Source organism: Panthera uncia, assembly GCF_023721935.1.
Source record: "Panthera uncia isolate 11264 chromosome C1 unlocalized genomic scaffold, Puncia_PCG_1.0 HiC_scaffold_3, whole genome shotgun sequence".
In the NCBI taxonomy this organism is placed as follows: Eukaryota; Metazoa; Chordata; class Mammalia; order Carnivora; family Felidae; genus Panthera; species Panthera uncia.
Window position 1 is genome coordinate 43,583,272 of NW_026057584.1, and position 144,179 is coordinate 43,727,450.

Below are 144,179 nucleotides of genomic sequence, written 5' to 3' on the forward strand. Positions count from 1 at the left end.
GCATAAGAAGTGGCAGGACTGGATTTCTGCTAGTTACAGATGACCTTAAGGAAGCATGCTATGTCTAAGCAAAGTTCACCAGCCCTATCAAGTATTTGATATGTGTCTTTCCAACCCAGTCTTCTCATTAACATAGAGTTCTATTTCTCAACAAAAAATTAGATGAGAACAGTCTTTTCTCAAGACTGAAAATGCATTTTTGTTGCTTTACCTGTACTGTTCCCCCAACAGTGCCATATTCTCCATTACTCTAGGTCTGTGTATGTTATTTCATCTACCTTAACGCCATTGTTCACCTATTAAAACCCTACTCATATGAAGGACATTAAATGACACCACTTCCAAGAAATCTTTTCTGATCAAAATCAACCCTCCCCAGTTAAAATCAACATCCCTCCATCCTCATTTGCAACCTATTAGTTATGTAATGCCCCCAATTTCGAATCCGAGAGACCACCAAGGAGCTGATACCGATGCAAACGCACGAGGGTTTATTTACAAGTTCGATCTTGGGACCAAGTATACCCGACACAGCGGAGCAGGGACTTGGACCCCTAGGTTAAGAGGCGTAGCAGTTTTATGGGGGTCAGTGGCCAATGAGGTTGTAGCACACACAGAAAGTTGCATAGTCCTGTCAGTCCACACGCAGGTGGCCAATTGAATTACAATTTACCCTATAGTAACTGTTTGAACTAGCCTATCACTCTGGTCAGAATTGGCACGCGAGTTTGGCGAGCAAAAGGTGGGGTTTACATTCTTTGGTGGTTAGGGGTTCTGCATTCCTAAGTGAGCCAGTTTCCAGTAAGGGTGTGCTCAGTGTCTTGACTAGGGTGGGGGAGTATCTTAAGCAATAAGTAGGTCATGTGGGTGTTATACATGAGACGGTGGGTGTAGCACAAAATGGAGTTAGTCTTGCTCTGCTTGTCCAGGGGTAGGGGATTTTTGTAAAATTCCTTGGGTCCCACAGTTATTTCATTTTTTATGTCATGACTAGTTGCTGACATAACTTACATCATTTGTTAGCTTCTACACTCCTAGAATTCAGATTGTCCCATCTATCTATGTATATCCCACAAAGTCCACATGTATCTCCTACACATGAGCTGTAAAGGAGAAGTTATATAATTGCTATATGAGCACCATAATAGTGAGAGATGGGATAAACTAGAATATCCCCCTTATTGTCTCAATTCTATCAAGGGGAAACTTGGAGTCCGAAGAATTTGAGCTAAGCCTGAGCCACCTCTCTTAGACAGTTGATGTGGTGACTCAAGTCTTTAAGTTGGGTCCAGTAAAGAAACAAGTGTCTCTTGCCAACAAAAACAGTGGGTTCCATTTTTTCTGAAAAGAGTAAGAAAAAAAGCCATGCTAATAGGAGAAATATCTTGGGGCGCCTGGGTGGCTCAGTGGGTTAAGCATCTGACTTCAGCTCGGGTCATGATCTCGCAGTCTGTGAGTTCGAGCCCCACGTCAGGCTCTGTGCTGACAGCTCAGAGCCTGGAGCCTGCTTCATATTATGTGTCTCCCTCTCTCTCTCTGCTCCTCACCTGCTCATGCTCTATCTCTCTGTCTCTCAAAAATAAATAAACAATAATTTTTTTTTTTAAATAGGAGAAATATCCTTTCTTCAAGGTGAGTTTACATTGTGTTATCTTAACCAAAAGTAATGCTTGCTTTGGTGAGGTGTGATTACTAGCTAGGCTACCAGCAAGGGAAACTGATTGCAGTTCTCATAGTGGGGAAATGAGACTGGGGTTAGAACATCTACTTTCACCCTCATTCGGGGGCTTGGTGTCTGTCCCTCCCCTCCAGAGCTGACCGAACCAGCCTCAGTGCCCCAAAAAACACTTTATCAAAGCCTGAGGACCTCAACTTTTCAAGAACCAAAATGCTTTCTCTGGACAGTGCCTCCTCTTCCTTCTATGGAAGGAATTTCCTCAGAGAGAGGATAAACCCCTTAATGAAGAGTAGGGAAAGATGGAGGGAGGAAAGGACAGGAAGATGGATCTATGGAAGACATCTCTCCTTTAAAGACCAAATTGGAAGGGCCTTTTTTGTTTTAATTTTTTTTTAATGCTTATTTGTCTTTTGAGAGAGAGACAGACAGACAGACAGACAGAATGCAAGCAGGGGAGGGGCAGAGAGAGGGAGACACAGAATCTGAAGCAGGCTCCTGGCTCCAAGCTGTCAGCACAGAGCCTGATGCGGAACTCGAACTCACGAACCACAAAATCATGACCTGACCTAAAGTCAGACACTCAACCGACTGAGTTACCCAGGTACCCTGGAAAGGGCCTTTCTTAAGATGGGACAAAGGGATACCTTGGATAGAAACATAACCACTGTTTTTCTCACACTGCCCTGCTAACCTGGGATCTGACACCCTCATGGGGGAAAGCAACAATAACAGCAACAACAACAAAACATTTCACTGAGGCTCTCTATTTATTTCATCAGGTAGAGAATGGCAAACCAAGAGGTCAGAGACAGAGCTGGAGGGGACTCTGCCCTCAAGTGGATTACTAGACCTGGTCATACGTGGTTAATGGCAATGATGAGGAGACCTATTGTCTACAGAAACAACATGATGAAGCAGAGAGATGGTCATACTGGATTCCCAGATTGTATCCATATGTTAGTAGAAACCATCCTAAAAAACAAATAGGAGGGACCTCATCATTCTCTGGTGATGAATAATAGGGATTCTGATACAAAATTTTCCTTTGGGCTGTCATAGTTGGGGGCTTAAGATAGGTGAGTAGAGATTTAGGGTACCATAAGGGGACTCTTTGCTGAAATAAATCATTTAGATAGGGAGGAAAGGCAAAAAATATATGTAGAGGCCATATTGAAGAGAGCGTTAAAGGCTATCTGATCTCCCATTTCCAGCTGGTGAATGCTAGAGTGTTGCTCCCCAGCTGAGTCAAATTTGTCAGAGGCTATCATTGGCTGCACCATATAGAGCTGCATCTCAGAAGCCCCTATTGGGAAGAAGCTCAATCCAAAGCCAAGCAGGAATCCCAGCTCACTATCCGTCTGAAGGGACCGGGCAATGAGAAATCTGGTGATGAGACACAGGACAAAGGTTTGAAGTGCCAGGTAGGAGGGTCATCTGACCCAAAGCCCTTAACTTTGCTTTTTTCAGTGAGCCAGGGTCACTGGCATTTAACTACAGAGTAAACTTTTAATGGTACTGAATTAGCCTAACAAAATGCTTATCTAAGGAATTTTGATTTTGTTCTGTTAGCATTGGAGATTCATTGAATTGTTTGTTGTGATGTGTTTTCTAAATTTAGCAAGGCAATGAATGAGAAAAGTAGTGTTGACGGGGAATTATTCTGGGAACAATATAAAGAATGGGTTGGAGGATAGAAGAAATAGAGGTTGAAATTGCATGAGATGAAAAGGGACTGAACTAAAAGGTGACAATAAGACTAGGAAAAAAATGCATATTTGTGTGAGAAAATACAAATGAAGAATTAACAGGACTTGGTATTTGACTGAATATAAAGGATAAAGAAAGATAAGTTTCAAAAATGACTCAGGTTTCAAATTTAAGTGAAGAGAAAAATCTTGGCACCTACCAGGAGTAAGCGTAAGTCACCCTTTCTTTGGTTTCCCCTTCAAATTTTTCCTGAGCATATTTTGGGGAAAAAGCTCATTTTATGGAAGTTGATGAGCCAAAAATATTTGAATCAGGTGATTAGAGCAGAGAAAGAATCAGTTTTTTCCCTAATCACAAAGTTCTTCTAAGGTACCTAGGGAAGATAATATAGGCAGAACTTAACAAAGATATAAATTCAAGCCAGTGTAATTTAAGTATTGTTACGCATATATTTTTAATAGGGTTGGAGATAAATGGATATTTTACTAGCAAAAGCTTCTTTGTATTCAAAAGAATTGATTTATTACATGACCTGAATGTAGCATAACATTTTCAGTTTTCAGTTGCTACTGTCATAATATCAATCAAATTTATTTTGCCAGGCCCACTGTAATTTGCTTCATTTGGAAAAGAATACTATTCCGGTTTCAATTAGTAGTTATAGAATATTAAAGTAATTTTCTGACCCAGCAGACATCCAACATTGTTCTATTTAATTTTTTCATGTCACAATTGGAAAATGAAATGTATTCTGTACAAGAAACCTTTAGAGAAACAAAAGAAAGGCACCTTCATTTAGGGATTTTTTTTTTCCTGTAGCCCAAAGTCAAGAGTAAAACAATTTGGCCAGAAGATCCCACTTTTCTGTAGTTCTCTCTCTGTCCCACTGTCTGTTTGTCTTTCTTTCTGGTTTTATTTTGAAGTTTTTTTGAAATAGGAAACTGCCTGGGTATCTCTATATTAAGTGTTCAAAATGTAGGCAATAAAACAAATCGCTTGTTTCCAGTAAATAGCGTCATGCTTTGCCATATTTGGTGAGACTTCAGGAAACTGTCAGCTGATCTCATGTTTGGTATACAACTTGAAATTGCAGTATGCAATAGGCATTTGTATTTTGCAAGATACTCACCAGAGATTGTTTGATATTTCTGCTCGAGAGCACCAAAGGAGCAGAACAACTTACAATTAGCCTATTAATGCCATTAACCATCACCATATTCTCAGTTTGTTCTGGTGTGTCCATGTGAATTCCTATAGACTGGAGTCCCGGGATGGTCAACGAGCACCTTTCAAGGCTGCTCTGAGTTTAAAATAATCCTTTTGTGGGAAATCCTGTAGGACTCAATAATTAAACAGCTAGTTGGTTTCTTTCAGAGAACATTATGAAATCACTTGAAACTGGCCATTTTGCTATTTGTGATGCCATCAGTCACTAGCTAGGCTAAAGGTGTAGCTCTTTTTTCTGTTCTGTTGTGACATGTTTAGCTTTACGTGGATAATACTAATGTCTTCTCCCTGTTCTTAAAACACACACACACACACACACACACACACACACACACACACAGTTATAATTCAATAAATCTTTAGTCTGTTTTATTAGGAAGTTTATAAAGGGCAGAAATCAAGAAATTTCCTTCAGAAAACAATGACCTAGTATTAGTTTTCTAGGGCTGCTGTAACAAAGTACCACAAACCCAGTGGCTTAAACAACAGAAGTTTATTTTCTTACAATTCGAGAGGCTAAAAGTCCAAGATCAAGGTGTTGGCAGAGTTGGTTCCCTCTGAGGGTGATGAGGGAAGGATCTGTTCCAGCCTCTGTCCTCCTCTTGTAGATGACCATCCTCGCCCTGTCTCTTCACATCATCTTCCCTCTCTGTATGCGTCTGTGCCTAAATTTGCTCATTCTATAAGGAGACCAATCATATTAGAGGAGGGTCCACCAGAAGACTTCATTTTAATTTAATTACCTCTTTAAAGATCCTGGCTTCAAATATGGCCTCATTCTGAAGTACTGGGGAGTTAAAACTTCAACATGTGAGAGCATCTGGGTGACTCAGTGGTGAAGCATCCAACTTCAGCTCAGATTATGATCTCATGGTTCATGAGTTCAAGCCCCGCTTTGGGTAAGCCCCACTTCTCTCTCCCTCTCTGTCTCTGCCCCTTGTGGGATTCTCTCTCTCTCTGCCCCTTGCTCACATGCGCCCTCTCTCTGTCTCTCAAAATAAATAAGTAAATAAGCTTCAACTATGAATTTTTAGGGACATAATTTACCCCATAACATCTGGAAACAAAGTTTTGTGGCTCTTAAAGGTCTTTCGTGTCTATTTGAGTCAGTGCAGCACATTGGTTCTCAGGTAAAGTGTGTCCTAAGTAAGCAGATTCCCCAAACCATGCCAGCACCCTGCTTGACATGTACTTTGGGCTTGCTTTCTTCTTCTTTTACTTCAGCTCCAGCTTCATGACATCTACTCCTTATAAGGCTGCAGGGAGACGGTTCACCAGCCTCTGACATCTCCAGAGTCTTTGTCCAGGGCGTAGGGTCTGCTCCCACAGCTGCCAGTCTTTAGGGAAGTCTCAGCCACACTCCAACCACACATGTCACCTGGGATTCTGGAGCTGCTCTGCTTGTACTCAAAATCTCACGGAGTCTTCTTGACTAACTCACTCAGCTCCAGCCTCCAGGCCCTCACGGCACGGAGGATGCCAAATCAGACCAAGGGATTTGGAGGAGACACTTCACTCTGCCCTTTCCAGCCTTCTCTCTCCACCTCAGCCCATCTGTCCCACAAAAGTCCTCTCTCCTCTCACAGTTCCAAGACAAGGACTTTAATCCTGAAGAGTGGAAACAAGCAACCTCTGACATATGAATGTGTGTGTGGGTGGTGAGAGTGGGCAGTATGACCGGGTAGTGCTGTGCTGTGCAGCAGGTAGGTAATGTGTTTGCATGTATAGAAGGTATTGGTTATTTGAGCACAGAATTTAATTTTTCAGTACTGGCTCTCTGAATGATCAGCCTGTAGCCATCTACAGATAATGGTGAGATAAAGAGAATCATAGAATCTTAAGTAAAGACAAGAAATTTTGAGATACTTTTGCTAATGTCTTTGTGGTTTTAAGTGGAAAAATCTGGGGCACAGAAATATTGGATCCAAGATTACATAATAGTTCATTAAATTTTATAAGTCTGAGAGCTAACTAACATATATGTGATGATCTGATGCTATGAAGTATAACTGTGGAAAGAGTTTCATATGAAAGCACCCTGGAATATATGCCCAGTCTGTGACATCACCATAAAATATCCCCACCACCTAAAGTAGATGAATCTCTACTTCTCTTTCCACAGTTGGTTAAACAGGTGTGTACACTTGACCCAGACAAAGCCATTTAGAATCCCTTCCCTGACAATTTAGAACTGGACTTGGAGATAGAGAGCAGCAATCTATGTGACTCTGTGACAAGGTCAAGTTCCCCACTGTTCAGAAATAGCCAAGTACAGGGGCAGTGGCATCCTTTCCCCACTACCACTACCGCCCTTTGAGGTCACCCACCTTCTCCTTTGGAAAGCTTAGGAATATCCTGCTCTGTTGAAAAGGCTGATTATCAGTGTGGGGAGATCAGATGGAGGTCCTCGAATTCCTGAGTCCAGGAGGGCCCCTTCTGCTGGATGGGCCCAGGTGATGTGATGTGCTCACTTTTGTCAGTGGAAGGGCCTCTACAGGTAGCAAAGCAAAACGCCCAGCTAGTTGTGGCTCCTTGGCACAAAGGATCAGGGTAAGTGTGGGCTCACTCCAGTAGTGGCCCATGATCTGCAGGCCAGCTGGGCCCTCCCATGTGGCTCCCAGCCCTGGTGTAAGGTACTCATCATCTCTCTAGACCAACTCTGCCTCCATCCACATGGTTCCTCAGAGATCCTGGTCCCTTATCCCAGGCTCTGCTGACCTCACCTCCCTTCTCCCTGGGGAAGGGGTGGTTACAGTCAGGAGTTTCTTGCAGCCTCTTTCCAATGTATTATTATGAGCACATAAATTCTCTGCCCTGCTTCCTTTGAGGCTTTTCCTTCCAATTCTCACAATCCTTTTCTCCCTTCAACAAAAACCTACCTCATTCAGATCAAAAGCTTTGGCTTCTATGCATGTGTGGGAAATCTCTGTTAAGTTCCCCTTAATTTTGCTGTGAAACTTAAGCTGCTCTTTAAAAAAAGAAGAAAAGCTTTGGTTTCCAAAACTATTGTTTCTGAAAGACTCTTACAAAAAAAGCCCCTTTTTTAAATTAAAAAAAAAAAAGAAAGAAAGAAAGCATTAAGCATTGACTGTTTCATTATCTTTACATACTGTCTGGAACCTTCCTAATTCTCTTTTAGTCAATGTAGATGGCTCAGGGGGGTGGGAGGCAGAAGGAAGTACAAAACAAAATATACACACAAATTCATATTTCAAGAAATCACCTCAGTAAGTGGATAAACTCACTGTTGTTAGCGGTCATATTCCACCTTATGAATTAGAAGCAGGTAAAAGCCGGTTGTCAGGGAAAATAATGAATTAGACTCTCAAAAAGAACCAGAGAAAACTGTGGGGGAATCATGGGGGGAGGATGATGGGGTTCCTAATACTTTTTAGCTTCCTGGTTTCTGCCCAGCTAGAACCCTTTTAGCCTCATATCCTTAAATATCACTGTATTTTTAAAATCAATTTCTAATCTTTCTGTAGCTAGCTCAGGTGAACTTATATATTTAGCTAACCAAAATGGTGCTAAGGAATACAGTTTCATAGTTTCAAGGCTAATCTACACTTTCCCAACTGTCTTGAAAAGACACTATAGAGATTAATAAATAGGTGGTTAAATGGTCCAAAACTTATATTATGAAAATCTGTATTATTTATTGTAACTCTGTAGTTAAAATTTTCTTGATAAGGATTTCAGAATGTGGTTGCCAACATACAATCCTAACTGTTGGTACACATCTGGAAAGAGATATGGACCAGATAATATACTCGCTTCCCATGCTAACTGGGAGTTGCTGGGCTATAGATATCTTCTCTAGACAAAGGCTTCTTCTGAGTGTTGAGGAGTAGTAGCAAGAAGAGACTGGACCTTGGGAACAAGCATCAGTGTTCCGTCCTCAGCTACTACAGGATGCTCTGGATACTGTTGATTACCTTGCCTTGCTTTAAAATATTTATTTTATTTTATTTTATTTTATTTTATTTTATTTTATTATTTTTATTTATTTATTTTTGTGTGTGCATTGTCTCGTTTAATCCTTTTAGCTCTCATCAAATAAATGTTTTATTTATTATTTATTTATTTATTTATTTAAGTATGAAATTTATTGTCAAATTGGTTTCTACACAACACCCAGTGCTCATCCCACAGGTACCCTCCTCAATACCCATAACCCACACTCTCCTCCCTCCCACCCCCATCAACCCTCAGTTTGTTCTCAGTTTTTAAGGGTCTCTTAGGTTTTGGCTCCCTCCCTCTCTAACCTTTTTTTTTTCTTCCCTTCCCTCATGGTCTTCTGTTAAGTTTCTCAGGATCCACATAAGAGTGAAAACATATGGTATCTGTCTTTCGCTGTATGACTTATTTCACTTAGCATAATACTCTCCAGTTCCATCCACGTTGCTACAAAAGGCCATATTTCATTCTTTCTCATTGCCATGTAGTACTCCATTGTGTATATAAACCACAATTTCTTTATCCATTCATCAGTTGATGGACATTTAGGCTCTTTCCATAATTTGGCTATTGTTGAGAGTGCCGCTATAAACATTGGGGTACAAGTGCCCCTATGCATCAGTACTCCTGTATCCCTTGGGTCAATTCCTAGCAGTGCTACTGCTGGGTCATAGGGTAGGTCTATTTTTAATTTTTTGAGGAACCTCCACACTGTTTTCCAGAGCGGCTGTACCAGTTTTCATACCCACCAAAAGTGCAAGAGGGTTCCGGTTTCTCCACATCCTCTCCAGCATCTATAGTCTCCTGATCTGTTCATTTTAGCCACTCTGACTGGCGTGAGGTGGTATCTGAGTGTGGTTTTGATTTGTATTTCCCTGATGAGGAGTGATGTTGAGCATCTTTTCATGTGTCGGTTGGCCATCTGGACGTCTTCTTTAAAGAAGTGTCTATTCATGTTTTCTGCCCATTTCTTCACTGGGTTATTTGTTTTTCGGGTGTGGAGTTTGGTGAGCTCTTTATAGATTTTGGATACTAGCCCTTTGTCTGATACGTCATTTGCATATATCTTTTCCCATTCTGTTGGCTGCCTTTTAGTTTTATTGATTCTTTCCTTTGCAGCACAGAAGCTTTTTATCTTCATGAGGTCCCAATAGTTCATTTTTACTTTTAATTCCCTTGTCTTTGGGGATGTGTCAAGTAAGAAATTGCTGCGGCTGAGATCAGAGAGGTTTTTTCCTGCTTTCTCCTCTAGGGTTTTGATGGTTTCCTGTCTCACATTCAGGTCCTTCATCCATTTTGAGTTTATTTTTGTGAATGGTGTAAGAAAGTGGTCTAGTTTCATCCTTCTGCATGTTGCTGTCCAGTTCTCCCAGCACCATTTGTTAAGGAGACTGTCTTTTTTCCATTGGATATTCTTTCCTGCTTTGTCAAAGATTAGTTGGCCCTACTTTTGTGGGTCTCATTCTGGGGTTTCTATTCTATTCCTTTGGTCTATGTGTCTGTTTTTGTGCCAATACCATGCTGTCTTGATGACTACAGCTTTGTAGTAGAGGCTAAAGTCTGGGATTGTGATGCCTCCTGCTTTGGTCTTCTTCTTCAAAATTATTTTGGCTATTCAGGGTCTTTTGTGGTTCCATACAAATTTTAGGATTGCTTGTTCTAGCTTTGAGAAGAATGCTGGTGCAATTTTGATTGGGATTGCATTGAATGTGTGGATAGCTTTGGGTCGTATTGACATTTTAACAATATTTATTCTTCCAATCCATGAGCATGGAATTTTTTTCCATTTCTTTATATCTTCTTCAATTTCCTTCATAATCTTTCTATAGTTTTCAGCATACAGATCTTTTACATCTTTGGTTAGGTTTATTCCTAGGTATTTTATGCTTCTTGGTGCAATTGTGAATGGGATCAGTTTCTTTATTTGTCTTTCTGTTGCTTCATTATTAGTGTATAAGAATGCAACTGATTTCTGTACATTGATTTTGTATCCTGTGACTTTGCTGAATTTATGTATCAGTACTAGCAAACTTTTGGTGGAGTGTATCAGATTTTCCATGTATAATATCATGTCATCTGCAAAAAGTGAAAGCTTAACTTCATCTTTGCCAATTTTGATGCCTTTGATTTCCTTTTGTTGTCTGATTGCTGATGCTAGCACTTCCAACACTATGTTAAACAACAGCGGTGAGAGTGGACATCCCTGTCGTGTTCCTGATCTCAGGGGGGCAGTTCTCAGATTTTCCCCATTGAGAATAATATTAGCTGTGGGCTTTTCATAAATGGCTTTTATGATGTTTAAGTATGTTCCTTCTATCCCAACTTTCTCGAGGGTTTTTATTAAGAAAGATGCTGAATTTTTTCAAGTGCTTTTTCTGCATTGATTGACAGGATCATATGGTTCTTATCTTTTCTTTTATTAATATGATATATCACATTGATTTGCAAATGTTTTATTGAACCAGCCCTGCAGTCCAGGAATGAATCCCGCTTGATCATGGAAAAAAATTTTTTTTTAATGTTTATTGATTGATTGAGAGAGAGAGAGAGAGAGAGAGAGAGAGAGAATGAGGGGAGGAGGGGCAGAGAGAGGGGGGCGGAGAGAGAAATCCAAGCAGGCTCCATGCTGTCAGCACAAAGCCCAACACAGGGCTCAAACTCAAGAACTGTGAGATCGTGACCTGAACCAAAATCAAGAGTCGGTAGCTTAACTGACTGAGCCACCCAGGTGCCCTTACCTTACCTTGCTTTGAAGTCTGCCATATCCTAGGGATGAAAGTTGTTTGCTTTCCCTATTGTTTTCACTCTGTCTGACTCTTTTTAGGGAATCTGGGCAAGCCCCCTTCTTGGGAATTTTGGTCCCATGTCTCCTTCTAAGCAGGCAGTGATGTGACCTAACTTCTCACAGCTCACTGGAATGTGTTTGTGCCTTGAGTTGGAACAATCAAATTCTCTCAGCAGGGAATTTGGAACTGGGCTTTCAAGACTCTCATCAGTCCTGGTTGATATCTGGACAGAAAGTCACTGTCAGGCTGAGCCAGGCAGACATGAGCATCCTGAAGCAGACTGCTGGTCTGACAGACGTGCGGAGGGAAGGGGAAACTGGGAAGCATTCAGCTTCTGTGATACAGCAAGAGAGAACAACTTCCGCTTCTAAATTCCCAAATCTTGGGCTCCAGTTCTTCCTGAAGTTGCCCTGACTTCCTGTCCTGGGTTCCTTGAGATATCCTTGTATTCTTCCAAAAAACTTTCCTGTGCACTTAACCTGATTCCAATGGGCTCTGCTGCATTCAATAAAGAGCTCACTGTAGGGGCCAGTCATTATATAAGATAGAGTATGTAGCCTGACACCCGTTCTCCTGATTCTCAATACAGTGAATAGCAAATAAAAAGAACATAATCCAAGTTTATTTTTCCCCTTCCCGAGTATTTTTTCAAGCAGAGTGGGGGTATTTCAATTTCTTGAATTTGCTTTTCAATATGAACAGAGATTTAAGAATTTGTTTTACCAAATGCCGTTTTATTTTAGTTGAAGGCCTAGATGTGAGAGCCGGAAGTCACATATGCTTAAGATATGAGGTAATAGATTCAGGAGTTCTCATTCTAAATAATGTTGAGGCTGGGGCACCTGGGTGGCTCAGTCGGTTAAGCCTCTGACTTTGGCTCAGGTCATGATCTTGCAATTTGTGAGTTCGAGCCCCACATCAGGGTCAGTGCTGACAGCTCAGAGCTTGGAGCCCGCTTCGGATTCTGTCTCCCCCGCCTCTCTCTCTGCCCCTCTCCCCTTCTCTCTCTTTCTCTCTCAAGAAGAAATTTAAAAAAAACATGAAAAAATTAAAAGAAAATAATGAGGCCATCAGATATTTTTCCTCACAAATTTCAACTATTTGTGGAGTGATCTAGTGCCAGAAATCTCTTACTCTGTGTAGGATTCAGGTTGAACTCTAACGAATAAAATAGCTAACTGGAAATGGAATGCCATCTTTGTTCAAAATTGATAAAGTTATAGATTTCTTAGATGATTAAAGCTCGAAGAGATCAGTGAGGTTAGGACTTGTTTACCCGGAGTCCATTATGCATTAGATGAGGCAGTGAGTCCACTGAAGTTTATGCAAAAGTTGAGGCCTGTGTACATTAGGAGGAGGGGATCAGTAGACTTCACTGGATTATCAAAGGGCACCTGTTACCAGAAACCAGTGAAAGCCCAGCCTCTTTTTACAGATGAGGAAATTACAGCATGGCAAAGACCCCATAAATGACATATAAAGACAGTGGCAGAGCCAACGGCTGGAATCCTGGGGTCCTGAACCTTATTCAGTATTCTTTTGCTGCATGGCGATATCTCCTAAGTGCTCAAATAAAAAAGCCCCTTTATTATTATTTTTTAAAACCTCCTTGATTTTTTTTTAAGTAGGACTGTAACAAATAAGTAAAGCATGTTCTCAAATGGAAAAGATAAGTTGCAGACTACAAGATGTTTTTTCCTCAGTAACTCGTAGCAATAACTTAAACATTGTAAGAGTAGCTTCATGGGTTCTCAGGGCACTCATGGAACCAGCTGAGGTATATGCACCTTATAAAAGACGGACCATTTTAGAGCACCTTTATGGTTTTTTACATGCCATGATCACCACAGTCCTGCAATTTGGAGAGCATCCCTTATGATTTACCTTTACAAGAGGGAAACTGAAGGTCAAAAAGCTTTCATGACTTGCTTAAAAGTCTCATCACCTGAAGATGAGCCACTTATGAAAAGGAGGGTTTTTGACCCCGAGTCCTTTGATCTGTAGCACTTGGCTTTGAACCGCAAAGTGCACTTCTCTGGATGAGGGAAATGCAGCTTTGGATACAAGATAAAAGGTGGCTTGTTGGTGGCAGTAAATAAATGGTAGGTGCACAGCAGGACTCACATTCATGTTTCCTGAATTGTCTCTAACCACTAATAGTCAACAGGTGTTGGTTGGTTGGTTGCTTGGTTTGGGGAAGTAACACAAACCTTCCCTAGTGGAGAAGGAAAGCGGTGCAGGAGAGACAGCACTAAACCAGGGAGACAGTCTCGCCCTGGCTCTGTCACTTGGGGGAGGTGGGACCTTTAACAAGTCACCGAACAGGTGCACCTCAGTTCATTCTGAGAACTGGGCATGTGATCTCAACATTCTGGACTCTTTCAGCAGAAAAGATTCCTTAGATTCTTCCATCTATGTGTGTGTGTCGCACTCATGATAACATTCACCATGTCAGAATTCAGGTCCCCATCTGCACTCAAGCAAACATAGAATGGACATCTTGTGAGAGATTTTGAGAGAATCAAGTGATTTTAAAAACATTCTTTTATGTTTTATTTATTTTTGAGACAGAGAGAGAGAGAGAAGTGGGGTAGGGGGTAGTGGTAGAGAGAGAGGGAGACACAGAATCCAAAGCAGGCCCTAGGCTCTGAGTAGTCAGCAAAGAGCTCGATGTGGGGTTTGAACCCACGAACTGTGAGATCATGACCTGAGAAAAGTTGGCCGCTTAACTGAGCCAGGTGTCCTGAGAATCAAGTGAATTTTAAAAGATGCTTTTATTAAGTGAAAGAAAAAAAGAAAAAAGCAAATTTCAAAGAATGAGGCTGATTTCCTTAACTCAGAGGTTTTTATAGAAGTTAATTACCTTGTAGACTACTAACATTTTAATTTTTACAGCTCTGTGGTCTCGATTCTTATGTTCTTTGAGTTTGAGCAGGCCTATCTTTCCAAACTGCCAGGGCACATACCTCTTTTTAGGGTCTGTTGTGTCAACATACACCCCCTCCCTTTGGTGGCAGAAGCAAAGAGCAGATGAGTCAAGTTCACTTTCATGGAATTAAAGGCAGCGAAGTTCAGGGCATGTGAGATCCGGGAGAATATGTTTAGGCTGAACTACAGCTATCAGAGTGTTCTATTCATACCTCAAAGCTGCCTTTAGCATGAGGAAAACAAGCACATTCTAGAGGTTAAAACGTACTTCAAATCTTTAAAAAATATATCGCTTGATGGATTGTTTGGGTTTTTTTTAAGTTTGTTTATTTTGAGAGAGACACAGACAGTGTGAGTGGGGGAGGGGCAGAGAGAGGGAGAGAGAATCCCAAGCAGGTTCCAAGTTCAGTGCTGAGCACTGATATGGAGCTCGAACTCACATAATTGTGAGATCCTGACCTGAGCTGAAACCAAGAGTCGGATGCGTAACTGACTGAGCCACCCAGGTGCCCTATTTCTTCTTCTTCTTTTTTTTTTTTTTTTTTTAATTTTTTTTTTCAACGTTTTTTATTTATTTTTGGGACAGAGAGAGAGACAGAGCATGAACGGGGGAGGGGCAGAGAGAGAGGGAGACACAGAATCAGAAACAGGCTCCAGGCTCCGAGCCATCAGCTCAGAGCCCGACGCGGGGCTCGAACTCACGGACCGCGAGATCGTGACCTGGCTGAAGTCGGACGCTTAACCGACTGCGCCACCCAGGCGCCCCCCTATTACTTTCTTCTAAACATTCTCTTCATTCTTGATTTTCACTACTTGTTTCTACCTGTCTCGCTACTTCATCTTAGCCAAAAGGCTGAGAAGCGATGGCTACCTGTTTCTGAAACCATAAAAACCGCAAATAAGCAGGGATGAAATAAAAGTAGAGTTCAAAAAGAAACACAAGATTATAATAAACAGCCAGATGTTTGTGATGGTGGCCTGGCATCATGGGTTGAGAATCAGTATTTTACTGTTAAAAGGTCATTTTACTGAAACACATAGAAAAACCGAAAACAAAACAAATTTTTTCTTTTATACAAATCTGTTCTGCTGTAAGGTCTGGTGTTTCCAATTAGTTGTTACAGGATTCTACTGCAGCCTTTTGAGATGCAGACTGTGATGGCAGCTGGGATGAGTTGCTTAAGGATTCTAGTGCCCTGCCTTCTGGCTTGCATAGTAAGCTTAAATGTGTCCCATAGTTTTAAGTAAATCTATCTTAAGTTTCTGTGATGAAAGGGGTACCTGGGTGACTTCGGCACAGGTCATGATCTCATGGTTCGGTTCATGAGTTCGAGCCCTGTGTCGAGCTCTGTGCCGACAGCTCAGAGCCTGCTTCGGATTCTGCGTCTTCCTCTCTGTCTGCCCCTCCCCTGCCCACGCACTCTCTCTCAAAAATAAACATTAAAAAAAAATGTTTCTGTGATGAAGGAAGGATGTGGTGTTTTATCAAGGTTTAAACAACCTTAGATTTGAATAGAAGAGGCCTGTATGAAGCCAGTTGGTAATTTTCATACTCTTTGTTTACTTTTATCACTATATTGTTTTACTTTAATGGCATTAAACAATTGCATCAATTACTCTTCCCAATTACCCTCTTTGGTAGCACTACCTTAAAGGTTAACAGTGACCTACTTAGCAATAATCAAATCCAGCCTGTTCTCATCCTAATTGATTCTTGTCTAATTTGACCTTACTGCTGACCTCTACTCAGTGGCTGCTTGATGTTACTCTTAGTCCTCCTCTCTCTCTGACTGCTCTGAGTATCTTTGGTGGCTCCTGTCATCCCACCTGCTCCATATGAGCTAATATTTCTCAGGATTCTATCTTTAACTATCTTCTATTTTTGTCCTCTTCACTCTCAGGGCTTCAACTACCATCTGTGAGACACCAGTACCTCCCAAATCTATGATGCCAGTCTTGACCTGAGCTCCATATTTTTCAATGTCCAGATTTTTGTTTCCAAGTAAATCCTAAGTACCTCCGCTAAGACAGAGAACCTCAAACTCAACATGTCAAACAGGACTCACTGTGGAAGTCAGCTCTCACCATGGCCTTCAGTGATACCGTTTTGGGTACTCATGCCCTTGAGTGGAGGCAGAGCATGGGTCTGGGTGGTGGACACAGTTTGTAGTTCTTATTCTTTGCATTTGTTCAGATGATAATTTTTGTTGTATTTGGGAAACCTTTGAGTTCTTAAAAAAGTATTTTAACAAAACATTTCTCGATCTTAAAACAAAACAAAAAAATCCTCAATGGGGGTGTCTGGGTGGCTCAGCCAGTTAAGCGTCTGACTTCAGCTCAGGTCATGATCTTGAGGTTCATGAGCTCGAGCCCCAGCCCAGAGCCCACTTCGGATCCTCTGTCCTCCTCTCTCTCTCTGCCCCTCCCCTTCTTGTGCTCTCTCTCAAAAATAATAAACATTAAAAAAAGACCCTCAATTTAAAAAACACAGTATATATTTATATTTGACTTTGAGTATCTTAAGCCATCAGTGCCCATGCTTCTTCCTCAAATCTTCCATAATTGTCTCATTAGTGCCTCACATGGGCTCTCATAAAAGAGCTGGAGGCAACCTGTATTTTTTTTAAATGTACAGTCTAATTTTTCTTCATTAAGGACAGAAACCACAGCAGAAATAACCATCACCTGCAAACTAATTCCTTCTCTAGGTATCAATGGGTTCCTAAAGCTCTTGGTGCAGTTTTTTCTTTCAGAGAACAAGGAAAATAATGCCAAATTTGCAGGGTGTGAAAAGGATTTAATTAGGTCACAATTGTAATGATAAAGATAGCCTTGCAAGCTTTAAGTGAAGGCGCTATTTCTAGAATTTTTCCACTCAGTTCAGGATTTCACAATAGTAAAATTCGCTTTTTCTCTTTGTAATTAATTGTAGGTGAAATTTGGAGATGTAAATGAAGTTAAATGAAGCAGTTCCTAATCTAGCTAATTTGTTTCCTTCACCGAACCCTTCCTCTCTTCCATCTAAATTCACTGTAAACACACCTTAGCCTTTCATCATGGTGTTTTTCTTTGTGGGTTTATCAGTTTGTGTATACAAACTTTGCTCTTGGTGGAGTCTCTCCGGGAACAGGACTTCAAATTCTCAAAAATCCGGAACTCCATCCTGGACCTTTTACATGATCTTTGTTTTGATATTTCTTGCTGCCTGTAAGGCAGCCCTAGTCATACAGATCAACAACACCAAAATGGAATGTATGTGAAACAAAATATTGAACACTAAACTCTTTCCTAAGTTCTTTTTTAGAAAGTGGCACTACTATTCCTTTTCCCAGGGTCAAAGGCATGGTAGTTTTCATCCGATTGGTTAATATGTTCCTTTCTCATGAGCCAGACATTTATTTTAATCTGTTGTCAAGTACTGCCACTTTATCATCAATGATCTTGATTGCTGTCTTCCTCTAGTAAATAGTGAGTGTCCCTCAAGGGCAGGGACCATGCCTCGAGATCTTTGTGTGCCTAGTTCCTAACATTGTGCCTGGGTATTTTTAAGCAGGTGGCTTAATGAATGATTGCATGATTGGGTAGCTTTCATTCTTGTTCTCCCTGGTCCTGATTCTCACTGCTCACTTTGGCCACCTGAACGTTGGACACTACTGTAGTATCCTAGCCACTCCTTCCATACCTCAGAGCCAGAATCACGCTCTTTGGGGGCTCCTTGAAACACCTTAAGGATCCAATTTGTATTACTTTGCTCTTATGTTCCAGACATTTTTGGACTGTTTCACTACCCTCCCGAAAAGCTTCTAATTGCTTCCCAAATTAAACCAGAACTTTGTGGGAGTTTCAAAAGATTTCACTGAATGGACATGATCTCCTTTCTAGATGTTTCCTCTCTAATAAAATTTTTGTTTGAAGTCTTTGCTCTAGTCTGTTAAATTTTCTAACAGTACTTGATTGTGACTTTTCTGCTCCCCCATTGTGGGCCTATCCCAAAGCAGTGCAATGTCCTTTTACTCCTCTGCTTAAATACCTGCCTTCAGAATGGCTCGATATTTCCTTCCTTTAGGAAGTTTCTGCTGGAATCTAGACACCGCTAACAACTTAACCAGCTGATCACTTGGTTCAAAGGAAATTTAACAGAACAGGGTGCATGCGGTCTTGCCATCGAATAAGCAGAATGGCCCAAGTTACTACTTACTAGCTCCGTGATAACTAATTACCTAATCTTAAGACCTGTTTTCTCACCTGCAAAATGGGTTGTTACTTCCTGGAGTTGGATTAAATGTACAGCAATTGGCCCAGTGCTAGGAAATGGTAAATGTGATACATGGCAGTAACACAATTACCACAGGATTAAGAGTATAAGCCTGTTTTTAGGTCATTTGCTTTCCAAAGCAGAACTAGTTGTCTTTTTAATAAGGGAACATAGAAAGTGACTTATTTCTCCTGTTCAAAGTCTTGGGAAATTCGATATTTCTTCTTACTTTTAAATATTACAACAGAGGCACCTGGGTGGCCCAGTTGGTTAAGCGTCTGGCTTTGGTTCAGGTCATGATCGTACAGTTTGTGAGTTCAAGCCCCACATCGGATTCTGCACTAATGGTGCGGAGCTGGGATTTTCTCTTTCTGGCCCTCCCCAACTTGCACGCTGTCTCCAAATTAATAAATATATAAACTTTAAAAAATACATTTTTTATTCTCTTTGAATAAATTAGGTAACCTCAAATTTCTTACCTTGAACTGTTAATTTTTGAAAAGTTAATTTTTAAATAAGTGCAAATTGCTTTTTTAATACCCTAAGCGTTGGAGTTAAGTAGGTGGCTGTTTCTGTGGTATCCTTCTCATTGTACAAGCTGTCTTGTCTTCTCATCAGTAAAAATCAGAAAGATGTGGTCCAATCTGAGACTTAGCCAATGCACGCAAAAGAAATTCACTCAATCCGTATATGGATGTGTTCTGATGAAAGAGTTAACTGGCTGAATTCAGAAAGGAAAAGGATGACCCAGTTCATTTTAACTGCTGATGGAAAACATCCTTACCTTATGCTGTTGGGAACCTGAGGGTGGAAAGTGTGTGCTTTAAAAAAAAAAAAAAAACAACTAAGTAAAATGATGTGACTTCTGGAGGGCCTACAGTAGAAGAAGATGCTACCAAAGAAATCACTGTCTTGTGGGAAGGGTAACAAATAGGGTATGGGGCTAGACCACGAGTGTCTGGTTTAACAGTTCACAGTTGACGATGGTAGGTCGTCTCAGAAAATTAGAAAATGCTTCTGCTGAGCCAGTTACCGGTAAGATCCCACCTACGTATGCACTACTTCAATATCTTCCCACATACTTGAGCCTAAGTGACCTGTCAGCAGAGGGTATCTGTGACAGTCCTAAGAGAATGGCCTTGCTTGCTTAGGATTGTATGTGGGTGTTGAACATGGCACTTTAAACATAAATTTATGAGGTGCAAACTTCTAATGCAAAGATGACTCATAAAGTTTCAGAATGTGTAAATATGAAGCACAATCTAACTTACCCTGTCACTGGTGCTCACCCACAGCAAAACTGGGCTGTTTACCAAACTGTTTGCACTGCCAGGACATTCACAAAATTGGCCACCCTTCCTGAGTTGGTGAGAAAAATTCTTGGGCTGGTGTTAACATTTGTGTGGCACTACCCTCTTACCTCGAACAACTGTTCTGTTTATGTAACCTGCATCTGCAACATGTTTGGTGGCAATATTCAATTAACTCTATTTCTCTGAGTTTGTGAAGAAGTCAGTTGTTTTGGAGAAGTTCCACTGGAAAACTTAAGTAGACAGTTGTATAATAAAAAAGTTAAGAGGAAACTTCTCTCTAAAGTGTCTGGAATCGGTCAATAAGAATAAAATAGAAAGAGGATTGTAAATACACATTTCGTATGTATGTTGAAAAAAACCTAAGATTAGTATTTTATGTGATTCATTTTCGAGGTTCTTGTTGGAGAGTTTTATCCAATCGCTACGAAAATGTCATAAAAATCTCCTTTAGCTGAAGATGAACTAAACTTTGAAAATAGGTATTTAGCTGTCAGAAGAATAACCTTGGAAACTGTGACCAAACATACACAACCAGGAGACCCAGAATTCAGTAAGATGTTGTTTTAATACTTAGAAGTTTCATGGCCTTTAAAAGACAGGGAGGATATGAAAGAATAAAGAAAGAAAGAAGCTTAGTTAACCAATTCTGTAAGCAGAACCAGTCATTATTCATTGTTCCCTTAAAAGTGATTGTTAAAATTTTCTCCACTGATAAAGACTTGCCAAGTTGGAACTTAAAAAATAAATTTCCGATTAGCTTTTTCTGCACACATACAAAAAAATAAAAAGACCTTCAAGGTAATTAAAAATTTTTTTTCAAAGGTCGGTAGAAATGGAAGTCAGAGAAGAGGTTTTAAAGCTTTAACCAGTGCATACTCAAAAAGTAAGAAAAACTCTGGCCCTCGCATTTAGCTTTTGGTCACTTCTATGTAAAATAAGAATCATCTTACAGAGTCAGTAAGGAAATAGTTAACAGTAGGGTTTTTTTAAGATTAAACGGGTTTACAATAAAAATAAATTTCTGAACATTGGCTCATTCTTTTATTAATTTTGGAGGCCCACTTGAGAATCTCATTTATGAGGACACCCACGGATAATATAATAAATAAATAAGCCTGGATTCCCTGAAACAACACCCAGGCACACAGCTGGACCATAAGGTGGTTTTTAGTTAAATAGCAGCTACCATATTTGGTTATATGCTTTAAGCTGTTACAAACACAAAACATTTACTCAACTCTAACTTTAGCTGTTTACTTAACCGAATTCATTTCCTATAAGAGACAGACCTCCTCAATTTCAGTAGGTTAATACCTTGGTTGATCTTCTTTTGAAGTCTCAGTGCAATAAGTGAAGTTACACGCATACAAGTAAAAGAGGTATCGTGTCAATAATACTTTTTAACATTTGAGTAACCAAGTATGTGAGAAAATTCCTTGCATGCTTATTTAGGTTTTAAGTCTTAAATACCGCCAACTATAATTGTAAAGGTACACTAGGTGCTAGTAGCCTCATAATCACCACGTCCTAAAGCTTTTACCCAAGTGGTTTTGTTAATCAAGGAAAATCAAGAAAAAACACAATTTCCCCCTGCCTTTTGACAGGTTCAGTGGGCAGGTCAAAAGAACTACTATCCTGGCAAGCAGATGTAACTGGCATTCAACTTAAAAAAACAAAAACAAACAAACAAAAAAAACCAACAACCTAATAATTTTTTTTTTAAGTGGCCTCAAAGAGAAATGCGCAACTGCTATGGCTTTTTATCACATCTCATGGCCTTCTGTTAACTATTCTAGTCGTGGCTGATCTCTTCTGCATCTCAATCACTAAATATGCTTTCTTTCACCTGTGAAGTGCCTACTCCCATAATGCCTACTAAACACAGAATATACATAAATGTCAGCTCCTTATTCATCCCAAGTCTGTAACACATGAAAATCTGTATTTTTATCTGAGTGGTATTAGTTCCAATTCAACTAGGTATTGGATTCACAAAGGGCAAGGATCATGTCTTAGGTTTCCTCTGTGGCCTCCACCCTCATCCTACCATCTAGCACAGTGTTGGGACACAATGAAGCTCTTTATTAACCCACCAAACTCATCAATTAAAACTTCACTGCAAAGCTTTTGCTAATTCTCTACCACAGTTTGGCTCAATATCATGTAATTAGCTGTAACACTGAGGCCAAATCACATTAACACTTTATAAATATTAGTGTATCATAAATGTTAAATCCTAATGTTCCTCCTTTAATTTATTAGTTGGTTAGATACGGTGGATAGTTTTTACAATGTCTTTGTAAACTTCTCTTAAGTGAGAACAATATAAACCAAACGCCATCCCCGACAGAGTCAAATTAAGTAACTGTTTGCCAAGTAACTTTCTAGAAATGAAGGCAGACAATGATATTTAGTTTTGACTTAAAGAGAGAAGTCCTGGCCCTGGCTCCTAACACCCAAGTCCAGCCCAAAAAATCACAGAGGGGAGGCAGAGAAGACTACTAATACCTACTGTGAAAAGTGCTATGCAGAAAGTTCTATACACATAAATGTGTGAGGCACAGAAAATCTTTATTGCCACAGGAAGCAAGTGCACTCGTCCCACCTCACCAACAGATTTAAGAGTCACAGAAACGCAGACTTCACATAATAAAGTACAACACAGACTTGGGGAGAAATGGTCCCTTGGACTATATTGGCTGTAATACTGAGGTAACCAATTGACCTTGTTCAGTGAAAATACCTCCAACACAATGAAAAAAATCAACTAATTATAACATCCAATTCATATATACAATTCAAATAAAAATATATATTATTTGCTTCAATGTATAGCAAATTTAATACATTAGTGTTTACAAAATAAAAACTGTATTCTACTGAAATTTTTCTTGTGCTTCCCCCTTATCACTAAGCTTGAAAGACCAGGAAAGTATGATACTTACGGAAACTTATTTATGGATTTAAAGATGCAGTTTGTGGGGCCATGAAAGATGGATAAATATTAGTTGGAAGATTACCGCATCTTTAAAAATTGTTGCTTATTAAAATCTACAAACTTGAACTGTAAGACACAATTAAAAAAAACCCACAAAATTTCTCAAAATAGATTAGAATACAGGAAACGTTTCATGAAACTACTGAGATACTAACCAGTTCTATGGCTAATATTAAAAACTGAACAATCTATTTAAATCATACTCCTACTATTTCTACACAGTGAACAATACCACCACAATAATCAACCTCACGCTAGCAACGAAGTTGCAAGGTCCATAAAAAGCTTCTTCAGTGGGCTAAACACTATGGTACAATTAAAACATTTAGGTAGGGGAAAGAGCCTTTCAATAGTATAAAAGTTGTTTACTGGTGTTTCTACTGTAAAGCTATTCTACATATCAAAATGAAAAAGCAATTATATATGTGACAGTGATCAGAGACTACAGTCCTGACATTTCATCCAACATTTGGCTGATGAATTTTAGTATAACAGAGTACAACTGAGTATTTTGTACACAATTATGACCTAGAGCAGAATTAAAAACAAAAAAAACCCCACATATTCAACTCAGTATGCTGTTGTCAGCAATATCTGGGTTTAGATGAATCTGGAGGAAGTAGGTAAAGCGGTCAAATGTCTTCTTTTAAACCAAAAGAAAAAATGTAAATTGGTAGAAATAGTATTTGGTTCTTTTAAACTATGGATTCCAATGTGAAATTCTCCTAAGTATGCAAGTACATTATTAACATTTAAGCACACCCCCATAAATATGCACACAGCCCACTAATTAGGGGGAAGAAATTAAAACATACTTTCAAGCTAAAATGAATTTTAAGAAAAAAACTGCAGACACAAATATGAAAGGTCCACAAAATTGTAAAATAAATAACAAATACAGGTGTCAACTAAATGTCCACAGAATTATGCCTGCAAATGTGGATGTAGTGATTGTCCACACTTGTTACGGTCTGGGTGGTGAGACATTCCCCAGGGAGAGCCACCTACTTTCTCAGACTTTATCTAGGACATAAAAAAGAATTTCTGGATATAAAATGGTTCTTACTCTATAATATTATATATTATAGCCTTTTTACTAGTCACCATCCTTATCACATTTGGGGTTAACTTATTATGCCTTAATCTATTTAACACATTCTTAAATAACAATGTTTAAGTCAAGGCTTTTACACATCAGTTCACTTGTTTCAAATACTCTGTCCAAGTAATAGCTTCCTATTTTTGTTACGATACAATGATATAATGCAATCTGAGTCGACTAAGAGATTTGCTACTCTAGTGCCCATTTTTAAACTTACTTTAGTACTTATTAATTGCATAAATGTGCCTGATTAAGCCAGCAAAAGTGACATTTTACTACTAAAAAAGACACATTTCCTATTAAAATCAGTTTTATCAAATATTAAATACACAATATTTTTCTTGGTTTAAATTAAGCCATTTGCTTTCCATTTTTCCAAAGTCATTGCAACCTTGCCAATAACTACATCACTTAAACTTTCTTTATGACTGCAAAGATCTAAACTCTAACAAATAATAATATCTATGCTAAATACACTTAAAAGTAGACAGTGAAATTTCAAGTAAAATAAACTGTATCCACATCTATTGGACCAAACAGGTCTCCACATCTAGCTTTTACTTCTATAAATTACACAAATACATTGTACATTCTTAAATAATGAATGCTTACAATATTAATTTGTAAGCTTTTCCACGTAAAATGACTTACACAGGAATGTGAATGGATCAATATCTCTGTTACAGATTGCAACATTCTCTCAATTTTCTCTTTTGTGGCTGTTGTTTTGTCTTCCTGGTTTCCACAGACTACTGTATCAATCCTTATGCTTTGGCTATGAAATCTGTTTGAGCTGAATGAGGCAACGTTGGTTATTAAGGCTTATTTCTATGATGGAGCATTATTATCCTTAAACTGAATGCCATTTCCAGAGAACAGTGGGAGAATCACAGCTATCTTGAATCTTCAGGCTCTGTTTTGATGACTTTCTTTTCTAAAGTAAAAGCTGAGTGAGGGTAGTCTTTTAAAATCCCAAGACTCTCTGCATAAAAATGGAAACAGGGTGTGTTGATACTTTAAAATCAATGGATCACAAAAAACAAATTCAAACATATGAAACAAATCCCTCAAATCCACAGCAAACAGTATCAACTATTCATAATTCTGCAATTCCATAAAAACATTTTATGTTTATAGAGTTTGTGATTAAGAGCTTTGATTCTGGATTTAAATTCCATCTCTGCCAATTACTAGCTGTGCACATCTCCAGGCAACGTACACACCTCTCTAAGCCTTAGTATCTTTCTTCATCTGTAAAATGGGGATAGTATCTATATAGGGCGGCATGAGAGTTAAACGATGAAAGGCACAAAAAAGCATTTAACAAATAGACCATATTTTTATTTAACATTTGGTTCAACATGATAAAAAAATATATGTGAAATAAAATGGGTCACACGTATACAAAGTTACTGGCTAAAATATTTAATCACTATCAATGAAAAAAAGAGACAAAAAAAAAATCTTCCACATTTCAACACACAACTATCTTTAAAAGTATCTCCAGCCATGACACATGATAGAAGAACGAAGACTACTTTCATAAGGAACCATTTCCTGGAGTCAGGTGTGTGCAGTTATTTCAACCTCACAAAAACACCAGAGAATGACAGCATAGAGCACTGATAGGAAGCACTAGCACTAAAAGACAAATATATATGCACACACTTTGAAAAGGATTCTAGAAATGTAACCAATACGAATAGCTGATCCGAAATTAGGCAGTTCAATTTATGAATTTACTCTCTCTATGAAAAAGTAGATTTTAAATTTAGCAAGAGTATAAAAATAGTAGCTACCATTTACTGAATTCCTATCAGCCAGGCAATTCTATATATATATATATGCTATCAGCCAGACAATTCTATATATATGCTACCTGTAGAACACTCATTAACTCCATGCGATAGAAATGATACTTGTTTTACAGATGAAGCAACGGACTTCAAGTGAAGTTACTTTAACTCAAAGGCTGAGTGATACTACATATTTTCAAATGGTGTTGTTCTCTAATACTGTGTCTAACTCACTTTTTCTTGGGTGAAAATAGGTAAACATCTAACAGTAATAAGGAATAACTTTTCCTTTATGGAGTTCAGTTTACTTCTGAAATATAACTATCACCCCCAAAATGCATCTGTAAGAAAAGTTTAGACTTGGTGTACAGGGTTTTCTTAGTATGAAAAGAAACATGTAATCCCTCAATTTCACATTATGAAAGGCTGGAAAAAGGTAATTACATAAATCAGCCATGTATTATTTGGTTTTAAATCTTGTATAAAAGTAACCATTCGTGTAATAGCTAATCAAAATAGTATCAACCTTCATAAGCTTCTGTCAATCCTTTGGAATACCATTTTCTAAAAAAGATTGGCTAATGGGGCACCTGAGTGGCTCAGCCAGTTAAGACCCTAACTCGGGGTCAAGCATCCCGAGTCAAGCATCCCAGGGTCATGAATTCAAGCCTACTTTATACAAACAAACAAAAGACTTGCTATTATTCGAGCAATCTATTATTTCCCAAAGGAGAAAAACTGACTAGTAACATTGTTAGTAAATGACCTTTTTTTTTTTTTTTTTTTTGGCGGGTGGGGGGTGGACACGGGGTTGGAGGGGAGTAGGGAATGACAGTGGAGGGCAGGAAAACAGAATTTAAAGATATTTTATTCAAGTGTTACTCTAATAATATCCCATATTCTTACCTGACTGGGACTTTGCCTCACTGGGATAAAGTCTACTCAGCTCTCCATCCACCACAAAATGATGGGGTTGTCTGTTCTGTAAATTAGGCATTCGGAGATTCAAAGGTCTTTCTCCTAATGAAAAGGGGGAAAAAAGCAACATGAACAATACTAAAAACACTTTGTGGTTTTTCTTAAAAATAAGTTTTCACAAATTGCCTGAACACTCCTTAGGAAAGAAGTAAGGAAGGCCAACAGGCACTGAACAATTTGAATAAGAGTTAGAGAAATATCTTAAATGATAACTTAAGAGGGAAATGGCAATTCACGCTAGTTCCAAGGTTTATGAATCTGTCGGGACATTAAGACTGAAACATGAACTAAACAAAAGACTGGGATTTCCAGTAAGCACTCCAGCTTTAGCATGTAATACATCCCCCGAGTAAGGCATTTTCTTAGCAGTGCAACCATTTTATTTACCAAGACATGTCATTAACTATATAATAACACTAGAGACAGAGAAGGCTTCAAGCAACTTCCTGTTAACAACAAAGTCTATGGTAAATCCATGAAGACAGAATTAGCACAGATATGGTAATCACGCTTAATGCACCAAATCCTATTCTCTGTCATAATCCTAAATCCATCACACAGAGCTGACTGCTACCCCACAGTGCACTGTCCTGGTTTCACAAATTAAGAGTCACCAAATCTTTCATTAATTTTGCTTTTGCTTCTTAACCCTTTTGAGTCTTAACTGTCAAGGATGACTTAGAGAAGTTAAGACCTCAACTATAAAGTTTCCATAATATTTTAAAAAGGAGGAATGTTCTTCTCCTCCAGTACTCTGAAATCAGCTGACATATTTTACTCTACATTTGGCGAATGCTTATTAAGATGGTATTGTTACTGGGGCACCTGGGTGGCTCAGTTGTTAAGCATCTGACTTTGGCTCTGGTCATGATCTCACAGTTCTGAGTTCAAGCCCCTCTTCGGGTGAAGCCCACTTCTCTTTCTTTCTCTGCCCTTCCTGGGATTCTCTTTCTGCCCCCTCGCTCACTTGCGCCCTCTCTCTCTCTCTCTCCAAAAAAAAAAAAACAACAACAAAAAGATGGTATTGTTACTTAGAAAGAAATCTAATATTTTGACAGTAGTAACCACTCTCTAGAAAATTGTAATAATATGTAAACAAAACAAAAAAGACGGTCCTACAAAAATTATTGTTTTTCTTCAGACACATATCACTATTTGAAGCTAGTTATTATCTTCCTCCACTGCAGCATAAGCTCCAAGCCAGCAGGGACTTAACTTCACTGATGCATCTTCAGTGCCCAGAAGGATGCCTGGCAGCACCCAGGAAATACTATGAGTAAATGACAATGACTTGAGATTTTCTTCATGTGTGAATACAAAAAAATGAAAATAATTTTTAAAATGATAAAAATACTCATGAATCATAGCTTTCTAAACCTAAATGTCTAAGAGAACAATCTCCAACATACCACACAAAATATTTTCATAGGGACTGTAGGCCAATCTAAAGCCTGAGAGAATACAAAATTTCTTCAAGTCTCTCCATTTGTATACTATCTCTACAAATCTCTACTCTCGTCACAGTACTTTAGAAGCAGTTAACCATATTCCCTTAGAAACCAAATGTTATAAATTTCATAGATAAATCTGTTTTTGAAGTCTAAAAAAGTATGAAGTTGTGGTCTTTTAAAAAATGACAAACGTCTCCCATGGAATCAGTTTCTTGGGGGGAAATGATCTGTAATGTTTACGTTCCCCATTCCCACTCACCCTTTACAAAATACATGGCAAATGCATGTGTCGGCTACTGTTTAGGGATAATAAGGTAAAAACCAAACATACAAATAAAAAAAAAAAAACCCCAAATAATTACAAGTTACATTTGCAGGATGAATTCCTTCTTTTTATAAAAGAGACAATCTACCAATTAATTTTTACACAGAATGTATAAAATAATCTCTCTAAAATATTAAGATTTAAAAGTAGGCAAACTTTTGTTTCTCTCTGACGTGCACCTAGCAACTGCGCTAGAAGCGTAGGCCACTCTCGAGAGGTACCTTGTCCGTCAGAGCTGTCAGCAGCCAGGCCGTTAGGGCTGTGCTCTTCCGACGTCTGCCTGTACAGCCCCGCGGACAGTCTTCTCTCAGCATGCTGCAGTCTCTCACAGCCAGCTGGGGCGCAAAGGAACTCTATCTGCTTTGCCATCACCTTTTCAGGCTGCTAGTAAGTAAAGCAAAAATAAAATCAGTAACTAAAACATTCTACATGGTTTTAATGGTTTAAAGATGCCAATTTCAGACTCCAGCAAATGTATTTAGTATTCATTAAATTAGTTCACACTTCATGTGGTATACACATTCCATAAATATGCTTAGATGTCTATATCATGGTAAAACATAAAATGTTGGATTTTGTGCAAAAGAAAAAAACCTTCCTGCTCATCCTTGAAAGAGAATTCCACTTCAGCTCAAAGGCAAAATAACCTTAGCTTTGTTTCCCAAAGTACTGAGTCCTTTAAAATATTTTTTTAAAAAAGGAACCTCAGAGCAACAGCAACATCTGCTATAATCTGCTTCTAACACACAGGGTGACATCTTGGCATTTTTTATTTTAGGATCTGGCACTACACATGCTCTGATATGATGACAGTATGTTTGGGGGAGAAAAGGTGTAAAATGGCTGTCTAGAAGAACAAGACAAATACACCTCCCACCAAAATCAAACAATGCAAATTATGCAGGAAACACGAGTGCCAACAAGAATCTTCACCTTGCTCGTGGAATGAGACTGCGGTATTTCCCAACCAATCGTAAAAAGACATGCTTTAAAAATCACAATTAAGTTGGCTGACATACAAATTTATCTCTGTGTGTGTTTTGTAAGTTTCTTCTTTATGTATTGCTTTAAGTTACTTACATGTGACACTGAAAGCACTGTATTTATGTATTTTGCCAAGCAGGTAATAATCAAAATGCAGATAGGAATCACTACCATTCCATATAAAACAGTAGCACAAGGAAGCTCCTATATAAAATTAGTTACGAAAAATCCTGATTCACAGTAGTAAAAATCAACAGGTGAAAAATATTAATTCAGAGACTGGGATAAAAGCTTATGCTATTTTTCTGAATGCACATAAACCAGATCAAAAGAACAGTAATGTCGATTCACTTGAGCTTATTAATTGATAAAACTTCAGCAAGATTTCTGAGGAGGAAATGGAGTTTTCATCCTCTGAACAAGACAAAAACAAGACTTGGCACTACTGAATTTGACCCGAAGCAGTCACTAGGCAGAAGATCAACAGGAATAAAACTTAGTGTTTTCTAAAAGGTTAAACTAAATTAACACCTTTTAGAAATGTTAAATTAGATTTAAATTAAATGTTAATTTTCACATACAACAATAACTCAATAGCAAAAGCACCTGAAGCTACACATTAATTTAAGGATTTTTGTTACCATACACGAATTGAAATGATTTAACAATAGCTACCATGGCAATTGATGTTGTGTTGAGAACGAGTTCTAGTTTATCTCAGAGTTGTATTACACACAGCCATAGTCAACATGGCTGTTTTCCTGGTACCAAATTGAGTTTTCTTAGGTAGAGAATCTGTCTTTCTTCCTACAAACTACAAAGAATAAATATCACTCTATCAGATTCTGCTCATAACCAAATCAAACTACATTGTTGTTGCTATCTTGTTGATACAGCTGTGGATCAGATGACATTTAAAAAACCACCAGAAAGGAATCCAATCCCTGGATGCTTAAAACCGAAGCTAGCCGAAGCAGCCATTTATTGTTCATCGACAGACATTATTAGGAAATGTTAACTGGTGGTTTACGTTACCTGTGAACTAAGAGCAGCAAGTTCTTCACTCTTAGCTTTAGCCTGCTGGAAGAGTGTCTGCACAGAATCCTGGAAATCTGGAAATCCATCCTATGGGCCAAAGCATAAGTCCTTTTTAGTTGGAGTTTGTAAATAAAATATCAGAACTGGGAAGACAGGCCCAAGTAAACAGCTTTAATCCTACAGTTCAAGTAATCATGATTAAAATTTTAATGTATAATACTTCACTTCAGACTTTTATGGTACGAACTTTATTTCTACAGCTGTAACATCAGTAAAAATACAAATGAGAAAGAGAAAAAGATTTATACGTTTATACATTTCACATAGCATTTCATTCATCTAGTGGTTCAACTAGTAATATTCACTATCTTCATACTGGACATTCTTTTCTTTTTCTTATTTTTGGTTTGAAAACCACCACAAAAATATTTTCATGGAAATAGCATTTGCCATAGCTTAGATTTTCCGATACAATAGATTGCAGAAGTACAATTACAGCAAAGGGATGGACATTTTTATGAACATTTTTCTTTCACAGCCTCTACCCAAGGGCCTTCACTGGTTAATCTTACCGTAAGTTTTCTTTGCCAGCACTGGGTGGTGTTGGCTTCTTAATTTTTGCCAGTTTGCATTTTGGTATCAATATTCAAAAATTTTTGTTACATTTTATTTACTGTAGTTGTGTATACATTTATTTTGTAAATTCTTCTATCCCTATAAACTTCAGAAATGCACTCTGCTTTACAGATTTGATAAATACTCAACTCTACCCTCCAGTTTTTCTAAAGCTTTATCTTGTTTGCTTTGTTTTTTAAATTGAACTCTCTAGTCCATCAGGATTTTATTTTGTTATATGTAATATCGTAAAGAACCAATGTAAATTTCCTTCGAAGTGCTACCCAATAATCCCAACCCGAATTTCAGAATTCTTCCATGTTGACTTGTGATTTCTCCTTCAGCATTTCATGTAAGAGGCAATGGGGATTTGAATTCTCAACACCTGCACTCAAGTTCCAATTCTACCACTTAACACTGGATGAGTTATTTAACCTTTCAGAAGGTTAGTTTCCTCATATGAAAAATAAAGATAAGAGCAACTATCTGTTAGGGTTGTTGTGAGGAGCAAATGAGATACTGCCTTCAGCATGTAATCACTGCTAAATAAGTGTATCAATGCATACTTAATTCCTACATAAAACAGAGCCTACCTCGGGCACTCTACTCCTGGACAATATACCAACTTACATTATTACCACTGTACACTATATGTATATATAAAAGTGTCAATCTACTACTTTTCTCAGTTATTTTGTGGGTTTTTTGGTAATTTATTGCTCCACATGAAATTGTTATCTACAAATATCATGACAGCATGGTTTTAGTAACCTTACTAAAAACTACTAAAGGATTCTTCACAGAAATGGTCATTGACCTCCAAAACATTTCTCCCCTTGTTTCATGAACTATATATTTGTGTAACAAAGGGTAAATCATTAAAAACCAAAGTTCTTATAATAGCAGCAGAAAGAGATGTGATAATAACAAAATATTTTATCTTATTTGAAATAAGAGATACGGATTCAAAAGTTTTTCCCCAACAGGGTCTTGTTTTTCCACTGCAAAACTCATGTTTTCAAAGATTTCATCTACCAAACTTCCTTTCTTAAGTAGTAATTTACTATTTTAAAATTCAAAGACATGAAATGAAACGGAGTCAGAAGCAAATAAATTTGACATCTTGAGATGGTCTCATGTAGCTTTATGGTGGGTAAACATATAATCAACATTTTTATTTTTTAATAGTTATTTATTTATTTTGAGAGAAAGAGAGAGAATGTGAGCAGGGCAGGGGCCCAGGTAGAGAGAGAGAGAGAGAGAGAGAGAGACAGACAGACAGAGACAGAGAGGGAATGCCAAGCAGGCTCCACACTCTGCATGGAGCCCAATGTGGGGCTCGATCTCACAGCTGTGAGACCATGACTTGAGCCAAAATCAAGAGTAGGACGCTTAACCGACGAGCCACCCAGGCACCCTAGAATTTTTTTAGTATTGAAAAAAGCTTCCTGTCTAGGCCCCTACAAGACCAAAGACCCTTGGCTCAGAAGAATGTATGGAAAATCATTAACGGAGCCAGAATGAACTTTATGCAAGTGTATATAATCTAAGTCTAAATCAAAAGTACACTTTTTTAGTCATTCAGTGTTTCTCTCAGAACTTAATTTAGACCTAAAAATCTAACTTTCTGTTTAGCAATCTCTCCTTTAAGTTCTGAAGTTCAACAAGGTAAGGTAGTAGAAGACTTGGAAAAGAGAAGCTATCATTTTCCAGGTGACTACCATGTACCACCAATTCCCAACTATCATTTTACATATATTATCTCATTTAATCCCCACCACAAACAACCCTGGGTTTCTCTCATTTTACAGCTACGGACATTGGCTTCAAAGCCCGTGCTCAAACGATAAAGTCCTAGACTTACATACTTAATGAAACTCCTAACAATAAACAGAGGCACATCTCTTGGATTTTCATAAGCTGAACGGGTTTAACCCTCTGATTTATACTGAGTTCCAAATCCAATTGTACTACTTATTTGCTGTGATACTGGACAGACCATTTCATCTTTCTGTGTCTACTCTGCTAACTTTAGAACCATTTTTTTTTTTAACGTTTATTTATTTTTGACGCAGAGAGAGCATGAACAGGGGAGGGGCAGAGAGAGAGGGAGACACAGAATCTGAAACAGGCTCCAGGCTCTGAGCTGTCAGCACAGAGCCCGACGCGGGGCTCGAACTCACGGACCGTGAGATCATGACCTGAGCTGAAGTCGGACGCTTAACCGACTGAGCCACCCAGGTGCCCCTAGAACCATTTTAAAGAAGCAAAAATTGATAAAGAACACTTAGCACAATGTTTGGCACACAGATATTACCCAACAAATGTCTGCTACTGATATTTATTAAGTTCCCTTTAAAAGCTACTGGATTTAACCACAGTAAAATAGAGAACACGCTGTTAAATGACTTACTGCATTTCTATGATACAGCATAGGCAGCTCAGAGATTACTTACATACTAGACATCTTGGGTTTTTAACACTAAAACCAGCAGGACAATATTGACCATACTGGTAGGGAACTGTTCTAGTGGAAAGAACAGTGGAAATCTGGAAATACTTGTTTGTTCATTCATACAAAATCTCTTGTTTGCATAATAAGTTCTAGACTCAGTACTCGATGCCTGGACTCCATGCCTCCTGCCCTTCTAGCAAACAGTCTAGAGAAGGCAAGGACGAAGAGATCCCGAGCACAGACGCCGTCAGGGAAGGCTTCCCAGAAGGCATGACATCTAGGCTGAGACTTGAAAGAAGAGAAGGCTCTAGGGAAAGAGAGCAGCTTATATAAAAGCCTGGAGGCAAAAAGAACAGGAGGGCACACTTGAGAGGCTGGAGACTATTTAACATAGCTCAGGGAGAAACATAGCTCTCAGGGAGAAAATGAACCCAATCTGTGTTTCTGAAAGTCCAATCTTAATGTGATGGGGGCAATGTACTGAGGGGGCAAGGATGGTGGTAGGGAGACTGGTTAGAAGGCTGTGACCAAGACAGAGAATAGTGGCCTTACAACAGAGAAACACACGAATTCCTAAGATACGGCTTTGGCAACCAGGAGTTTGGTGGTAACATTCTCTAAAATAATGAATTCAGCACCAAGAAGGAGGCTTGGGAGGGAGCAGAAGGTTGATGAATTCAGTAGGGGACAGGCTACATCTTACCCTCTGGAGACCTCTGTGTAGGTAAGTTTGCAAGGCAGGTTCACGGAGTTGTGAACTTGGGGCAAGAGTCAGGTTGGATAACTACACTAGAGAATTCCAGCTTCTCAACAAGCCCTGGGTGGGGGGTGCCCAGGCCAGAATCTCCAATATTCCGGTATTTTTAAAGGAACTCACAGAAGAAAGAGTGATCTATCTAGTCTTCTTATGTTAAGAACTAGATGTGTGATCCCAGGTAGGAAAGTTAACTTCATTATTGTTCAATGGAGATTTAAACCATCTGCTTTATCTGGCCAGTGGAGATTTGTGGGGATTCCATGAAGTAATGCAAACAGTGACTCTTGGAAAAGCCCACACTGCTATACAAACATACAGTGGCATCACTGTCAGGATTATTCAACCATGAGAATTTGGAAAAGCTGGAAGGGGTAACTTCAAACTCTACATGCGTGCGCAAGTTTTTGGGAAATGGACACTGCTCCTTCATTAATAAAGAGAAGTAAAAACATGCAATAAGCAATAAACAATATCCAAGTAATGAGTGGTCTGTCTCTGTAATGAAGACATTAGTCATTCTGATTTTCTCCCACAGTCTTTGATAGTTCTTAACGGAAAAATACAGGACTGAGGAGCTATCACTACATGATCTAGGTTTCAGGTACCCAAAATATGTGGCTTAGAAATAAAAGTGAGAACATTCCCAAGAAACTGGTGTCTTTCATATTATGTTTGGTGCAGGACTTTTGTTATATGTCTCTCAAGCTTTTTTCCCAAGAACCAGCTGTACCACGCTATGAGCAATTTATCTTCATGTCATATTCTTGGCTGCTGCCATTAATCACAGTGTTCCCTTACTGGTGAGACTCTGATTCTGAGCACTGAGAAAATAAAAGACACAGGGTGGGATGCTGTTCGTGACCTAATTACTCTCATCCCATTGGTCTCCACCCCCATTCCTCCTCAACTTTCCCACCAAATACCGGCAAGCTTTAAAGCCACTGCTTAGCTGTCTTTAAAATGACTTGTTCCAACAGATGTTCTCAGCCTCACACGTGCATTTTCCTTTTTTTTTTCTACTCACACTTTCTATATGAATAGCAGATTGTAATGCTTCTGTTTTTCTGATCCAGAGGGGAAGAGTCTACATCAAATTAGACCAGCTTTCTCTCAATAGCTTAGTAACAGCGTAGGTGGATGTTCTGACCCTCTTCCCTCCCCCTGCCTCCCTCTCCCACCCCCACCCCCCTGGAACTGCTAGCAGATGTTTCCTCTAAGTCTTTCTTCTTCAAAACCCCAATTCTCTGACTTTCTGGACTCTATTAACAAACTGCATTTCTTTCATGCAGTTATCTCTGATTGCTTGGCACTCCCAGCCCACACAGGATCAAGAATGCTGTCACCTCCCATCTCTCTCCCTAGTTTCCAGCAATGTCAGTGAACGAAGAAAACTTACAGATGAGATTGGAACAGTAACCACCATATCCTTCCTCTCTTCCAAGACACTACTTACGACACTGAAGGTAATGACAGGGTTTGTTCTGAGAACATGTTATGTTCTTAATGAAAAAGAAAGGCTATCAACTCAAATCTATTTTAATTAATATTAAAAAAAAATTTTTTTTTTAATCTTTATTTTGAGAGAGAGACACAGTGTGAGCAGGGGAGGGGTAGAGAGACGGGGAGACACAGAATCCAAGGCAGGCTCCAGGCCCTGAGCTGTCAGCCCAGAGCCCGACGCGGGCTCGAACCCATGAACTGTGAGATCACGACCTGAGCCAAAGTCGGACACCTAACCGACTGAGCCACCCAGGCGCCCCTAATTAATATTTTTTAAAAATGAGGGAAAGATATGAGTGCCAGGGACTTTGGCTGTTGGTTTTTCACCCCCTTTAGTTGTCAAGCTGTCTTAAACACACTGTCCTAGGTACAGTATAAGTAAATCAAGCTAATTTTTCTTGATTTACTCGGTTTAACCTCCTTCCAAAGACAGTGCTTTTCCTCATGCTAAGCATTTAGTTTAACAAATGGTAACGTCTTATATTTAAATACATTTTGTAATTTATGTTGTTAAATTTTCTACTCAAAACTTAATTGTTCGGATAAGCTTCCTTGAAACAGAAAATGGTAACTGCCACCCTTTCCCCTTTCTTCAAAGACTTCAGTTGCTGTACACGCTTGGCTTTTCATACCAGACTAGCAGGAGAAAAGGTATAATTCTAACAGTGTTTTTATAGCCAAGGTTCATGAGCACCCAGGAAGGTAGTTCTGCTTTGCAGTTTAGGAGTCAGACCTAGATTAGGAGCCCTGGCTCTGCCACTAGATAGCAATGTGGCAACTTGAGCAAGCTCCTGAGACTTCACGGGTGTCTCCTTGGCTATACACAGAAATCATAAAGCCTCCATATAATGAGAGACAGGAAGGTTTGTGATCATGAATTTCAAATGCCTAGCAGGGACAGGCATACAATACATTCAGGAAAAAGCAGTTATTTTTCCAAGTGTCCCAGAGCTTAGGTTTGGGGTTTCTGATAAAAAAGGAAAGAATAAACAAAATTCATTTTTATTTTAGCTGAAAGTGGATTTACACAAAGGGTTGTATTCCAGGTGGACAAGTTATTCATCTAGCCTTGACAGGAGAAATATTCCCAAGCCTTGCTTACTAACCTACAGGGTTGAAGAGGTGCCTTCCCTAGAGGCTCCACTGAGTTACCCTAAGGCCTCCCCAAGCTAGCAAGCTTTTTCCTCTGTGTCCACTTCATTATTCTAGGAATTACAGAAAGAAAGTTCAAGATCTTTATGTTGTTTTGTTTTTTTAATTTTATTTGAGAGAACATGCAAGTGGGGTAGAGGGACAGAAGGAGAGAGAGAATGTTAAGCAGGCTCCAAACTCAGTGTGGGGTGGCCTGACCCGGGGCTCCATGCCATGACCCTGGGATCATGACCTGAGCTGAAATCAAGAGTCAGAGGCTCAACTAACTGAGCCACTCAGGCGCCCCTAAAATCTCTAGGTTTTTTAATGTCAAACTTTCCCTGTAGAAAGGAGTGCTACTTAAGGACAACAGATTATGCTGAGTACTTTACTATAATATGTATCCTGTATTAAACAAAAACAATCAAATAAATAGCTAACTATCCTTCAAGGGGAACAACTGGGGTGCTTGGGTGGCTCAGTCTGTTGCAAGTCTGACTCGATTTCAGCTCGGGTCAGGATCTCCCAGTTCCTGAGATAGAACCCAGAGCCGGGCTCCATCCTGCCAGCAAGAAGCCTGCTTGGGATTCCCTTTCTCTCTCTCTCTCTCTCTCTGACCCTTCCCCACTCGCACTGGCTCACACTCTCAAAACTACCATTACAAAATATCTTTAGGGTGGGAGGGAGGTGAGGGTGGGTGATGGGCACTGAGGAGGGCACCGGTTGGGATGAGCACTGGGTGTTGTATGGAAACCAATTTGACAATAAATTTTATATTAAAAAAAATCTTTAAAAGGGAACAACTCACTACATAATAAGAGGAAAAATATCAGACAAGGATTTTAAAACTTCTAGCCAATCCTTCACAAACAGTTCAGGAAATTACATAATTCAGCAACAAGAAAACACTTTCATTTAGTTTCGTTAGTTTATCCTAATGCACTGATAATGGCACGCAAGAAATTTTTTCTTTCCCTTACGTGTCTATTTGTGATGTCATTTCTATTTTATCTACTGACATTACATTTCTTTTTGTTCATTATAAAAATTATCTTTTTTAAGGGGTGTCTGGGTAGCTCAGTTGGGTAAACGTCCAACTCTTGGTTTTGGCTCAGGTCATGGTCTCAAGGATCCTTACTTTAAGCCCTGTGTTGGGCAGGCAGGCTCTGTGCTGACAGTGCAGAACCTGCTTGGGATTCTCTCTTCCTCTCTCTGCCCCTCCCCTGCTCATGCACTCTTCTCCCTCTCTCTCAAGAAAAATAAATAAACTTAAAATTTTTTTTAATTATCTTTTTAAAATGAAAAGAAGTCAGCAACTTGGCATGTATGCCAATTAGTTACTGTCAAGGATTTCAGAAACATGAAAACTAAAGACAAAATTCTCATTCATATGGACCTAGTAATTAGTAATCTGCTGTCATTTACAATGTGCTAAGGTTATCTTTATAGTATATTCTTTTAATAGAGAATTAGTAATTCAAATGAAATAAGAAACACTATGTTAAAAGAATTCTAAAATCTTTCTAGTTGTACTTATGAAGTCCTTCGTGTCAGTCATATATTCTGAACAAACTGTTCTCACTGTTCTCTAAAAATGCACAGGATTTTCTCCTCTGTGTCTTTGCCCATGCTAGATAGACTACCTTTGTGATGCCCTTCTACCCTCCACCCCACATCTTTACCTTCTGAAATCCTGCCCTTATTTTAAAACCCAGCCCTGGGTGGCTCAGTTGGTTGGTTGAGTGTCCAACTTCAGGTCATGAACTCGCGGTTCATGGGTTCAAACCCCGCATCGGGCCCTGTGCTGATAGCTCGGAGCCTGCTTTGGATTCTGTGTCTCCCTCTCTCTCTGTTCCTCCCCCGCTCACACTCTCTCTCTTTCTCAGAAATAAATAAAGATTAAAAATTTTTTTTAAAAATAAAATAAACCAGCTCAAACAGTTATCTACTCAACAGAGCCTCCCTTAATTTCTCCTCATGCCAGAAACTCTCCCCTTCGCAGTAGCCACATAGAAAGTAGATCTAGACAAAGCACTAATACTTGATGAAAAGTCTTAAGGGAGTAACAAACCTATACAATACTAACTAGCTCAGTACCAGCTTCCAGAACCAATGAATAGCTCCACTATCTCAAATCTGAATTACAGTACACAAAAGAATTTGGACAAGGACTTATGCCAATACTGTATATCTTGCAAAGGATTACAGTGGATACAGGTGTAGGTACACACATGCATAACACACACACTCACACACTCTGAAGAGATACTGTCACCCTGCAACACAGGAGTGCTTTTAAAAAACTAAGCAAAAACAAAACAAAATTAAAAACAAACCAACAAAAAAAAGTAAACTGCCCTAAATTCAAAGTTAAAGTCCCTATTTCTTTCTGGGAAACATCAAGAGTGGTCTGTAAGAGCATTTAACATTCAACCTCAGCTGAGGTCATGATCTCACGGTTCATGGGTTCGAGCCTCGTGTCGGGCTCTGTGCTGACAGCTCAGAGCCTGGAGCCTGCTTCAGATTCTGTGTCCCTCTCTCGCTCTGCCCCTCCCCCGCTTATGCTCTGTCTGTCTGTCTGTCTCTCTCTCTCTCTCTCTCAAGAATAAACATTAAAAAATAAAGTAGCCTGCAGTTGACTAGTCATGTATCTTATTTGGGAGAGGTTAGAACTGTTATTCACAGAAAAATAAAATGCTGATTATCTTAATTCTAAATCCAGAACCCTTCAAATGGCTTTATGAACACTAGTAAAACAATAAACTAACCATACAGAACTATCATTCAATTATCTATAGTGCAACATATTTAAAGGAATAGAAGGGTCACATCTAATGCTATAACCTAATGCTCTGAACTACTAAAATGAAACTCAAAACATTGTGACTGGATACAAAAAATATTTTGCTTAAATTTCAGATAAGGGCCACTGAGAAGGTCAGAAAGATTTATCAATACAGCCTAACCAGAAAAAAATTACAGATCAAACAGTCCATGAGATTCGTGATCTCAAACTTTCAATGTTCAACAGTGATCTCTGCAGACAGACAATGAGGGAAACTGGGGCTTAAATGTGAGAACAGCCTGAGTCAGGATCACAACAGGTCCTGAGTCAGGGCCAACAGTGGGAGAGGAAGGTGGTCAGAACTTCTAGCCTAGCAGCTGACTACCTTTCCCGGTCACTGGGTAGGTTTTATACCTTTTCCTCTAAATCCTCTCTCTGATGGCACGTGCCTTCTTAGCAGTCTCTGTGTTTACCTGCCTTCCCTCTCAGTGGCAGAGTCACCAAATCTACAGGGATTCTCTCTCATTATCTTGGGATGCAACAGGATAAAACTATTTCACTAGTTAGATTATCTTCTAATGGCCTTTTGGATCATTTCAACAATTTTTTTTTGCATAGTATCTGAAGCTAACCCATCTTAAACATTACTCAAGACCTAATAAGAGGTTGATTACAAATATAAGCACAACGTTTTAAATTCTTCCCTTCTTTAAGAACCACTGCTTTAGGCTAAAGTTTTTAAGAAATCAAAGATGCTTAACCATGGCCATTCATTATTTCATCTAACAGATTTTATTAAGTGCCTATTAAGTGCAAGGCACTATTATAAAATCTGAGTATAAAGTAGTGGACAGATAAGAGCTGTACTCTCATCTAATGGGGAAGACTGACAATAAAAATAAATACATAATAGTTTCATGTACCAGTAAGTGCTATGAAAACAAACAAACCAGGAAAATGAGCCTAAATGTGATTTTGAGGTAAAGGTGCCCTTTTAGAAAGGGAAGCAGCTATGTCAGAGCAAATTCTCAGCTATGAGCTAAAGCCAGGTGAAGAGCTAAAGATCTAGGTAGGGGAACAGTGAGTGATGAGGCACAAATGAGTTTGGCATGTTCCAGCAACAGAAAGTGGGTCAGTGTAGCTGGGACACAGTAAGAATGGGGAAGTGTGGTAGCAGATGAGGCCAGAGATACAAAGTTAGAGTCAGATCATAGAGGATCTTAGATGCCTCAGGAAAAAGTGTAGATTTTATTCTAGGTATGGTAGAAAGCCCTGGAAAGATTTAAGCAAGGAAGGGATTTATGTTTGTTTGTTTCTTTCTTTCTTCCTTTTTTTCTTTTGTAATTGTTTTTTTTTTTTATTATTATTTTTTTATTTTTGACAGAGCACAAGCAGGGGAGAGGGGGACAGAGGATCGGAAGCAGTCTCTACACTGTCAGCAGTGAACCTGATGTGGGGGTCGAACTCACTAACCATGAGATCATGATCCTAGCCAAAGTTGGATGCTCAACCGAGCCACCCAGGTGCCCCAGGATTTATGTTTTTAAAAGATAACTGTGGCTTTGGTATGGCTGAAAGAATAGTCCAAACAGATGCTTAGTTAAAATAATGAGAGAACTTAGGATAGTCAAACATAGTTTATTTGTTTGAACTTGAAATTAAATAATGGATGGCTAAGAGAATTAATGACCCCCCCTCCCCCCCCTTGTCAATCCCCTGCCCAAGAAAAAAAGGAAGGAGCTCTCTGACTTCAAATTTCTACTCTGCTTCAGACTGGCCTTTAAAAAGTATTTATTCCAAATTAAGGGACAGTGGTTTTGAAACCATTCTATAGTTCTGACAGCCCTAACAAAAGCACGTTTTTCTTGCTCAACTCCCACCTTACCTCTTGCAAGCCTAAAATCTGAAGGGACAGCCTCAACCACAATCCTCTAAGAGGCTTAATTATAGGCAAGTCTCCATTACTTGCAGCTACTAAATTGTCATTTCTCTCAGATTGTTAATATAAATAAACCTTGGCTCCTCTAAACGTATTTGATAAGATGACTAAATGATGTAAATAAGATTATAAAAGAAATCATTTGGAGCCCCTGGGTGGTTCAGTGGGTTAAGTGTCTGACTCTTGATTGTGGCTCAGGTCATGATCTCACAGTTTGTGACTTCGAGCCCCACAATGAGCTCTGTGCTGATGGTGCAGAGACTGGTTTGGATTCTGTCTCTCCTTCTCTCTGCCCCTCCCCTGCTTGTGATCTCTCTTTCTCTCAAAAAAATAGATAGATAGATAGATAGATAGATAGATAAAGTTAAAAAAAAAAAAAAAAGAAAGAAATCATGTAACCAGGAGAGTTTTAAATCTATAAGCAACACCCACCGACATATCAAGCTGTAATAAAATGACTGGACATCAATCTCATCATTGTTTTCTAAGAATTTCTTCAGTTTCCTAGTTCAAATTAGATACTTCAAAGCAACAAAATTCTGTATTGTTTTAAAGATCCCAAAATTCACATTTTTCACTTGTTCATGGAATATCCTTTTTTTTTGGTTTGAATTAGTAAATAAACATTATTAGCATGAAAATATATAATGCATAATCTTACCTCCACTTTAATTCTCTTCGGAGATAATTCATCTCTTTCTCCACATTTTGACCTGAAGAGAAAAACTTGAGAAGGTAAAAAATTTTATCCTGAAGACATCTCAATCTATAAACTTCCACCAAAACATATACCACTGGAACCTTTACACTGGAAATAAGAGATTCATAGTGAACATGGACATAATAAAGAAGAGACTTTTTATCACTCCTAAATAAAATTAGAAAAATATGCAGACACACTTATACACTTTAAAAGGCCACTACCTAAGAACTACCCACAAAGAAATTACTTAATAAATACGTAATGATCACAAAATGAAAAAGGAAAAAAAAAAAATCAAGGAGGTTTACACTGCATGATATCCTTTTATGAATCAGTAGAAACACTTCAGGATAAAATGACCAGTGGCTCTTTAAGATGAATGCTTAAGGCTACATAAGATTAAAATACATTTTGTCTATCTATTGAAACTACAGAGGCATTTTCCCTTGACCTACAGATCCCTCTTCTGGGAAATCTCCCAAAGGTACCTACAAATATATGAAATACTATGGCCACTTAAACTACAATAAGCCATCAATTCTAAGTTATCCCTCAAAATAAAGACGTTAAAAAGTAAAAAAAAAAAAAGTATATCTCAGAACCAACAAAATACGTATGATGTTATCTATTATGGTGCTATTTATAATGATAAAAGACTAGAAATAACTCCAGTATCCATCAATAGGGGACTGGTTAAATAAATCATGGTATATCCACGCAATGCAATACCATGCAGATGCAAAAAATAATGCTAGATCTGTACGTACTAACACGACAAGATCTCCAAGATACGTTAAAAGCAAGATATAGAATAATGTAAATATATGCTGCCTATTGTTTTTTGGAAAAAAGGTAAAAATGAGAAAATATATTTATATTTGTTTGCAAGTGCATAAACATACACTAGAAAGCTGAAAAAAAAACCTAATAAAACCATTTACACACTGAGGAGAGGAAGAGGGTAAAAAGACAGGAACCAGAGTGCAACTTTTTTATATTACATATTCACATAGTTTTGACTTTTACATGATGTAAGAGTCTTATATACTTAAAAATATATTTAACTTAAAAAATATATAAATGTACATACTACAAGAAATAGCTAAAAACTGTTGAAAGCAGCTGCCTCTAGGATGTGATGTGGTACTCAGAAGGGGGAAGGCGTGGAGCAGAGAAACTGCTGAGTTTCATCATAAGCCCTGTGTACTGCATGACTCCCTAAATCCTGTATATGTATTACTCTGATTAAAGCAAATCATTTAAATAAAGCAGTCAGAGAGGCGCCTGGGTGGCTCAGTCAGTTAAGCATCCGACTTCGGCTCAGGCCATGATCTTGAGGTTCATGGGTTCAGTCGGGCTCTGTGCTGACAGCTCAGAGCCTGGAGCCTCCTTTGGATTCTGTGTCTCCCTCTCTCTCTCTGCTCCTCCCCCCACTCGTGCTCAGTCTCTCTCTCAAAAATAAATAAACATTAAAAAAATTAAATTAAGCAGTCAGAAATTTTGTAGAATACAGTGAAAAAAATAAATATATCACTGAATCAGCTCTTGATTAGCTTGTTCATTTAGTCTGCAGAATTTTACTTTGTGTCAGTTTGTAAACATGTGGGATCTTTCTTTAGGCAGGGTAGCAAATGAGGCTGTTAGGAGTTAGGGGGAAATCATGACAATGACAGCAAATGCCTACAACAGTGGTTTTTCAATCTGGAGCAGGCACCAGAATAATCTGAGATACTTGTGAAAATGTGGATTCCGAGGTTCCATCCAGAAACTGTGATTTATTAGGGCCGGGGAGGGTGCTCAGGATGTGGTTTCTGAATACACATTCAATTACTCCAATGCCAGTGGTCATCAGCATCTCCTCAGAGAAGCAGTCGCACACACAACTGATGGTGAACGAGAAGTTAGGGTCCATGTGGAACCGAAGAATACAATCAAAATGGTACTACACCATTTTGCTTAGGGTTTAAGTGAGGATGAGATAAGAGGAATAAGATATTTATATCAAATTTTAAAACCACACTGCTTTTCAACAATTAAGTTTATTTCAAATATTCCATATTGCACTTCCATATTTTACATGTCCATATTCCACATCATCTGGTATCTTTCAATTTTCCCTTAAATACTCATCAATGGAGTCTTTTTTATCTATTCTGCTAATCTCTTTAGCTTGCAAACACCCTGCAGCAAAAGGAACCCCTGTGCTTCCTCAGAGAGTTCAACAAGTTCATATGGTAAGTGAGTATACAAAAAAGCCTACACATGCTGACTGACTAAATCCCATCCTCACACTCAAAACCAAAGCATCTGTGTGCGAAGAACATCTAAAACCACTACCAGAACAATGTTGTGATACTAGGGAACTGTCTTTCAAAAGAAAGACAAAAGAGGATTTCAACAAAACAAGAAAAACCACTTTAGCAACGTCTGGAAAAATGTCCTACTCCCATAAAGCAATGTAAAAATATTGCCAATTAGTTAGACACTTACTTGGTGGTTCTGTAGGTATATTTGTAGGTGACTTCTCGAGAAATCTGCCTAGCCAGGGCAAACAGTTCATCTCTTCTCGTCAGCAGGGCGTTATCCTTCACACAGAGCTGAGCAGCCGCTTCATTAACAGTGAGCTGTGGATCCAAAACCAAGTTTAAAAGTTATAAACACCCTCATTTCACCAGTGTGAAAAATGCTTCACTTAAGGATATAAAAATGTGAGGTCATTATATAATGAGATCGTAATTTATAAAAATCAGGATGGGCCTTTCTTTATTCCTTATTAGTCCTAATGTCTAATTTCACAAGAAAATCACATCATCTACCATCTCTCAGGACTCAAATTAATCAAAATAGCCATCTTGGTTTTAGGTATTTATATGCTTAAAATACTTTTGTTGAGGTATGAGAATTTATAGAAAGTAAGCAAAATAAAATAAAAATAAAAAGTAAAAAATGTTCTGTATCTCATTTTTATGAAAAGCCAGGGGATAGGATATGATTTGGTGATAACATTCCCCTAATTAAAAATGAGTATACGTGGTCTGACACATTTTTCAAAGTGAACGGATATGAAAATTCTTAGAAAGGAATAAAAATTAGATGACTGGAGTTAAATATTTATCAAATCACTTAGTACCAGAGTTATCGCAAATTAGGGCCAAAAAGGAAAATCACTGTCGTAGAGTCAGTAATTCTCTAAAATTCATCGAATTCTACTTTTTCATCAAAGTGTTAAATAATGCCAATACAGAGTTGCCACCTGACAAAACATTCTGTAATGAAATTTAAAGTAGCAAATGTTACCTTTTGAATTCAAAACCTATTAATTTTTTCATAAATCAGAAAAAGTTTTTTTCACATATTTTTACCAACTTAAATTGATGGAGGGAACTGCGAAGAGGTATATCACACTTTTTTAAAAAGCAAGAAGCATGCTGGTTCCACACATGACTGATGGCAAGATGAGAATGGGATTTGATGGCAGACAGATCTGAGAGGAGTCCTGCTCCATCACTTAGCATCTGTAGGACTTTGGGCATGTAAAATCTTCTCAGAGCCTCAGTTTTCTCAGAGGCAAAAACAGGATAATCAAAACGGGAACTACCTCAAGGGATTTTAACAAGAGATAAATGAGGAGACACACGTGGCACAAAGTTGTTCTTAGTTCTTGGTTTCCTTTCATAAAAAGGCAGGCATTTACTTTCTCCCTACCCAGGCATCCCACTTTATTCATAAAAATCTTCTGCATTTAAATTTTCAAAAATAGAAGCAAAAGAAGAAAATAAATGCAGAATGCACACCTTCCATCTACTAACATTTTCATGTATATAGTCTACTATCTGTGAACATATAAACATACACGTGAATATAGATTTGCAATTGCCTTTTCTCTAGTACGCTACATTTTTGTACATCACGTATTAAGGCAGAAAGGTGGTTTGTTTACATCAGCACCTGGCATGTAAACTGATAAATGAATTTAAGTATTCTTTATGATCTCATTTTTACTAACTAGAAATATTCCATTATAGTTAAGAGTAATATATTATTTAAATCAACCTCACTCTGAACATTAAACTCCCCAGTTTTTCATGTACTACAAAGAAAGCTGCAAAGAACATTCTTAATTGTATATCTCTGCACACATATTCAATTATTTTCTTGGAATAAATTCCTATGAATAAACTCGTAAGGCCACAAAACATATTACATTTTAAAACTTATATATTTCACCAAATTACTCTCCAGAAAAATTGCTCCAAATCATAACGCTAGCAACAATTGTATGAAGATCCATTACTCAGAATTAACTAACACTGGTTATTTTATTTTAAAAGCTTTACCAATTTAATGTATTTTCAGTGACATTTGATTATAATTCACATTTCTTTAACTATAAAACTGATCCTTTTTTAATGTTTTTAAGTTGTTTTAAAATCTGCTTGCTCATGGCAGTTGCTGGTTTCTTCTATTGAACTATTTTGTTTCTTATGGACTTCAGGAATTCTTTACGCATTAAGAACATTAACTCTTCATGTGCAGAGGTATTTTCCTTTTTCAGTTTATCATCAGCCTTATAATTTTTGTCTTGGGTGCCAAGCATAGAAATTCCATTCACACCCTAATAATACATAAATGTTTTCCTGTAATTTAGTCTAACAGCTTTATTTTTTCCACTTAAGTACTGAAACCATTTAGAATATGTTACGATAGGGAAGCCTGGGTGGCTCAGTCGGTTAGGTGTCCGACTTCAGCTAAGGTCATGATCTCACAGTCCGTGAGTTCGAGCGCCACGTCAGGCTCTGTGCTGACAGCTCAGAGCCTACAGCCTGCTTCAGATTCTGTGTCTCGCTCTCTCTCTGCCCCTCCCCTGCTCATGCTTTGTCTCTCTCTGTCTCAAAAAAAATAAATAAAAAACATTAAAATAAAAAAAAATTTTAGAAAGAATATATGATATAAATTACATACCTTACATCCTCCTCCCCAGATTTCCACCTGTAATTTACACTGGCTTATTCTCAAATAATTTTGCTACTGACAATGTTATAATAAACCCAAGTATCCTATTTTATTTTTAATGTTTGTTTATTTATTTTGAGAGAGCCAGTAAGCGAGCAGGGGAGAGGCAGAGAGGGAATCCCAAGCAGGCTCTGCACTGTTAGTGCAGAGCCCAAAGCGAGGCTTGAGCTCATAAACCGCTGTGAGATCAGGACCTGTGCCTAAGTCAAGAATTGGTTGCTTAACCAACTGAGCTCCGCTGGGGCACACCCTCCCCCCCCAACCCCAGGCTTCCTATTTTAAATCCACAACTGAATAGGAGAGCATAATAGAAGCAATGTATTTTCAGTCTTTTCCCTCTTCCTAAAGAATCATCAATAGACCAATTTCTTCCCTAAGTGCTTTTGAAAGGCACAGTGTTAATGGAGCTAAAAGTGAAATATATTTAAAGAATGATTTCCTAAATAAATTAACTTCAATTTTGGCTTAGTAGTAGCTACAATGACCTTGAAGTCCTTCTCAAGCTCCTTCTTATGTAGCCTGGTCTTTCCTGTATTCATAACCCTAAATTAGTATGGAGAACTTCTGACTGTCATTAAGATATTTTAGTTGACAACACTTTAGAGGTACCACCTTATGCACAACCAGAGAAAATAACCTTTCAACATAAACTGAAAACAGTATTTGGTATTCTTTCCACCATCCTATCAGGAACCAAAAAAGCAAACAAACATAACACATCCTTCGTTACTTGAATTCAGGCTTAAAAGATAAAAAAAAGTAGACTGAGCACTCCAGGCTGTTAGGGAGACCTCTGGTATTAAAACTGAGGTTGCAGAAATAACTATGGCCCACTCCAAGTTATAATAAGAAGCTGACTCATCAAGGTTACCCGTCAAAAATGTATTTTCTGTCAGTGTTTTCTAGATTTCATACTAATTAATAATTAAATCAATAAATATTATGATATATTTCAAAAACTTATACAAATACTCTAATACAGTAGTCACTGCAGTACCACACTAGCTTTTTAAAAATTCCAAGTGTCTAATTTTGTTAAAAGTATAAAATATTCTAATTGTTTACTTTCTCCAATTCCTCTTTTTGTGGCTAAAAACACCAAAATTCCATTCAATCTTGATGTAAAATATTTCTTGAAGTTAGCTTTCTATCATTTATAACTAGACTTAAAATTTCCTTTACTGGTAGTTAAAATTATAATCTTTAACAATCACATGATTTGACTTTCCACTGAGTATTGTTAGCATAAAAATACCATGAGAACGCTGTGTGATAGGGAGGCTCAAAAGGCATTCAAGGCTTTCATTTTCCAGTACAGGGAAGGCATGACTGGCCCCCTCAAAGGAAACAAGTAAAAAATGTTGGATGAAATGGAGGGGAAAAATATCTTAAATGCATCAATAAGCCAGCAAGACAACAGTAAGGGTTAGTCAGGCTCAAATGAATGAAGACAGTATCTCAAAGGAGTAAATTGAGGACAGTTGCTAAACCAGATGACCCTGAGTTTCAGTCTTCACGGCCTGAAGTGTGGGAACATCTCTCTGGGAAGAGAAGAAGAAAAACGCAGGATCCACTAAAGGTGAGGCGTCTAAGACCCCTCCTCCACAAAGCTGAAATCCCAAAGCACTACACACCCACTATTAGCCTGAATTAAAAATACACCTGTACTCCCAGGAGAGTGCTGGGGAAATTACCTGTCTTGACCCTTGTTACTATGAGTGGGAGAAAACAGAAGATACTCTCTGGAGATTTCATAACTCCAAATCAGCCCTCACATGATTTTTAGCCCTAATTCACACTAAGTGGGCTGAGAAGTTTTTTCAGGGGGTCCCAGAGTTGTATTGCGCAGAGAACAGGTGCCTGGTAGAAGCAAAAGCAAATAACCTCTAGGAGAATCCATTTTCTTCCCAGACCTCCAAACATTCCCACAGTTCCAAGAAATATGAATGGTAGAAATCATAAAACATCCAAAGAAACAAGGCATCAAAAGTAATAATCAGCAGAAATGACAGCAGAATGAGCTCTCAGATTTCATTTAAAGAAATAAAAAGAGTTGAAAACATGACACGAATAATACAGTAAAGAAAAGACCAAGAAAAACTGAGAAATCAGGAGAGAAGAAAACCAGGGAGAGGCAAACAGAAGATTTCAAAAGCAGCCAGTAGTCAGATGACCACTGACTTGCAAACATAATAATGAAAACCAAAAGCCAAGGAAGTATATCTTCAATTACTAAGGGAAGATAACAATATAGAATTTGATACACAAAATAAACAGCAGTTAAGAATGAGGGCAAAATTAAGCTATATTCCAGTGGTTGGGGTAGGTCAGTAGGCTTTCATTAAGAAATTCTACAATATGGGGCACCTGGGTGGCTCAGTCGATTAAGCTTCCGACTTCAGCTCAGGTCATGATCTCGTGGTTAGTGAGTTGGAGCCCTGAGTCAGGCTCTGTGCTGACAGCTCAGAGCCTGGAGCCTGCTTTGGATTCTGTGTCTCCCTCTCTCTCTGCCCCTCCCCCGCTCACACTCTGTCTCTGTCTCTCAAAAATAAACATTAAAAAAATTTTTTTTCAAGAAATTCTACAACATGTACCTCAGGCTAAAGGAAACTTAATTCCAAATAGTAAACCTGAGATCTGAAGAGGGGGAGGCAGGATAGAAATATAAAATAAGGGAAATGAATTCAAAATATTAGTCATTATAATAAATGTAAAAAGGTCAAATATTACAGTGAGAAGACAAAATTTGACTCGATTTTTTTAAGAAATCCAACTATTGGTATTTACAAGAGATGTATGTAAAACATGGATTCAGAAAAACTGAAAGTAAAAGGATGCAGAAAACATAAAGCAATTACTAACAAAAAGAAAGCACATGTATTTATATTAATATCAAACAAAATGGGCTTTTTTTTAATATTTATTTTTTGGCAGAGCGCAAGCAGGGGAAGGGCAGAGAGACGGGGACAGAGGATCTGAAGCAGTCTCTGCACTGACAGGCTGTCATCGCAGACCCCAATGTGGGGCACAACTCACAAACTGCAAGATCATGACCGGAAACAAAATCTGATGCTCAACGAACTGAGCCACCCAGGTGTGCCCAAAATAGGCTTTTAAAGCAAAATGTGTTATTAAAGACTGATATAGTTACTGCAAAATACAAAGAGAAACAGACAACTCCACAATCACAGTAGGTGATTTTCACACAAAAGTCTTCCTGATAGAGCAAGCAGACCGAAATGAAATGAAATGAAATGAAATGAAATGAAATGAAATAAAATAAAATACTACTTTAGAAGGTCTAGTGAAGTTAATAAGCTTGTTAAAACAGACACAGAACGCTCTACCAACAGCTACAGAAGCACATAAAAAACACCACATACTGAACTGTAACTAAAATCTCAACAAATTTTAAAGCTTTGGCATCATGCAAACCTTGTGTTCTGACCACACTGTAATTCAGTTAAAAATCATTAGAAAAATAATTAAGGGAAACCCCTCATATTTGGAAATAAAAAAACATATAAATAGTTCATGGGTACGAAATCATAAATAAAAAGAGAAGTAATCAGAATTGGAAAAAATAACTTCATACCAAAACTTTGGGAATTATGCTAAATCAATATAACCAGGTCTTAAGACCACTGCTGATTCTTTAGCTTAAAAAAAAAGTTTATAACAATGATTAATTCTGTAATTCTTTACTGCCCATGTACAGTGCATTTGGAAACAAATATAAAAATACATACAAGAAAAAAGAATTTTAAGTACCTGAGAAAGTTGAAAAAATGTTTTCAGGTGTAGATAACTTCTTGATTTTCATCCACTAAAGACCTACATACAGCTCTATGTCTTGAAAGATTGAAAGAACAGTATCCACTGCGTGTATATGAAGAAAACTCATAAACAGGAACAGTGAATTAACAGTAAATAATGTATTTCTATATTTGGAAATTGAAGACAAACCAGTATCGTACTTTAATCTTAGGAATTTAGAAAAAACTCAAATATCTTTCATTCATTTTAAACAGTCAAGTGAGAAGATGTGAAATTATCCTACTTAGATGGTACACTTAATGTAGCACCTTCTCTTTTAATTCTCTCAAGATTTCATAATTTCCACCAAGCTGTTGAATGGTTACTAGTTTGAAGGAAGCATCCTGATTCATAAACATCTATCCTAAGCTATAATTTTGGACCAGATTCACATACTTGAGTTACAAATAACAAGTGGTCTAAGTTTCAAAAATACAAGCCACATATTCTAAAGCCCCCACCCCCACATCTCAGCCTACTAGCATTCATTTTGAGTGTTCTCTTATTTTGGGAAACCCACGATAATCTCATTACCTAAATACCATCTGTACCTATTTATCTACAGAAGCAAAGAACCCTTTAGCAAAAACCAAGTGTGAAATAATTTTCTCTCTTTTAAAAGTAGGTTAGGACTTCTAAAAGAAAAAAGTGAGGTTGATTTGGTTTATTAAAGTCATCTCTTTAACATACATTTGCTTTGATAATAATACTGGCTCAATTCTGTGTTTCATCTGCTATGTTTAAAAAAATCACATAAAAACTAGATTAAAGCATGAAACTAAAACTGCCAACATGTTTTGCCCTTTGTTTTCTACTAATGACAACCACAACAACTCCTCTATTAATTCACAGGTAGTGAAAACGTCAAAGTGTATCAGAATTATAACACTAAGTGTATTTTCTGGATCTATTCCTAAATCCTTGTGAGTCTGTTATTGTATGGCAACAATACGTATAACAATTGCAAAAGGATATGCCCAACATATATCAAATTACAGACTCGCTGTTACTTTAAGACATTTTACTAACCAATTTCCTTTTCTGAGCTCCATTATGCATCCAAATCTAAAGCATTTAAAAAGATGAGGTAGTGAAATTGTTGAAAACAAGGTCAATATACAAAAATCAGCCAGTGATAGTAATTAAAAAAAAGTGGGGAAAAAAATTTCATTTACAATTATATCCCTTTTAAATCCTATATATTTGCATACCCTGTATTAAACAAAATAAATTTAAATATATAATAAACATTTAACATGCATATATATAGTACGCAATACTTGACCTAACAAAAAATGTGCAAAACCTATATGATATGTGAATAAAGAACTATAAAATTACTGAGGAATATGTAAATATAGACACTATACTTATTGTATGGGCGTTTTCATTATTGTAAATATGTCAGTTTTTCCCAAGTGAATCCATACCTTTAAGGAATTTCTAATAAAAATACCAACAGAAAATTTTGGGAAATTTAACAAATGCATTAAAAATTTCATTTGAAAGGAGAAATGCATATGGCTACCTAAAAAAACAGAAGCAACAAGACTACTGAAGGAACACTTGCCTTTCCAGATACCAAAATATATTATTTAGCTATACTAATTACTGTAACTCTACACTGGTATAGGAATAGAGAGTTAGACTAATGAAATCAAACAGGACAAGATCAGTAAATAACACTACATAAAATCAAACTTCAGTATGGCAATGAGTCTGAAAGGTCAAAGGACAAATGATAATCTGTGAAAATGTTTACAACGTGAGACAAAAGGTTAATATCCTTAAAATATAAAAAGTTCTATCCAATCAATTTTTTAGAGGTTAAGAAAAACAACCCCAACATTAAAACAAAGGATAAGAACATAAAATTGGATGTCCATTACACATATAGAAAGACACTCATCCTCCCTAAGGAAAGTAAATATGAGCAATGAAAATTTTTCATCTGTTAGACTGGCAAAGATTAAAAAGAATGAAAATTGTAGTATTAGCAAGAGTGTGGAGAAATGGATACCTGCATATAGTAATGGCAGTATAGAAGTTGCAGAAGGCAATTTAGCAGTATCTACTAAAATATTAAATCTAGATATTCTCTGATCCCATAATTTTATATGTTGGAAGCTATTCCATAGAAAATATGCATGAGTCTGTCTGTAAAGGACCAGGTGTATAATATTCATGTACCACCATACATAGTATCGAAAAAATAGAATGACCTAAATGACACCAACAAGTGAATGGTTCAGATAAATAAATAATGGCACATTCACATTATGGAATATAATGCAACACAAAAATTAAAAAGGCACCTCTACGTTTACTTACTTGGAAAGATATCTAACGGTATATTCTACTGTGAGTGTACTGTTAAGTTTTTTGGAAAAAAAAAAAAAATGAATTTGGAGGGCCACCTGGGTGGCTCAGTCGGTTAAGCATCCGGCTCTTGGTTTCCACTCAGGTCATGATCTCACAGTTTCCTGAGTTCAAGCCCTGCATCTGGCTCCACACTGGCAGCACAGAGCCTTTTTGGGATTCTCTGTCTCCTCTCTCTCTGCCCCTACCCCACTTGCTCTCTCTCAAATAAACTTTAAAAAAAAAAAAAAAAAAAAGGAATACCAATGTGAAAATTAAAAAAAAAAAGGAATTTGGAGAACAGTGTGCAAAATATGATCCCTTATTTGTATGTGTAAAGAAAACTATCTGAAAGTTTACAGATTCAATTACTTTACATCCTTTTGTAATGACTGAATATTTTTGCAGTAAGTATACATTCTTTTCTGTGTTAAAGTACAAATCTTAGGAGAAAAATCTAACGTTTCTTACATGGAATACTATATTCAACTGAACATTTTTTCAATCTTTACAGGATAAAAGCTATTTAAAAAATCAGCAATAAAATCGCCTTTTTAACTCTTGAAAATGCGTTTATTTTCTAAGCACATATTGAGTGTGTTAGACTCTGAAGATATAAAAATGAATGAGACATTACCTCTGCCTTGAAGGAACCCAAAGTAAACTGTGAGGGACAGACTAGTATTCAAATAAGTACAATGAAGTGCCGAAGTTACTATGACAGTAGTATACGTAGGGATAAAAATGGAAACGGAAAGGGAGATCATTCTACTTGTGGGAAAACATATCAGAACAGACTTAAGCTTATGCTTGAGTGAAATCTTAAAGATGATGCACTGACCAGATGGACAAGAAGAGAAAGGAAGTACGTGCAAAAGAGATATATATGCATTCTTCTAATTAAGGAAGATATTTCTGGACAGGGTGCTACAAATATACAATGATGAGAATTTGAATGCCAAATGTCAAACCAAAACAATTTTCAAACCTATAATAATAACGTTCATCTAATATAATTTTATTTTCTGTGCTAGCTGAAAATTCCTTTTAAGTTCCAGCTATTTTTTACAAATTTTTTTTCTAAAAAATGTCTACAAAAATGCTTTTTAAATGGTTGTATTTAAAATCCTGTTTTATTTCTTCATTAAAATACAAACTGCCTTCTAAGTGCACAGACTTTATGCTTTCCCTGCTTAAATTCTTCCCCTACACCGTAGTTCCAAAGCTCAACATGTTTGAGTCCAACGCAAAAACACCCCAACACAATAAACAAGGTCTATTTTCATAAAAGAGTTCATATTTTGCGAACACCTAAAGGTTCTTAACACTGCTTTCAGGGAGTGTATCTCCTTCGCTGCAAAATATTACCCAACTTACCTCTAAGGAACAAAACCTACCACACACATACAAAGAAAAATGTGGGCTTTTTACCTCATGAAGCGTGAGATGTTTCCCATCCTTTCTCTTGGAGTCAAACCTGCCATATATTGCACTGTACTTTCGAATTTCCTCCTCTTTGTGTGGATCATCGTCACTCATCTCAAAGATGTGCCCGATCATTTTGGCCAACTTCTTGTTGGTTTTTAGCAGCTCTTTCACTTCATTCAAGTCACTTTTTGGCAGCGTGGGGGCCATCCGCTCCACACACTCGGCCACAGACAGCGCGGCGGCAGCGTCCAGGGCCTCGCTGCTTTCCTTCGGGGAAGCCGGGGAGCCAAGGTCTGCCGGAGAGAGGCTGTGCTCGCTCTCAGTGGCGTGGTGGCCTTGCCAGAGTCTGGACTCCCCGATACCCTGCAGCACTAAGCTCCCCACCACATCTGATTTCCCCTGTCCCAAACTCTGCACACAAGTGGTGGCAGCGCACTTGGGGATTTTTAAGTGAGGTTCCCGGGCACTGCTACTCCTGTCATAACTGCTGCAGGATATCCCCAGCCACGTTGGTGATCCCTCTGGTAACTTATAGATGGGTATGCTACTGACAGGCAGGGAAGTCAGTGGCTGATTGAAAAGGCCAGGGTTTGTAACCCAGTCTCTCAAAGCTTTCTGTAGCCTTCTGACATGAAGGGGTTTGCTAGCCATGCCCACGAGTGCCATGATTTCCAAGAATTCCTCTTCTCCAGCTTCACAGAGCTGCTGGACATCATCACCACCTTGTTGAATAAAGGCATCAAAGTAAGACAGCAGATTGGCTTTTTGTAATATTCTATACAACTGCAACTCCCCCAGGGTCCTGGGTAAGGCCGCAGCCATTACTGTGGATGGTCTTAACCTGCAAGAAGAAGAGAGGAAATACTCATCTCACTTGCTCCAAAATTCTTAAACCTGTTTTTCAAACACCACAGGATTTACAAATACAGTGTGGGAAGAACAAAGACAAGGAGCATTTGCATAGCAACTGTTAAGGAAGCATCCCCCCTCTACATAAGTTCTCTCATTTTATTCTCCTACCAATCCTAGTGGTCAATATAATTGTTTCCATTTTAAAGTGAAAACTATAAAGAATGCAAGTAATTTGCCTAAAATCTCACAACTAGTTAAGCAGAAGTCTAAGACTCAAACGAAGGCTTACAGGGCTCTATATCCTCTACTTTTGACTTTTCACGTTGCTGCTTCCATGGTATGGATACAGAGGTGAAGTGAAGGATAATCAAATTCAGAAGGACATAATAAGTATGTTATACTGCCATTTGCCGAATACTTATTTTGCCTCAGACAATATGACAAATACTTTACATTACATCTACAGATGGTCCCCAACTTACAGGTTTGACTTACGATTTTTCAACTTTGCAATGGTGCGAAAGCCATATGCATTCAGTAGAAACCATGCTTCAGATTTTGAATTTTGATCTTTTCCTGGGCTAGCAATACTCTCTTGTAATTCTGGGCAGCAGCAGTGAGCCAACGCTCAGTCAGCCACACAATCATGAGGATAACAACCGATATGCTTACCATCATTCTGTGCCCATGCCAACCACTGGTTTTGACTTTCAGTATTCAATAAATTACATGGGTATTCAACACTTTATTATAAACTAGGCTTTGTGTTAGATGATTGTGCCCAACTGTAAGCCAATGTAAGTGTTCTGAGCACGTTTAAGGTAGGCTAGGCTAACCAATGATGTTCAGTTAGGTTTGGTGTATTAAACGCATTTTCAACACATGACATGTTACAACTTACTGGAATGTTACCCCAACTATAAGTCAAAGAAGATCTTTAATCCTCTCAACAGCCCTGTGAAATTGGTACAGTAATTCCCATTTTATGAAGAAAAATTAGCAAGATTAGTCTGGCAGGCAGAGGAAGATAGATTTCAGTATGAATTGGAGGTGAGAAGATAGAAGGTGGTGGTAATTTAAGAACCAAGAAAAAGAGAAGCAGGAAAAATTCAAACAAATAAATGACAGGATTTGGTGATCACTTAGATGTAAGTGATGAAGGAAAGGAAATGGCTACCATTTTTTGACACTTTCTGCGATTCCACGAAGAAAAGAGTTAATAGATGACTACAGGATTACACAGTCTAAGAACCGCGACAGGCATTGGGGATACAGAAAAATCAGGATGATGAGATTCTCTTTCAAACATATGGCACTTGAAGATGGCGTAAGGTAGAATGCTTAAATAGATATGCCCTGCATGCAAAGTAACAGACTGGAGCCTAAGTGTGTATAACGGTTAGAGATACAGAATGGAAAAAGGGAGGGTGGAACAGCCCTCCAAAGAAACAGTGGAGAGCCTAAGACAGAGTCCAGGAAGAAACATACTCTTAGAACCCAATCAAGACAGAGAAGCCTGCTTTTAAAGAGACAGAACAAGACCCAGCAAAGCACTTCTTGACCTCTTAGCAGCCTTTAAAAGTTATTCACAGTTGCCTGGAGACCTCCCACATACAAAGAGGAGTTGGCCAAGTACTTCCATTTAAGAGAAACAAACAAACATGTTGTAATCAACCTACTCCTTTAGGATTAAAAAGTATCCTATAGCCCTCCATGGAGAAAGTTACCGAAAGCCAAAAGAGTATGGACATCAGAGGAAAACGGAAGCTCCACTTGCAACTCAAAATTGTACAAAGCAACAGTTAACTGGGAGATACGGCAAGCAGAGGAGTCTTAGGAACATCTCTAAAGGCCAGGAGGTCACCAAATCTGGGACTTCTGTTTTATGTCATCGACCAGAATGCTATACAAAATCCTAGTCTCAGTCATCCCATTGAAGAAGAATGTAACTCCCTAACACCCTAAGGACTGACTTCTAAGGGGACCTCTGTGTCATCCACAATTTGCTTGGATCAAGTAGTGACTTCCTCAAATTTTATGGTTCTTTATTTTACCAGGGTATTGCCAGGTGACTTGATGACCTGTCACCAAGGGTTATATCCCTTTATAAGGGATATAAAAAAAACAATTTAATCGGGGAGCAGCAGCCATCACTTGGGGTGCTACTAAAAAATACAATTTCCTACGTCATAGAGTTGTACCCTAGGAGACTCATGATTTGATAAATTTGGCAACATACACTAGAAGATCCCTATTTAGTATACCTTCTGGGTACCACAAACTCCTACATATTGTGATCATCCAGATTTTTTAAGTCTACCTTCATATTCATGCCACCTCAGCCCTCTGGCTAAAAACATTCTCGCATCTTCCAAATCACCCACAAGAGGATCCGCTTGCCCTCCCACTCCAGGGAGCCTCTCCAGGGAGAGAGCGTTTCATCCAGCTGGACACTAACCCCTAAGAACACAGTTCTTTGGAACTACAGACGCAAGATAAAGTTCGTATTGAACTACATTATACCAAATAGAAGGACTTCTACAAAGTGTCTGAGGTAGAAAAAAGGAAACCTCCTTTCCCATCATGCACCTAATGCAAGAGCTTCAAAGACTTGCAGCTCAAGAGTATACAAAAAAAAAAAAAAAAAAAAATACAGGTACACACACAATCTTTTTAATAAAAGGACTATAACTTTGCAGGGTTTGTGATGATTTCATCATATGTGCTCCCCCAAATTATACAATAAAGGAAAGACTACATGAGAAAATCTGTAAGAATAGTTTTTGAATCTTTTTATTAGCAATTAAGAAAGGAAAGGAATATATGTTAGACAAATATAAAAGAGAAAAAACTTAAGAACTAAAGACCCAAACTTAAGTTTTATTCTTCTGACATTAAGTCTATAAGTTTGGAAAATATTAATTTAAAATGTCTATCCTTTCTCATCTTTACCTAGAAAGAAAAGAAACCCTCTAGTTCCTAAGGGGGTAAGAAAGTAGTGCCATTAAGAAAGCAGTAATTATCATACTGCCTCCGTAATGACTGATAGGACCAAATGTGCATTTCCAAAGTCAAGATACCAGATGAAAGATAAATAAGTCAACTATTTAGAGTCCCAGGAGGCTTCTAAAGGCCCACACTGACTGCTGGGAAAGGAGTTTTCTCCTTAAGCTTTTGCTTTAGGAGAATGTTTCAGTTTCCTACAAAAGCCAGTTGTGATAATTTAAACACCCACCACTTCATACATTAACTTGATTTGATTTAAAAGAAAATTCTTATAAGATGAGATTTTCTGTTTTTACAAACGCTGTATCTATTCATGCTTCAACATGAAGGTCAAACAAGTCAAGAGCAAGCATCTATCTACATCTCTCCAATCTTTAGTAAATATAAAAAGATCCGAACGACAACACGATAAGCAGGTAGCTAATAGTATAGTAAATCTACTCAGCTGAAAACTACTGCTACCTGGCCTTTGTAGGATGCTGAAACAACCATGCTGAGTCTGACCTTTTTATGAATTCCAAAGTTAAGAGAAACCGGTTACTAATTTTTACTGCATTCAAAATCTCAACCAAAGGCCTGCTGCCTATATACAGCAAACCTCCACTTGTACTAGCTTGAATGTTCTCAGCCTGGTCAGTTCAAGAGGAAGAGGAATTAAACAACAATGGATTCAGTTAAGGCCATTTGTTATTCATTAATCTATTTTTAATGGTAATAATTGTTACAGAACCTTAAAAACAAACTCACTTTGCTTCCTTACTGGATACCATCAGTCACCTGTCAGATTTGAATTATGTTCAATAAAATAAGGGGTTAGCTTGGCCCAGAAAACTTGACAGGTCAACTCCTACTATTTTGTCCTTGAACCACAACGAAGCACTTAATATGGCTACAGGAAACAAAACTTCTCTGGCATTTAGTGTAGGACAGAGGCCTTTACTGGTCACTAGAGAAACGAACCTTTCCCTTAAACCTGCCTGAATCCATTCCAAGAAGCTTCAGCCTGCCTCCTGGTCCTACAACTCTATCAAAACTCTCAGGCAGCTATTATCATTAGCCTCTCTCTTTAACCTCTCTGCAGCTTGACAGAACTCCATGAAACACTCTATGCCAGACTTTGGTAATGGCAATGCCTTCCTTAAGTGAAAGAGTTCTCTAAACTTTTACATTAAATCTCTTTTCTATTGTCTTTCCATATTCTCCATCAAAAGAGAATCTCAACCACTCCCAGACTTCAATTATCACAAAAAGCAGACTGACCTCCAAATCGTTATCTGAAGATTGGACCAGTGCCAGGGACCATGGGGTTACTGGCAAATGTGCAACAAGCACTGGCTAGTGAGTAAAAAACATGCCTTTCACACAGGCCTACTTTGTAAATGAAAGTAAACACTTTGTGATTTAATAAAATAATAAACTTATTTAAAAGTGTAACCGAATTCAGGGGTGCCTGGGTGGCTCAGTCGGTTGAGCGGCCGACTTCGGCTCAGGTCATGATCTCACAGTCCGTGAGTTCGAGCCCCGCGTCGGGCTCTGTGCTGACAGCTCAGAGCCTGGAGCCTGTTTCAGATTCTGTGTCTCCCTCTCTCTCTGACCCTCCCCTGCTCATGCTCTGTCTCTCTCTGTCTCAAAAATAAATAAACGTTAAAAAAAAAAAATTAAAAAAAAAAAAAGAAGTGTAACCGAATTCACAGTAGTGGTCGAAGTGGTCACAGTAGCTGTTGTCATTACAGTATATGTTTCTCACTCAAAAATACTAAAAATTATCAATGAACATGTGCAATTTTTTAATTAAAAAAATAATCTTCGTAACTGAAAAGTTTTGAGAACCATCAGACCAAATCATTTTTCTGATAATTTCACATTTCAACTACTACCTGGAAATTGTCAAAACTTCACATTTTCCTCCCTTCTTCCACACTCCCAAATCTACTCTTCCCAACTCTTATTTCTTTAGTTGCGCCACTACTCTTTCATCTTTGTTTTCCTCTTCCTTTCTCAAATCCTCATCTCTTTAAACCACATCACCACCCTTTTTCTTTCTCTGCCTCAAAAGCACCCAATTCTAGTTTTGACTGCTTCTTGCTTCAACTTTGAAAACAGCTCCCCCTTACCTTCAATACATCCCATACTGCAATACCTACTTTATCTTCCTAAAGATCTTCCTCTTTACTCCACCTGTGCAAATGCCCCCACTGCAAGGGAAAGAAATCCAAACTACTCATACAGGCATCCCAGACCCAAACCTACCTTTCCAGCCTTCTCTCTGGTCCCAAACATGCCCCTGTGCTCATGCCAAACTGATACACCGGGCATTCCTCGAATGTGCCTCCCACTTCCCTGCCCCTGTGCCAGGCACGCTCCCTCCCACCCACCTCCACTAGCCTTTTCCATAAAGCCTTTCCCACACCCCCTTGGTGTAGGTGTCCTCTCCCTTCTCTGAACCCCACACTACTTCCTGTCTCATTTTTTCCCCACTTATTCAAATATGCCAGTTACTGACCTAGTCCTGGGGATCTGGAAGAAAGATGACCTTCATGGGGAATGAGTTAAGAGGGAATAGGAAGACAGATAAGCAGACACTTAAACACTGTGACAAATGCCCTTCTAAGTGTTATACATAAGAAGCCACAGAACAGAGAAGCAACCCCACCTGGCTCTGCGGAACAGGTTACTGTCAGGCTATAAGCTCCCTGAGGGTAGGAACCGGCCTTGTTGTCCCCCTCTGTTCCTAGCAAAGTGCTCAATGTAGAATAAAGTCTCTATGAAGGCTGCTGTTGAATGAAACCAACATTTGAGACAAAATCTGATCATTGGCCCCCTTTCACATACCAAAAGGGATGCTCTCTGGGTAAATTGGTGTCCTGAAGAATTTCGAATCTAGTAACAGTGCTTTAGCTGTTACTTTCCCTATAATCTCCTACATTCTCTCATCCTCAATATTTATTTCTCATAAGGCTGTATGGTTGATTCCCATAACATGGCTATTTTTCCAAGAGATCAAAGGATGCATTCCCTGATGCAGAAACTACACATGATTAGTGTTAGAATATACTTCATGTGTTAGTCCAGACCCAGCACCAGCATTTTAAGAGATCATGAAAGAGAAATCTTTTCCCTCCATTTCTACAAATAAAAATGCAATAGAAGCTATCCTCAAATAACAAATACCAAATGGATTCATAATCACTACTCTTGAATCCTCCTCTTCATGACATAGGAAATATACACACTTTTGTGAAGTCGGTGGCATTCCAAAGAGGAGAGACTCTTCCAGCAGTGAGGAGAAAGCAAGGGCAAAATCCCAGTAAAATGTGACTGATTTTTTATGCAAAGGACTATAAATTCCTTCCTCCCAACACAGCCTGAAATTTTTACTTTAAAATTGTCTAAGTTAACAGCAGCTTCTTACAGATTTATAAAAAATGTGAAAAAAACTTGGGAAGTTAGCTCATGAGTCATTTACAGATTAAGGTGAATTAGTTCCACCAGACTGTTTTCCTCTTAACATCTAGATGAGATCCAGTGTGTGCCAAAGGAATGAAAGATAGGGACTGGAAATGGTAAGGAAAAAACAGGAAACTTGAGGGTAGAGACTGCATTTAAAGCCTCTGAAGTACCACCAAGTTCGGAAGACTGTAGCTTAAAGGTATAGGGCCTGGGGAGAAGGGCTCAGTGGGTTACAACACAGGTTGAAACACAAAAGGTTTACGAAAAGCCAGAACTGGGCTTAGGAACGGATGAGCCTTAAGCCTAGGAAATGAATTCTAACTTTCATCCTAGTCCTACAACTCAAGTTAAAATAATTAAGTTTAGTTACATCATGGCTTACACTTAAGACTGCAGACTTGGCCTAGGCACTAACTCCTGTATGTTCCAAGTGCCAAATAATTTACTTAAACACATTTACTACTAAGCATTTAGTGATCTTAAGGTATTCTGGATCTCATTGCTGTCATAGCTGTGAATTAAACATATAGCTCCTAATGGATATTAGTCGTAACTTGGGAAACTTAAAATGTTCCCTCCTATTGATTTTTTCTGATTTCTGAATGAAGCTGGAGAAAATGTCTTACAGACCCCTTAAAGTTTTAATTAAAGTATCCAATGCTTAAGTTTAATCTGTTAAATTAGAAAAACATTATATTAGATTTATTTTTTCAATTAAACAATAACTATGCATTAACATAGGTATTTTATAGGATACGGCTGGAAATTCTTCAATTAACTCACAGCCAAATCATTCAAGAAACATTGTCCCCTGAGCACACAGAATGCATGTAGTGTATATAAATGTTATCACTTTTTTCAGAAATTTCTCTTTGGGGCGCCTGGGTGGCTCAGTCAGTTAAGCGTCCAACTTCGGCTCAGGTCATGAACTCGCGGTTCGTGAATTTAAGCCCCGCGTCGGGCTCTGTGCTGATGCCTCGGAACCTGGAGCCTGCTTCGGATTCTGTGTCTCCCTCTCTCTCTGCCCCTCCCCTGCTCATGCTCTGTCTTTCTGTGTCACTAAAAAATAAATAAATGTTAAAGAAAGAAAAAAAAATTTCTCTTTAAAATTAAATTAATGTACTGTGCAAATTAACGTGCAGCCCCCTAAACAGAATGTATTGAGAAATGACAAACTATTTGAAACCCTAATGGTATGTTTTAGCTGTGAGAATTCTGACAAGATGAGGATTACTATTTTTTCCCAGCATCAACTTCTCTGATTTCCCACTTGTTCCATTATTAAGTTTAAGAGAGTTTAAGACATTCTACTATTGTACTAGTTTTTTGAACATGTCAGATCAAAAAGGAAATTTGCATTTAATATCGTAACTGTGCTAATCTTCATTCTACTGAAAAGTATGAAAGAAGCAGGTAAGATAAAACTAAATCCAAAGCAAAGGGGCTAGGGACCTTTTATTATGCCTGAATGGGGATTATTTATTCCTTAATAGATTTAAAGAACTCCATGATGAAATATTCATATGCAAGACAATTATACATTAGCAAGATCTAAACTGTTCAAAACATTATAAAATGGTCCTTTCCATGAAAGAAATATAAAGCATAAAACATCATATTCATAATGCACATGAAGAGCACCAACAAAAATAAACAGACTTCTAATGGAATAGATGAGACCCAAGTCTTAGAAAAGAGTCTAGGTCAAGAGACACACAAACCTGCCATATTTGTTTCCATTCAACTACCTTTTACTTTAAATATTTAAAGCTCATGCAATAGATTCTTCAAAGGTCTCTCCCACTTTGTAATACATTTAATTTCTTCTTTCAGAGCATCCACAATGCAAACCCCCAAAATCCTTAATAATAAACCATTATGTCCTTAAAGTGTGATTAAAATATCGGAAGCTTTAGCTGATTCTCAGAGGAATGAAAATCTATTAACTTTCCTATAGGAAAATGGGTGTTCCTTAATAGTCACAAAAAAAGGAAAATTTTAAATTATTTTAGTTGAGATTAAATTATATCAATAATTCTGAAAAAGGATGAGATTTAATTAATATATCAAATTACTTATTAGACACATAAACTCACTAAATCTTCTTTTATCAGGTTTAGTATTCCTAAGGATTTCTGTCATTTTAATTACATCCACAATTAGCAGGCAGAATGACATAAAATTAAAAGTCTACAATGCCTCAATGTTATTATTATTAATATGGATTAATTCACATATAACAGAGATCACCAGAGACAAGGAATAGGAGATTTTTCTAATACCAGGATGGCATATTAACTTTTGTGCAAGATGCTAAACTAATAAAATTAAAACAAGAAACTTTCCCATGGTTCCTTGAAATTATTTTCTTTCAAGACCTAATTTTCCAGCATCCAACACCCCAACAAGAACAAAGAAGGCTGACCTTGCCAGACAGCTATACATTCTTAAGAGGACTTTTATATGTATTTTAATACCTAGGGGTATAACATAATTTTTAAGCTTAAAGGACAATATTAAATGTCTCAAATGATATTGAAAGATGGAGGAAAAAGGATACCCTTGAATCTAAGAGCCCACTTCTACTGGCACTTAGGTTAGAAGCAGCTCTTTTAAGCCTTCACCCAAAATAGAGAAAGTCCTATGCATCCTTTTCCAATATTTCTCCTTAAAACCCACACATAAATTGTGACGTGTCATAATTTGGTATGTTTCACAAGGGAAAATCTTCAAAAAAGTGAAAATCTAAAAAGGTAATTCACTGTGTGCACACTTTTCTAACAAAACAGCCTAGCATTTCCTACGTGACTAATCTATTTTAAATTCCGTTCCTCTGTTCCTATGCAATCTAATATTATCTATTAAAACTGCCAAAATATTTTTAAACAAGATCTGAGAATTTCCCTCTCAGCTTCTGATCTTTGCACTCCTTGAGTTTGCAGACACGTCACTGGCAAACCAATTGGTAGTGACAGGTTACTCCAAGTCAATTCTTTGGGATGCAATCTGAAATTAAGTTACCCCAAATTTTCCATGCCTCACGGATCTCAATGAGTGTGGTGGGATAAAGCTACATGCAAGTCAAAGATTCCTTCAGATAACCTGCTGCAAACTTAGTCTGCAGAATCTATACCTGCATCTTCCAACTCAATTATCCTTTTCCAAGACCTCGGAATATTTTTATATTTTTAGGCTTACTTGGAAGTGTCGTTTCATATCTTACGCCTTGTGAACCCTGAGATTGAAAGCCATAAACCTGATAGCACTTGCAATGTTTCTCCATGAATAAGATCACACACCTCTGCCTGCATCCAAGGCTTTTATGTCCCACATGTGTTTGCAAATTCCACACTCGGCCTTAGTGAGCACGAGTCTCTCGCTTCCCTGCACCTTGGTGCCAAGTTTCTGTAAGCCACTTCCAAGCAAAACTCTCCTTCCGCTTTTAAAAAGAAAACTACATTTGGAAGGAGAGGATACCCAGGAGAAAAATTAAGACTGAGTGTAACATTTCTATAAAGTAAACAAATCAACAAAAAGATTCCCCCCCTGGGGAAGGTGGCTGCAAAAGTCAGGGGCCAGCGCGAACACCCACCACGCACAATACACCACGCACCCCCGAGCCCCGCGCGACTACCCCAGTCGCGTTAGAATGGACTCGCACCCCCGGCTCTCTCGGAGGAAAGACGCACAACCCAGGCCCGCTGCCTTGCTCGCCCTCTTCTCGCTGCCCCGGCGCACCGAATTTCTCCGGGAATCGCCCACACGAGCCAGATGCCGCCCTCTCCTTCCGGTGGCGGCCGCGCGGGGCCCGCTCCCCAGGACGCCGGCCCCCGAGTGCCCGCGCGGCCCGGCGACTCTGCCGCCCCAAGTTCGCCCGCCGCCTCACGAGCGCCAACGCGTCTCGCACTTGGCAGACAGCGAGCAGGTACGTACTCGGCCAGCGGCTGCAGCGGTCTTGGCACACTCTCCCGCGAGGACTGCTCAGCCCCAACTCCGAAGTGACGGCCCCCAGCTCTCCCTCCTCAGGCGGCAGCGGCGGCCGGGACGCCCCCGCTCCCATCGAGGGGGGAAGGGAAGGTGGTGGGCGCGCTCTCCCTGCTTCCCCCCCAGCTCGGACCCGCCGCTCCTTCCTGCCCGCCAGCCCCGACGGCGCTCCGCTTGGCCGCGTTGGCGGCGGCGGCTCCTCAGGGCTCCGGCGCGCGGGCGGTGGCAGCCGCACCTCCCCCGCCGCGTCCTCCCTCCTCCTCCCTTCCCTTCTCCTCCCAGCGCGCGCTGCACCCTCCCCCTCCCCCGCCCGCCTCCGCCGCCTCCACCCCCCGCGCGCTGTCACATTGGGAGATTCCGCTCTTGCTACATTCGCCGCTCCGGCTCCCGCCCACGCGCGGCCGAGTGACGCAGATCCCGGCGTGGGCCGCCGCGGGGCGGGGGCGGGGGCGGCGGCCGCCGGGACCCGGGCTCGGCCTCTTCCCGCCGCCCCCTCCGCGGAATCCGGAGGGCGGCCCATTCACACGGCAGCTGGGAGGAACCAAGTGGGCGCCCGGGAGGGGGCGGCTCCCGCGAGTCCCGCTCCGGGCGGGGGGAGGGGGCGGGAAGGAGGGAAACGGGGGTGGAGGGCGGGAGGGGACGCCGCCTCGGGCCTGCTCTCCAGCTGCCAAGTGAACCGGGAAGATTTGCAATTTAAAAAAAATTTCTTTTTTAATGTGTGAGGTTCCCAATATAGTATTTCAAAGAGCATACCCCGCCAAATCCAACATCCTCCGGGAGGCTGACTTGAAAAAAAATAGAGAGCGCCCTCGGCCCACTAATCTGGGCGCCGTCCTCGCCCCCGCAGGCGAGGCGGGTGCGCCAGGTGCGCCCCTTGCCCTTTGGTCCCAGGCGGCCTGCGGGAAGTTAGCCGCGACCGCACTGAGTGGGGGCGGCAGGTGCGCAGCGCTGGGAGAAAAACTGGCGATTTTGGAGAATCTCTGCCTCGCCCATCTTGCCCCCTCCCCAGCACTGCCTCGGCGTTGGGGGTGGGGGAGGAGGGGAAGAGTGAGAACCCACAAACCCGAAGTGCGGATTTGACGACTGTCCTGCTTTGCCCGGCAACTTAATTCCACCCTTCTCAACCCTCCTAAAAACCTGCCTGTGTTATTTTACTGGTTAATATTTTCTATTTCCTGGGTGAAGAAATCCGATGGTGCTTAGAACAGTTCTGGGGTGTATTTAAACAGAGTTCCCGAGGCACGCTATAGAATTTTTGAGTTTGGTTCGCATCAACTTTTCTAACCCAAGAAAGTATTAAAACACCTCCATAAATGTACCTCAACTACTGTCACAATCTTTGGAAATTTGTTTTAGAATCTATTATCTCTTTACAAAAACGGGAAAATGAAAGAATTCCCCGAATGTTTAGCAACGTGCTCTTGACGGGCAGAACACATTTAGTAAATCTAAACCACTGCAGATACAGGTAGAATTCCGTTTTAACATACATATAAAAACTCAGTTTTATAGGAAGCCATTCCCACATCCTGGCTGGGTTCCCAGTGTGCCTACTTCGCTGATGGGGATACAAGGCATTCTTTGAAATGGGAAATTCTTCATACCACATCTTTATGTTGCAGCAACGGATAGGATGATAACATTGAAAGAAAAAGGCCTTATTAAAGTACTGAACTTCTTTTTTTCTTTCTTTCAAAAACACGTTGAAAGAATGAGTATTACCACAACGGGATATATATAATTAAACTTCTTTTTCCAGTGTTACTGAAAGGTTCTGTATGGAGTAGTTGCATTGACATATCAAATGAATAAGCATGCTTGCTTCCTCAAATTCTTCAACTGAAGAAATCACTGCTGGAAGTTTGTCTTAGCCTAATTGTCATGGTTTTGAAGTTGTGGACCTTGTTCTGCTAAAGAGAAAGTTAACAGGTTATGAAATAAAGACAATTTCTTGGAAAGATACAGGTTAACAAATTTTCAGGCAATGAAATCTGCAAAATTCTAGTTTCTGTCTGGAATACTCATGTTTTGCAAACATTGTTGGTTCTGAATAGCTAGAAAAAAATAAGTTTCTTCCATAAGTATGTACAGTTAGTGATTCACAAGTCATGAAATGAGCAGTCTTAACCTGGACTGTTGAGCCTCCCAGTAGAATTGTTTCCAGAGTTGGTAGAAATGACATTAAATCCTTTTCCTGAGCCTTTGTATGTTTGGCCAGTCTTGAACATGCTGCTGAAAAGGAAATATGTCACAGCAGATATTTTTTCTTCCGACTTGTAACTGCTTATAGTTGTTCCCCCTCACCCATGGGGATATGTTCTAAGACCCCCCCCCAGTGGATGTTTGAAGCCGCAAATAGTACCAAACCCTATATATATTATGTTTTTTCCTGTATATATCTATGATAAATTTATAAATTAGGCACAGTAAGAGGTTAACAACTATGACTAATAATAAAATAGAACCATTATAATAATATACTGTAATAAAAGTTATGGAAATGTGGTCTTTTTTTTCTCAAAATATCTTATTGTCCTATACTAACCCTTCTTGGGGTGATGAGATGAACTGAGGTGAATGACTAGGTATTGTGACATAATTGGCCTTCTGATATATCAGAAGGAGGATCATCTACTTCTGGACGATGGATTACTGAAACTATAGAAAGTGAAATCTGGGGCTACCATATTTCTACAGTTAAACACTGAAAACCTTCTTGTTTGTTTTGTGGGCACATTTAGGTAACCTATTCTTCCATCTTTGCATTGCCTTAAACACTCTATGGTGCTGGGGTAAGTGATGGGAGGAAGGAAAATGAAGAAAAGATAAATTTTTAAGCTTTTAGGCATCAATTTCTATGCTTGTATAGTGTCTATATGACAACTATATAGCCAACTAGTCAGTGTGGCTGCTCACAAAGAGAATTCATCTGTATCTGATAAAGAAACATGATTCTTGAGGTGCCTGGGTGGCTCAGTCGGTTAAGCATCTGACCTCAGGTTAGGATCTCACGGTTTGTGGGTTCATAGCCCCCTGCTTCCGATGCTGTGTCTCCCGCTCTCACTTTGCCCCTCCCCTGCTCACATTCTGTCTCTCTCTGTCTCTCAAAAATGAATAAATGTTAAAAAAAAAAAAAAGTATGATTCTTACTTACCTCCATACCACTTGTCATCCATACTGCCCCAAACACCACCTCCTGTTCCACCTCCACCCCACCCCATGTCCAGACACACACAGTTATCTTCCATTGCCAGGCCCTGGTGGTTTGTTAAGGGAAGACATTCCATCCCCTGTGGTAAAAACTATAAATTCTGATTGTTCCATATTCCATTCCATCTTGTAAGTGTGTCTTATACTTCTCTTGAATTCAATACATATGTGTTTAACAGGATCTAAAAAAAATATATGTTATCAGAAATTCTTCAGTGATTGGGGCACCTGTATAGTTCAGTCAGTTAAGCTTCTGACTCTTGATTTTGGCTCAGGTCATGGTCTCACAGTCCTGAGATCAAGCCCTGCATCGGGCTCTGAGCTGAGCGTGGAGCCTGCTTGGGATTTTCTCTCTCTGCTTCTGCCCCTCCCCTGCTTGCACAGTCTCCGTTTCTCAAAATAAATAAATAAACATTTTTTAAAAACCAAAAAAATACTTCAGTGATTAAAGTGCATTTACACAAATAAGGAGTTCTTTGGACAAAACCATTTCCACATTATGAAACTAAAAAAGTTTTAGTAAAACAAAAATGTGAAAAGTTGGTAGTGGTTCTGACATTTGAGTGAAAAATTTTGCTGAAAGAGCATTACTTTATTACTTTCAGAAAGATTTTTTACTTTAAAATGCCTCAGTGATTCAAAACAAAAGAATTCATAATATATTTAAAATGTTCTTAGAGGAGAGAAAGAATAGCATTATGGCTTATGACCTACAAGATTTAAGATACAATATAATGCTATCCTCCAGATTTGCTATTACTGCCTCAGAACAATTCTATACTTAACGAATTTTCCACTCTATGTGGTGGTGGCCCTACTATTAACTGAGTCATGTGTAATATTCACATAACCAGAAATATAATTAAAACTACCCTTATTTTACAATAAGAAATTTAAAGCTTTGGACGTGTACTATAAATTAAGTAGATTTTTGAATGCGTGAGAGTTGAGTATTTTCTCATTTCAATGAGACTTGAATATTTAAAAAAAACAAGTTTCTTCAAGGTAAGCTAATAGGAATGTGTTTCATAGCTGGTAATTTCAAGAGCTTGCTCTTTTTCAAAAACTAAGCATATTTTCGCACATTGCATTTTATTATAAAACACTGTAAACAGATCTTAAGATGTAAAGGATTATAAAGTTCACCAACCTAATTCAACCTCTTGTGTATATTCAAAGTATGTTCAAATACCTTGCAGAAACTCAACATACAATTAGTTTAGTTCAAATAGCTCATTTATAAGTTGGTTATTTTGAACTTGTATTGCCATTCCTATTGGGGAGGGAAAAAAAATGAGACTGATTCCCAGCCATGGGAATCTACAAATGGTTATAAAGTGCAAGTTAAAATACAGAATTACAGACTTTGGGGGGACAAGGTGGGCTCTTAGAGGTCATCTAACACAATTGACTTCTACAGTTAAAGACATTTACACTATACATTGCTAATATGAACAGCAGAAAAATACTAATATAATATTAAATAGTAAATACAACCATTTAATTGAATGAAGAGTAATTTTGGTTTTGTTTTTTATTTTTTTTTAATGTTTATTTATTTTTGAGAGAGACAGCGCATGCGAGCAGAGGCAGAGCAGAGAGGAAGGAAGGCACAGAATCTGAAGCAGGCTCCAGGCTCTGAGCTGTCAGCACAGAGCCCAACGTGGGGCTCGAACCCACAAACCTCGAGATCATGACCTGAGCCAAAGTCAGACACTCAATCTAGTGAGCTACCCAGGCGCCCCAATTTTGGTTTTATTTTTAAAAATTTGTGTTTAAGATAGAAGGGAATGTAAATGTGAAGTTTTGAGAAGACTTTCCAAAGAGAATTTCTGGACACTTTTTAAGGAATTGGGACTGGTTTTTCTTCCTTCTTTATCTTCTCTGGCAGTAGTGATTACAACTCAGCTACTCTTTCTCTTCCTATCCTTTTCCTTCTCTGACATCGTCCATGCAGGATTTGTACAGTTAACTGTTTCATAATGCTGTTTTCAGGTCTCAACACTGACTACTGTCCACCTATCCCTGGCTGTGATGAACTGAGTGTTTGTGTCCTCCCAAATGTCATTTGTTGCAATGCTAATCCCAACTATTAGGAAGTGGGCCTTTGGGAGATGAGTAGGTCATGATGGTAAAGCTCTCAACAATGTGAGTGCCCTTGTTAAAGAGACACCACAGAGTTCTCTTGCCCCTTCTAACATGCGAGGACATAGCAAGAAGATAGCCACCTATGAACCAGGAATGGCTCCTTTTAAGACACCAAATCATCTGTCAGTATCTTGATCTTGGATTTCCAGATTGTGAAGAAATTAATGTTTGTTGTTTAAGCCACTCAGTCTATGGTATTTTTGTTATGGCAGCCTTAATGGACTAAGACACTGGTCACTAATAATTCTCAGCTAACTACACAAGGCATAGGGTGGAGAATGGGTGAAATACTCTGCTCATAGTCTCTGGAATTTATCCAAATTGTCTTCCATATGCACACCTCATTCTGGGCTTTCTCATTCCTCACAATCCCATGTTTGGCTTCTGCTCTCCACCCAACTGACTGAGACTGACAGAATTCTATGCTCAGTCACCCACCTTTCTCTGAGCTGCTCTCTTACTTCAGGTCTGCACTTTGTAGGAAGGAGACCCTCTTTTTTTTTAAATTTATTTATTCATTCAGAGAGAGAGAGAGAGAGAGAGAGAGAAAGCATGCACACAATTGGGGGAGGGGCAGAGAGAGAGGGAGAGAGAGAATCTTAAACTGGCTCCACACTGTCAGCTCAGAGCCCAATTCAGGGCTCAAACCCACGAAATGTGAGATCATGATGTGAGCCAAAATCAAGAGTCAACTGCTCAGTGCACTGAGCCACCCAGGGCACCCCCAGCTAGTGTACCTCTTTTAAGCATTACATATGAGGGTGGATGAAAGATTTTGGTATTTTCCTTGCCAAAAGTGTGTTGACTTGTCAGCCAAGATACGGGGCTTTTTCGAGTTCATGAAAGGAGGAAGGGAATAGGAATAGCATGTAAGAGAAGAGAGCTGTTCTTAAGGTAAATGGGCAAGAGTTGGAAGAAAGTGGAGGGAGAAAAAGAGACAAAGAAAATAACCATGCACCTGTGAGAAGCTGACTCAAGTGGACATAACTATTCTGAAAGAAGTAGAAAGAAAGAAAGTACTGAAGTGCATGACTCTGCTGAAGAAGAAAAAGAAGAGACAGAGAAGAGATCATCCCGACATAAATTCCACAAAAGAGTGCTCTTGACCTAGGACAAATGGCAATGATGGAAGGGAGCATTAGGGATTGATCCTCAGGAAGTAGGGACAGAGGAAAAGTGGTTTTCCTGTCCCCTTCACTTAAAGAGAGCCTGTACGTTATCTTTGAGTTGGATTGGGAGTGGTGGTGTATATTTTGGGTATATGTATATATCAGAAAAAGAAAAGAAGAACAGAATAGTTTCAAAGAATACCCACCACACCAAGTGCTTTCACCCTGCGATTATTCAAATATAAGGAAATTGAGTGTGTTAATGAGTTGAGCTACTTGTCACAACAAATTTCTCAACACTGCCTTCAAGGAGCAGACACTTTGAAAGTGCAATGCATGTACTGAAAAATAGATTTAAAATTATTGAAATAAAAGTAAATCAAACACGGTTCTGTCCACATGTAATTTCCAAGTTACATCTTTATAGTTTCATAGAATTATATTGTTGTGCACACCCAGACTTATACTTTGTGACCATCAGCTTGCCAGGGATTGGCAATAATTTATGGTAGTCAAAAAATATAAAGACTTTGATTTCCTCATTTTTTGTCAGTATATTTTTTCATTTCCTACTGAAACAACAATCTGTAATAGTGACAGAGTGAGAATTTTTTCCAGCCATACAATATATTCCTTAAATAAAATTCTCCAAATCATTCTGCTCTTGGTAAGGTTAGAGGCTCCTATGCACGTGTCTGATAAAAAGGAAAACAACATTTTAGCAGGGCGATTTGGCAAATCGAACCAGTAGTTTCAAAGTGTTCATTCTATTTGACCCAATAGATTCACTTCTAGTATATTATCCTAAGTTTATAAACATTTAAGAAGAGGATATTTATCACAGCATTATTTATAAATTTGAAAGACAAAACACCCCAAATAGTGAATTCGTTGAGTTATATCACATCAATGTGATAGAACATATTCAATTTAATTTAATTCAATTAATATTTAATTTCATTTTAATTTAATTCAATTTAATAATATTGGGAAATGCTCATGATATAATGTTACTATGCAAAATAGAACAGAGCAGAATAATCCACAATCTCTCTACCTCAATACATATGGGAAAAAGTTTACGAAATGTTAGCATAGTTATCTCTGGGTGATGGTATTACAGATAATTTTTATTTTTATGCTTTCTTAATTTGCAAAAATTTCAGCAACAAACGTATTACTTTGAAAATCGGGGGGGGGATTTAAGTGTTATGTTTAACAAATATTCTGGTTCAAAAGCAGTTTACAATGAAAGAAAAATTAAAACAGAATTGTACTATATTTTTCTACTTCTTTGAGGAGGGCAACAAAAATCAGGAACTTATTCAGCAAATATGTATTGAGCCCTTTGTACGTAATCCATCGTGTATAATTATGTCTTGAAAGTCTACCATGTGTCAGATAGATCTAGAGATATAGGCTTAGCTTGATTGCACTTCTTTAATCTGATATTACAAACACAGTCATATCTCTTTGTTTTTGTCTGATTAATCATTCAAGTATGTGTCTGCTTGTGTCTTTTTCTCGTGGCTTCCCCCTACTCCAGAGACTTCTGCAGCCCCAGGCTTTTGTACAGTGATTCAAAGAGTGGTGTTCCTTTCTTTCATATTGGTTTCCACATCTCAAGAGTGACACACTTGGTGTCTGAGCTGCCTCTGTTGTCACTGTTTCTCACTGTCCCTGTTTTGCTGCAGAAAGCTGGCCAGAAAGGGGACCAGGTCCAGTGCTGGTCCCCTGCTGCTTGAGACCCTTCTGTAGGCCACTGGGGTTCTTTAGGGGAGGACGGAGGAGCCCACTCTCTCCAAGACTTCAGTTTGCAGGTCTCTGGTCTTACTTCCTTTCACAGATGCAGCCGTGTCCCAAGAATGCCAGTTCTGTGCTGGCCCTTGCTCACCTCCAAACTTAAAGCCACCCCTACCCTCCATCCCAGGGATCAAACCATGGCAATGACTCTTTCTCAGACGACTTTTTGATAGATTTAAATTTTATTTTACTGTATCTTTTCTGGATTATATCAGTTTTGAGTCATTCTTCTCATTCCTGTTCTTCGGACCTCTCAGTGTGCCTAACAGTGGAGGTTCATTTGTGTAAGGACTATTTACATTGCTGCGAAGGTTCCTGTGGCAGGCTGCCCAGATGCTTAGGATCCAGATCCTCGGAGCACCAGGGCAGTTACACAAGGCCCTTCTGTGTGTCCCGTTTTCGCCCTGCACTCCCACTCACACATACTATGGATGGGTAGGAGTATTGAAGAACTGAACGCTCTACCTTCCTTGTATGCCAAGGTCAAGAAAAAGGCAGGTTACTTACGAGGTGGCACTTGGCAAGCAAGAACAGACACTCAGAAACAGGTAGATAGTCTGGGGACAATTAGAGGCAGGAAAAGGTATTGTAAAGAAGTCTGGGCAGTCTGGACTTCCCACACGGCACAAGGGCACAACGCTCTAACAACCAGAAGTCCTGCCTGAGAAAAAAGGGGGGACTCAGGCCAGGCGGGATCGCGCCCTGCCCCCACCCCAGCTGCCTGGAGTGGTGGGACTACTCCTCTCTCCCCAGGGCTCCACCGAGATCTAGGCAACGTCTGGCTCCCCACCTCTCCCTTTGCATTTCACCCTACTGCTTCCATTTGCTTTCCCCTGCCTCCCTGGCACCCAGTGCTCTCCTGACATCTGAGTTTGTTTCCTGACAAGGAAGGACATGATCTAATTCAGATATACCTGGAGGTGTTAGTGTGTAGAGGCACAGATGTTCATGCCTGGAGATTATTTATTTGTTCAACAATTAAGCACCTACCGAAGCACACACACGAAGCCTACATGCTCAAGAGAATTAAAAAAGAAAATTCTCAGGGCGCCTGGGTGGCTCAGTCGGTTGAGCATCCGACTTCAGCTTAGGTCATGACCTCATGGCTTGTGAGTTCAAGCCCCTTGTTGGGCTCTGTGCTGACAGCTCAGAGCCTGGAGCCTGCTTCATACTCTGGGTCTCCCTCTCTCTCTGCCCCTCCCCCGCTCATGCTGTCTCTCTCTGTCTCTCAAAAATAAAAAAACATTAAAAAATTTAAAAAAGAGGGTGTCTGGGTGGCTCAGTCAGTTAAGCGACCAACTTCAGCTCAGGTCATGATCTCACGGTCCATGAGTTTGAGCCCGCGTCAGGCTCAACTGACAGCTCAGAGCCTGGAGCCTGCTTCGGATTCTGTGTCTCCCTCTCTCTCTACCCTTCCCCTGCTCATGCTCTGTCTCTCTCTCTCTCTCTCATAAATAAATAAACATTAAAAAATTAAAAAAATAATTTGTTGAGCTGCATATTTCTGTTTTTGGTTCTTAATGTGTGTTCTATTTCTCAGTTGCAAAAAAGAAAAAAAAATGAAGCTGGGTAGTTTGTAGAAAATGAAATTCCAGGGCTCAGACATTCTGATTGAGTAGGCCTGGGCTGGGATTTAGGAATCTGCATTTTTAAAACAATTATGTTAGAGGATCTAAAGCCAAAAGGGACCCCTAAACCACATTTGAGAATGCTAGGGCTGTCAGGGAGTGATCCAAAAGTTTAAGCAAGAAATGAAGAACAAAGATTTGCCTGTCTGAATGTGCTAGATTAGGAAAAGAAAGATGCTGAGAATGACTTTCATCTTAGACCCAATAGAACTTATAAGTCCTATGTCTCATCCACCTGTGCTATTGAAAGATATGTGACAAATAAGGCATAGCGATTTCTAAGTACTGAATGTATTTTTTTGAGATGTCATTTCTTTGCGAGGTTTCTTAAATATGAAATTTTTTGACCCCCAGTACATTAATTTATAATAGTCTAATTTAAGGCATGGAAGAAGCCCCTGCAATAGATATGTGGGACAAGGAGCAGCTTTCAAGAATTTTTTGAATGAATGCATTCCCAGCCTGTGAGTAATAGTTGTTGAGTTACTGACCCATCATCATTGTGGCATGTGCTTAGGGATAGCCGATTTGCAGGGATATAGCTAAATTCTTTTTCTTGTGCTCTTTATAACCAGAGGGATATTTTTGTGACATAAAGCAACCAACATAGTATTCCTCCAAACCCTAATCCCTACAGACAAAAAAAAAAAAAAAAATGGCAACTTTTGTTTGAAAGCTGTTTTTTTCTTTGGTGTTCACAGAGTTGGAAAGAGGAAGGGGAAACTTTACTTGGGACAGTTCAAAAAGCTGAGACAAAATCTGCACATATTTTTTCATCATAATTGAAGTACTGAGGAAATACTGTAAAGGTTTTTAATTGCCACAGTTATTATTTCTTTGTAACCAAAGTGCACCCATTCATCAGATTAGCAAAAATGTCAAAGTCTGACAACACAAAATGTTGGCTAGGATTAAGAACATAGGGACTCATATATTTCTGGTAAGAGTATAAATTGAAACAATCACTTTACAGAGCCATTTGGCAATATTTAGTCTAGTTAAAGATATGTATACTCTTTGACCCAGAAATTTGTACTCTTGGGTATATTCTGAGATCAACCTCAGGAGTTACGTGCCTAAGCAGATATGTACAAGAATATTCACAGCAGCCTTGGTCTCCATAGTAAAAAGTTGTAAACAACCTACATTAGATGAACAGAAGAATTCATGAACAGATCATGATGTATTTATATAGTGGATATAGTGTGAAAATAAATGAAATAGATCTACATATCTCTCTGGAAGATTCTCACAAATATGATATTGAGTAAAAAATCTAGTTGCAGATGAATATGTACAGTGTGATGCCATTTATATCCAGGTTAAAATTTGTAAATACAAATGTGTGGGAAATTACCTTTGCACTATGGAAGTCTTTAAGTACAGTAACAGGCAAGCTATCCAAGACATCGCCGAACAGAAAGGCTTCCAGACCAAAAGGAGATGATTAAATCTCATGGTTTATTAAATCAATTGAAAACATACAGCAAGATGCAAGGTGAAAGAGATAGGTTGGGTCAACACATTTAAAACATGATGTAGGCAGGGTGGAAAAATGACACTCCCCGGTCTTCAGTCCTTTCTGTCTTCCTTGCTAAGGGTATGCTTGCAAGGACCAGAACTGAGATTTGAACCAAGTCAACACTACACTCAGAAGGTGTTTGGAGTCAAAACACACACTTCCTCTATAGGTTTGGAATCAAGTGCATCTGCTTGATGGCTGTAGCTCACATGTAAGCCTGATGAGCAGCTATGGATTTTATTTTGCATTCCTTGTGCAGAGGATGTGAGGAGCCAGTGGTTGCCTGAATTAAGACCTTGTTAATAGCAAGTGCCTCATATTCCTCATGTTATCTTCAGTGTGTCATGAATATTTGATGATTCACGATCTCATATATGTTTACTGTGTCATGACTACTAGGAATCTCTTCCTCTTTCCATCCCTTTGTAATTATGTTCATTACACAAATGCTCTACTTACTTTACCTAACATATCTAATAGGTTACTAACTTACTTATTGAACATATATTAATATTTTGCTCGCCTCTTTAGCTATTTGCTTCAGTTTTTAGTTTCATTCTTCTTCCTATGTATTCGCTTCTCTTATTTTCTATATCAGAATACAATACTCTTTTTTTTTAATATTTATTTTTGACTGAGAGCACGAGCGGGAGAGGGGCAGAGAGAGAGGGGAACAGAGGATCCAAAGCAGGCTCTGTGCTGACAGCAGTGAGTCCAATGTGGGGCTCAAATTCACAAACCATGAGGTCATGACCTGAGCTGAAATAGTTCACTCAACCAGCTGAGCCACCCAGGTGCCCCTATCAGAATCTAGTATTTTTTTTTTTTTAACGTTTATTTATTTTTGAGACAGAGAGAGACAGAGCATGAATGGGGGAGGGTCAGAGAGAGGGAGACACAGAATCTGAAACAGGCTCCGGGCTCTGAGCTGTCAGCACAGGGGCCCGATGCGGGGCTCGAACTCACGGACCTCGAGATCGTGACCTGAGCTGAAGTCGGCGCTCAACCGACTGAGCCACCCAGGCGCCCCAAGAATCTAGTATTCTTAAATAATTCAGCAAACACAGATTATAAATACATGTGTAATATGGTTAAAACAAATGACTGGAAAGAATAACCCCCAGTGTTCTTTCTTAATATGGGTGGTGGGTATATGAGTATTATGTTATTCTTCATAATTTTTCACATCTATGCTTTTTCCAAGTAAATTTAAGAAAAGCTTGAAATAATAAATACCTGGTGTCTTACATGTAGTAGGCACTTGATACTTATCATTTTGATTTTAATAAAGTTAAAGAATTTGGGCTAACTAAATTGGTATGTCATCTTTCTATAGCTTGTGCATACATATATTTTCCAATAAATGTCAAGTACGCAGTATTTGCAAGGAAGACATTGCCACAATTGACATGGAGGATGAAAATTTGAGTAAAACAAAATTCTTACTTGAGAGCAAAAATAAGAATACAAGGGCATAAAATAAGTGCCTCCAGAGAGGTACAGATTGGGGGGTTAGAATATTCAGAGCCTCCACCAGAGGATGAGATCAGAGTGAAGTGACATTCAATCTGGGCCTTGAAAGAAGTATGTATCAATGGGGGAAACAGTAAGGAAAGCATTCCAGGAAAAGGAAATACAGTGGACAGAGAAAGTAGAGAGCATTCAAAGAGCCAGCAACCTGTCCAAATTGTGTCAAGGATGGATATGGAAGAGCAGTACAATAGGGAGTTGGGAAGGTAAGTTAGGGAATCTTTTTACACAACAGTGGTTATCTATGGTTGGAATTATGGATAATTTTGATGTTTTTCGTTGTAATATTCTATATAGTCAACTTATTCTATGGTGGCCACCTATTGGCACACATTACAGTGACCTTAATAAAACTGATTTCTGATGAAATAGCAGGACAGTTTGAGTATGGAGCTATGACCATCTGGGAAGGCAGGGACAAATACTTATTCCTGCTCTTTTTGAGATTTACCAAATCTGGTTAAAGCTCATTATCATATAAGAATAATGAAGCCCTGAAATAAAATTATCTCTAGAAATGATCAGACCTAAGTTGGTGTTCTGGCTTAAACATAAGGGCCTATGCCTTACTGGAGGAAGCTTAGCACACAGCTGAGCTGGAAGTTCCTTAGGACACAGTCACCCTGGCCCAATGTGTGAGTATGTGACTCTAAGAAAGCTGTAAGTATGGGACTCTAAGTAAGCTGTAACTGCAGAGCCCAGGTCAGGCCCCACCACGTCTGGACAATGGCCAGAACCATCATGGGCATTGCCACAGCATGGACTGTGCAACAGTGAAAGGGTCTAGACCAATTCCCTCTAGGCCTGGCATTGGAACTATAACTCAGCCTTATCTACATTTGGACTAAGCCCCTGGAGTCTTTAGACAATTTGGGGAGAGTCTGTATTAGATTTTGTGCTGATAGAACAAGTAAAGATCTAAAAAACATAAAAATAAAAATTATGACTATCGCAATAAAATGGTTTTGTGGATTAAGTCATACAATATTTATTTAAATATTCTGCAATAAATATTTGTTAATTCATAATCAGGTAAAAGTTACTTTTATAAGTCCTACTCTGAATACCAAATTAACTTAAAAACTGCATATGATCTTTGGTGCATAATTAGTATAAAAATAGTAAAATATTAATATGAAGAGTTACATTACATTGATCTAATAAAATCAGTTGATGTTATAAGTGATCTTTGACAGTGTCTAAGTAAGGTTTGTTTCCTTCACATTAAGGACTTTGCTATACTGTAAACATAGAGAACCTGATAAAAAATCCAACGTGATCCTATCAAAGTTGGAAGTGTACTGTATGCCCCATTCCTTACAACCAGCAGAGGGAAGTTAAATTGTGTGTAATCTGCTTCATCAGGTTGGATGCATAAGCATCTTGAAAGATACTGTTTCTTCCTTGTCTAGAACCCTGCAGCATCCGTCCAAAATCTTCTAAAGAATTTAAGCTAGTCATACCTTCAAAATTCTTGAGATTTTTGTAGCTAATGCTCATGCTTGTCCTCTTGAAATATGAAAATAAAATCTGCAAAGTAGTATTATTATTTCTTAATCAACACTGAAGTTTTCATTGAGAACGATATTAGAGAAGACTGAATTATCTCACCAGTGTGCATCGGGGAAATATGGCGCACTCTGCTTATCCAACTTTTTCATTAGATTGAAAGCTCCTAGGAGACAGGGGCTGTGTCGTGATGGCTTTCAGACCTTCAGCATTTGACCTGATATAGAACATGTAGCAGCTGCCCGATAGATATTTGGTGAATTACTGTGTTTTGAGGAGGGGATAGCTGGAAGTGTTGGGCACAGCTAGGAGTGATACTCTTCACCATTCTGGACCGAAAGCACAGCTTTCTGCTACTTGGATATGTGTTGTGATTACTTCTGGGTTCTTGTAGTTCAAATTCTTGCGAGTTTGGATAATTGAACTTGGTAAAAGGATTATGATTGTGCTTTGTTGTCAAAACACTTGCAAAGTCAATGTTTTAGGAAAGACTTTTTGTTGCATATTAGAGAGGTGAACTTCAGGCCAAATGTTGGAGGCAGCCCAGTATCCTGAGGGACTAGACCCAAGAGCCAGCAAGCCTGTAGGAAGCCAGGAAGCATGCTCTCTCTCTTGTTCTCCTCTCTGTTTTTCTCTCTGTAGATTTGTTTTTCTTTTCCTCCCTCCCCTGCAGATGTTTTCACTGCCTTCGGGTGCATAGCCCCAAACACTGCTAATCCACACCTCCCCCAGTGCACAGGCAGATGAGCATTTCTGTCTCGATTCCAAACTCCAGTGAGAGTGACTGATCTGCCCAGCTCAGGCCAGGGGACACTCTTTACTCAGTGTTTTGTGTGATAACAGTCTGGGGCAAAAGGCATTACAAACCTGATTTTATATTTTCTAAGGAAAAATGTGTACTGCTTACATTGCTACTTAAAACCATGTTACACTGTTGGGCTCTATACTCTCAGGAGTCTCCAGGATTTCCTTCCGTGCAGGGTGAAGAGCAGTAACAGACAGGCCTTCTCCATCGACTCCATCTCTCCGGGCACCTAGAACCTTCTCTTGACCTCCGCTTTAGGAAGAGGAGGCTAACTGCAAGATATTGCAGCAGTTTGCTGATCCCAGTACCTTCTCTGAGCCCTTTTGGATGATGAAGTGTGAAGTCTAAAATAAAGGCAATAATCAGCAAATGTTCAGTGGTGTAAAAGAAGCCAGTCCGAAGTCACTGAGCTCTGACACGCTGTGATGCTGTGATTTCCAGGACACCCAGCAACACCAAGCGGCACGACAGGACAGCCGGAGAGGCTGGAGTGCAGCCGGCAGGGGAGCAGCTGGTGGGGCTGCGGGCAGCTGGGGGGTGGGGGCCCAGGGAGTAGGACAAGCATGAGGGGGGTGGGAGCCTCCTCCCTGCAGTCTGTTTCCCTCCGCTTACTAGGTTGGCACACGGATTGAAAAATGTACGTCTAAATCTATTTCTGGCTTCTAAATGTGTGAAGGAAACACAGAACTTTATTATTTTATTTCTGTCAAGTTAGAGACAGATGCCCCTAAAGCGTATGCATTCTGTAAGAAGTTCTTATTCTTTAGGGGCGCATCTTTGGAAGCAAAAATCTCTAAGTTTTCTGCATGAATACTGGCAGTCAAAAGAATAGAGTCAGCACTGGTAACTAATGGAGAGGAGGGGAATAAAACCAGGGCAGATTGTTAAAAAAAGTTTTTTAAAGAACTTTTAAAGGAAAAACAATGAAGTGTTGATGGAATGTAAATATGTTATTATTTGTTAAATATCAAAAATACTGCAGGTATAAATAAACTTCAAAGTTAGTGAGAAACACTTGGACACTCTAGAAATTCTCTCACCAGAGGTATTTGGAAACCTTCAAAGCTTAATGTATCCTTTTGTGAATGGCCAGTCAGTAACTTAGGAATGGAAGAAATCTGGAAAAATAAAAACACATTGCCAATACAACAGATATATTCCTGGGAAGGGTTTTCATGTTAATTTTAACTTCAACTGTAGTGCCTCACAGCCAAAGAAAATCTTTTAAAACAGAATACGGTAGACATTTATTCAAAAAAATATTTTTGGATAAAAATACTATGTGCCAGATCCTGTGCTAAGCATGGGGAACATACTGGTTAATAAGATGGAGACTGTCCCTACATGCATGTCCCTGTCCACCCTTTGAGATGACCCAAGGAAATATAATCACCAATTCAAATCGCTGCATAGAATCTAAGAGCTCAGTTAGTCCAAAGTTTTATTTTACAGTTGAGGAAACTGAGGCCCAAAATGTTAAGTAAAACTGTCCATGCTCTTGGCTTCTCAATTTTTGCTTTCCAAAAAGCATTTCTTGTTTTATAGATCCTTCTAAAATTCTCAGATTGTATGACATATAACAAATGTAGATGCTAATCCATTTCAAAATACTCTTTATAGGTTTTGAATACTCATGTGCTTTTCTGGAAATAAAACAGGAAATCAACACCCCCCCCCCAAAAAAAAACCCCAGAAAACCCTGAGGTCCATTTTTCAATATCTAGTCCAGTTTTTTTTAAGGAAGTGTTAGCCATGTGATTCTTATTAACATCAAAAACACTCATATTGTGACTTCACTCATTTGAGGACTTTAAGATACAAAACAGATGAACATAAGGGAAGGGAAGCAAAAATAATATATAAAAACAGGGAGGGGGACGAAACATAAGAGACTCTTAAATATGGAGAACAGAGGGTTACTGGAGGGATTGTGGGAGGGGGAATGGGCTAAATGGGTAAGGGGCACTAAGGAATCTAATCCTGAAATCATTGTTGTACCATATGCTAACTAATTTGGATGTAAATATTAAAAAATAAAAAATAAAATTAAAAAAAAATAGAACTACCCTGCAACCCAGCAATTACACTACTAGGTATTTAACCAAGGGTACAGGTGTGCTGTTTTGAAGGGGCACATGCACCTGATGTTTATAGCAGTGGTATCGACAATAGCCAAAGTATGGAAAGAGCCCAGATGTCCATCAATGGATGAATGGATAAAGAAGATGTGGTATGTATACACAATGGAGTATTACTCAGCAGTCAAAAAGAATGAAATCTTGCCATTTGCAACTACGTGGATGAAACTATGCTAAGCGAAATTAGAGAAAGACAAACATACGACATCACTCATATGAGGAATTTAAGATACAAAGCCAATGAACATAAGGGAAGGGAAGCAAAAATAATATAAAAACAGGGAGGGAGACAAAACATAAGAGACTCTTAATTATAGAGAACAAACAGGGTTGCTCGAGGGGTTTGGGAGGGGAATTGGGCTAAATGGGTAAGGGGCATTAAGGAATCTACTCCTGAAATCATTGTTGCACTATATGCTAACTAACTTGGATGTAAATTTAAAAAAGAAAGTAAAAAAAAAAAAAAAAAGGAAAACAAAAAAACCCCCACAAAAAAACAGTCATATTGTGTGATAGTGACCATCTGTTTAGGATATGACTGACACATTTGGAATATCCAGAGTAATGGGAACTCAAAGCCATCATTGGTTAGAAAGGTTATCAGTCCAAGGAGATACCACTTTGGTCAGATGTACAAGAGGCATTATTAGATGCACCTCCTGGATTTCACGCCTACTTGCACTCTAGACCTCATGCGATAACTCTGTGTCCTCTGGCTATCTGACCTGCAGTTGTATTGCACTGGTTAGCACAGCACTTGCCACCCACAAGGGTGTTGTGACAATTGTCGAAGTAAACGCTATAAAGCATTCTGAGCACTTGAAAAGAAGGGTGCTGCATAACTACCTAAAATCATTATACACCCACAAGTACAGCTCTTTTTTAATATACTCTTAATATGATAATATAAAAGGGCATTCCTCAGGGTACATTTGAATGTGTGTTTCATTCCATTTGTTATTCATTCTAACTTTTAAATTGATTGTTATTTTCAGATATTAACCTGGCACTAAAAGGAACCTATCATTAATTTAATAATTCTATATCACCATATTTGGAAAAGAAACATTTCGGTCTCTAGAGTCCCCCTGTCTGTTAATCTGTGACTAAAATGAATTTGGTCAGGGGTTCCTGGGTGGCTCAGTCAGTTGAGTATCTGACCCTTGATTTGGGCTCAGGTCATGATCCCAGGGTCATCAGATTGAGTTCCATATTGGGCTCCACACTGAGCATGGAGCTTTCTTGGGATTCTCTCTCTCCTTCTCTCTCTGCCCCTCCCCCACTCATGCTCTCTCACTCTTTAAAAAAATAAATGAATGAATGAATGAATTTGGTCATACTTTTCTCCCTAAATCTGGATTACTTGGCCATGGACTCAGATATGTTACAAACACATGTTTGAGAATACATTTGGCTGGATGACTTGGATTGAAGCCTCAAAATGTAAAAAGAAAAGGAAAGGAAAAAAAAAAGGAAGGAAGGCAGGCAGGCACAACTAAACACAAGCTAACAAATGCAAATACTTGACAGCATTGAAGTTGTTAGGGCTGATGGTGACCTAAATAGACCATCACAGATTATGTACGGCTCACTTTTTCTTTCTTCCTTCCTTCCTTCCTTTCCTCCCTCCCTCTTTTTCTTTCTTTTTTTTTCTTTCTTTTTTTCTTTCACAACAGGTTTAATGAGATGTAATTCACATGCCAAAAAATCTACCCTTTCAAGTGTGCAATTCAGTGTTTTTGGTGTATTCACAAAGTTGCCCCATGATCAGCACAGATTCCATAACATTTTCATCACCCCAAAAAGAAACCCTGAATCCATTAGCAATTACTCCCCAATCCCCTCTCCCAAACCCTGGCAACTACCAATCTACTTTCTGTGTGTCTCCGTGGATTCTGGAAATTTTATAAAAAAGAAATCATACAATATGTGGCCTTTAGTTTCTGCCTTCTTTCATTCAGAATGATGTTTCAAGTTTCATCCATGTTTATTCCTTTTTATGGCCAAATAATATTTCATCGTATGAATACTGCATTTTGTTTACTTATTCATCAGCTGATGGACATTTGAGTTGTTGCCACTTTTTACCTATTATGAATAATGCTGTTACGAATCTTAGTGTACAAGTTTTTGTGTGGACATATGTTTTCAGTTCTCTTGGACGTATACCTAGAACTAGAATTGCTAGGTCAATGGTAGCTCTGTATTTAACTTTTTGAGGAACAGAAACTGTCTTTCAAATTGACTGTGTCATCTTACATTCCCACCAACAAAGAATAAAGGTTCAAATTTCTCCTTATACTTGCTAACACTTGTTATCGTCCAATTTGTTTATCATGGCCATCCTAGTAGGTGTGAAGCAGTATCTCATTATGGTTTTGATTTGCATTTCCCTAATGACTAATGATGTTGAGCATTTCTTCCATGTGATTGTTGCTCATTTGTGTATCTACTTTGAGGGAATATCTATTCAAATCTGTTGCCTATTTTTTATTGGGTTATTTCCCTTTATATTGTTGAATTTTAAGAATTCTTTATATATTCTGGTACAAGTCCCTTATCAGATGTTTGATTTTCAAGTATTTTGTGCCATTCTATGGGTTGTCTTTTTATTTTCTTGAAGTGCAGCACAAAAGTTTTTAATTTTGATGATGTCCAATTTATCTTCTCTTGTTGTTGCTTGTGCTTTTGGTGTCATATCTGAGAAACCTAAGTCAAGGTCACAAAAATTTATTCCTATGTTTTCTTCTAAGACTTTTGTAATTCTATTGATTCATTTTGAGGTATCATTCTAAACAGTGAAAGGTCAACATCCAACTTCATTCTTTTGCATGTAGATACCTAGTTGTCCCCTTGAATTGTCTGGCTGGCTTCCTTGTAGAAAATCAATGGTCATATATATGAGGGTTTATTTCTGGACTTTCAATTCTACTTCATTGATCTATATGTTTACCTGTATGCCACTACTACATTGTCTCGTTTGCTGAAGCTTTGTAGTCAATTTTGAAATAGGGAAGTGTCAGGCAATTTCTGCAAAAAGAGCCAGCCAGAATTCTAATATGTATTATATTGAATATGCAGACCAATTTGCAGAGTATCACCATTTTAACAATATTAAGTCTTCCAATGTATGAACCTGAAGTGTCTTCCCATTTAGTTAGGCCTTTATTTCTTTCAGTATTGTTTTAGAGTTTTCAGTGTACAAATGTTACACTTATTTTGTTAAACTTATTCCTATTTTATTCTTTTAGATGCTACTTTAAGTGAAATTGTTTTCTTAGTTTCACACTGTTAATTGCTAGTATATTGAAATATATTGAGATTTGTATATTGATCTTGTATCCTGCAACTTTTAATATTGTTTATTAGTTCTAATATTGTTTTTAATAGAGTCCTTAGGATTTTCTATATACATGATCATGTCATCTACAAATAGAGGTAGTTTTACTTTTTTCTTTCCAATATTATGACTTCTGTTTTTTTTTTATTTTTTTTCCTCCTGCCTAATTGCCTTGTCTAGGTTCTCCAGCACAGTGTTGAACAGAAGTAGCAAGAGTGGATATCCTTTTCTTTGTCCTAATCTGAGGGCGAAAGTATCCAGTCTTTCACCATCATGTATGTATCGGAGTTTTTTGTAGATGACCTTTATCGGGTTCATGAAGTTCCCAGTATAGCTCTCTTTAAATTCCATTGATGGGCACAGCTGAATTGCTAACACTAATGAGATCTACAAGTTCTTTTGGGACTTCTTGTCCTTTTCAATATTGTAATAAGATGTGGAAACAATGCCCACTACAGGTTACATATTTTCTCTGGAAAAGGCTGAGTATTGCAAAAGGAAATTTTCTGTCTTTTCCTGTCTTGCAAGCATTCTTTTTTATCTCCCACCACCTGAGAGCAAACAACTGGTTGTGGTAAGTAACTACAATAGCTTCTTTCCATACTCTTCTGATGCTTGTAAGGATACAGCACCTTTGTGCACAAATTTTAATAGCACATATGCCACAGATGTTTATAAAATAAGCTGCAGGAAGTCAGTAAAGGTGTCAACTTCGGAAAACCTTCTCAAAAACCTTCTGAGAAGAAAAGATGCTATCATATCCGACTAAGAGTTTAGTTCTCAAGGGATCGGGCAAATCAACACTTGCTCTGCATCCTGGGAAAATAACCACTGATTTGATGATGATAGTGATGCCAGGTGCCAGGTAGTACCTTTAAGAAGCTGAGGCCCAAGAGCCAATGCAGGACTGGCCACCCAGGCAAAAGCAGTCCCAACTAGGGAAGATACAGAATGACAGAATTAATTGAATGGCTTTGGTTCTATTTTCTAACTTTTAATCTCTGTTTTCCAACTGCCTATTGCCTAATAGCTTGCCCTTTTTCCCAGTGGCCATTATTCATCTCTCACTGTCAGCTTTTAGTACTTTGCTCCTAGTTCTATGCCATGCCTAGGGAACAGTAAGTATTGCCCTTGGCTGTCTCCTGAACCTCTCCCTTAGATTGTAGAAACCTGTCTTTTGTTTCTGGAACTGACCCTGCACACACCCCAGGTTTGATTCTGCTCAGCCATGCATTATTTGTGTATGACAATTACGATCTGAAAAGCAAACCATTAAAAAAAATTTTTTTAAGTCCACCTCTTGTGCTTTAAGAGCCAAGCAACAAATGGGTTACTATTAGTCTTAATAGCAAAACCAGTCCTGCTCTTTGAATTGAGAATCAGCTTTGCTACATCTGATAGAAGAGAGATTATTCTTTGCTAACTTTCATTCTACCAACTCCCAACATTTTAGACATTGTGGGGATAATAAGAACTTTAAAAGAATAAAGAATCTTCTATTTTCAGATAACACTATAACCCAGTCATAGATTAAGTTAGAAGTTAATAATTGGGAAGAGGGGGGTTGGGTGGCTTAGTCGGTTAGGCTTCCGACTCTTGATTTCAGCTCAGGTCATGATCTCCTGCTTCATGGGATTGAGACCCACATTGGACTCTGCCTGAGAGTACAGAGCCTGCTTGGGATTCTCTCTCTCCTTCTCTCTCAGTTCCTCCCCATTCATGCTCACTTTCTCTCTTGCTCTCTCTCTCTCTCTCTCTCTCTCTCTCAAAGTAATAAATAAACTTAAAAAAAAAAGAAGTTAGTAATTGGGAATTATCTCCTTTGTTGAAGATGACATCATTTATTCCTATCTAATAACTTCTGCTTGGTGGAAGGGAAGAAAGGAATGATGGTGGGAGAAGGAATTAAGATACATAAAATCTCACAGCAGTACTATACCTTTGAAGGGTCTCAATGGGGGAAGTTTGGGTGTTTCTCACGAAGTGCTAATGATCCCTAAGAGATATACTTGCAGTGCTCCATCCTGGCCTGGAGAGTCTAAGAACTGCTTGCTAGAAACTGATGATAAGGACAAAGGAACTGCCTGGAACACCTGGGAAAAGGTGAAGAACTGATAGACAAAAGGAGAGAAGACTAAAAAGAGATTTGTAGTTTGGCCACACTAAGCCAACAGTGGGGCAAAGCCACGGAAAGGCAGGATGATAGTGCTTAAGCCTTGATGAGTTATGCTGATGAAGTTGTTAGCAGAGTGGAGAACCTGCTCAGATCTTGGGCTTCTGACCTAGTTCTGTGATCTTGAGCTTGTAACCTATGATGAGATAGCGTATCCTTGGAGGCTTCTCATGTGACCTTCCTAAGAATCCCAGGAGAGGGATTTTCCATTTAGCTACTTGACACTAAAATTTAAATCCTGATTTTCGGGCAGTTTAAAAAAAGGACAATAGCTAATGTCATTGTAAAAGCCTGAAAAATGGAAACGAGGAAATGATCACAAAACTCTAAAAACCATTTCCAAGATTGAATCATAAAAATGTAGGCTAAAAACTTAATAGCGACAATCATGGTGATGAGGATACAGAAAACTAATGCAAGTGAAGAAATCCTTCAATTCCCCCATGGCTGTCCTAAGAGAAATGAGGCTCTAATATAAAGGAAATATCAAAACTTGTTTTTAAAGAGTGTATAATCTCGTTATTTTCCAGATAATTTGCATTTGGAGGTCTATTCAGAGTAAATTTCCTCAGAGAAATGTTATTTTTTCTTAGTCTGAAGATATAGACTGCAGTAGAAATAGGGTCAGAGAAAGTATTGGAAATGACACTCAAAAATGAAACAGAGGTCAAATGGAAATTCTGTGCAGGTGAAATGTTTTCAATCAGTATATATATTACTTACCTCTCTTATAGGGGTAATTTAGTTTGGGGCGAGAGTGGGGGTGGGATGCAGTAGGGTGAGAGTGGGGGGAAATTCTGGTATCTTGGAGCCATACAACTAGGAAAGGAAGAGAAGAATATAAAATCTGCATTTTTTTTCTCCATCTAGATTGCCCTAAACCATTTCCAAATAGATAATACTTTTTCAAGAATACTTCTTAGAAAAAAAGATTACTGAACTTCCAAATGAAGTCTGACTTTAGATGACATAAAGGCCTTGGGTAGTGGACTTTCATTAAAACCAAAGAGGAGTAGGTTACCTAAGGGCTAGGAATTGAAATGTTCATAAATCCAATTATTCAAATATTCTAAAACTTATTTTTAGGGAAAAGTCACAAAACATAGTTACACTATACAGATAAGATGACCAAGGGGAAATTTGTATGAGAAGCAAATCTTAGAGTTTAGGATTAGGAACTCAGTACAATAGGTTCTGTATCTGTGAGAGCCAAGGGGCCATGGGAAGGATCCAAAAGTACCCTTTTCTTCAGTCTAAAAGAGGATGCACTGTAGTGAACATTCCCTCTGGTGTTTTGGGTTTGTGAGCAGATCTCCATGCTATGTGAACCACAATTTATGAAGCCCCATATTTGTATGTAAGAGTTTACAGTTCTAATCAAATACAACTAGAAATAAAGTATTAACACATTTAAGTTTGAACACATTTTATTATATACTGAAGTATTGTGCTGGATAGCGATTAGACATAAATATTAACTTTGCCTTTTTTTTCTCATTTTGCCATTTTTTCAACATCTAAAACTAAGGTGAATGTTTATTATGTCCCTAACGTCAAGTACTATTTAACTGTCATCGTTTTTCTTCTTAATGTTCTCATCATGTACTTGCTTATTTGATTCAATATCCTCTCCCTCAGTACCTCAGCTCCTGGTATGGGATACTCTGTGCATAAGTACTTTATCCCAACATTTCTCTGCTGTTCTCTCATGCCGTCCACCCATACTCCAGGATTTAAGCAACCACATTCTGCTCCCGTTCCTGCTCATCATGTCTTGAGCAATAAAAGGCTTGAGGTGGAAGAATGCTGGGCCATGACCAACAGGAGGGCAACAGTAATGTTACTGTGTTGTAGGTGGGGAAGAGAGAGACCAGGGATTGAAAAATGAAGAGTGAAGAAGAGAAGGGAGAGAGTGGGCCAGCAGTAGGCTGGGGATTCCTGATGACCTTAGATACTTCCCTAAATTATAGTAAAGTTCCAGTGGGCCAGGAGCATCAAAGCAAGCAAGAGGAGACCTCTTTGGGACTGTAGTGGATGGTGATATGTCACCCAGCTCCCCTTCACCAGGAGAGGGGACCAGAACAAGCACCAGGAGACTAAAGCAAGCAAGAGGAGACTTCTTTGGGAATGTAGTGGATGATATGATATGTCACCCAGATTTCCTTCCAATAATGAAGACCAGATGCAGGGAGTGCATGTGGCCAACAGTTTTCAGCTGTCAGCCTTCTTTGGCATTGCCTGGCCTGCAAAGAGCTGCTTTACTCTTGGTCATAGCCCCTTCTGGTAGTACCCCCTATCCAATGACGGGTCAAATATAAAGGCTGTCCCTTTCACCCAAATGAAGGACATCTCTGAAGGTTCTTCTCAGCTTCAGAATTCATTGTGATGATCAGTTGAGTCTTTCCTTGAGCCTTCATCACAGCCCAATTTCTCCTGCTGCCCATGCTCCTTTCCCTTCCCTTCCACAGGTGGTGATACCAAGAGTACTGCCTAAAATACCGTATATACCAGCCTCCATCTCAGTCTTCTCTATGGGGAGCCCAACCTGTGGTACTTTGTGCACACATTTGCAAAACACGGGGGTGATGACATTAAAAGTACAGGCAGCAAAAGAAAAAAATAGATGAAATGAACTTCATCAAAATTAAATACTTTTGTGCATCAAAGGATACTATCGACAGAGTGAAAAGACAATGAGATGGAAGGCAGTTATGCTCACCACTATACCACTAATGCACACGACAACTAGTGAAATGGGAGAAAATATTTGCAAATCACATATCTGACAAAGGATTAATAACCATAATACATCAAGAACTTATACAAAAAACCAACAACCCAATTTTAAAAATGGAAAAATTACTTAGACATTTTTCCAGAGAAATACAGGTGGCTAATAAGTACATAAAAAATGTTCATCATCACTGATCATTAGGGAATGCAAATCAAAACCACAATGAGATACTATTTCACACCCATTGGGATAGCTATTATAAACACACACACACACACACACACACACACACACACTCTAAACAGAAAATAACAAGTATTAGTAAAGAAGTGGAATAATTGGGGGGGGGGGGTGCCTGAGTGGCTCAGTCAGTTGAACATTTGACTTCGGCTCAGGTCATGATCTCACAGTTCCTGGGTTCAAGCCCCATGTTGGGCTTTGTGCTGACAGTGTAGAGTCTGCTTCATATTCTCTGTTTCCCTCTCTCTGCTCCTCCCCTGCTCACATTTGCTCTCTGTCTCAAAATTAAATAGACATTAAAACAAAACAAAACAAAACAAAACAAAACAAAAAACTTGTGCACTGCTGGCGGGAATGGAAAATAGTGCAGCTGCTGTAGAAAACAGTAGTAAAGTTCCTCAAAAAAATTAGAATAGAATTACCATATAACCTAGGAATTCCACTTCTGGAATTGAAAACAGGGACTCAAATCAATATTAGTACACCCATTTATACACCCTTATATGGGTGTAAGTTTCTGCTGGTGGATGAATGGATCAGATGTGGTATGTACATGCAGTGGAATATTATTCAACCTTAAAAAGAAAGGAAATTATGACACAAGCTACCACATGGGTAAATCTTGAGGATATTATGCTAAATGAAATAAGCTAGTCACAGAAGGACATGTACTATATGGTGCCACTTACATGAGGTACCTAGAGTAGTCTAATTTAGAGACAGAAAGTAGAATGGCTGAGGGAGGGAGGAATGGGGAATTAGTGTTTAGTGGGCACAGAGTTTCATTTTGGAATAATGAAAAATAATGAAAAGTGATGGTTGGACAACAATGTGAGTGTACTTAATGCCACTGAACTACATACTTGAAAATGGTTAAAATGATCAGTTTCATGCTATGTATATTTTTCCACAATAAGAAATTAATTAATTTGAAAAACACAGCTCCCACTTCCCCCATTCTGAAGGTCAATGATTATCACACCGTTACCTTCATAGCTGAATTTGGATTGATATGATTTTGAGGACTAGATTATATAGCAGCTCTCAAATTCAGCTACATATTAGAATCATTTGGGGAACTTTAAAAAAAAAATGAAGCTTCAGTTCCACCCATAGTGGTTTATATGTAATTGTCTAGGGGTCTAGGCTTTGGTATTTTTAAAAGCTCCCAGTTATTCCAGTATGCAAACATAGCCGTGATTTCCCCCGGGCTAGAAGAACCCCAGCCCACATCTTTCCCACCTACTTGCTATTGCCCCTGAGGATTTGGCCACCCGCTTACCTTTTCTAGCCTCATCTTTCTGACTCCCCTGCCCCCGCCTACATGCACCCAGGCTACAGCTGAACCAAATGACTTGTCATTCGTCCTCTCCTGTCAAACCCTGTCTGACTTCTGTCCCCTTTGTTCATGTTTCCTCTAACATGACTGCCCTCCTCTGACTGATTTCAGCCCTCTTGGAACCCTTCTTTGGGAAACTTGCCCTCAGCACACCTCACTATATCACAAAGGTGGGAAATTCCACTCCCCAGTGCTAGGATCCAGTCTTTTTCCTGTGTTCTCAGGTGTGAAGCAAGGCACCAGGGAAGCTTCAATAGATACTAGTTGAACAAATAGGTTTCTTTAATAAGAGATCATGCATTCCATAATTAAATAGCAATTTTTAAAGTAAATACATTGGAAAGAATTAGCATATTGGTATTAATAAGGCAGTCTTCTTTTAACATTAATTGGGCCATTTTTTGTAATGTTTATTTATTTTTGAGAGAGAGAGAGACAGAGTGTGAGTGGGGGAGGGGCAGAGAGCGAGGGAGACAGAATCCGAAGCAGGCTCCGGGCTCTGAGCTGTCAGCACAGAGCCTGACATGGGGCTCAACCCCAAGAACTGTGAGATCATGACCTGAGCTGAAGTTGGATGCACAACTGGCAGAGCCACCCAGGTGCCCCTTAATCGGGCCATTATTATGTGCTTAGGATAGTGCTAATACTTTATGCACAGTTGTTTGTTTGTTTGTTTAAACTGAATCTCCATGGCAACTCTAGGAGGCAGGTATTTTCATATCTGTATTATAAATGAAGAAACAATTTCAGACAGGTTAAGAACTTGTCCACAATCCCAGCTAGTGTGCAGTAGAGCTGAGAGTTTCAGTTCTGATACAAGTGATGATTCTAGATCCTTCCTGATTTGGGGAAAGGGACAGAGGAAATGTAGATGGTCACTGGGGATCTAAAAGGAGAGGGGCTGTTACTGATACGAAAAAGGGACTAAAACAGAAGAGGTCACACACATAAAAGACAAACTTTGAAAATCGCCTATTTTGCTCAGGCCTCAGCTTAATCATAAGGAGGTATCTAAATCTCAAATATAAGCACTATGAGACCGTTCTTCCTCTGATGCATTCCAATTAAAACTAGCTCAGCGGTATTGATTGAGGATCTACCATGTGCTAGAAACAATGCAAGATGCCTTGAGTTCCAAGCACAGACAATATAAGACCTTTGCCCCTATATAGAGTTCTGTCTCCAGTGGGGGCGAGATGTACTCTATCAACAGACACTCCAAGAACAGTGGTGTATGTTCTTATAATCACGGCATGTATCGACAGTGGTGGAAGGTGCAGAGGGACCGAGTTTTCCAGAGAAGTCGAGGAGGGTTTTATAGCACCACATGTGTATTTGTATGTATATGTGGGAGAAAGAATCTATAGGACTTAGTGGCCAATTTTTTAAAAAGAGAATGACAAAAAAGGGAAAGTCAGGAGTCCCAGGTTTCTAGTGTAAGTAGCTGACTTGATTGAATTAAAGGCTAGGAACATAGGAACAGTGTTGCATTCAGTTTTGATCACGTGGAATGTGAAGTTCCCAAGAGACATTTAGGTGGAGGCAGAAATAATATAGGGGGCATGAGGATATTATCCAAGATTTCAGGTTAGGGAAGCAGCACAATTAAATTGTCAATTTTTAAACAAATAAATGCCAGACTGCCAGACAACATTAAAAATCCATCTGGGAGTAGACATGGGCTTTATTGCTGAAGACACCCAAGCTTCCTGACTTGGCCACTTAATGTTATGAGCTTGAGGATGTCCCTAGCCTCTCTGAATCACACAGGTGAAATGGAAACAATGTTAGCCTGTCTTGCTGGGATGTTGATGCCTTCTCCACATCTCTTCTGTAACACAACAACCTCTGCCCCCATTCTTGGCCCCAGCCAGGGAATTGCATTCCCTTAGCCACAGTTTGTTCACTGGGGCATGGACTAGAAGAAGATGGGTCAATTAAAGCCTTCACCAAGGAAGCTGGAGAGGGGCGATTTTAGATTTCTGATGACTTGGGGGCACTCTCTGGATTCCGCACTGCTTGTGGTGGTTAATACAGTCTTCCAGGACTGTTTTCAGATTAGCAATATTTGCAGACTCCTAGCAATGCACAGAGTTGGCACATGGTAATTAAAAAAAAAATTTTTTTTAATGTTTATTCATTTTTGAGAGAGAGAGAGAGAGAGCGTGAGCCAGGGAGGGGCAGAGAGAGAGAGAGAGAGAGGGAGAGAGAGAGAGAGACACAGAATCTCAAGTAGGTTCCAGGCTTGGAGCTGTCAGCACAGAGCCTGACGCAGGGCTCAAACTCACAAGCCATGAAATCAGATGCTTAACCAACTGAGCCACCCAGGCCCTTCCGGCATGTGGTAGTTTTTGTTAAAGCCCATGGATGACAAGAGTTGAGTTAAAGTTGGGGGAGGGGACTGGACTGTGTTCAAAAGAAAGAAAGATATTTGCCTAAAGTGGTTGGGGTAGGGCAAAGTGGACTTACGATCCATAGAGAAATGGATCTCCAAGATCCATAGCTCTTTCAGGTCCTGGAAATAGATGTTTGGTATATGAAAAAGTGCATGACCATCTTTTTTATTGGATGCCTTCTAGTCACCCTCAATGGCTTAAAGTCATTGTACTATAAGGGGTGCTCTTTAGGGTGGCCCTGTCTATGCCTCTTTCCCACGTACTCCCCAAGAAGGAAAGCAGAAATGGAAGAAAGGAGGCACCCATGGATGAGCAGAAGGACCATCCCCATCTGCTTATTCATACCTGGCTTTCCTTTTAGAGTGTAACACATTTTTTCATTTTATAATCAAGAAAAGTCAAATGAAATTCATTAATTCCAAATTATTATCAGTTGACTAATTTACAAATAAAAATGATTAAAATGAGGTTCTTTCCTATTTTGATAAAAGGAAGGAATGGAAAGGGTAGGGGAGATCTGAACATGAAAAAGAGAAATATTAAAAAAGGGAAATTTAAAAGAGGTGAATAGTGGGTGGGGGGAGCTGGGCGGCTCAGTCAGTTAAGTGTCCAACTCTTGATTTTGGCTCAGGTCATGCATGATCTCATGGCTTGTGAGTTCGAGCCCCGCATCCCTGCTTGGGATCCTCTCTCTCCTTTTCTCTCTGCCCCTCCCCTGCTTTCTCCCTCTCTCTCGAAATAAATAGATTTTTTTTTAAGGTGAATAGTGGGGATATAGGAAACATACTTCAGATTTTGCCTAGAGTTGGTTTCCAATATTTGGCAGACATTAGCGCACGTAAGATTTTTGGTATAAGCAGCTGCCAGTAATGACAGCTGTGAATTTAGAAATCTGTAAGGCTGTTGTTATAACATTGTTGACTTTGTTCTAAAGGAACTTTGTTTGCTGAGAAGTTACAGAACTATCATAGCATTCTCTATCTTCCTAAATGGCCAGGATCCCCAGATATCAATGTTCAGTTCAGCTTAACACACACGGGTGCACTGTGCTATGTCAGAGACCACACCAGGGAGTAAGATAAATCAAAGGTAGTCTCTATCCTTATGGAGTGTGTGAGACAAGTGGGGGTAGCAGCCTTGGGGATGGAAGCAGGAGATGAGAGTAGGTGAGGCAGATGAACAATGGCCATATAAACAAATACATTTCTTCATTCCCTGATATGACTGGGGCCTTGACCCATTCGTAGCCATTATGTAATCATTGAAATAAATCCAGCTAAATTATTCAGAAAAATCTCCAAATGCCAATTCCATTTAATTTTAAATAACAAGCATCCCTGAGAGGGATGATTTTTGTAACGATGACTAAGGGAAAATATTTTTCTAGCAGGGTTTCTGCACAGGAAAGAATTCATTGCTTCCATCCCCACATCCCACACCCCACATTCCACACCCGTTGGTGTAAAAATATTTGTATTTAAATAATTTTAAATGTCATGCATTTATAATTAAAAGCAATTCTGTGTTCAGAGGAACAGAAATTACTGACTTCAAATCAATGAGAAAAAGTAAATTTTCCTCAAAGAAAAATTTCATGAGATTCAAAGGTAGTTTAACTCAAGCTAATGTGATACATGCCCATCAGTTGCATTTGATATCTGATGTGACCACTGGAAAAACTGCCCACCTCCAGCTGCAGGAGCATATAGGACATTCCAGCAAGAGCCCTTCTTTTCTCCCAAAGGGTCTCTCCTCTCTCCCTTCTGTTTCCCACCTTTTAAGTACTCAAGGTCTATATGCACAAAATGTTTTCTTTTCCTTCCCAAAATGACACTCCCCTGTCCCTTACTTCTGGTGGGTGGGATCCCTCTAATTGAACAGCTCCTAATGCCCTCTCAACATCCCTTCTGTAACACAGCAACCTCTCCCCCCATTCTCAGCCCTAGCCAGGGAACTGCATTCCCTTAGCCACAGTGTTTGTTCATGGGGCATGACTGGAAGATGGGTCAGTGGAGACCTTCACCAAGGAAGCTGGGGAGGGGTGGATTTTTGATGATTTGGGGGCACTCTCTGGATTCCACACTGCTTGTGGTGGTTAACTTTATGTGTCAGTTTGCCTAGGCTGTGGTGCCCAGTCTTTTGGTCAAACACTAATCTAGATGTTTATGTACAGGTTTTGTTTTTTGTTTTTTGGGGTTTTTTGTTTGTTTGTTTGTTTGTTTTGCTTTTAATGTGATTAACTTTTAAATCAGAGTTTGGGTAAAGCAGTTATCCTCCATAATGTGGGTGGCCTCATGGAATCATTTGAACACCTTAAGAGCAAAGACAGATTTCCCAAGAAGGAATACTTCTCAAGACTACAATATAGAGACACTGCCCGAGTTTCCAGCCCTCTGCCCTGCAGAATTCAGACTCAAGACTGCAACATCAACTTGTGACCAAATTTCTAGCCTGCCAGTCTGCCCTACAAATTGCCTCACAATTATGTGAGCAAATTCCTTAAAATAAGTACATCTCTTTTCTCTCTTGTCTGTCTCCCTTTCTCTCTGTATCTTTGGTTTTTTTCTCCTCCCTTCCTCCCTCTGTCCCCTACCTTCTGTCCTTCCTTCTGTCTCTCCTATGGATTCCGTTTCCCTGGAGAACCTTGACTAATACACTACCTAAGTCCTACTTGCACCCTTGAATTGCCCAGGGTTTTATTTGTGTGTTTGTGGCGGGAGGGCAGGAATGCTGGCTGCGTTGCAGAGCTAGGGACACGTTGGTATGGTCCCTACCACTTGGGTCCATGACTGCTGCCATACAATCCTACAGTAAGCAAGTAATTTCTATTCCAGTGGCCCCAGTCTTGCTCTAAAATGAATGCTGATAACCCTCCCCATGAGCCCTCCACTAGCAAGTCTCTTTCCCTTCTCCAGTATCTTCTGGTTGCTTTTTAACCTCTCTTTTCTCCCTCTGTGAAAAGAATAACCAAGAAACAAGAATTAGAAACAACATAAAAAGAAAAGAATGAACAGAAGAACAAGAGAAAGTGTTTTTAAAAGAACAGCTTTTGGGGTGCCTGAGCAGCTCAGTCAGTTAACCTTCTGACTTCCGCTCAGGTCATGATGTCCCAGCTCATGGGTTCGAGTCCTGCATTGGGTTCTGTGCTGACAGCTCAGAGCCTGGAGCCTGCTTCAGATTCTGTGTCTCCCTCTCTCTCTCTTCCCCTCCCCCACTCAGTCTCTGTCTCTCAAAAATGAATAAGTGTTAAAATAATAGTTTTTGTTGAAGAGAGCGAATGTATTGTTTTCTGTGCTATCTGCAGCTGGGGTTAGAGCCTCTGAAAAGTAACTTTTTGAGGCTCCAGTTGCTTTGTACCATTCAGACCAGCTAGGGGTGTAGGATGTAGAGGTGTGAAGATGACACTCAGCCATGGGAGAGGGCGGGGGCCGCTGTGCTGCTGCAAACTCTCCATGTTGGTCAGGAAGGCACCATAGAGCTGACTGTTGCCAAAGACATTTCTCCCAAGTGATTGGGGAATGGGTCTGGGATTCGGGAGGCAGGAGACCTTGGAGGAGGTCAGTGAGCTTGAGGGGACGGCTTGCCTAAGGGACACCGCAAATAGGCCCATGTGCCATCTTTGTCATACTTGCTATATAGGTCACAGACACCTACTCTTGGAAAGCTTCCAGTGTAGTCCCTGATGCATAAAGAGCTGTGAACACCTGGCTTATATCAGTTGGATAATTTTACATAACTCCCACACAGCCAAGTAAATCAACACAAAATTGGAGACCAGGCACCTAACATAAAAGATGCAGAATCTAAAAGCAAGTAAGAATTAAAGTTAAAATCCTTAAATGCAATAGTAATATTCACACTGTTCCTATTTACTGGTATTTAACATATTATAATAAAACAGTAGCAAATATGGAAAAACATGATGGACAATTTATAGGCCAGAAAGTGTATATTTTTACCAGAACTCACTCATCTGAAATTATAGGCATTTCAAGAGTTTAACCTGTGATATTCTGGGCCTGCCATCTATCCAGAAGAAAATAAAAAGTTAGCCTGAGACTGTCTGTTTTTTTGTCCACTTAATGCCAAATAGTGAAGTGATAAGAAACAGAATTCTCACCACCTATTTTAATCTTATAATATTATATGTCTGGCTTTTTAAAAACCCAGTCTCCCTTTTGTAGATTCCCTCTCTTCTAGTCTTTTTTTAGTCCTGCATTTAGAGATGGAGAAAACATTACTTTTGTGATAATCTTCACTAATATCAAAATAATAGAGAAAAGATTCATCACAGCACAATTTTAAAAGAAATACATCTTATTTTACTGCAAAAACAAAATCTGCTAAAAACTGGCATAAATCCTTGCTCACAGTCAGTGTTCAATAAATGATGTTGAAATAAATTCTGGAAGGAAAGTCCTGGAGTGCTACCACCAAGAAACAAACACACACACAAAACCCCTCATCCTTTGTACTGTTTTCCTCTCCTTTGGAAGTAAAATACAAGTCAAGATAAGATATAAACACTGAATAAGGGTGTATTCCTTAAGCTTCAGATTAAGGTATATTAATTCTGGTCACATTTACTTAAGATATTAGGTTCGGTCATAAGGTTACTTGGTAAGGTCAGTGTTGTATCAAAGTATAATTTTGCTACTTGCAAAATATTTTAAGACTGTGTGGCAAAATGTCAAAGTGGATCTAGGTAACTATGCCTCAATTACATTCAGATTAAAAATAATTTCTCTCCTAACAAGTAGACGAAGTGGGTTCTTTGAGAAGTGCAGTTAAAAAAAAAAAAAAAAAAGTTAGTCTGCTAAAATGTATCTTCAGCAATGTATCAAAGTGGTTTGCAAAGTTTGGGGGAAAACCAGAGCACTACTTGATGCTATTACAAGGGGAAGGCCAGCGGTGACACAATATGTGAAAACAACAAATGAATCAACAGCATTCTTCAAGGCAAATGCTTGAATCCATGAAGACATGCTGTAGAAAGTGGTTATGAGTTACAGTTTAAAATAATATTTGCAATATTTGGCTTGTTTGGAATGACAGCAGCTTCCTAAAAACACTTATAAGCATCTTCGAATAATTTCCATAAATAGAGTAGCCCTGAGAATAAGTATCTGAATCCTAGAGAAAAGCCTCATGTTACTCGCTCTCTGTCTTCCTTTGCTCTCTCTAAAGATCCTTATCTCAGCCTGAAGTTTTCAACCAAGGGAGATTTTTGTCCCCCAGGAGACATTTGGCAATGTTCAGAAATATTTTTGGATGTCAGGGGAGATGGGGGTGCAGGTAAAGAGAAGGGGGAGATAGCACTGGCTGCTGGTAGGTGAACCGAGGCATGCTCACAAACATCCTACAATACACAGGACAGCCCCAGAATAAACAATTAACTGACCAGGGGCACCCGGGTGCCTCAATTGGTTAAACTTCCGACTTCGGCTCATGTCATGATCTCGAAGTTCCTGATTTCCAGCCCTCCGTTGGGCTGCCTGTTGTCAGCACAGAGCTTCTGTCTCCCTCTCTTTCTGCTCCTCCTCCTCCCCTCTCTCTCTATGTCTCTCAAAAATGAACACTAAAAAAAAAAAAAAAAAAAAAAAAAAAAAGACTTAACTGACCCCAAATATCAGTAGTTCAGAGATTGAGAAACACTGGCCTGGAGACATAAACGGGGCGGGTGTGTGTGTGTATGTGCACAGTACTGGCACACAAACAGAACACATCCATACTTGAACTCTAAGAGCCCTTTGAAACCCACATAAACTGGTGGCCTTACAGATCAGCAGTTCCAGTAAAGAAATTCTACTTTCAAACTAGATGTAAGGCAAGCTCAGAAAGGATTTTCTTATTCTTCGCTCCACCCCAACTCCTCAAGTAAAATGTCTAAAGAAAGCATTGTGATAAACAATTAGAGGGATTGTTGATTTTATTCTAAGGTTTTAGAACTGTGGCTGAGCCTTAGCCTGGGATTCTCGACCGCTGTATGGGGCACCTCTACGAGGGTTTTCCTTCTGTCGTGAAAGTTTTAACTGTCTATTTCAGCAGTGACTGACACATGAGCATTCTTTGTGTTATTCCTTTCGGTTGATGTCCATTTTTTCTTCTTACCCTCCAAGCCCTTATTCAAGGCAGCAGGAAATTTTCAGGCAGTGTGTTTCCTTTCTCAAGAGTTGCTCTGTGGATGATGATGAAGTCTTTAGTATTCACAAGATTTACAGGACTTCAGCATAATTTTATTTTCACAAACCACTGATCACTTATGGCAAGTACTTTTTCTCTCTTGAAAACCATACTGCACACTGCCATTTCCTCATCCAGTCCCCTGTCTCTCTGGCCAAAGCTCTAAAGTGACTGTATTCTTCAGTATGGTCTCCCTGAGACAAGTCACCAACCACCCCTTTTATGAACAGTACCATCCACAGTAAACCCACTTGAAAAGGGTTTTGGCCTAAGTCAAACTTCAACCAGCATCAGAGGCTTGCAGACGCAACTGACAGATAACTGGAAACGTCAGTCATGTTGGTAGATACCACACAAGAAATTTCAAGCAGGTAAAGAAAGCCCCATTTAGCAAAACCACCTACCAGCATCCTTCAAACAAACAAAACGACAAAAGAAAAAAATTAGCAGTAACCCATATAATTAATCTGTGCAAAATAACACGATTAATGTATTCATAGTAACAATCATAGAATGCTAGGCTGGAGGGGACATTCTGTACTGCTTAGGGGAGCTATGTGATGTACTAATGCCAACATCTTGCTTTCTCTCTCTCTGTCTCTGTCTCTGTCTCTGTCTCTCTCTCTCGTTTTATTTTGGTGATGAAAAAACAAAGGCTTAAGGAAGGGAAGTGACTTGACCAAACTCATACCGGTTGCTGGGCAAAGTCAGAACCGGAAACACAAGGTACGTCGTCTTCTGTGTATGTAAAAGGCTGAAAACACAAAAGACTGTGGTATTTATAGGCATTTGTGTCCAATTTGTTTCTAGTACTTTTCTTCCCCCACTCTTATCTTTTCGCCCAAATTTCCCAACTCCTCACATAGACTATTTTGGAAATTAGAAAACATTTTTAATGCAAATAATGCCTTTTTTAAAAAAGTTGTAAACACCCACAACATCTTTATGCTTAGTGACTTGATGCCAACTATATATACTTATGGGTGGATGGGTATCTGGATCTATAAATGGCATTTGTATATTCATATACATTTGTATACCAGATTTCCAAATCTAGTTGTTTTCCCCCACCTTCCGGAAAGAAAGCATCCCTGACATTTTGATAGCATAGCCATATCTGTACAGTTCCATCATGGCAGTTTGCATTACATACTTGTTTGTGGTAAAGGCAAAAATAAATCTTGATAGTTTTCTTCCGTTGATACTTTACCATCTTTTGCTAGGGAAGATGAAAGCATAAGCAATCAGTGCTCTTCTGTGGAAGGGAAGAAGAGTTAGTTAGATCTAAATAAAAATAAGCAGCATCTCAGGCTTGACAAACTTTTTTAGAGAATTCTTTTTTCCCATACTCTGCAGAGAGCCCCTAGCATGGAGCATGTGTCTGCCAGCTAATAGATGTGTCATGCAAAACTTATTCTGTGCTTTCTCTAATCACCACCTGAAACATAGAACTAAAGCACACAATCTAATTTATTTTAATGTTTGCCCTCATACTTTAAAATAAGCATTATTTTGGAACTTTGATTGGGTCATCATGCTCTTGTGTGACATGAGTCTCTCTTAAACTTTGTTACTACCTCAGCATATTACTCGTCTGACATAAAATTAATCAATCAATTAATCAAACATTCCTTGTGAGTATACTTGGCAAGTTTTCTATTTAAACTGCACATAGAGACAAAACAAAACAAAAAACCTAGATTATTAAATGCAAAGAACAAATTAGTGGTTACCAGAGGGGAGGTGGGTAAGGGGATGGGTGAAATAGATAAAGGGGATTAAGAATATACTTACCTTGATGAGCACATGATGAGAAATGTGTAGACTTGTTGAATCATTACATTGTACACCTGACACTAATATAACACTGTATGTTAATTATACTGGAATAAAAAAATAAAAATAAATACATCTCATACCTAAAAAATAAATAAGTAAATAAACTGCATATAGGCATACATGTGAGTTTGGTTCCAGATCATTCAATGAAGCAAATATTGCAATAAAGCAAGTCAAATGAATTTTTTGGTTTCCCAGCGTATATACAAGTTACATTTGCACTATACTGTGGTCTCTGTGCAATAGCAGCATCTCTTAAAAAACATTGTATACAAAGCTATCTACACATTCAATCCAATCCCAATCAAAATTGCACCAGCATTCTTCTCAAAACTAGAACAAGCAATCCTAAAATTCATATGGAACCACAAAAGGCCCCGAATAGCCAAAGTAATTTTGAAGAAGACCAAAGCAGGAGGCATCACAATCCCAGACTTTAGCCTCTACTGCAAAGCTGTAGTCATCAAGACAGCATGGTATTGGCACAAAAACAGACACATAGACCAATGGAATAGAATAGAAACCTCAGAACTAGACCCACAAACGTATGGCCAACTAATCTTTGACAAAGCAGGAAAGAACATCCAATGAAAAAAGACAGTCTCTTTAACAAATGGTGCTGGGAGAACTGGACAGCAACATGCAGAAGGTTGAAACTAGACCACTTTCTCACACCATTCACAAAAATAAACTCAAAATGGATAAAGGACCTGAATGTGAGACAGGAAACCATCAAAACCCTAGAGGAGAAAGCAGGAAAAGACCTCTCTGACCTTAGCCGTAGCAATCTCTTACTCGACACATCCCCAAAGGCAAGGGAATTAAAAGCAAAAATGAATTACTGGGACCTTATGAAGATAAAAAGCTTCTTCACAGCAAAGGAAACAACCAACAAAACTAAAAGGCAACCAACGGAATGGGAAAAGATATTTGCAAATGACATATCAGACAAAGGGCTAGTATCCAAAATCTATAAAGAGCTCACCAAACTCCACACCCGAAAAACAAATAACCCAGTGAAGAAATGGGCAGAAAACATGAATAGACACTTCTCTAAAGAAGACATCCGGATGGCCAACAGGCACATGAAAAGATGCTCAACGTTGCTCCTCATCAGGGAAATACAAATCAAAACCACACTCAGATATCACCTCACGCCAGTCAGAGTGGCCAAAATGAACAAATCAGGGGACTATAGATGTTGGCGAGGATGTGGAGAAATGGGAACACTCTTGCACTGTTGGTGGGAATGCAAATTGGTGCAGCTGGTCTGGAAAACAGTGTGGAGGTTCCTCAGAAAATTAAAAATAGACCTACCCTATGACCCAGCAATAGCACTGCTAGGAATTGACCCAAGGGATACAGGAGTACTGATGCATAGGGGCACTTGTACCCCAATGTTTATAGCAGCACTCTCAACAATAGCCAAATGATGGAAAGAGCCTAAATGTCCATCAACTGATGAATGGATAAAGAAATTGTGGTTTATATACACAATGGAGTACTACAGGGCAATGAGAAAGAACGAAATATGGCCCTTTGTAGCAACGTGGATGGAACTGGAAAGTGTGATGCTAAGTGAAATAAACCATACAGAGAAAGACAGATACCATATGTTTTCACTCCTATGTGGATCCTGAGAAACTTAACAGAAACCCATGGGGGAGGGGAAGGAAAAAAAAAAGAGGTTAGAGTGGGAGAGAGCCAAAGCATAAGAGACTCTTAAAAACTGAGAACAAACTGAGGGTTGATGGGGGGTGGGAGGGAGGGGAGGGTGGGTGATAGGTATTGAGGAAGGCACCTTTTGGGATGAGCACTGGGTGTTGTATGGAAACCAATTTGACAATAAATTTCATAAATTGAAAAAAAAAACATTGTATATAATTAAGAAATAGTTTATCACTAGAAAATGCTAACCATTCCATCATGTGTGCCTTCAGTGGGTCCTAATTTTTTTTTTTTTTTTTTTTTTTTTTTTTGCTGTTGGGAGTTCTTGCCTGGATGTTGATGGCTGCTGACTGATGAAGATAGTGGTTGCTGAAGGTTGGGGTAACTGTGGAAATCTTTTAAAATAAGACAACAGTGAAGTTTGATGCATTGATTGACTCTTCCTTTCATGAACAATTTCTCTGTAGCATGTGATGCCATAACATTTTACCCACAGAACTTCCTTCCAGATTGGAGTTATTCCTCTCAAAGTCTACTGCTGCTTTATCAAGTAAGTTTATGGAGTATTCTAAATCTTTTATTGCCATTTCAACTATCTTTATAGCATCCTCATCAGGAGTCTATTTCATCTCAAGAAACTACTTTCTTTGCTCATCCATAAGAAGCAATTCCTCATCCATTAAAGTTTCATCATGAGATTGGTAGCAATTCAGTAACGTCTTCAGGCTCCACTTCTAATTCTAGTTCTCTTGCTATTTCCACCACATCTGCAGTTACTTCCTCAACTGAAGTCTTGAATCCCTCAAGGTCATCCATGTGGGTTGGAACCAACTTCTTCCAAACTCCTGTGTATGTTGATGTTTTGACTTCTCCCATGAATCATGAATGTTCTTACTGGCATCTAGAATGGTGAATCCTTTCCAGAAAGTTTTCAATTTACTCTGCCCAGATCCATCAGAGGAATTACTATCTAAGGCACCTATAACCTTATGAAATGTATTTCTTAAATAATAAGACTTGAAAGTCAAAATTACTCCTTGACCCATGGGCTGCAGAATGGATGTTGTGTTAGTGGGCATGAAAACATTAATCTCACTGTACATCTCCATCAGGGCTCTTGGCTTAGCAGGTACATTGTCCATGAGCAGAATTATTTGGAAGGGAGTCTTTTTTTCTGAGCTGTATGTCTCAGTAGTAGGCTTAAAATATTCAGTATATTATGTTGTAAATAAATGTGCTGTCCAGGCTCTGTTGTTCCATTTATAGAGTACAGATAGAGTAGATTTAGCATAATTCTTAAGGGCCCTAGGATCTTCAGAATGGTCAATGAGGATTGACTTCAACTTAAAGTCACCAGCTGCATTAGCCCCTAAAAGAGAGTCAGCCTATCTTTTGAAGGTTTGAACACAGACATTGACTTCTCCTCTCTAGCCGTTAAAGTCCTAGATGGCATCTTCTTCCAGTATAAGGCTGTTTCATTTACACAGAAAATCTATCACTTAGTGTAACCACCTTCACCAATTTCCTCAGCAAGATCTTCTGGAGAACTTGCTGCAGCTTCTACAATCAGTGCTTACTGCTTCACCCTGCACTTTTATGTTATGGAGACATCTTCTTTCCTTAAACCACATGAACCAATCTCTGCTAGTTTCAAACTTTTCTTCTGTAGCCTCCTCACCTCTCTCAACCTTCACAGAATTGAAAAGAGTTAGGGCCTTATTCTGGATTAGGTTTTGCTTAAGGGAATGTTGTGGCTGGTTTGATCTTCTTTCTATCCAGACCACTAAAACTTTCTCCATACGAACAATAAAACTGTTTCACTTTCTTATCATCTGTGTGCTCACTGGAGTAACACTTTTAATTTCCTTCTAGATCTTTTCCTTTGCATTCACAACTTGGGGAGCTGACACAAGAGGCCTGGCTCTCAGCCTGTCTCAGCTTTTGCTGTGACTTCCTCACTAAGCTTAATCATTTCTAGATTTTGATTTAAAGTGAAAGACTTACAACTCTTCTTTTCAACTAAACATTTAGAGGCCATTGTAGGGTTATTCACTGGTCTAATTTCAATATTGTTATGTCTCAGGGAGTGGGGGTGGGGCGCCTGAGGAGAGGGAGAGAGACAGGGGAACAGCAGGTCGGTGGAACAGTCAAATACACACAGCAGTCATCAATCAAGTTCATCATTATATGGGCACAGTTTGTGGTGCCCAAAAACAACTATAATAGTAACATCAAAGATCACTGATCACAGATCACCATATTTGTTATATTTAATGAAAAAGTGTGAAATATTGCAAGAGTTACCAAGATGTGACACAGACACGAAGCGAACAAATGCTATTGGAAAAGTGGTACCAATAGATTTGCCCAGTGCAGGGTTGCCTCAAACCTTCAGTTTGTGAAAAATGTAATATCTGTGGAGGGGAGTCTGGGTGGCTCAGTCGGTTAAGCGTCTGACTTCAGCTCAGGTCATGATCTCACAGCTTGTGAGTTTGAGCTCCGCGTCGGGCCCTGTGCTGGCAGCTCAGAGCCTGGAGCCTGCTTTGGATTCTGTGTCTCCCTCTCCGTCTGCTCCTCCCCCACTTGTGCTGTGTGTGTGTGTCTCTCTCTCTCAAAAATGAATAAACTTAAAAAAAAATTTTTTTAAACACAAAAATGCAGTATGTGAGAAGTGCAGTAGAGCAAAAAACAAGGTATGCCTGTAGATGGTATAATACCAATTTTTACAATTGTATGAGTGTGAGCATATAGGAAGAAAGTCTAGGTGAGTATTTACCAAAATGTTAACAATGATTTGCTTTCAGTGGTAAGACTTTTCTTTATACTTGCCTATATATTTTACAACGCTTATTGAATTCTTTAATGTTTAGGAAAGTATTAACTAAAAACAAAATACTTATGTAAAAGCCTTTTCAAACGGCACTCCTTATCTCTCTGAAGCACTAGATTTGTAGCTAGTTCTATTCATTTAATAAAAATTTGCTGAATACCTACACTGTTCAAGGACCTGTACTAATAGCTATGAGATAAATCGTTTTACTGTTTTACAAAGATCAAACCTGTCAGCTAACAGATAATTACAGACCGCCTGCTATATGTTCATAGGGCCATGGTGCCTGCTAAGAGCTGTTCACGGTGGTGAACAGTATCCTATCTCCAAAAGCATACATACTATAAACATGTAATTAAATAATAAAATGATAGTGGTGGTGATGCAGGTGATGAAGGAAATATTTTGGGTTATGTCACTGATGGTGACTGAGAGGTAAAGGAGTTTTGGCTAGAATGTTCATGGAAGATCTCACTAAAGTGGTCACCTTGGGTTGAAGCCCGAATATTAGAAAGAGACAACTTTGTAAAGATCTGGTCTCTTGAGCAGAAGGAATAGCATAAGGGAAAGAACCAAGAAGAAGACAAGTTTAGTATATTCAAGGAAGAACAACAACCAAAAGACAGTGGCAGAGTACAGAGAAGGAAAAGGAACAAGCAGAAGACAGGAGGGCAGCATTCCAGGCCACAGTCCAGAACTTAGATTTGATTGTCATTGCGAGGAGAGGTTTGTGGTGAGTTCTAAGTAGAGAAGTGATGTTGTCTAGTTTGCAGCTGTTAGAGATTCTGCTGACTTGAGTTAATGGTGGATTTGCAGGAGGCAAGGGGAGAGACAGGGAGGCCAGTCAGGGTGCTTACTGTAGAGGATGCAGCTAGGAGCTGCCACAGAGGGATGATAGTGGGAGAGACATACTAAACACTTTGAAATGGAAGAATGCTTCCTGACTGGGGACTTCCCCCCAAAAAGGGGGGGGCGGGGGGAGGTTCTGCTCTTCTATTACCTATCTACTCATCTCTTCCAACTTTTCTCTTATGGAGTGTGCATGAGATTGTTTCTCAGGATCCTTTCTCCTCTGTTTTGTAATAGAGCTCCTTGATTTCTAGCTAGGCTCATGGCCATTAGTTTATAAACTACATTTCTCAGCTTTCCTTGGTATTAGGGGTGACCTTGTGACTAAATTCAGGCCATTGAGAAATGAACTAATGTATGCACTGTCTAAATTATCTCCTTAAGGACACAGCCACTTGGTAAGACTTTCTTACTCTTCTCTCTGGCTGAAACTCAGACATGGATCAACCAGCTTTAAGCCCAGGGCATGAGAATATAACCCCAGGGCATGGTAGAGCAACAAGATGGAGAGACAGACTTCCCTGAATGACCTCATGGAACAGCCCTCTGGCTGGCCCCAGTGGTCTGCTTTAGTCTATATCACATGAGAAAAATAAACTTTCTTTTTAGAACTATGCTGTATTTTAGAGTCTTTGGTTAGAACTACTTATTTCATACCCTCAGTAATATGAGGAGCTTTGGGAAAGCCAACAGAAGCATTGATAACAGAGAAGCTAGGGCAAGGCAGATGTCTTGGGGCTGATCAGAAGTTTTAAAAAGATAAGCTAATGTCTTCCCTTCAGTGCCCTCTGGTCTGATGTAGGAAGAAAGTATAGCTGACTGGGAGAAAAATTATTTTGATACGGTAAATCTACACCAAAGCCCTAGAGCCATATCCAACCCTTGGGGAGAGCTCTGACTTCCAGCTAAGATTCAGGGTGAGAGATAAAGGAATATTCCAATCATGAGCTCTGTATAACTTTAAGGCTGTGATATGTTGATAAAAAAGAAACCAAAAGATAATATAAATTTGTTTTCTTTACCCGTTGTTTAAAAGAACCTTTAGCGGCACCTGGGTGGCTCAGCCAGTTAAGCATCTGACTCTTGATTTTGGCCCAGGTCATGATTTCACGGTTCGTGAGTTCAAGCCCTGTGTCTGACTCCACGGTGACAGTGCAGAGCCTCCTTGAGATTCTCTCTCTCCCTCTCTCTCTCTGTCCCATCCCACTCTCAAAATAAATAAATAAACTTAAAAAAAAAAGAAACTTTACATTTACTCTTAATGAGGAATTATGTGTATACTATATGTATATGGAAAATATACCAAGCTCTCGGTTAATTGAGCACATGTATACACGAGGCCTTATTCCATCAGTACTGGATAGCAGTAGCCAACTATTCTCATCTGTTTGAAGTGTACCTGAATTTGGGACCCTTACTAATTAAAAATAACAACAACAACAACAAAAAACACACATATCTCAAGGTTATGAAGGGTAATACACACACAAAACAAAATGAATTAAGTAATACTAAATATTATAGTAGGTAATAAAATTATCTCCAATATGGGGAAAACATGACCTCCCTTACAGGGTTTTTTGAAGATTAAAAAAGAGAATTATGTAAAATAACCAGCAAAAAGCATTCTTGTTGTTTCCCCTCTCCTTATACTCACTCAATTATTTGGCTTTCAAACTGCAAAATACCCTGGCCTCTGCCACAAATCCCTGAAAGAATGACCAAATGATGACTCCCAGTAAGCTGGTAATTTGGCTTTTCTACATCACTTAGTACAGGAATAAGGGGTGAATGGTAAGAGGGAAGAGGGACTAACATGTATGGAGCACTTACTTTGTGTACGCATTAGATTGGTCATTTCCTTTCTTTAAAGAACATTTGTTTATTTTTGAGACAGAGAAAGACACAGAGTGTGAGCAGGTGAGGGGCAGAGAGAGAGGGAGACCCAGAATCCAAAGCAGGCTCCAGGCTCTGAACTGTCAGCACAGAGCCCGGCGCGGGGCTCAAACCTACGGACTGCGGAAATCATGACCTGAGCCAAAGTCGGACGCTTAACTGACTGAGCCACCCAGACACACTCCTGAGATCTCATGATCCTGAGATCAAGACCTGAGCTGAGATCAAGAGTTAGACGCTTAACCGACTGAGCCACCCAGATGTTCCTAGATTGGTTATTTCCTCCGATCCTCATAATTCAGTATAGTGATATAAGCATTCCTACTTTAACAATAAAGATACCAGATTTGACAGAAGTTAATTTCCTAGTCACAGAACTAATAAGTGGTTGTTAATAGTTGAGCTGAAATTCAAACCCAGGGCTGTGTGACTCCAGAGCTCACCTTCCTGCCTGCACCTCTGAGGAGGTCTAAGCCTCATGGTGCACAGAATGCAAAGTTAAATGTAACACTCCCGAACACAGTACCGGACCTCAAAACCACTTTACACTCTCAATTTTCTCGTTCAATCCCAGGCAGAGTTAATCATTTCCACCTCTTTATTCCCATTTAGTATCTTGTATGCACATTCACATGTAAGAATGGTTATTGGTTTACAGGCCATTTAATGGTGCCTCCACTAGATGGACAGCCTTTCATGGACAGATGTTTTAGCATCTGTGTTTTCTTAGTGTCTCCTACAATACCTGCAGATAGTAGGGTTCAAGAATTCAAACATTCAATAAGTGTTTATTGAATCATCCACAAACTCCCCAACAGCACTAATGTACCCTAGTCCAGTTGCCCATGACCATTTCCAGGGATATCGCTGAGCCATCTTCAGTCTCCAGGGCCCTCAAGCGTCATGAGGTTTCCGTGAGCATCAACAATCACACACACGTGTGAAAACATGTGAAGCACTGTGTGTCAGAACTGTTACGCACTGACTGATATAAACAAAGACCTTCTGAGGTTGTGCTTTATGATAACCGCAGAAGCCTTTCTTAGCAAGTGAGAAAAAAGCTCCTTCACTTTTCCTGGGTTTGAGGAATTAATATGTTCTGAAGGGCAGCCTATGTGCACATGCACGCACACGCACACACACGCTCACACGGTGCGAGCTAGCATTATCCCTACTGTATCAGGAACCTCCTGAACTGTAATCTCACAGCATGGAGGCTGAATCATACTAGTAAACATACGAGGAGCTTTCACAACAAGTTCTTTAAACATATTCATGGCTATCAGCAATGATATTAAAATTTCAGTTAGGCAACCCTGATTTGAGCTGCATACCATCGTTACTGTAATGAGAGTCTTTGTTGTACACATTGTCACCGCGGAGGAAAGGTCATTAGGAAGCACACTCTCATGTAGATAATCACACCCTGGACCCTGTAAGTGTGATGGCAACTGGCAAAGAAAATCCACAGGTTCTTGTTCTGCATGGTAATACAAAGGAAACAAATAGTGCCTGGATCCTACTCATTCCCAGTTTTTTGTCAAAACGTTCTTAGCATAATCTTGCTGAGTCCGTAAGAGCATGTAACAGAGTCATCACCCTCAGTTTGACAACACTAGGCAGAAAGGTAAAAAGCAAGCATCATTTCTTTAGAGCTGTATGCTGTGAGTGTTTTACAATCCAGACTGCTGTTCAGTGTAGGATAGTGTCAAGGACTATGAAAAGTCTGATGTTGTACCCTACTTGCAAGCTAACAAGTTAGCCTCGTATAATTTCGTTTATTCTAGCAGAAGAAATAAGAAAATAAGAAATCAGAGACAGAAGACGGTTTATTATTTACAGCAATAGTAGGTGAACCGACCAGGCTAGCCTGAGGTTGCCATGAGGAGAAAAGTAAAAGTATCTTAACTGGGAATGGCAAGAGTAGAGTCTTGAGTTTTCTAGTTAGGACTATATAACTTCCTACCCCTTGCATGCTAATCATTACCCAGGAAGCAGCTGAGAGAAAATGATCCCCTTCTGGGGAGATTACATTCAGTGATCAGATTGTCTTACTAATGTGTGTGGACGAGGAGGGGATGAGGGAGGTAGAGATGGAGGTAATATTGAGCCAGTTACTGAGGAGGCCATTCCAGTGCTCAGGATGCAGGATGGCTTTCAGATGCAGAAAGGCAGGGAGCATGGAAGGTCCATCAAATGCCTTGACTGTCAGCTCATTGTTGAATGGCTTGTGATAGAAGACACACCATTGTCAGACTGCAAATGGTCCAGACAGCCACAAACTTGACATGGATTAGTTTCAAGGGTAACAGCAGTGTGGCTAGAATTGGTTGACCGGACTAGAACAAAAACACCATCACCTGAAAAAGTATCAATAGAAGTGAGGTCCCGTGGGTAACGCTGAGAGGGAATGAAAGGCCAAAAGCAGTCAGTCTACTAGGAGTGGGTGGAGTCGATGCCCCGGGTGATGTGTCCTCCCTCATTACAAGACAAATGAGTCAACTTTGGCAGGAGCTCCAAGTCTGGCATGCAGCTGTAGCCTCTGTATCAGAAACATAGAGGCCTTTACTTTATGCCCAGTCTGTGATGGTAGATGTGTTTCCATGTCTACTATGGGGATGGATCCAGGCATGGATGGTAGAAATCTGGGCAGTGCAGGCTTAGCTTAGTCAGTGACTTGAGTCCAGTCAGTCTCAGCAGAGAACAGATTCTTAGCCTGGGCTTAATCCAGACAGTTCTATCAGCAGCCACAGTTTATTCACACAGTTTATAGCCCCAAAGAGGGGTGTCTTTAATCTGTCAGTCTTTAGTTTCTAAGAGGCAGATCAAATAGCTAGACCATTGACCATGGCCCAAGAGTCAGTAAAAAAATATGTATATCAAAGTTCTTCAAGGACAGTATTGCCCATTGCTATGAGAACAGCCTTGATTTCAGCCCAATGACTAGAGCAACTTCCTTTATTTTGGGCTTGCATCATTGGCACTGAACTTGAACAACCATAGCAGCCCTATGAATTACACCAAGTTTCAGCCTATTGGAATAGTGAGGCTCAGGGATTTAGGGAAACTGCTGTGAATTAAGGGCCTATAGAGCCAGTGACTTTGCCTTAGTTGGCATAGTGGGGAACAGTTTTCCCCCAAAGAATAGGTACCATTGTTATATGTAAAGTCTAGAAGCTGCTGAGGCCAAGCTGGCTGTGTTCTTGAATATACCATTTTCACTTGACAAGTGAAGCTTGTTGGGCCTGAATCTGAGGTGACTCACCCAAAAATAGGAATATCACATCAGAGAGTTGTAAGGCTTCCGCGGGTCAGGTGTTCAGTTTTAGCAAGCTAATAGGTATTTGTCAAAGGAATTTTCCTGATCGTTGTATCATGAAGGTAATGAATCTAAAATCCCAAAGGGGCATCTCTGGGTGGAGGCTGCCTCCCTGTGCTAGAGGCTCTAATCAACAAAATCATCAGGCACAGAGACTTCTAGCTCAGATGTGTCTTTAAAGTTATGGGTTAAAGTTATAACACTTTATGTTGTAACTTTCTGGATAGCTTCCAATGCAGTCTAGTCATTTGGGCTCCACTCAAAGGATGTTGATTTGCAAGTGAACCCATATGAAGAGCCAAATAGAATCCCCAAATGAAGCATTCACTGTCTCCAGTACTCGAAGTATCCAACATGGTCATCCTTTTGGTGGCAGCTTGTCAAAGAGATGGCAGTTTTTCCTTGACTGACAGAAAAATTGAATGTTGTGAATCCACCCACATAGCTTCAAGAAACTACTTGGTCAGCAGGCCCCTGAATTTTTTCAGGGTTTATCAGCCACCTCTAAGAGACATATGATAATACTGTAGTCACAGTGGTTGAACTGAGGCTTCTGATTTGCCAATTGACGGGACATCATGTAAGGAAAGCTTTGGATGTTAGAGGGTAGAGGTGCTCACTAAATACATACATCCTGGCAACTGAATTCAGTTGTTGCCCCCATTACACCACCTGTGCCAAACATTGTGACTGCCACTGGATCCATTTTACAGACTAATGGCACATCTTACCACTGGCACTTGTAGGTCAGTCTCCAATATGTTTTTAGTGCCCCTCTGGGAGTACCTAAATCCCCTAGGCATCACTATAAAGGCTTGTGTGTCATCTTAACATTCTCTACATGCACCTCTTCTCAACTGAGGAGAATCCTCTCTGATACTTATGAAACAGAGAAGTATAAGCATCAATTCTCATTGACATTAAGATGTAGAAGCAGCGGGGCGCCTGGGTGGCTCAGTCAGCTGAGCGTCCAACTGGTCATGATCTCACACTCCATGAGTTCGAGCCCCATGTCGGGCTCTGTGCTGACAGCTCAGAGCCTGGAGCCTGCTTCAGATTCTGTGTCTCCCTCTCTGCCCCTCCCCTACTCATGCCATGTCTCTCTCTGTCTCTCAAAAAGAAACATTAACAACAAAAAAAAGATGTAGAAACAGCAACAACAGTACATTGAATTGGCTAAAAAGGCAGCACCCACAAAGTCAGGCTAGCTTCCTTTCCCCACTATAAACCCTGCCCAACTCCATTAGGTGAATCTGCATGCCTTTTCCTTCCACTCTTGCAGGTAGGATAGTGAATTGGGCTTCTGTACCAATAGAGTCATAAAAGTTTTACTTCCCTCCAGGACTCCCCAGCTCACCGAAATGGATGTGTATGGCCTTTAATCCTCCTTGGAGATAGGAAGGGAAACGTCAGCCCCTACCTCTAATGGTTTCTCCTTAATGTGGTTGAGGTCAGAGAGGGTAGAGAGAGATCATTTTCTCTTTCTCTTTCTCTTTCATTATAATGTTATAATTAACATTATAAACCCAATCCAGAGAAGTAAGAGCCTGGACCCTAGTCAGTGCCTCATAAATGGTTTTTCAAACCATTTCAAAACAAGAGTTTTTCTGTCTCAGAAAAAATCTCCCAAAGAAGGCCAGTATTCCCTTATAGTAGCCAGGATTCACTGCAAAAAAAATTCTATGACCTTTTACTGTCATCTCCAAATGGATCTAAAATTAGCATTATAGATTACAGGAGGCTTTGAGGTATAAGAAAGCACAGTTGTTGCATTCTTCCTTGATAACCGTTATAAACCCCACCCCCTCATCCCCATGTGACCAGTAGAAGCTCTAATGACCCATCTGGTTTTTGCCCTCGGTGGTAGCGAATTTCCTTCCTTTCATGCTCTTTGTGGATACGTGTCTGTGTAACTTGCCTGGATGGGGGTGGAAACTTCTGCCCACCCAGGATAAATCTTAGCACTGGCTGTTACACATTCAGTGTTGACCCCTCGGTTGGTAAGGAAGTTCCCCCATCCAGGGGAAAGGTAGCAACAATCAAGGCACTTAGGCAACTATCTCTGAAACTACTTCCTGATATTCAGCCTGCAACCACCTTTCTAATTCCTTGTCATTATCAGGCAACAAAGTAAAATAAACAAACATCTATTTCCTAGTTGGCCACAAAATTTAGTCCATTCACTAGTGATTCCCATGGACTTCCCTCAAATCCTGTTAATTGGCCTGTGAGGCACTCATCCGTTCCCTTCCAGAAGGCCGTGTCTTTTATATCAGCACCCACCATCATTGCCAAAACTGTCAAGAACTGTGAAGGGTCTGACATTTACCCGACTTGCAAACCAGTAAGTTAACATGCCATAGTTTCATGGATGCTAGCAAAACAACAACAACAACAACAACAACAACAACAACAACAACAAGATTCCTAGGTCAGAGATGAAGGAGTTTATTACAGCAATAGCGACGGCCAGAGCATTGGCATTTTAACATCAGCTCCTCAGTCCCAGTTCTCACAGGGTGAGGGGAATATGCCAGATGACATCACCCTGTGCAGTGCTGAGTTACAGGAGATGAACCCTGAGCCCAGAATCTGTAATGGTCAATGAGTATTCCTGCTACCTCTCACTTTGAAGGCTTTTTGCCGCATAAACATCCTTTAAAACAACAAAGGGCAAATCAGTGCTTTGCTCACAGAAATACGATTGACAAGTATCCAGTAACAAACAATGTGAGAATGGCACTCAAACAGCCTGTGATTAGGAAGTCCACAGCCTATGTCATTCTGTGGATAATACAGGTGGATATGTTGGGAGCTTATGATTACTTAAATAAATTTTCAACCTGCCACAAGAGGTTAAAATAAAAATCCCCACAAGAGGAGGAAGAACATGATAATTTCAGGAGCAGAAGGGACAATAGATGTCAAGGCATGTTAAAAACAAACAAACTAACAAACCACGGTTAAATTCAAGAGCAGCTAAAAACTGTTGAAGCAGGAACATGTGTATATGTTGGGGTTCCTTTTACTAGTGACTCTATGTGTTTAAAATTTTTTACATTAATCTTTAAATTTTTTAATTAAATAATTTGAAAATAGCAGAATTCTCCATTGAAGAGAAAAGTGCTTATGATAAAAACCTTTATTAGTTGAGGTTTGTATAGAACTTTTCTCCCTCAGAAAACCCCTTCTATGATAGAATTGGGGAAAATATGTAAGCGTCTTATCTAAAGGTAAGATTGAAATGGAACTGTTAGTTTTAGAAATACTTAATATATTTTTTTAGTGTTTATTTACTTTTGAGAGAGAGAGAGAGGAGAATGTGAATGGAGGATGGGCAGAGAGGGAGGGAGAGAAAATCCCAAGTAGACTCTGCACTGTCAGCACAGAGCCTGATGCAGGTCTCGAACCCACAAACTGTGAGATCATGACCTGAGCCGAAATTAAGATTCGGATGCTTAACCAATCGAGCCACCCAGGCGCCCCAATATATTTTAAATATGGGAACAAAGACCTGGGATGAAAGAAAGCTGAACAATTAAATTTCACTGGATGACTGGGTGCAGTATCCAACATTCTAGAAGGATCTAATTACATAACCCATGCATCACTACAGTCCCAATGTTCACTGAGCAGAACAAGGAGAATGAGGGCCTTGCAAATGTGTACAACAGAGGCTGCTTCTATACAACAAGTGAAACCAAAACAAAACTGACTTTAAGGGGAATCTAGTCATTTATTCTCTCGCTGGGTAACAACCAAGTGTCAGGCCCTGGGGTAGATGAGTGGAGGACAGGCTTAAAGCCTTTTTTTTTTTTTTTTTTTAAAGGAAAGGGGAAATAAACTCATGATCTTCAGTATTTGTTTGTAAGTGGTGTTATCCTTATTGCTAGTCCCTGTATTACTTAGGATTCGAATATGTTTTTGGAAAGGAAATAGAGAATGAAATCAGAAGAGTGACAGGTACAGGTGGTACAGTTCTGCACTGATGAAGATAAAATGAAGAGAGACCTCATCAAGCTCGGGAAATGGATAGAAAAGTATCCGGGAGTTCTCAGTGTGGGCAACAAGCAGATGGTAAGTCTGGGGCAAAGGAATCTAAACTATGACTATAAGATGATCATCTCTGAATTATCCACTTGAAACCCTGGAAATAGAATTTATTATTGACTTGTTGCTCTGGCCTCTGTTTTGTAGCTGCTCTAAAGCCCAGCAGCCTGCTGACGGTCACTGGATCCTGAGGGTCCCAGGAAGAAGGCAGAAAGTGTCTGGGGCTGCTCCTCAGCCTGAACCCCACATCCCAAGAAAGGCAGAGAAGGCTCAATAGCTCTAAATTGGGAACAAATAGGAAGACTAAGATATCTCAGGAAGGCAAAACCGGAGAGAGTTTATTATCAAAATCTGTAAAGTCTTTAAAGGATCTATGTGGTGAGGTTCAAGGCTGCTGCATGCCATTGTACCAGTTGGATGCTGCAAGGGCACCTGGCCAAGGGCATAGTGAGGAATGGGGGACGGAGTGGGGGCCACACTGGGTCTGAAATCTAGCCATGTTCTGCTCACTGAACCATGCCCCTGGAACAAGGCCACATCTGCCTGAAAGGCGGAGCACCCATTCCTAAACTGAGTGCCAGAGGGTGCTTTTTCCTCCTCTGCATAAAGCCCTGTCTGTGCTAGCTGGGGCCCCAGAATGAGAACATCCTCAAATCCTGGAATGCTGAAACTCAAGGGCACCCATTGAAATTCTATGAAAGTAGTTTAAAGATAAATAAAAGATGGCATTACTTTATACAGTGGGTAGTAAACATATGGAACTCATTATCCTCAAGATGTTGCGTAGTCCACAAATATAAATAGGATAAAGAAAGATTTAGATAAATTCATGCTTGTTAGATTCATATGAGCTGTTAGAGCATTGTTAGAAACACACAGGGAACGTCTCCAAATGCTTTCAGGGAAAATACCGAGATGTCCTATAATGCCAGTGCCGTGAATTGGATAAGCAAAAATAACTGTCCAGGTTTTTCAGGGAAAAATAGCCAAGGTTTCCAGATATCTGAGAGTGAAGCCACTATGTCGTAAGTACATTCTTTATATTAACAAATTGTGTAAACATCTGTCTCAATGGCAGTATGTACTTTGATGTGATCTTAAACTGAGTTTGTCCAACTCAACTTTTTCTTAAGAACTTGGAGTTTTCATGACAAATGCACAATATTGTACTGGGCTGTAAAAGAGTGCATGTCACTGTTTGACTATAACCTGGTCCCATGGAGCTATTGCATTAATTTTTTTTTTCATTGCTTTGAGTATCTCTGCTTACTTTAGATAAAAGTTTTGATCTTCTTCCCTGTACTTCAGGCTTCTGTTCTCAGATTGTGATTGACTTCCAGGAAAAAACCTTTCCTTCCTAATATGCTGCCCTCACCTCTTTGACTCCAGAGGAAAGCATTCACTCTGTTCTGTGTCATTTCATCTCAGCTGTGAAACAGATCTTCCCTTCATTCACTAGAGCCCCCGGAGACCAGGCTGCGCTACTAACAAGCTTAACTGAAGGTTGGGGAATAACAGAAGAGGAGCACATTGTCTAACTGCCGCTAGGTTTGGCTGCCAGATGTGCTTACCCCTGAACTCAGGGAGGCTCAGACCCATTCTGAGTTTATGCCTATTTGGTTCCCACCCCAGTGCAGCTCACTCCAACCGCAGAAGCGGATCTAACAACCGCACAACTCCAAACACAAGCCCAAGCCAAGCTCCAGAGATGGAAAGGAGATGTTTCCTCCTTCCAGTTCAAGGCCAACCTTTCCAATCATCGCTCATTGGTACCAGTATCTTACTTGTCCCATGGTTCCCAGTAGGATAATGCATCAAAACACAACAGCCCAACATCAATACACTCTAGACAACTCAAACTTATATTGCCCACAGGCGCTGATAGTCCTGGCCTGGTTGAGTCCTTTCTGCTCCTTTGTGTGGTCTGTCCACTCATAGGAGGCCCTGCCTGCTCATTCTTCATGCAGTCTCCAGATTTTGCTTCTGGACAACAATGCGCACAAATCTCTAAGTGAATAAGTGATACTTTTCAGGCACAATATAGTCTAAGTTCATATGCTAAAGAAAATAAATATTTGTCTAAGGGAGATACAATGCTCAGAGATGCAACTCTGCAGATTGCAAAACGGGCATTTGTTGTTGAGTTATAACACAGGGATGTTTAGCAACACAGAGTAACCAATGTAAGACAAAGCCTTTGCTTATGTATGAACACCTAAATGACTCATTCTGATTATTTTTCCAAAATACGAAAACATTCTGTCCTGCAGGTGAATTCCAGCTTCCATCTTTTGAGAGGAAAACAACGTATAGCTTTGAAATCACTGTGCTTTTCTTCTTCTTTCTGCTCATCATGTTTTCAGAAATCTTTAAGGCTAAGGTTTAGTCATCCCTCTTAGTTAAGTATGATATTTAATAGGGTCTAAAATACATTTAATCTATTTATTTTGTATATTCAACATCTCTATAATCAACATATCTTACAACCTATGGCTTCTCAAATCACACTCAACCAAGCAGGATTCGTGACACAGTTGCCTCTATCTGTGAGAAATTAGTCCATTATAAAACCGAGCTCACTGAAAGGATAGTGACTTGGTTTTTCCTGTCAGGGTCTAACTGGACAACTGCACAGCTCCAGACAATGTCATCTGAGGATACTTGAGGTGGGAGTATAAACGTGTGGTCTGAAAAACTTCCATGAATAGCTTCCAGTAGGACCTATAAAGCTCCAGAATTAAAACTTTTATAATGGGTGCCAGTGGTTTGGAAAAAAGTATTAGAGACAGTAATGGAGCCCTCTTAGGAAATGCCACCTCGCTCATGTTCTTGGTGGCACAGTGTCTGATACGCTGTAGAGATACCAGTTGACTCTGCATCCAAAAGTGATTCAGAGGAACCAGGTGAAGAAATTTTAGGGAATAGTTAAACCAATTTGTTTTGACTAATTTACCCTTTGGTATGCATGATAAATGATTTTCTTAAATCTTTGTCCAGGGGCACATTGGTGCTCAGTTGAGAGTCCTGCTTTTGATTTCGGCTCAGGTCATGATCCCAGGGTTGTGGGATGGAGCCCTGTGTCAGGCTCAGTGCTGAGCGTGGAGGCTGCTTCAGATTCTCCCTCTCTCTCCCTCTCCCTCTGTCTCCTGTGTGTGTGCTCTTTTTCTCAAACAAACAAATAAACAAACAAAAACCCCAAAAAACTATGTATCCAAATAACCCATTCTATGTTATAATAAAAGCCTTAAGTCATAGTTTAATTGGTATTTTTTTTCCCTCAGAAACATATAATGTAATGGTGTGTGTGACTGGACCAGTGGTGCTTACCTAATCTGTTCCCTATGCTTCCCAGGGCTCTTTTAAGTAGGTTGTGCCACATGACTAGTTCTGGCCAGAGGGATATGGGTGGAAAGTGACTTGTGTTATTTCTGGATCAAAGTATATAAAAACCAGGTCTTGACTTTCAAATGACTTTTCTGTCAGCACAGTAAACCCTGAAGCCTCTTATAGAGGTGATGGAGACTTTATCAGCATATGGCTCCTGAGTGACCCAGTAGAGGAGAAGCCCCAAGTGACCCTCATTGTAGCATGAAATAAGCTTTCATTGTGTAAACCAACGATGTTTGGGGATTATTTTTACTATGACATACTATAATCCGCCCAACAACCAATGGTATCTTACATCTGGTGAAATACCATATAGGCATACTCAGTGGTAACTCAACTGGTAAATGCTTAGCAACCAGCTCTCATGGGGGTGGGAGGAGTCCCTGATTTGTATCATTTGCCTACTTTTGTGGTATAAATACTCCCACCATGGCCAATTTCAAATTACCAATGTGATATCAGCCAGCTTGCTAAATTACTGAAAATTTAACCATTGGTTCTTGCAAACTACTATAAGTAGGCTCCAGCATACCACTAGACATATGCCACAAACATCTCCCCAGTGAACATTTTTCTCATAGAATTTCCTCTTGGTTTTGACACCCAACTTCATATATATATATATATATATATATATATATATATATATATATATTCTATGTTCTATTGAGTTTTCAGTATGTAAATGCACGTTTTTCCCATAAATCTTCGGATAAGTGTATATTTACATACTCAACACTCAATAGAACACTTTTAAAAAGCAGTAAGTGGGAAAAGAAACACAACTGATAGAAAGTCAGAATCATGTGTACACACTTTAAAAAGTATATATTGTCAACAAAGGTAATTTTCTCTGTCACGGGTACTAAGAGAGACATCCCAGCATACAAAGCAGCTGTTAAAAACCGTCTCAGTTCTTGGATGATCAACAAGCATTGTTTAGTCATTTTACATCATAACATGTACTATACACATTTTACCATGTTTTCATTCCCTTTTAAGTAATTTGCTGGTGGTTCAGGGCTGATGTGCAACACATTATAATTTTTCCCATTTGAAATAATGAGAAATAGGCTTCCAGTCAGCTTTGTTTACATGGAACATCTTATTGTCACTAATGGATTACTGACATTAAGTGGGAGATACTGATTATATGAATACCAACACCTTTAGCTCTCATGAGCTTTCACATAGGAATTTAATGGCATCCGTTTTGCTGGTTCAGGGAATTTTTGCATAATTCTTCATTTGTATTGTGTCCTGGATGGACAGTATTGCTGGAGAGCTAAGCTGTGAATGGATGAAGCCAGTAATTCTTACATTTCTAGTATAGTTAAAAATATACGGTATGACATTAGTTGCTCTCTATTCTGAGGTGAGAAACAGGGTCGAATCTAATTATTTCCGATTCATTGATGCAAAATAAATAAGTAACCATTCAGAGAATGGTTAACAATGACTCTTCCCAATACCTACTGCTCCCCACTCCTTTTATCCTGAGTCAGGTCAGCCTGTGGAAGAAGTAAAAGGCTATTTAAGTAAGCCCTCCTATCAAAATATACTTTTATACCTGTCATAGTTCTGACATATGCTGATAGAGCTTTATATCCTTTTGTGTCTAGAGTTCCCTGGGAAGGGTCACACCTTAAATTATTTACCATCTGCGTCCTTAGAGGAAATGAAGAAAATTAGTTGAGGTCAAAGTCCTGAGGGAAAAGTTCAATGTTCCCTCTTATAGAAAGGTGTGTTCTGAGAAGGAAGAGACAAAGGGTAAGAGGGGACTAAAAAAACCAAAGTTTATCTACTTGACAGAGTAGTCTGGAATTCCCAAGAAATCCCTGACATTTATCCTAATAGATCATATTATCACCACCGTAAGGAGACCCCCGTCTAGCCCACACAGATCTGATACTCCCTCACATAATAAATTTTTGGCCGGTGAAAATAACCAAATTATGTTTTTTAGATGGCTTTGCAAGGCTTTTCTCCTTTTGTACTACTAATTTTGTGATTCTATGGATGGGATAGAATTGAATTTTATCCTTCTGATGCACTGTGTGCCCTTGCCCAGGAAAATATGGGAGTACTTGTAATTTCCTGACAGCCTTCATCCATAGCCTTGCTTCTTTGATGAACATCGTCAGCATCTCTTAGAAATAGGATCTTGGGGCACCTGGGTGGCTAAGTGGGTCAAGTGTCTGACTTTGGCTTAGGTCATGACATCGCGGTTCATGAGTTCAAGCCCTGCATCGAGTCCCATATCGGGCTTCACACTGTCAGTGTGAATCCCTGCTTGGGATTCTCTCTCCCTACCCCCCCCCCCCCCCGCGCCTCCCCCACTTGCTCTCTCTCTCAAAAAAAAAAAAAAATTAAAAATTTTGAAAAAGAAAGAAACAGAATCTTAGGCCTTACCTCATACCTGCTGATTTAGAGTCTTCATTTTAGTAGGTCCCCATGATTAAAATGCACATTAATGTTTGAGAAACCTTATCAACAGTTTTTGGAAGCTAAGGAAGTTCTAAAGACTTCTGTACCAGCTCTCAAGCAAGCACCTAGTATGTGTCTGAACTGGGTGGTCAGCAAACATCTGAAAGTTTTAATCACTGAAGAGGAAGCTTCTAGCATTCTTTCAGTACTACATAAAGTTGGACTGGATCGCTCTTAGAAACAAACTATTCAGGAATGACTGACGAGAGTTCTAGCCTGTTTTATTGAATACTTCTCCTTGGTGTATAGCATAGCCTTCTTCTCTGTATTTAGTTTGTTTAAGGGCTACAGTGAACAACTTGGACCTCAGGTTCTCTCTACCTTTATGCTGTACATAGAGCCTATCCAATAACAGTGCTAAACAGAGACAGTCTTTGTTAGTTGATCATTTAATGCTTTGGTTATTCCATATCCAGGGCATCTTAATATTTGAAATAATTCTGTATTGCTTAAAGTACTGTGTAATTCTAGAATTATGGGGCACCTGGTGGCTCAGTCAGTTAAGCACCTGACTCTTGATTTCGGCTCAGGTCATAATCTCATGGTTTGCGAGATAGAGCCCCACGTCAGGCTCTGTCCTCACAGCACAAAGTCTGCTTGGGATTCTCTCTCTTCCTTTCTCTCTGTCTCTCTTTCGAAATAAATAAATAACCAAACAAACAAACAAACTTTAAAAATAATAATAATAATTCTAGCATTATAACATCTCAGAGTTTTTGCATAACTCTTTGGGTACCTTAAGTATCTTAAGTACACCTTTTATTTGCTTCGGGAATTCCCCCTAAATACCTAACAGCTGCTCATCTTCTGTCCAGATACTTCTAATGACATGATGCATACTTTCTCCTACATCAATTTCTCCTAGGTTTGAACACTTCTAAGTAGTACAAATTCTCTCTCATACTGGATTAAAATTTGTCACCCATCGGTCCTTATAATTATTTCGTCATTGCAGTTATTAATTCTACACCACATTTTCCTCAGCTGGTTGATTATACTCTTCCTTGTTACTAGGAAAATTTAGAATCAAGCACAGAAACATTATGGTAGGGTTCCAAAGGCCATCAAAAAGCACACAATGAAATCAAGACTAGAAAGTATTCCTTTCTGATTTACTGTTCTATTCACTAGACTGTCTGCCAAGAAAGGCTGCTCTGTGACCAACGCTGTGATAATACCCAAGCAAAAACATCAGTCCCTGGGAAAGATCATGGATCAGGGTGTGGTAAGAACCCAGAAACTGTGTTCCTCCCTTCATGGGTCAAACATCTGGCAAGATTCCTGGGGTAGGATCTGTGGCCAAAATCCACTGTGGGGAGCCGATCCGTTCCCATAAAGGAGATTTGACTCTCTGGCAGCTGGCAGTTTTCCTCTGTGGAATGGGTGTTCCTGGAACTCCATACAAGTCCTCCCTTGCTCCTCACTCTTTTCTCCCCACCCCCACACTCCACACCCTACTGCACACACCCTCCCACTCCTACCTCAATGAAACCCCTCCCTACCGTGCACTGTGCACACACACACATGCCCCCACAGCTTCCTCTGCAAACACACCCACATCTCTCTCAGACACACGCCCAGGCAACACAAGACTTTGTCTGGGGCCCTCCTCCTGTCTTCCACACAGCCTTTTCCCACACCTGAGCACCATATCGACCAGCCTACTTCCTCTTCGTCTCATGATCTCCTCTGCTTTCCTTTCTTTTAGGATTTTCCTTCACCTCATCCCAGCTCACCCTACTTTGCTGCCGGGGCCTGGGAATGCTGGTGTTGTAATCTGGTTCCGCACATTTGTAATCTGGAGCTGTCACAAGCAGGAAAGTCAGCTTGCATGTGCCTGCCTGTTCTTCTCCCACAGCCAGGCTAAGACAGAGTACGGAAAGAAGCTGGCAATACGTCCTATTTCTGGAAACTACAAACACTCTTGGTTTCCCTCTTCAGATCCCCAGAGGAGCCAGTGCAGACTCTACAGGGGTCATCACCTTTCGTTCCACCCTCCCTCTAACTGCTGCACGGTTTTCCAGTCCTTTCTTGAGTTGCTCTTGTACAGCACAGTGCCTGTGGTGGTGTCCCTCACATCCTGTTCATTACAGCGAGTTGCCTGGGGCTAGGGGACCCTACAAACCCGCAGATGATATAGGGGACAAGAAAAGAGGGGAATTAAGGTTGATTCTGTTTAACCAGAATCTTAGATAATTTAAATATATGTTAATCACCTGGAATCTACCTACAGACAAGACACTGAAAAAAATGCCGAATCAATGGAATACAAAACATACGAATTTATACTGTTTCCATGCTGGGTAGTACTTGATAGCTTCACTAGGATTTAAAAGTGCTCTTCCTGGGCAAATGATTTGCCATGTTGCCTAGGTTTCTTATTTTTCCTTGGTGAGGTGAATTTTCCTCTAGTTTAACTAAGTGAATGTTGAGAACAATGGGGGTCCTTTATTCCTTCCATTCTAAGAACACATGAATTTTTAATAACAGCTGCTGTTTACATGGAGTGAGTATTAAGCATAGCCTATCACACTGCATTGAACATTAAACAAGCAAGTAAGATAGATACTGTTTTTGTCCACTGAAAATTTACCATCTAAGGAAAGATTGTATCAACAGGACAAAAAATATGTGACTAAATAGCCAGAAACAGCTCTGATTGCTTTTTTTCCACGTTAAAAACAAAACAAAAAAATCGGTGAGTCCCTTCTTTCCAAAGAATAAAGTCCTAACGTATAACTTTGGTGTTCAGGAAGCTACCAGTTTGAGTCCTCCTTTCCAGCTCTGTCTTCCATTCTCCCCACCAATGTAGTAATCTATAGGCTGAACTCGCTGATTCCCAGGCACAGTGTGCTTTCCCTCGCCATCTCGAGGCCAGGACTCCGGTCATTTCTATATTGTATCCCTCACAGTTCCTAGCCCAGTGAGTTATGCATAATTTTGTAGTTGCTGAATAAACATTTGCTGAGGGTAAGCTTCATGAGAACAAGGCAGTTATAATTAGGGCAGAATTAGAATTTGCAAAGCTCATTGAAAAACATGAAAAGGTATACCATATCCTCTTTACCAATAAAGTGTGTGCTTTCTCTTTAGATTAAGCCATGACCCCTTAAGCGTTCTTGTTCATCAACACTGTTTTTTGCGTTACCATACCTCCCCAACATTGTTACTATATCTCATGTCTCTGGGATATGCTTGTTCAGCCATATGCTTGTTCAGCCTCGCGTGTACAGGCTTCACATGTCTTTGGACTGGGTTTTACCACAGACTAAGAGGTTGCTATCACCAGACGTTTCCAAAACACAAAAGACAAGTCAGCACAGCACAAGTAGAGACTAGAACCAGACCCTCCCCCCATAAACTAGTTAATTCACCCTCATTTCAGTATGTTGAGGAAATACTGTCTTCAAGGGTGTATAAGCATTCACGCTTCATTAATTTCTTCCTTCCTAGGGAATAACTCCCACCTCCCCTGCTCTTAATGTTTAGCTTTATTTTGTTGCTTCCTGCTTTATTTAACACCAGTAAAATGTATTAGCATCAGTTCTGCCTTCCATCAACAAACTTTGGAAGTTGGCACTAGTTCTAGAAATTATTGTTTCCAGCCATATGATTCAAATAGTTTAAGAGTCTCAGGGTAACAAATAGAACCCAATTCAACAAGTTGTCAATAATTTTCCATGGCAATGAGCATTATAAAAGGTAAATCAGATATTCCCCATAGTAATTGTGAACGTAAGTCACTAAAATTCATAAATGATCCTTAGTACTCTTTTTAACCATTAATTTCAAGTTTTGCCTTTCTCCTAACCAACACTTTTTAAAAACCAGGGTCATATAAGAGAGCAACTTTAATTTAATCTTATTTATTTGACCATTATATATAAAGAATTAGTACTAACAAGCTTTGAAAAGGCTCATAAGAGAATAATGAAAGAGAAAAAAAGATTTCGTGGGTTTTTTGGGGGGTTTGTTTTTAAAGTTTTTTATTTATTTTAAAGTTTTTATTTATTTTGAGAGTGGGCAGAGAGAGAGAGGGAGAGAGAGAGAGAATCTCAAGCAGGCCCTGCACTGCCAGCAAGGAGCCCAACATGGGGCTGGAACTCACAAACCGTGAGATCATGACCTGAGCCAAAATCAAGAGTCAGACAATTAACTGACTGAACCACCCAGGTGTCCCTGCAATGAAATTTTAAGTTTGGTGAAGCAAGCAAAAAAGTTTTTAGAAAAAATTAGTTTTTGTACCAGATACTTCAGAATTTGAGCTTTGCATTAAAAATAATTGAGCAAAGCTTTGCAGAGTTGGGAGTGGGGCCGGGGGTAGGTGGGAAGAAAGATCATTTGTTGGGAGTGGCTGGAAACTGACATTTAGAGAGCCATGTAAAAGGAAGCAGAGCCCAGAAAGTAAATTAGTAAGTGCCTAGGGCTGGAGGGTGGGGTGAGGAGTGGATGGGAGGATGGGCAACAGCTAAGGGGTGTGGGATTTCTTTTTGAGGTAATGAAAATATTCCAAAATTGATTTGTGCAATGGATACACATCTCTGTGAATATACTAAAATCCATTGAATTGTAACTTGACATTGTTGAATTGTATGGTATGTGAATCATATCTTCACCAAGCTATTGAAAGAAAGAGTCCATAGATGTTGGATTTTAGAATTTACTTCATCTAATCTAACTCATTCTAATCTGACTCATTGCATTCCAATTTTAAAACTATTTTTTTCCTTTCATAGGCATATAAATCTTAACTGCTCTCAGGTATATTCTCAGGCCAAGAAAAATATAAAGGGTACTGGGGTTCATGAGGTTTCTTTGGGGAACAAGCAGGGGCTTGAAGAGCAAGCTACTGAACCTTTGTCTCAATTTTTGTTTATCTTGCAACAAGTTTAAGAAAATAGAAGTTTTGTTGCAGGAATACATGCAAAGTTCATAACCAAAGACTGTCGAGAAATTCACACAGTGCTGTAAATAATAACAATAATAATGCCAAAAAAATCCAAACACAAAGAAAATAGATTAAAATGGGAAGAAATACACCAGGATTGAATTGCAGCCCTGCAGCTTTCTAGCTGGATGATGTCAGGTAAAACACTAACCGTTCTGAGCTTTGTTTCTCTCCTTTATAAAATGGGGACCTTTATAATATGCAACATTGTTTTGAAGATACGTGATAGTGTATACAAACGTCTGGTATATAGAAAGCACAGAATGAATGGTAATAATTATTATTGCAAAGGACATATATTGAGGCTCTTCCTTTGGTTCAACATCTCGGACCAAATAATAACATGCTTATTATTTTATTAATCCTGAGTAAATCTGCAGTAGTCAGGATAGGCTACATTATGTGGCGATAACAGACAATCCCAAAGTCTCAGTGGCTTAAGAAAAAACAACAAAGGTTTCTTTTTTACTCAATTTACATATCCATCACAGCTCGGGGCTCCTCTCTGTGCCATGCTTATTCTAGGGCTCATTTAAGGAGCTAGTATGATCCAAAATACTTCTGACCACATGGCAAAGGGGAAAAAAGAATGTGGCAAATCACAAACAAGTCTTAGAATGTATGCCTGGAGATGACACGTGACTTTTGCTTCCATATCACTGGCTAAAGAAAGTCACATAGCCATATCTATCTTCAAGGGAGCAGGGAATTATATTTTTAACATGTGCATAGAAGATGATAAGACAGAAGATTTGTTAATAGCCTTGATGATTACCAGACAATCTTATAAGGGGAATATTTTTATCCTCGATTTTAACGGAAGGAATCTGAGGCACAGGGAATGTAAGTACTGGCCTACAGCTAAATAGCTAGGAAATGGCAGAATAAGAGATTGAAACCCAAGTCTTGGGTATCCTGACCGTTCCAGCCAGACTCTGAAAACTGAAAATATTCTACCTATAAGGATATGTGACCGTGTCTCCCTCGCCACATTCATAGGAAAAAAAAAAAATGCGCATATTTCCTTTGGGAACAAATTGGTACTGCCTTCTCAGAAGCCAATTTGGAACAAAAACATTAAGAATCATAAACTGTTCACACACTCTTTTGACCTAGTAATCCCCAGTTCCTGGAATTTGTCCTAAGGGAGTCATCTCAAGAAGATGAAAAAATTATAGTCACAGAAAGATCTATTGTGACATTGTTTTATAACAGTGAAGAAATAGAAAGAATCTACATTTTCAATAATAGGAAGAGTTAAAGAACTTATTGATTATCACTCAATAAATTATTATAAAGCTATTTGTTGCTTATAATTATGAAAATCATGCAGTAATGTGGGGAAAAAAAGCTTTGATATAATGCTAAGTAAAAAACAACATAAAATTGTTTTTACAATATTGCAGCTGTGTGATACAATCGTGTGGCAAAGATTGCTAACACACTCCAACTTTGTCCTCTCCTTCTTCCTTTTAGTAATAGGACCCCCACCTCTAATTTTAGCCATTCAGAGGGACACCCAGCTATGGACCACATTTCCCAGCCTCTCTTGAATCCAGGTATTGCCATATGACTAGGTTCTTGCCAATAGAGTAGAAGTAGGAGGAATGTATGCAGTTTCCCAGTTTTGCCCAGAAAACTGACAGGGCACATGTTCCCTGTGCCTTATTTATCCCCTCCCACTAGAAAGGAAATGGCAACCACTGAAGCAGTCGTCCCGGGTCCAAAGATGAAAGCCATACGTTAATGGAAATATGAACTTTTTATTTTTCTGAAACTTCTTTAATTATTAAAAGAAGATGATTGTGTGTTAGCATAGTTTTAATGCAACAAATCCTCAAAATTTCACTTGAATATTGTTTTTTCCAAAAGGAAAATACATCCTCTCACATTTGTGGAAATGTTTGAGGAAAATCTGGGGAAAGAAAACAAAAATAATAGAGATACACACATGTAAGTGACCTTTTTTTTTTTTTAATGTTTTTATTTATTTATTTATTTGTTTGTTTTTGATAGAGAGACAGAGCATGAGCAGGGGAAGGGCAGAGAGAGAGGGAGACAAGGAATCCGAAGCAGGCTCCAGGCTCTGAGCTATCAGCACAGAGCCCGATGCCGGGCTCAAACTCATGAACTGTGAGATCATGACCTGAGCCAAAGTCAGATGCTTAATGGACTGAGCCACCCAGGTGCCCCTGGAGGTTACATTTTTGACCCGATCTAGGACATTTATAATTTTTTTTAAATTTTATTATTTTTTTAAATTTACATCCAAATTAGCATATAGTGCAACAATGATTTCAGGAGTAGATTCCTTAATGCCCCTTACCCATTTAGCCCATCTCCCCTCTCACACCCCCTCCAGTAACCCTCTGTTTGTTCTCCATATTTATGAGTTTCTTATGCTTTGTCTCCCTCCCTGTTTTTATATTATTTTTGTTCCCCTTCCCTTATGTTCATCTGTTTTGTCTCTGAAAGTCCTCATATGAGTGAAGTCATATGATTTTTGTCTTTCTCTGAGTAATTTCACTTAGCATAATACCCTCCAGTTCCATCCACGTAGTTGCAAATGGCAAGATTTCATTCTTTTTGATTGCCAAGTAATACTCCATTGTATATATATACCACATCGTCTTTATTCATCCATTGATGGCCATTTGGACTCTTTCCATACTTTGGCTATTGTCGATAGCGCTGCTATAAACGTTGAGGTGCATGAGTCCTTTCGAAACAGCACAACTGTATCCCTTGGATAAATGCCTAGTAGTGCAATTGCTGGGTTGTAGGGTAGTTCTATTTTTAGTTTTTTGAGGAACCTCCATACTGTCTTCCAGAGTGGCTGCACCAGCTTGCATTCGCCTAGGAAATTTATAATTTTAAACAGCCCTGAGGCAGTAGGAGACCTCAGACTGCAGGGCTGGTGGGGTGGACTGCCATCAGTACAGTCCACTCAAAGGCAGAAGTGGGAGACAGGGGAGGAGAAAGGAGACAAACCAGTCACGGTTCAGTTTGACCAATACCTAATTCCTCTTTCTTTCTCGCCCTTTCTGTGTGTGTGTGTGTGTGTGTGTGTGTCTGTCTGTCTGTCTCTCTCTCTCTCTCTGTTTTTTAAGTTTATTTCTTTTGAGAGAGACAGAGTCAGGGAAGGGGCAGAGAGTGAGAGGAGAGAGAGAATCCCAAGCAGGCTGTGCATCGTCAGTGTGGAGACCCATGCAGGGCTCAATGACTACACCTGAGCCTAAATTGAGATTCAGTCATTTAACTGACTAAGCCACCCAGGTGCTCCTCCTTTCTCTCTCTTTCTTTTTCTTTCTTCTTTCTTTCTTTCTTTCTTTCTTTCTTTCTTTCTTTCTTCTTCCTTTCTTGCTTTCTTTTTAATGTTTATTTTTGAGAGAGCACGTGGGCAGGGGAGGAGCATAGAGAGAAGGAAGCAGAGGATCTGAAGCAGCCCGCACAGACAGCAGCAAGCCTGATGCACTGCTGGAACCCAGGAAATGCCAGATGAACCAAAGAAGACACTCTGATGCTCAACCTACTGAGCTACCCAGGCGCCCCCCATCTTTTCTTTTTCTTAATGTTACTATGAAACATAACACTTATTAGCTCAAGTAAAGCCCTATGGTTTTACTCCAGGGATCACCGTTTTCAAGCATCTACAAATGTGAAACCAGGAAAGCATTTCATACCTGGAAATTCTTAATGGAGAACCAGATTGTCATAGCTACATATGATTTTAAAGAAAAAGATTTCAATTTAAGTAAAAGATTTATTAATAGCTAAGATTTGTTGAGTACTTACTATATGCCAGATACTACTCTAAGTACATTACATGTATTAACTCATCTAATCCTTCAAATGTCTATCAGATAGGTACTACTATTTTACCTTAACCTTACAAAAAAAGAAAACTAAGGCATAGAGCACTTAAGCAATTTTCTCAAGCTCACACAACTAATAAATGGAAGTCAGACTGTCTACTTTGGAATCTGAGTTTTTATCCCCTAGCTACACTGTCTTCATCATGAATTATTAAATCCAGCAATAATATGTAATCAGGATGTCAAATAATGAATTTCCTAATTCATCTTCCTTAATGCTTATTTCAGCCTTTCTAGCAGTATATATTAAATAATTACTTGACAGATGGTTTTTGTTTGAAATGAATTACATGGCAGTTACTAAAACATGTGAAGACTGCTGTTTGCCTACAAAATAATCATTCTTCTCTCTCTAATAAAACTCCCATTTTAAGCTAGACACACTGCCAACAAGTTAAAAGACCACAGTTTGCGACCATGCTTATAGCTGTGTGGTCATGTGACTAAGTTCCACACAATGAGACCTAAATGTAAATAGGGTGGTAACTTCTGGAAAGTCTTCATAAAAGGAAGAGGGCACACCCTTCTTCTCCCCCTCCATCCTAATTTTTGGGGTGTGGATGTGCTGGTTTGTGCTCCCTGAGCTGAGACTCATGCCTTAACGATGTAAGACCAAAAGCTAAAAGCAGCCAGATCTTTGATGATGATGATGAACCACCGTGCTAGCCTTGGGCTAGCTTTCTCCAGAATTCTTTTTACTGGACAGAGTAATGATCTAATTGCTTAAATGACTGTCTTGGGGTCTCTGTTAAGTTAATTGTAGCTAACCTTGATAATCCCAACTCATACATAAACGTAATGTTACATAATTTCCACTCAGATTTTGGGGACATCAAAAACTCATTTAAAGACACGTAAATTTAACTACTTCTCTTATAAATTTAATAAGGAAGCAACTGAAAAAGACCTTACCTAAATGGCTCTCCATCCTTACAGTGGATTTTTATGGCACCTCTTTAAGGCAGTACTTCCCAACCTTTTTCATGACATGGCACTCAAAGGAAAATAGTAACAATTATACAGTGCTGTATGAAACAGTTAGGCTGATCCTGGCCGGGGGCTACTGATCCAGGAAGCCTGCCTGCCCCAAAAAATGTAGGGTTCAATTTCTCAATCCCTCACTCCTAACCTATTCGCCACAGCCCAGCTTTAATGTCATTCTACAATGGACGGATTGGTTCTGTTTACTATTAGATAAAATTTGAATCTGGAACTCATTCAAAAATCATTAAAGCTTGAGAAAAGTCAAACTATGTATTGCATAGTTTATTGTTGAAAAAATGGATGGATTGCAAGGTTAGTCAGATTACACAAAGGACATTTATTATTTCACTTAGGATTTTTTTTAAATGACTTCATTATGCACGTGTACACTATTTCTTTTATATCCAAGACGTAATGGAAGGGTCCTTGTGAGTCCAGGAAAGAGAAGGGTTTCAAAGAATGAGTTTATACTACTGAAAACTAGTGCCCTGGTTTTAGCTGTGAGAGGGAAAAGGGGAACATTTATTGATCATTTTCAATCTACCAGGAGGTTCCTAATGTATTTTCTCATGAATTCCTTACCCTTTGTAAGGCAGACATTAAAGATTTTAAAAATTAGGAACCTAATCAACTAAGTAGGCAGAGCTAAAATTCAAAACTCTTCTTAAGTGTTTACATGCCTGGATTCATTCTTGCAATTATTTTTATTTAAAATTTTCCTTTAGGGGCACCTGGGTGGCTCAGTTGGTTGAGCGTCCAAATTCAGCTCAGGTCATGATCTCACAGTTGCATGAGTTCCAGCCCCACATCAGGCTCACTGCTGTCAGTACAGAGCCTGCTTCAGCTCCTCTGTCTCCCTCTGTCTCTCTGTCCTTCCCCTCCCTCCCCATCTCTCTCTGTCTCTCAAAAATAAATGAACATTAAAAAATAATAATAAAATAAAAATTTTCTTCAATGCAACCTCGTCACAAATCCACAGAATCAGATAGGGCTTACAGTGAAAATCAAATCCAGTCCCACTCCTCCAAAGGAAACCACTTTCAAGCTTTCCCTTTAGCTTTTAAGATGGTTGCCTCCATATCTCAAAAATAATATGCCTGTGTTGTCATTTTTCTTTCTCCAAATGTTTATATTTTCATCTGGGTTAGAAATGTGCAAAGTTTTAATAGCTACGTATCTCTTCAAAGTCTAAAAGAAAAAAAAGTAGCCTCTTTCCCTGTCTAACCTGCAAGATCTGCTTCCATTCCCAAAAGCAACCACACTCAACTCTTTCAGCTGTTTCATCTGGTATTTATCTCCACATTTTTACTGCTATTTCTTGATTTCTCAAAGTTCCATATATTATCTGTGACTCTCCTCTAGGGAAGATATGGATTTAGTCTCTTCTCTCCTCTGATTTTCCTAATATGGTTATATACAATGGCTTTATCAGATCACTGATCAGTTTTTACATGATTAAGATGACGTAAATATTATTTAAAGCTGAGGCATATAATATACTATGATTATATTGCTTCTCTGGGCACAAATTTGTTTTCCTGAGAATTGATGATTATCTCATTTTATTCGTATGCTTACTTTTCTGTGTACCTGTCAAAAATTAATTCCTTAAGAAAATAAAAACACTAATTTGAAAGGATAATATACACGCCCTGTGGGGTTTTTTATTGCAACATTGTTTACAATAGCCAAATTATGAAGTAGCCCAAGTGTCCATCAAGATGTGAATGTATAAAGAAGATGTGGCATACACTTTTATTTAACATAGTACTGGAAGTTGTAGTCCAATTAAACCGCAAAAAGAAATAAAAGGCATTCAAATTGGTAAAGAAGTAGGATTTTCACATTCTGCAAATGATGTGATATTGTATGTAGAAAACCATAAAGACTCCACCAAATAAACTACTAGAAGTAATAAATGAATTCAGTAAAGTCACAGCATACAAAATCAATGTACAGAAATCTGTTGCATTCCTATACACTAATAATGAAGCAGCAGGAAGAGAAGTTAAGAAAACAATCCCATTTACAATTTCACCAAAAATAATAAAATTCCCAGAAATAAACTTAACCAAGGTGAAAGAACTATACTGTGAAAACTATAAAACATTGATGAAAGAATTTGAAGAAGACACAAGGAAATAGAAAGACATTCCATGTCCGTGGATTGGAAGAATAAATATTGTTAAAATGCCTATACTACCCAAAGCAATCACACATTTAATGCAATCCCTATCAAAATGCTAATAGCATTTTTCACAAAACTAGAACAAACAATCCTAAAATTTGTTTAAAACTACAAAAGACCCAGAATAGCCAAATCAATCTTGAAAAAGAAAACAAAATAAGAAGTTTCACAATTCCAGATTTCAAATTACATTTAATAAAGCTGTAGTAATCAAAAGAGTATGGTGCTAGCACAAAAATAAACACGTAGATCAACAGAACAGAATAGAAAACCCAGAAATAAAACCACAATTATATGGTCAATTAGTCTTTAACAAAGGAGAAAAGAATATGCAATGGGAAAAAGACAGCCCTTCAACAAACAGTATTGGGAAAACGGAGCAGCTACCTGCAAATGAATGAAACTGGACCACTTTCTTACACCATACACCAAAATAAATCCAAAATGTATTAAAAACCTAACTGTAATGCCCGAAGCCATAGAAATCCTAGAAGAGAACATAAGCAGTATGTCGGACATAGCAACGCTTTTCTAGATATGTCTCCTAAGGCAAGGGAAATAAAAAAAAAATAAACTATTGGGACTACATCAAAATAAAAATCTTCTGCACAATGAAGGAAACAACAAAACTAAAAGTCAAACTACTGAATGGGAGAAGATATTTACAAATGGCATATCTATTAAAAGGTTAGTGTCCAAAATATATAAAGAACTTCTAAAACTCAACACCCAAAAAACAAATAATCCAGTTTAGAAATGAGCAGAAAATGTGAACAGACAGTTCTACAAAGAAGACATAAGAGATGACTGACAGACACATTAAATGATGCTCAGCATCACTCATTATCAAGGAAGTGCAAATGAAAACTACAATGAGATATCACCTCACACCTGTCACAATGGCTAAAATAAACAACACAAGAAAAAATAAGTATTGGTGAGGATGTGGAAAAAAAGGAACCCTCTTGCACTGCAAACAGTGGTGCAGCCACTGTGGAAAACAGTGTGGAGTTTCCTCAGAAAGTTAAAAATAGAACTACTCTAAATTCCAGCAACTACACTACTGGGTATTTACCCAAAAAGTACAAAAACGCTAATTTAGAGATACTTACATCCCTATGTTTATAGCAGCATTATTTACAATAACAAAATTAGGGAAGCAGCCCAAGTATCCATCAGTAGATGAATAGAGAAGAAATGGTATTATATACATAATGGATTATTATTCAGCCATAAAAAAGAATGAAATCTTGCTATTTACAACAACATGGATGGATGTAGAGAGTATTATGCTAAGCGAAATAAGTCAGTCAGAGAAAGACAAATACCATATGATTTCATTCATATGTGGAATTTAAGAAACAAAACAAATGAACATATGGGAAGGAAAAAAAGAGAGAGAAAGAGAAACCAAGAAACAGACTCTTAATTATAGAGAACAAACTGATGGTTACCAGAGGGAGGTGGGGGATGGGTAGGTGAAATAGGTGATAGGGATTAAAGAGTACACTTACCATGATGAGTGCTGAATAATCTATAGAACTATTGAATCACTATATTATATACCTGAAACTAATATAACACTGTATGTATGGAATTAAAGAACTTAAAAAAACTAATTCCCTATTATCTTCCAGAAATGTAAATCTCTTAATACATTGATATTTATGAAAGATTCTATAAATTTCTTTATTTTCTTGGAGATATCCTTCCAGAAGCCCTTTATCCTCTTGCATCAATCTGAACTTGTTGCTCGTTAGGCTTCTTGAAGAGCTGCTGCACCCAAATCACCTTCACCATGACCATGTGGGTTCCCTTTTCATGTCAAATGTAATGGATCTCCTATTTCTTAGATCTAATGTCTTTCTCTTTCTTGTTTTCTTCCCCTTATTTTTCTAGATAATCTGCTGTAGTAGCTTGCTACAAAAGATACATGGGAGATAAATTTTCTGAATTTTTCTGTATCTGAAAAGTTTTTATTCTGCTGTCACACTTTGATAGTTTGGCTGGGTATTATATTCTAGGTTTAAAAAACTTATCCTGCATAATTCTTAAAGCAGTGTTTGATTGCTTTTTCTAGTCCAACATTGTGGTTGAGAAGTCTGCTGATTCCTACTTTGTAGTGTAAGAGTCATTTGCTTTTCTATTCCTGGAAGCTTTTGAGGTTCTTTCTATATTCCCAGTGGTCTGACACTTCTCAATGATGTGCCTATTTTCATTTGTTGTGCTGTACTTGGTAGGCACTTTCAATTTGGAAACTTATGTCTTGCAGTTCTGGGAACTTTTCTTGTGTAATTTTTTCTCCATTTCTTCTTTTTTGAGAACTACTTCTAGTCAGATATTGTACTTACTGGACTGAATCTCTAAATCTCGTATCTTTTTTCTCATTGTTCATCTATGCGTGTTTTGGTTCTGTTTTCATCAGATTTCCTTGACTTTGTCTTCTGATTCTTCTACTGAAAATTTTTTGTTATAATATGTTTCATTTCCAAGAGCCCTCTCCTGTTTTCTCCTTAATTGTTCTTTTATCATAGCATTCTGCTTTTATTTTAATGAGTTTTCTTGTTTTTAATATTTTATTTATTTTTGAGAGAGAGGGAGAGAGACAGAGCGTTAGTGGAGTGAGGGGTAGAGAGAGAGGGAGACACAGAATCTGAAGCAGGCTCCAGGCTCTGGGCTGTCAGCACAGAGGCTGATGTGGGGCTCAAACTCATGAACTGTGAGATCATGACCTGATGAAGTCAGACACTTAACTGACTGAGGCACCCAGGCGCCCCCTGCTTTTATTTTATATATAAAATCTTTTCATGATTTTTGAGGTTATAAGTTAGGATATGAAGAGTGCTGTTTCTATTCTCTACAGTTTCCTCTTTTATTCTTTGTGTTTTTCAAACTGAGTTCTCTCTTTAAAGTTAGAGTTTGCCTTACATGCCCAGTGGTCTTTTTGTTGTTCCTTTAAATTTAAGAATAGGTGCTAAAAAGCTGATGAGGAACTCTGTATGGGCAGATGGGGTTAGAGAGTGACGGGCTTCACTTGTGGATTGTGGAGAAAACATTTTGTTTCTTCTCTGGGTCAGTTTAGCTTTTCAGAAAGCATTCCACTAATTTCTTGCCAAGGAAAGTGACTTATAAACATTTTTGACAGTAAGAAGTGATTTTCCATCACACTCCAGTCCACACACACATACATATACATAAAGGCAAAAAGCTTTCATGCAAAAATATTTACTTTGTCTACATGTAATGCACTCTGATATTTTCTACCCAGTCTACTGAACTTTATTTTCTTTAATGTTTCTGAGAGACCTTGTGAAGTATCATTCAAATCCCTCTGCAATGAAAGACTGGTTCCCCAGCTGATGAGAGTGTTGCTGGTGGGCAGTCTGCAGCTGTCAGCCCTTTAAGGGATTGCCTCAGTGCAGAGAGCTGCCATGCCCAAGGTCACATTCCCTGGGATGGCCACATCCAATGTGGGGGCTGTAGTAATTTGTTCTGTTTTCTTCTACAGGTATTGATCCCAGGGCATGCCCTAATAAATATTCTGAACTCATAACTGAATCCTAGAGTCTGTTTCCTGGGGAACTCAACCTATGACAATGTTGGTTATGATCCATTAAACTGATTTCATAATCCACTAATCATAACTGATTTCATAACCCACAGTTTGAAAAACACTGGCCTAGAGGTTAGTTGCTTGATTAACAGTTCTTTGATTGTGTAGCAGGGGAGAGAACACAGATAATCCAACCATTCCCAATGTAGACTTCTTTTTTTTTTAATTTTTTTTATTTTTTAATGTTTTTATTTATTTTTGACAGAGACAGAGACAGAGACAGAGAGAGAGAGAAAGAGAGAGAGAGAGACAGCAAGGGAGGGGCAGAGAGAGAGCAAGACACAGAATCCGAGGCAGGCTCCAGGCTCTGAGCTGTCAGAACAGAACCCGACACGGGGCACGAACTGACGAACCATGAGATCATGACCTGAGCCAAAGTCAGACACTTAGCAGACTGAACCACCCAGGTGCCCCCTCAGTGTAGACTTGTAATTTGTTCCACTGTTTAATCGCCATGCTATATCCATGTCATCTGCCAGACCTGGTTTCTCTGATGCTCAGGCCTTTGCTACTGAGTATCTCCAGGAAATAAACCTTCTATCTCCTCCTTGGGTGAGGGGGTAGCATGGCTGCTGATTTTCTGTGCCGAAGGGTACAAAAGCAGTTGTCTGTTCTTTTCAAGCTTTCAACTTATCTCATGCTTTACACCACACATCTCACTCCCACTCTGCCAAATCTGGTGATTCCAAGTCCTGAGCCTCTTTTAGGTTCTTCAAGGAAAAATATCTTGCTTATCTTCAGTATGCCCCACTTTACACACTTTAGACTTAGAGGCTTCCTCCCCAATTGGGCCATTAACCCTTCTTAATTCTCTTTCCTTCAAATATTTGTTGAAATCACTCACCTATTCCTATCCCCTCTTCTGGCCTCTACTGAAAGGACATATATGCCTGGGTTCATTTACCATCTTTTCTTTTCTTTTTTTTAATGTTTATTTTTGAGAGACAGAGACAGAGACAGAGCACAAACAGGGGGATGGGCAGAGGGAGAGAGGGAGACACAGAATTCAAAGCAGGCTCCAGGCTCTGAGCTGTCAGCACAGAGCCCTACGTGGGTCTCAAACTCACGGACTGTGAGATACTGACCTGAGCCGAAGTCGGACACTTAACCAACTGAGCTACCCAGGCTCCCCCATCTTTAGCTGGAAGCCAGCAAGTAGAAATTTACTGGTAGTCATATCACCACTGTGGCTGCAGGAGGTGCAGTGAGGTATTTGCACCTGGCTCACATCTTTTTATGCAAGAAGCTTTTTATGTAAGAAGCCTTGCTTTATGTGAGCATATGAAGTTAAATCATATAGCACTCTATCTTAAAAGTCCTTATGAGCCATGAAGAGCTCTAAGATTAAAAATGATACAAGAGAGAAAATGATGACTACTTAAGAAAACAGGTGCAGTGTTGTGAAAAAAACAAAGAGTAAATTAGTTGTGTATATAAAGTAGAATAAAATTGCCCCCAGGTCTTAGTGATGACAAGAGAAATTACCAGGGACAGGAAGCAATTTTCCAGTCATGGACTGAGTGCTACTATATGTCAGGTATGGTGCCACACCTCAGAGAGATTAATGAAGAGGAGAAATGGTCCCAGCCTTCTTTCAAGGAGTTCATATCAATTATAACATTGGAAAAGCTAAACAACAAAACAAAACAAACCATACCAACACAAATTCAATTGTGCGCTCCTTATTAAAACCCACTATTATGCTCATATTTCCTATTAAAGAGTAGATTTGTGGCATTGCAGAATAGATTCTGTTTATGCCACGTAGTATATAATGTGAACTCTATGAAAAGATAAAAACAGTTGTCATGAATGGAAGAAAATCCAGCATCTTTCTAATTCGTCATACTATAAATGCTGAGAAGGTTCAGGAATGGCTCTTTAATGCTGGAATTTTAGGCATAGCAACATAAAGGTGAGGATGATTTAGGGAAAGCCTTTCTGGCAACCTTAAAAACATATATAAGTAGCAGAGACGGGCCTTTCTGCCTCCCCCAGGGCTAGCCCCACAGGGTGGGGAGTTCTTGGCAGGTTTTTGATGAGTGGGCTGGCCCTTATTTCTGGTACGGGCTCAGGCATAATTTGCAGCTAATTAATCTTGTCAGACTGCCTATTGATTTCAGCTATAGCTCAAACACTGTCGTTGCAAATAACCATCCCAATGAGCCATTGTCCCATTGGTACACCCATTCACTCGAAAATGTGAGTAAAACATTTTACTTTGGATAAAAAATAAGAGCATCTGTTTTTGCTGAAAAAAAGTTACAACACTCAATGTGTCTACATTTTGGTAGAGTTCTCAAAAATAGAAAATCCAATTATTGTGTATGAAGGAGTTTTAAAAAAATAATCTAAGAATAAAAGAATTGTTTATCAACTAATTTGTGGATAGAGCTTATTAATTAAAAAAACAAACCATAATGGTCATTGGTAAAAAGTATTCTTCTTCCTCCCCACCCCCAGGCCCTTATTTGGCTTTGGCTGCTGAGCAGTGGGAGTATGAAAATGTCTACCTGTATGGAGGAGAGAAGGTGAGGGGGTGGATTTGTGGGAGAACAAAAGAAAGGGTGGGTAGCGGGCACCAGGTCACTGAGCACTTGTGTGGGAAGAGGCTGGGCCCCTGAGTCAGCAAAGAGTAGGAGGCCAGGTTTGTGTGGGTGATGAGAGAGCCAAGCAGAGAAAACAAAGCCATTTTACAAATGTGAATGTCTTAAGAAAATATCCATAGGACGGTAAAAAGAGCATTAGAAAACAATTCATTAGCAATTCTAATTTTAAAAAGCAAAACTTGCTGATGATGCCATCTTACAGATAGTAATTTTGAATTTTAAAAATTACCTCTTCGAAGAATGTTTCAGTTCATATGCAGTTTTATGAGTGATCTGGGAGTTGCCTTCATAAACAAGAGTGGCCCAAAGCAGAGCAGAGGAACATGTTGAAGGTTCATGGTTAGGTGAACTTAAATTTTCCATCTAAAACAAGCGTGAAAATTCTAGGAAGAAAGGGATACCTTTCTTTCCTTGTTAGCCCCAGGCATTTATATTAAGTTTCTTTTAAAAACTGTGCTTGGGATTATTTAAACATCTGCATTAAAGTCTGAAACTGAAGCACAGACTCCTATAACATGAGGGTAAAGACAGATCATAGAGGTCATCTTAATGCACAGCCAAGCCACATTTACTGCATGAGCCACACAGATTCCACTGCAAAGGACTTGGCCAAGGGACAGGGTGGGAAGTCTGTAACATTTGATGAATCAATCAATCAATCAATCAATCAACAAACAAGGTGGGATGAAAGGGCACTGGCCTCCACCCATAGCAGCCTCCAGAAATAAGTGTGGAGTGTTCATGACTCCCTTGAGAGGCACATGAACCGGGACAGTGGGATGCAGAGTAGAAAGTGCCCACTCTGATGCTACAGTGCATTTCTTGGGCAACTGGGAGGGGACTGGAGACACCTAGTCCTCTATTTAACAATGGGAGCTTCCTGGCCAGGAAGTAGTCTTCTCAGACCAGAGCTAGTGAAGGAGTTTGTGTCCCATTTCTCCTGGTCTTCGCCTGTGCTTTCCCTTTGAGCTAATTCAGGTCTGCTGGGCTTGGTCCCTGATGGACTTTCCAAAGAGGGAAAGGACTGTTTGAATTTTCTCTTTTAGGTCAGCCCAGTGAATCCCAATTCAAAGATTTGTCTTTCTCTTCCCTTTTACTGAAATCTCTTAATTACCCTTTAAAAACTAGGTTTTCATACAAAATTTTTCTATGTGTTGAGGACATCCAGTCAAAGGCAAGATGAAACAGTTGGGCAGCAGTGGCTGCACAGTAAAATAAAAAGTAAGACCCTCTTAGTTTTTAAAAAATAAAGTTAATAGCCTCTAAGACTATTCTAGAGGTCACTAAAATAGGAAGTCTATCTATAATGTACTTAAGTAACTGACCTCATTATATTATGAAGAATGCTGTGATGTTATTTGTAATACTGGTATTTTGACATTTATTTTGTAGAATACTAAAATGCCTGTATTTTATTTTTAAGAAATAAACCTATTTGGTGCTATGGACTGAATTGTGTCTCTGCCCCCCAAATTTATTTGTTGAAGTCCTAACCCTTAGTACCTCAAAATGTGA

General features: G+C 39.2%; 1 protein-coding gene and 1 pseudogene across 2 annotated transcripts; one reads left to right on the forward strand and one right to left on the reverse strand.

Moving 5' to 3' along the window:
• Positions 1–23,598: 23,598 nt before the first annotated feature.
• On the reverse strand, positions 23,599–66,342 carry NAB1 (NGFI-A binding protein 1). Of its 2 annotated transcripts, none has more exons than XM_049615314.1 (8): positions 66,265–66,342; positions 55,027–55,864; positions 44,899–45,032; positions 42,367–42,418; positions 30,521–30,610; positions 28,723–28,882; positions 26,654–26,767; positions 23,599–24,933 (listed from the first exon to the last, which is right to left on the reverse strand). In XM_049615314.1, the coding sequence occupies exons 2-8, from the start codon at positions 55,843–55,845 to the stop codon at positions 24,845–24,847; spliced, it is 1,458 nt and encodes a 485-aa protein (XP_049471271.1). In that variant the 5' UTR covers positions 55,846–55,864; positions 66,265–66,342; the 3' UTR covers positions 23,599–24,844. The 2 variants fall into 2 exon arrangements, with proteins under 2 accessions (XP_049471271.1, XP_049471270.1); XM_049615313.1 differs by having other exon boundaries at positions 28,723–28,885.
• Positions 66,343–103,612: 37,270 nt separating this feature from the next.
• On the forward strand, positions 103,613–103,722 carry LOC125912026 (uncharacterized; annotated as a pseudogene).
• The last annotated feature ends 40,457 nt before the right edge of the window (positions 103,723–144,179 follow it).

What these genes read in the sequence shown, in the direction of transcription:
- NAB1 (XM_049615313.1), bottom strand. Translation starts at nt 55,845, where the DNA reads ATGGCTGCGGCCTTACCCAGGACCCTGGGGGAGTTGCAGTTGTATAGA. An exon ending in AACATCTCACGCTTCATGAG is followed by an intron (nt 45,033 to 55,026) that starts GTAAAAAGCCCA and finishes TTGGATCCACAG; the next exon opens with CTCACTGTTAATGAAGCGGC. An exon ending in TATACCTACAGAACCACCAA is followed by an intron (nt 42,419 to 44,898) that starts GTAAGTGTCTAA and finishes TTTTCTCTTCAG; the next exon opens with GTCAAAATGTGGAGAAAGAG.